The 144,179-nt window shown below is 36.6% G+C and overlaps 1 long non-coding RNA gene and 1 other non-coding gene across 2 annotated transcripts; both read right to left on the bottom strand.

The window, feature by feature from the left end:
- Positions 1-69,839: 69,839 nt before the first annotated feature.
- Positions 69,840-141,829, bottom strand: LOC144286345 (uncharacterized). The gene is made up of 4 exons (XR_013354417.1): positions 140,923-141,829; positions 139,687-139,771; positions 124,910-124,974; positions 69,840-69,990 (listed from the first exon to the last, which is right to left on the bottom strand). It is a non-coding gene; the product is annotated as an uncharacterized LOC144286345 (long non-coding RNA).
- On the bottom strand, positions 108,296-108,401 carry LOC144287278 (U6 spliceosomal RNA). Its single transcript, XR_013355121.1, has one exon. It is a non-coding gene; the product is annotated as a U6 spliceosomal RNA (small nuclear RNA).
- Positions 141,830-144,179: the final 2,350 nt, after the last annotated feature.

The following is a 144,179-nucleotide window of genomic DNA, read 5'->3' as shown; positions in this document are numbered from 1 at the left end:
TTGAGATAGATAGACATATAAGTTGAAGGATATTTTATATACATTAATTCAATATTTCATCTATTAATATTAATATATATCTACATAAACACATCTTTTTGGCCTGAAAATAATTGGTAAAGGGATTCTTGGCTAGAACTTTGTGTAGCCTAGATTATAAAGAGATTGCATTAATTATAACCTTGTATTCCTCCTACTTTTTCCTTTTCCTCCTCCTCATTATTTTTATTCCTTTGAGTCACATGCAACAAAGTAATATATTTTCAAAGCAGATTTTTCCATGTTTTCCTAAAAGATCTCTTATTCTTTCAGTTATTGATATCCTGGCATCAACTTTTACAAATGTTCTGTTTTTAATTTTCTTTCTTAGGGATTAATGCTTTACACATGATCCTCTGACTATTTTATCATAGCTCAATTTAAAGTCAAAGTATCAAAATTCTTGTTTGTGTTGACTTTAACTTACAGTATTAATCAGTGAAGTAAATTATTAAAGATAAACAAATTGATCTCTGGACATCCCAGAACTTTTTGAGGTATTGAAAAAACACAGGTAAATAAACATATTCTCTGTCTCCTAGGAACTTACATTCTATTTAACAGTAACATTACCCTATATTAGCACAGACCTCTATGGCTAATGAAATATTTTAACATGTATTATCTCCTAATGAGATAATTTGCAAAGATATACTAAATTTGTTGGGATATATTATATATTATATGGAGAACAAGATTTAATTAGCTATAGTCTGTTTGACTTTTTAACAAAAAAGCCTATTGATGAGGCTAGATTTTATAGCAGAGAGCAGAAAATAAATTTTTCTCCAAACCTTTTTTGATTATGCCTCTATAGGTTTTATGAATTTGGCTGAAGAAGTTGAGTTATAATTTATGCATTATTGTAGAAGGATGGATAAAGCAAATTTTAGGAAGAATGAGGTTTGAGGAAGATAATTGGAATTGAGAATGGTGGTTTGCTGCTTTGGCTAAAAATAAGAATTATCTCAGAGCTTTTAAAAACATCAACACCCCAAGATTAACCCATAGATATTTTGAATTTACTGTTGTAGGGTGAGCCCCAGGTATTGGCATGCTTCTAAAATCCCTCAGGTAGTTCTAATTGGTAACTAGGGTTGAATCCCACTCCTTTAGTATTATTGCTTAGATTTTAGTGTGCATCAGAATCGCTGGAGGATTTATTAAACTCAGTTTCTGGCTCATTACATTTGGATTATGACTATGGACTAAATGTGTACCCTTGACATCTATATGTTGAAGTCATAATCCTCAGCAGGACTGTATTTGGAGGTAAGGGATATGAAGAAGTGATAAAGCCCTAATCCAGCAGGGCTGTTACCCTTATAATAAGGAAGAGACACCAGAGCTCTCTCTGTCCACCATGTGAAGACACTGCAAGAAGGTAGCTGTCTGCAAGCCAGGAAGAGAGCTCTTCCCAGAAACCAAATTGGTGGGTACCTTGATCTTGGACTCTCTAGCCTCCAGAACCGTGGGAAAATAAATTTCTGTTGTTTAAGCCACCCAGTCTAAGGTATTTTATTATAGCAGCCATAGAGGACTAAAACAGGGCCCAAGAATTGACATTTTGAAGAAATTCCAGGGTGTTGCTGATGCTATTGGGTCAGGGACCACATTTAAAGAATGACTAGTTAAACAAATAAAATCTGTCTTAGTAACAAGAAGTCATTATTACTTGATTATGTTCATGCAAAAATAACAGTGTCCACAGTAGTATTTCAGAATGTCTACATCCTCATGGTTTAGGAGTGAAATTCCTCAGTTTCCTCTATAGGTTAAGCAAATTGTCTCGCTAATAGGCATTCTGTTTTCTCTTAATGAGTTACATCAAAGTCTATCATACCTAGAAAACCCACAGAGAAGTGGGTTCATTATAATATCTGGTCTACATGTAACTTTTCCCATTTTGTATTATTCCTAAATAGTCTGAGAGATTTGTTTATTCATTCTAGAGAGAATAAAAGCTGTGGGATTAGTATACTGTAGACTTTTAGGGTCTACTTCTTTAGTTTGTTTGAAATACATAAAAACAAGGCACCTGGGTGGCTCAGTGGTTGAGCGTCTGCCTTTGGCTCATGATCCCGAGATCCTGGGATTGAGTCCTGCATCAAGCTCCCCATGGAGACTCTGCTTCTCCCTCTGCCTATGTCTTTGCTACTCTATGTCTCTCATGAATAAATAAATAAAATCTCAAAAAAAGAAATACATAAAAACATACTATTGGATTATACTACCCACTTATGGTAGGCACTGCTGATTTATGGAAGATATTTGGTGATAATTTTCAATAACAAAATTAGTAATTTCATTACAAAGAATACAGACCAGGATCTTTTCCAACCATATGAAACTGCAAGAAGATTAGTTAAAAGAACTGGGATTCACTGTCAGAAAATGACAACCTTGAATACCATAAAATAGCAATCCTAACCTCCAAAAATCCTTTATTTTTCTCAAAAACAAGTTATTCATAAAGGTTAGTCATAAACTATCCAATTTAGTTAGAGAAGAACAGAAATGAAAAGAAAAGGAATCCTACTCTAAAAAGATAAGAACTTCAGAATGTCTACATATGTGAAGTGAATGAAGACTTTAATTAATCATATTGGTACCTTATCCCACAAGCATTGCTATTAATGAAAAATGTAGGTTCTTCTGAGAATGAAGTTAGCTGATTCTGTGGCTTTATGAGTCTGATAAATGATTAGTTGTGTATTCCACTGTCCTCCCTGAATTTAATTCACAGCGGCAGGTAAAATTCTCCTTTGTAAAGTGGCCAGCTAGGGAAATCACTTTGGGAAGAGAAGGAACTGAAAACTTGGAGAAGCAAAGAAAAATGAATCTGGGGATGACACTGGCGGCTTTGAGAAATGGATAAACTCTTGGTTCAAGAACATTTAAAATGCTATTCAAGGACTCTGAATAATGAGACCACTTGGGTTTGTACATGGAGATTACTGGCTCCCAGGTATTGTCTCCACCTACCACAAATAGCATCATCTGCTCAAGAAACAAAAACTGGAGAATCTTTCTTTTTATAGACAGTTTGTATAAGAGAAGATTATCTGCTTTATGCACATGGTGAAATAAGTATGTGCAGTATTTTATCTTTCCTAACAAAGAGGCAAGTTTTTGTTTTGTTTGTATCAGAGACTCATCTGGAAAAACTCAGAAATAATTCTGTAAGGAAATTAGAGAGCCATTGTGTGGGATAACCCAATGTCTAGAATTTGTGGACAATGAAGAGTAGACTGAATGAAATACTAATTATGCTTCTTAGCTTCCAATTAATTGTGGAAAATGGGAAGTACATGTATTTTAGATTTACAGTCAAGAAAAAGTGACCAGAACTTTATTGGTTCCCAAGCTTCTTTTTGATTTGGTATGAGTAATAATACCACCATTGATTATAAATCTCAAATTTAAAAAATTTTCCAGTGAAGATATAATTTTGGTTTAGTGTCTGCTCAGGTTAGAGGGTTTAAATATTGCCTTCACTGATACAGAACTTTTGAATAGTCTCAGATAAGAGGCTATTGTATTTTAAAGGAACATCTTTCTACTTCTAAATTCTGGATTCAGCAGATTTCTGGATATATCTTTTAAAATGTATTTTGTTTTCCTTTTCAAAAAGAAATTGCTAATCTAAGTTTCTTAAGACAACACACTACTGAGGAAGAGGCAGAATTTAAGCAGATAGATCAGTATTGACGATCATTAATACTGCATGGAGAAATCTGTTAGGAACAAAATGAGATTGTGTCCAGGTTGTATTGGTCTCTCTGCTGAGTTTCATTCAGACTCTGACTCTGGACAGCACTGATTAAGTAAGTAATACAACCTAAAAATGAGCTCCTAGGCAATGATTCTCATACAGAATATAAATCTTAGTAAAAACATACAGGCCAGAATAGCTATTCATGGGAGCCTGAATATTGAGGTGGTTTAAGGCACTGGTTTTTAAAAGTTTTGTTTCTTAACCCATTCCCTCTTTTTAAAAAAATTACTTATCTAGTGACCTGAAATTGTATTTGGTCAATCAAGATTCAAGACCCACCGATATGCTGACAGAAAAATAACTGTTATCTTTCAAGTTGATGATAGTTTCATTGTCTTAAATTATAAAAAAACCACAACAGATAACTTGCCATCCTGTCTATCTAACACAATTTAGAAACCAACACTTCTAAAGCAGAAATCTTCTCTTGTAGCATCCCACTAAGCATTCCACTGAATTCCACTAAGATATATATCTTATCATATATATATATATACACACACACACACACATACATACACACATACACACATATGGTTTATCTCCAAAAAAATCTATATAGCCTATCAACTAATTTAGTTATATGAAACCAATGTTTTCCAGAGAAGTTTCCAGAAGTCTGTATTACAAAACAATTGTATTATTCCTGTATGTAGTGTTGAGATATTTTTCTACTTTGAAACCATTAGACTCATGACATTTTGGCACAGCTATCTTGATATGATTTTTCAAGTAAGTTTTTTTACAAGGACTAAAAGCAAGCTATTCCATTTGAGGCATTGTAAAAGGCAGAAAAAGACTACTATTTTAGTAAAGGCCAAAGACTTAGATAGTTCCTAGGAATACAGTTTGGACAAGATTCACAAAGCCTTTTCCTCTATCGACCATACCTTTTGTTGCAGAAACCCACCTACTAAGAATTACAAAATTATTTCATTTTCATCATGATGCAGGCAGTGAGGGGAAATTAGAGGTTCAGAATAGGATTACCTGATTTCTCTTGGGACTCAAGGAAATGTTTATTGATAAAGTGATGTTCATGCTAAGCTCACATGCTGAGGAGGACTTACCTGGATCAAGGGAGCATAGAGTGTCCCAAATATGGAACAAATTGTGTGAGGCCTTGAGGCAGGAAACATAATAGATTTATGGAAACATAACAGATTTAGGAAATATAATAGATCATTCAATAGATTGGAAGAAAACATTAAGCCAAGAAAGGAGCAGGAATGACAGATAAGTCTTATGAGGAAAGCTGGTCTAGATGATGGAGGGATGTGAATCCACATTGAGGAGTTTGGTTTCTGTTCTAAAAGTTGTCTATTAGTCAGTTTTGTTTAAGATGGATGTTAAAACTTTATGAGCCTGAGAAAATTCTCAAGCAAATTTAGTCTTGTCTCACATCTTGATTAGTTTAATTTCAAAATGATTCAGCCCACGAAGGGGGGTGAAAAATTTGCCTTGATAAATTACTTTGTTGTTCACCCAATGCTTAGACTATGAGTTGTCATCCCCCAGACTGTCAGCTCCTCAAGGGTCAAGAAGCACATTTTCTCCAATCATGTAAATTTTCTAAAGTGTTGGCAGCATTCTGCACCCTGTGGAGTACTCAGTACTTTTTATTTGATGTTGCTGGGGAGACCTAAAAAATAATCCCTTAAAATACCTACTATTAAAATGTAGCAAAATGGATATATTGGTCTTTCTCTTTTCTCATAGACCATAAGATGTATATTAAAGTGATAATTTATATGAAGAAACAACTAGTATTGTTCACATAAGTATGGTTTGTATGAACTATAAATACCTTTTACTATTATTTAAAAAGCTTAAATTGAAAAAAAATAAAAGTAATGGGTAACCATTAATGACTTTTTTAGTAGGATAATTAGAGGGTTGGATTTGTACTTTCAGTGAAGGAAAAGGTAGTACATGTTAATAAATTTGGAAAAACTAATTGGAAGGCTTTTTAAATCATCCAGGTCAGAGACCAAGGGAGCCTGAGTTAGGTTTTGGCAAACGAATAGAAGACATACTGACTCAAATATGTGAACATATTTGAGCAGTCACTATCTACAGATGGTTAGGATATAGTGGAAAGGAAGAAGTCTTGGAGGATTATGAGGTTTCTTTCAAAAGCTATTAAATGAATGGCTGCACTGTGCTCTAATGGAACTAATATTGTTTGAAAAGCAAAATCTGTGGTGGGGTTGAGGGCTGAGGGGAGGGATTATGAATACGGTTTTATACCTGAGTTCAAAATTCCTATGAAATATCCCAGTGAAATTGTCAAGTAGGCAGTCGGATGTATTAGGCTATAACTACCGGAGATTTAAGACTGAAACTACAGCAAGATGCCCTGCCATGGGGTGGGGCTACAGTAAGATCTCCTATCAAGGGGCAGGGCTACAGCAGGGACTACAGTAAGAACTGTCACAGGGAGAGTTTAAGCAACTCCCTTGTTGCACTAAGGCTAAGTAGGTAAGAAGGAAGTTAGCCAGCCACAGCCCTGCAATTCATTCTGTCCCTTTCCTGAGGAATATCCCAGGAAGGAGAGAAACTTAACCTGATCAAATCTCATTGTAGATATGCTAATGACAGAGTCCCTGGCAAGCATCCTAGAAGTACTTACAAACGGAGTGTCCTTATCCATGTAATGCTTTTAAGTCATTTACTTGGTCTTTCCAGGATGGCTTAAGATAAATGTAAAAGAATGTTACGTAAGCTATGTCATTACTGGAACATAAAATGGAGTTTTGGTGTTCTTTTTTGAGTAATACATACATGGACATAACTTAGATTTCTCATAGATTATTTGTGGGACTAGATATGACCCATATATCCTAATGTGACCAGAAACCCTGTGAGAACTTGCAGTGACAGTCTGAATTCTCCCTATTTTTCTTGTGCCTTGTGAATACCTGTATCCTTGAACCTAGGACCTAATACTAACCTTTAAAAAAATCAACAATTGAAAATTAAGTGAAGATTGAGCTGGCAAAGGACTCTGAGAAGTAGTTATTGGAGAAACATTAGAAAACAGCAGGAAAATGCAGTATCAAGGAATCAGTAAATAATGCTTATAATTTCATCTCCAAGCCTTATCCCATTGCTGAGCCTCCCTCCAGTACCTGGCAGAGGCTTGGGAATGAGCCTGGGCTATATACTGTTAGGGACAAAGGATACTGTGGGTTAGGGATAACAAATATGAGGATGGGCCCCAGAAAAGCCCGTAGCAGTCAGGGAGGAGGTTTGGTCAGAGATGGGGTGAGAGAGGTGTAGTAGTTAGGCACCACCCAAGTCAAATTATGTGTAAGCAAACAACCTGAGTACTACATCAGCTTAATTCAGAAAAGCTCTTCAGTTATTTTAAGCAGAATGTTTGCTCAGTTTCTAACAATTCTCTGATATCCTGAGTGATTTGCTGCTCACATTCACTAATTACTTTATGAGCATTTTGATGGTCATACTTACTTTCCAATAATAATTTCCAAATACTAATGGAATTTATTTTGCTCTCTCTTTGAAAATCTAGCTGACAAATTAATCTGCTTTTTGTAAGCTTCCTAATTGTAGTAATTTTATTTGATTGAATCTATATTAGGCACTGGAGTAGAAAGGGGAGAGGAAACTGCAGGTCCATAAAAAGATCCCTTAAATCTGACCATCAGCTGTATAGTCAACCCTTGATTAATTTTTTTCTCAGTTGGTTCAGTAAAATACAATGCCATGAATAAACCTTAAAATGATGCTTTTAGGATAAATAGCTGAGATCACATAGCCCAATCAAAAATAGATAACACTTTTTTCTGGTTTATAAAACTAATGCAGACTCATGGAAATTCTAAAATGACAGAAATAAACAGAGTAGAAAGTGGACATCATAATGAGTGAGGGTCAGGGATATGTGCTGTGCACATTATCTGGTAATTAAGAAAAAAAAGAGCTATTTTGATATAACTATGTCAATACTTCATTAAAATATCCTTTGCATAAAAATGATTGTATCAAAACTGCTAAATCAAAATGGCTATCATCATAAAAATCTATGGCAAACTTCTAGAGCACATAATAGTGTTAAAGAAGTCTCTATGGTTTTTGGAATACTCTGAGAAAGAAGAGTTTATGTTCAAACTATTCTGAGATATGCTGCATGCTACCACCCTCTTGCAAATTTACAATGTGCATTAATATTTTAAAGGTTATGAAAAATATTTTTGAAACCTGCTTAAATTAATTTACTCCAGAATTTCCAAAAGTAATTTGATCTCAGGACTCTGAATGTGTGTGTTTGTAAAATGTTACTGGTATTTGCTCATATTTATTTAGCATTTATTTCATTGAAAGCATAATGCTAAGCACTTTCTGTGCCTATTCAAATAAATCTTAACCAACCTAGGTGGTAGTTACTATTATAATAGCAGCTTTACATAGAGAGAAGGTAAGACGTAACACAATTAACCCATTGCCAAGGTAATCTGGTTAACACCTTAATTTAGCCAACAAACATCTGGAACTGAATTACAGCTTAGTTAGGTCTGACTGAATTCACAGCTTGATCTTTTAATCATTATACTAATCTCTCATATTCCATGGAATTTTTGCAAATTTTGATATAACTTTTGGGGTTCAGCAGTTAATTTCTAAAAAGGAATCATAACTCTGCCCTTCACATCTCTCATTATTTATCTCTTTTGAGGTGGAATTGCTGCAGGTTTGTTTTGGTCTATTTCTCAAAGTGCACCGCTGCTTCTATAATGGGCCCTATCATCAATCTAGACTCCAGATCCTTGTTAGAATATAAGATTTCAAATTTCCCACTGCCACTGCCCAACTCTTACTCAAAGTTCAGTGACAAGTAGTTCAGATGAATTGCATAAAAAATATGAAATCCAGTCATTCTTCCCAATCTTCTAGAAAGTATACCCTGATAGAACCACATGATCATAGAATTAGCTCTGTGGATCAATTGCTCGAATTATGTTTTAGTGTTAAGTATATTCTCAGGGAGGAATGCTATTAGAAGCAAATTTACTATTATATTTGTAGTGGAATTAGCTGACTTTTCTCATTTCAAGCAATGATTTATTTAGTCCTTAATATCCACAGTGCTTTAGAAGACATCTAGGGAAAAAAAAGAGATCTTTGATCAGGATTGGGGTTTGCCTGTGAGCAATCATATCTGGTGGAATCACGGTTGGGGATGCAGAAGGCAACAGAAACCAGACTGCAAGAAGCTGACAGGAGAGAAGGAGCCAGTCAAACATCCGTGTTTCAGAAGTTGAGAGTCATACTTGTGGATGAAATCTGCCATGATCTGACTATCTGTCCTTGATAGCAGGGAATTGACTAGAATACCATTAACACACTTGAAATTAGCATAGTGAATGCAGCTCAGCTTTATGTAGCCCATAATAGAGCCCTGACTTAGCTAGAGTCAACTCTGGGAAACTGCCAGAACAGCTTTCTAAATAAGAAGATGGAGGATTAGAAATATTTGAATTAAGGGCACCTGGGTGGCTCAGGGGTTGAGCATCTGCCTTTGGCTCAGGTTGTGATTGTGGGGTCCTGGGATGGAGTCCCACATAGGGCTCCTCGTAGGGAGCCTGCTTCTCTCTCTGCCTATCTTCGGCCTTTTACTGTGTGTCTCTCATGAATAAATAAATAAAATCTTTAAAAGAAAAATATTTAAGATTTAAAAAAAAGGCAGTCTCTGCAGAGATTGAAATTCCAATCAGAGCAGGATATCTGGAACTACCAAGATTCATTAACACAAATACAATGGAACTATATGGCTGCCATGGTGAGCATTGAGATATCCCAGGCACATAAGAATGCATTTACATGTATTCACTTCACACTTCTCTTAAAGCAAATTCATGGAGGAAACCTTTTCCTAGGTTTTAATTCCAAAAGAAGCTCTATTTCTCCAAAGATGCTGAGATAGTGTGTGTGTGTATATACATATACATATATATATATATATATATATATATACACACACATATACATATATATACTATATATTATATAGTGTGTGTGTATATATATATACATATATTGTATTAGATAGATAGATAGATAGATAGATAGATAGATAGATAGATAGTAGATCCCATATTGGTAAAATTAACTCTTTGGTGTATATATAGTTCTATGAATTAACACATGTATAGATTTATGTATTCCCCTCCATAGTCAGGATACTGTCAGAATGTTTCATTACCTCAAATCACTCTCTCATGCCTCCATTTCATGGTCAGAGCTTTCCTCCACCCCTAACCCCTTAATAACTACTGATCTGCTCTCCGACAGCATAATTTTGCTTTTGCAAAATGTCATATAAATGCAATCATATACTATGGGCTCTTTTGAGACTTGTTTCTTCTACTCAACTAATGGCTTTGAGATTCATCTACGTTATTGCATTTTTATCACTGAGTAGGATTTCATTGCATAGCTATATCACTGTTTATATATTCACCCACTGAAGGACATTTGGGTAGTCTTTGGTTTTTTACAATTATTAATAGAGATGCTATAAATATTTATGTACAAATTCCTGTGTAAGCATAAGTTTTCATTTTTCTAGAATAAATACCTGGGAATGGGGACATCTGGATAGCTCAGCAGTTGAGTATCTGCCTTCAGCTCAGGGTGTGACTCTGGTCCAGGAATTGAGTCCTGCTTTGGGTTCCTTTCCAGGAGCCTGCTTCTCCCTCTATGTCTCTGCCTCTCTCTGTGTCTCTTACGAATAAATAAGTAAAATCTTTAAAAAACATAAAATAAAAATAAATAAATACCTGGGAATGGTATTGCTAGATCATGTGGTAGGTATATGTTTAACTTCATAAACTGACAAAACTGTCTGTGACGTTGTAATTTATTATAAGAAACATGTATTTGCTCTTCTTTAGAGATCATCTAAAACCCTTGGAATTTCCTAAGTGATGAGAACCATAAAGGTACTTTTTGTTATATAAATGAGGCAAAGTCTAGAAAGCACCTAAAGATGGGGACTGGTTCCTAGGGGTGCCCATCATGTGATTAGAGAGTTGAAACTTCTAGTCCCATCCCCTGAGTTCTGGGAAGGGGATTGGGGCTGAAAGTTGAATTCAATCACTGAGCAAATGAAATAATCAATTATGCCCATTTAGTGAAGCTTCCATAAAAATCCAAAAGGAAAAAGTTTTGGTAGAGCTTCTACGTTGGTGAACACATGGAAGTGCTGGAGAATGATGCATCTGGAATGAGCATGAGAACTCCACACCCTTTCCATATACCTTGCCCTATGAATTTCTTCCATCTGACTGCACCCGAGTTATATTCTTTTATCCTAAACCAGTAATCTAGTAAGTAAAGGATTTCTTTGAATTCTGTGACTGCTTTAGCAAAGTAATCAAACACAAAGAGAGTTTGTTGGAACCTCAGATCCATGCTCAGTTGTTCAGAAGTACATGTGATTTTTTTTTTTTTAATTTGCAATTCCCTAGTGATATATTATGTGGAGCATCTTTCCATGCACTTGTCATCTGCATATCCTCTTTGATGAGGTGTCTGTTAAGGTCTTTAGCCCATCTCTTAATAGGATTTTTAGTTTTCCTATTGTTGAGTGTTAACAGTTCTTTGTTTCCTAATAATTATCCTTTATCAGATGCATTTTTGTAACTATTTTCTTCCAGTCCAGCTTATCTTCTAATTCTCTTGATATTGTCTTTCACAGAGCAGAAGTTTTTAATTTTAATGAAGTTTAGTGAGTATTTTTTCATGGATAGTGCCCTTAGTGTTGTATCTAAAAAGTCAGTACATCCATCCAGATTTTTCTCTTATGCTATCCTCTTGGAGCTTTACAGTTTCATGTTTTACATCTGGGTCTCTGGTCCATTTTAAGTTAATTTCTATAAAGGGTGTAAGCCTGTGTCTAGATTCCTTTCTTTTGCATATGGAGATCGAGTTTTCCAGCACCATCTATTGAAGAGCTTATTTTGGCTCCATTTTATAACCTTTGCTTCTTATGTCAAAGATCAGTTTACTATAGCTATGTGGGTCTATTTCTAGGCTATTTTATTTCATTGATCTATCTGTATATTCTTTGACCAGTACCACACTGTCTTTATTACTGTAGCTTTTCAGTTAATCTTGACATCAGACAGTGTCAGCCTTCCAACTTTGTTCTTCTCCTTCAATATTGTGTTGGCCTATTCATTTTTAGCTTAGTTTTTTTTTTCCTTTCCCTTGAGTTTGAAAGTCCTTTAATATTTTTAATATCTGGTGAGTCTTTCACCAGTTAATGATTTCTAAATATTTTCCCTGATATATATTTTTCTCTTTTCTAGTTATGCTTTTGGTGTCATATCTAAAAACTCTGTCTATCTCAAGGTCATGAAAATTTTTCTCTATAATTTTGTCAAAAACTGCAAGACTGCTTCTACGAGGATGAGATCATTTAGGCTATTTCTCTGACTGCATATTTGGTAGATACTAGATGAAAGATGGTGCCTTTTAATATAGTTAGGTTAATGTATTCTGGTTTGTCTCTTTTTGTTCTGAATATGTTTAAATCATTAAAGAACAGATTTTAAAATAAAGCTATTCAATTCTTTTCATGCAATGGGACTGGAAATTAATGTATTATATTCTCTGTGGGCATAATTTTATATATATACCATAGGTTGCCTTCATGCATTTATAAATATTTGAGTACTGACCATTTGAGAGGAGCTGTGAAAGATAGAAGTGATCAAAATCACAATATGGGATGCCTCGGTGGCTCAGCAGTTGAGTATCTGCCTTCTGCTCAGGGCATATCCCGGAATTCCAGGATCAAGTCCCACATCAGGCTCCCTGAAGAGAGATCGCTTCTCCCTCTGCCTATGTCTCTACCTGTCTCTGTGAGTCTCTCGTGAATGAATAAATAAAATCTTTTAAAAAATCACAATAAGATCCTCCCCCTTATGGGAAGGTTATATTTCAGTGATATATAGATAAAATATAGATAATACACTATTATATATGCTGTAGATCATATATCATATAGATCATTATATATGACCTAAGTCATATATATTTAATATATGTATACTCAATTTACACTGACTCAAGGAGAGAAAGACAAATACAAATTTAAATGTTATGAGTAATTCTTTCTTCCACTTTAGCTAATGAACATATACCCTAAATCCTTTTGGGATGGGAGCTGTGAATGAGATATTTCTTCCATAAATTCGTTTCCAAATGAATCTGCTGGTGCAAGCATCTCCTGAGATAACACTGATTCCAAGATTAGAAGCCATATTTTTCATACAATATGTTTTTTAAATGCTGGGTAGAGACCTTATTTGTTGGCCAACTTTCTTAGGAATTTTCACTGATGTATTTTGATTATAGTCATTTTTTTACATACTAATTTAGAGTCCAATCCTCATGTACTCTCTAACTCTGACTTTAAGTTACATGTAAAGACCACTATTTTAATAAGGATGATGGATATACACCACTAAAATATGTTTTTATTGACTATTTAAATTTAAACACTATCATAGTTTATATTATTAAAGTAGTTAAACAAGTCCATTTTCATTCTAGAAAGATTTGTGACTGTGAACATAAGTATTTATCACAGAATAGAATACAGATTTGAAAGCATTCAAGGTAGTACAGTATAGTGATAAAAGTGGAAAGTAAATGTGGTAAGATACAGAAAAACAAGTATGTAATAGAATCGTTCAAAATCGTGAAATGCTATTAAAATTCCTGGTACCAAAATCAAATTGGAACCTATTAGTTATATGACACAATGCCTATGAAACAACGCAATATTTTGCAGTAAGGGCAAACAAATTTAAGACATATTACACCCAGTGTTTGCATAAAGTGGTACTAAGAAACATTGGAAAAAAATATGCTATGTAAATGCAAGACTTCATATTATGGCAACAGAGGGTTGCCTTATGAAATCTTAGATTGATTATTATTTGTAATTAAAGTATTGATTATTATTTGTAATTAAAGTAGCACATTGATAGCTAACTTTTGGTTTGTAGAAATAGTTATGCTAGTACAGAAATTTCAAAGTGCTAAAAAAGTGTTTTTCTTCTCTTTTAAGATGTTAACTATTGTTTTGACCAAAAAAAAAAAAAAAAGTTGACAATACAGTTTGTTTTACAGCTATCCTAGATTGTGCAGATGTAAACTTGAGTTTAGTATATTTATGAATAAATTAGCCTACAATCCAAGTTAATTTTGTCCATTTGCTGGACTTTTTATGTGTAAGTAAAAGAGGAGACAGCTCTATAGAGAGGGAAATAGAAATAAATTATTTCCAGTAACAAATTATGTGGGAAAAGACAGAATATTTTGAGAAACCAAGCCTTAAGCATAAACTCTTGGTACATTTTCCCACCTTCCATTGTTGTTTCCTCCTCCAACAGTTTAATCCATCTTAACACTATATAACACTTGAGTAAATTTTTATGAATGATAAATCTATTGCCTCCCAAGAGACAAGAATACTGCCAATGTATTAATTCAATGAACATCATCATTAGGAGAATGTAGTCAATCCTCATTAGTCCCAGATTCATAATTGTGATTTGGACCACTTGCTAAAATTCACTGGTAAACCCCCAAATCAATACTTACAGCAGCTTCATAGCCATTTGAGGATATGGGTAGAGTCTTGAAATTTTGAGCTGCCCAACAAGCATGTTTTCACCTGAGGCTGAACGAGTCATTATAGCAGTCATTATATCAACAGCAGTCATTCAGCTGTCATTATATAAACAAGTATCTTTTTGTGCTTTATTTAGCATAACATTTTTGTACTTTTTGTTGATTTCGTTTTGTTTAAAATGGCCCACAAGCATAGTGTTTAAGTGTTGTCTAGTGCTTCTAAGCCCAGGATAGCTCTAATGTGCCTTACAGAGGAAATAAACATGTTAGGTGAACTTCATTCAGGCATGAGTTATAGTGCTATTGGCCATGAGTTCAATATTAATGACTCAACAATATGTATTAAATAATGTGACTTTAAGCAGAAACATACTTTTAAAAAGTTTGTAGACAGATCAGATGATGAAAATATTGTGACCAAAGCCTCATAGGAACCTAACTCAGTATTTCCCTTAGGAGCAATGGTTTAGTATTTGTTAATTCAGCATTTGTAGCAACTTTATAACTACCATGAATAACAAGAATCAACTGTATATTACATTCAAATGTGAAATTTTCTCAGATAAAAATAAGTTCTACAATAATCTTCAGTAGTGATTCTACTGAAGCAATTATTTGATTTAATTGATTCTAGTTAAGCAGAGCTTAATTTAAATCTTTATTCTAATCTAATTCATCCAACTGGAACATAAATATACCTATAAAGATGATATTGTCAAACTAAAAAGTTATAGGTAAATAATTGAATAATTTCTGGCAGAAATTATTCTGCAGAAGGAAGGCAGATACTGTCACTCTTATTTTTACCTCTTCCTTTTTCATAAAAAGACAAGATATTTGTTAAAGGTTGTGCAATAGTCATTTTAAATTTTTTTAAATTTTTATTTATTTATGATAGTCACACACAGAGACAGAGAGGCAGAGACACAGGCAGAGGGAGAAGCAGGCTCCATGCACCAGGAGCCCGATGTGGGATTCAATCCCGGGTCTCCAGGATCGCGCTCTGGGCCAAAGGCAGGCGCTAAACTGCTGCGCCACCCAGGTATCCCTGTGCAATAGTCATTTTAAAGTCCATGTACTTTTTTAAAATTTAAATTCCATTCAATGCCACATTATTTACCACCTACTAGGTATGTATCATTCTATGAACTAGGTCCAGAAACATAAATAGATGACTGATAGATGCATAGATAGATAGATAGATAGATAGATAGATAGATAGATAGATGATGTGGCCAGTGCCCTCTGATGGTTCATAATTGTGTGTGTTTGTGTGAGGGCATGGATGTGTCTCTGTGTGTGTGTGTGTAACAGTGATAAATACATTTAGCTAGAGTTTATATAAGAAAGGGAGTTATTTACTCTGCTTGGATCAGAAGAGAATTCAAACAACAGATTCTTGAGCTAGGCTTGAAGGATTTTGTCAGTGGGGTACAGGAGCAGAACAAAATATATGCAAAGATAAATAAGTATGGAGTATTGAGGTCACTGTGCTTAGTTATACTCTACATGGTTGGAAAAAGAATTCCTGTAAAGTCTGCCCCAAAGCAAAGAAGAATAATTGTGTTTGCTTCAGCCTGATTCTATGGTAATCTATTGTCAACTGTCTAGCAGATGGCATTGATATTACAGATAAGTTTACCTGTGGAAACACCTTACAGGATAACCTGCACTTAGCACAAAGGAGGTGCCCTTGGTTTTTGTCAGGAGCTTGGATGTAAATATTATGCTTTCAGCAATGAACAAATCAGCAAGTAGTTTCCAACCAGGTAGCAGAGAGGAAAATTAGGAGTTATGGATAAAAGAATTAGAGCTGGCAAAAAAGAGAGGGGGAAAAAACACATATGCCAGACATAGGCAAAACTGTCATAAAATGAAAGAAATTTAACACTTAATTAAGCACTTATTTTTGCCTCCAGAACTGTGCTGTTTTCAATTACATTAACTCATTTAATACTTAATTCTGAGGTTTCTTTTTTTTATTAGATCTTTATTTATTTATTCATGAAAGACAGAGAGAGAGAGAGAGGCAGAGACATAGGCAGAGGGAGAAGCAGGCTCAGTGCAGGGAGCCCGACGTGGGACTTGATCCTAGGACCCCAGGATCATGCCCTGGGCCAAAGACAGACGCTTAACCACTGAGCCACCCAGGTGTCCCTGAGGTATGTTGTTCAACAAAAGAAAGAAATGAGTGTGAGAGATTTGTAGGACCTGCTCTAGGTCACATAGCTAAAAAAATATGATTAAGACTAAAATCTAAATCTTTAAATTTTTCACATTGCAATATATGGTACTACTTTCCACCCTTACTTATAAACCTCTTCTTACATGCTGAATGTGCTTAGGCTCGTCTGATATCCTTTCAATTTTCATCCTTTAACCCAAAGAATATTACCAAGGAATTTCCTTTTTTAGCAAGACCTAGACCAAATTTCCTCCCTCACTGAAATGTACTCTGAAGATGTAGTTTTAAGTTTTAGCTCTGGCACCAGAAAACAATTCCTCTGCACATGTTTGTATGTATAGTTGCATATATATTTGCATATATAGATATTTTTAAGTGCTTGTGTTCATATATAATGCATCTTGTTCCAAACATGATTTAAAATTGTTAATGAAAATAACGAGCAATAAAACAACTTACTATGCTGTTTAAATATTTGAAGAGTACTTCTAATTCAAGAGGGAAGACAGTCATATAAATGCTTCCTCCTGGGACCTCAATAAAATAATAGTAATAGACTAAAAGTGCATAGATTCTTAATGATGATTAAAGTAGGAAGAGAATCAGCATTGAATGAGGAATTTCAATAAATTTTTTGAAGATGAAAGCAGACGAATGACAGTTGACTAAAGGAGTAGGGCCATGAATACAGCCTAGAATACATACAGATGGAACTGTAAGATCATTTGGGGAGATATATTTAACTATAGTGATTCTAGAAAGAAAGAATAACAACAAAAAGGGACTTACTAAGGAGACAATGCAAGCAGAAAATTAATCTTAACACTGAATGGGACTATCAAAGTCCAATGAGGAGGAATGAAAATTACCCATATCTAAATATATCATTGTGATATTTTAGAAGATGAAAGATAAAAAAAGAGATGAGAAGAGATGAGAGGAGGGAGGAAGAGAGGAAGGGAGTAAGGAAGGTAAAGTAGGAGAGAGAGAGAAAGAGAATGAGATTAGGATACTGAAACATTTTATGGGTTAGATAGTATGCCCAAGTTTTTGGAAGAACTAAATAATTTGGCAAAAGCAGACAGAGCAAGGAGGGGAAAAAAGAAGGTTAGAAATGTCTAAATAAAAATTACATGCTATATGGGAGGGAAAATTTCATCAAGTCTACTATTTGACTCTGTTGCAAAATATAATTAGAAATTCATAATAAAAATAAAATGTTTTTATTGATATTCAACTTGTAGAATTAACTTGGAGACAAAACAGAAAATATAATTTCAGAACAAGTATAAAAATACAGATAATAAAAATTGGGAAAAGAAATAGAGAAATAAAGATCTAAGGAAGTTTAGACGAGCTAATATGCATGTCTTGTACAGTGGGGAGGCAAGAAACATACAGTATAATTAGCATTCTTTTATAAAAACTGAAGAAATAAAGACATTTAAGCCGCCTAAATATGTCAGTCACCTTCACTCTGGAAGTGGGATGAACCTCATGGGAATGAACATCCAGGTAGGGTTTTTAGATACTGAGGCATAGACAAGACATTACTCCTTTCAATTGAATATTGCCATTTGGCTTTCAATATTCATTCCACAACTCTTGTTAGGGGTGGTCTTAAGCAGAATGATCTTAAGACTTGACCCTAGGGATCCCTGGGTGGCCCAGCGGTTCGGCGCCTGCCTTTGGCCCAGGGCGCGATCCTGGAGACCCGGGATCGAATCCCACGTCGGGCTCCCGGTGCATGGAGCCTGCTTCTCCCTCTGCCTATGTCTCTACCTCTCTCTCTCTCTCTGTGTGTGACTATCATAAATAAATTTTTAAAAAATTAAAAAAAAAAAAAGACTTGACCCTATCCCCAGTCAAGGACACTGATTAGTCTACGCCAATTAATTCCTCTAATTCCTTTCTCCTTGATACTGCTTGCTTTAGGAACCCAGGTTTAAGTTAATTGGTACAAACCAGTCTTCTGGTGAAGGTTCCTGGAATAGGAATAGATATATAAGTTGGTCCAATTAAACTGAAAGAGAAACATTTTATCATATGCGTCATGGAATGTAATAAGAAAGGCAATGCTAAATTGCTGCTGGCAACCATCTCATGACTATGAGAAAAGCAAAGGGCAGAGCCAAGAGAATTGCAGAGAAACAAAAGTTTTGCTCTGTGTAAATGTGCATGAAATCCACACCCCCCTCTATTCTAGATATATGAAACCATCAAATCTTGTATTCTTTTTGTTAAGCTGTCGTAGGTTTCTACTAACTGTAGCTGGAAGTACCCTCTTAAAAATACCACTTCAGCTGTAAGCCAGCCCTGGAAGCTTTATGTGTATGATCTGAGGAGTCAATGTTTTTCTTTGTTAACTCACTTCTTTAGACATAAGAGCATCATAGCTTCTTTTCTAGAACCCTGGATTCTTACGGGCACAATGATGGTGATAAAGATTCAGTCAACTTTAACAGATTTTATCTAAAAATACTAATACTATTAAAGCCCTGTACCATACAACCCTAAATGGGTAATGTATAAAATCTTAACCAACTCCCTAAAGATGCATCACAAATAACTTTGTGAGAATGCTACAAGTATTTTGTGGTATAATATTCAGGGTATGGATAAAATACTGGAGAAACCATATAAGTTACCATACCAAAATTAAAGGCAAGGACACTTCTCTGTCACTTTAATTGCAAAAAATTGAGACATCTGAGGTTAGTGTTAATGACCAAGGATACCAGAATATAGTTCAACTTTCTTCAGTTAGTTCATAACATGCATAATTATCCATTAAAAATTATCTCTGGTAAATGAGTCTGAAATGATATGGATAGCCTACAATAAATGGTCACCTTTAATTATGTTCAAATGGATGCTTTGCCTGATAGATTTCTGTCACATTAATAAATATTGCAGAAACAACACATTCATCATACCAAATAAGAGACAACATTTTCTTATAATTCCATCTACCAGTTTCTAGATGACAGTGTGGAGAAGGGGAAAGGGATTTTCACAAGTAAGAGGTAAATAGCTTAGGGGTATGCCTTGACAAAAGAGAACACGACCAGAGATTTATTTCTCTTTCATCTTTCTAGTTTAGATGAATTATGACTCAGGCCAAAAGAGTAAGTCATGTGGAGCAGAAGAGGTCAATGGGAAGGAGCTAGACATAAGTACTCCAAGGACAGATGTTGATACCACCAACCTAATCTTACTAATGTTTAGAGTTCATGGGGGGAACTAATTAGATGGAAGGTTTCTAACCAAGACTTCTTGTCAGTGAAAAATAGCAGGAATAGTCTCATGGAGGGTAGAGATAATGATAATACTAATGAGTTAGAACACTATATCAAGAAAAAGAAAGAGGTTAGTTCTTCCAGTTGGTGAGATGATAGATGCTGAAACCACTCCATTAGAGCACTTTGGGAGTGGACTTGCAACCTGGGGAGAAACTAGAGCTGTTTGTAAAAGCCATGAAAATTGCAATTCAAGTATATCATAGTGTGAAGGTCTCTTGATGGGTTATAGCAAAGGACTGTTTTTCAGAGACTACCTTTACACCTAGGAAAATAGTTTTTTGTTTCAAGAGCATGTACATTCTCTTAAGGAATAATTTTGATTGGGCAGGTATCAGCTCCCTTACATGCAGTGCATGCTTCTAGCTAAAGACAGGCTGTTAGTGAGTTGCTATCTTTATTGGGACTCTAGCTTATACCCATTCTCTAGGAGCCCATTGTCCAGGAAAATCAATAAAATTCAAATTCAATGCTCCTTGTGGATGATTGAGTAGGAATCAGCCATACTTTGTTTTAAATGCTACATGATATACACCAGAAACTTGTTATTAAAAATCTAGATACATGTCAACTTAAATTATTTTTTCTACATAACTGACAAAATTGATAGGAACAGTCTATTCTTAATTTGTAATTTTAAGCCAACTACATAACACTGACTCATAAGTGGAAAAAATGAATAATCAATAGTATTACTAGTGGTCATTATAAACTTTTTTTCCTTATTCCCACTTATGGTCAGTCGACTTCTCATCTTGTTCTCATTGTCAGCTCCAGCCCAATCTCTTTATTACTCACTCTTAACTAGTCTTGGCATTTGAAAATGGTCTCTCTGACACTTGATCTCCTTCACACCTTAGATTTCAGTTTTATCAGCTTTCCTCATTTAAGGGAACCTCCAGTGGTATGCCTGTCTATCAGCTTCAATGTGTTTGGCTGCAAGAAACATAATATCCCCCACACAGTGGCATCAGCAATAAACACATCTATTTATATTGCATAAGAATTATCTCACAAGCAAGAAATCAGATAGTAGTTTCATAAGATTAGTTCAGTAGCTCAGCACTGACAGATCACCATATGCTCACCATGATTCTCTGTCCTCTCTTACAATTACAAAATGGCTGTGTTAATTCAAACATCTTCAATAGGTAATATTCCAAATAGGAAGAAAGAAGGAAGACAGAAAGAGGGACTTCTTCATGTGTTTCTATCATGTCTTTTTGTTTTATTGTGGAGGAAATACATTCTGGAAATTTCGTTTTGTTTTGTTTTTTTTTAAGATTTTATTTATTTATTCATGAGAGACGCAAAAAGAGAGAGAGGCAGATACACAGGCAGAGGGAGAAGCAGGCCCCATGCAGGGAGCCTGATGTGGGACTCGATCCCGGGTCCCCAGGGTCATGCCCTGGGCTGAAGGTGGCGCTGAACTGCTGAGCCACCCAGGCTGCCCCATTCTGGAAATTTCTAAGCAAAATTTTTCTTATATCACCTTAGTCAGAACTGAGTTACATAATCACCTCTGGCTTAGGGGAAGCCAGAAAATGGCTATGCTGTTGTTGTCTTCATCTTCTCTTGTATAATGAAAGGCACATAGTGTGAAAGGGGTTTAAAGGGTGTTTACATCCTACCTTATGTAGGCCTTCAGCAGTTTGCTGAAGTCTTCTAGGGGGGCAGGGAATGACACCTCAGTAGAAATAAAGAAAAGGAGGAAGGGGGTGCAAGACAAGGATGGCCAATTTGACATTTCAAAAGTGATCCAGACATGAAGACCTGAAACTGCATTTTTAGTTTTAAAGCTGTGTTGGGTATTTTCTTTTTTAAGATTTTATTTATTTATTTGAGAGAAACAGATGACCAGTGGGGTGAGAGAGGCAGAAACAGACTCCTTGCTGAGCAGAGAGCTGTATGTGGGGCTTGATCCCAGGATCCAGGGATCATGACCTGAACCAAAGGCAGACCTTTGACTGATTGAACCACTCAGACACCACCCCTGTATCGGGTATTTTCAATAATTTCCAATGCCTTACACTGGCTTGACATTTTATAATTTAAAATCACTTTCATTTCATTTTTATTTTGATAATTTTAACAATCTGCAAGGCAGATAGTATTATTCCCACTTTATAAATGGTTGAGCAATGTTTAAGAGAAGTTCTATAACATACCCAAGTGTTGGCAGAATGGTAATGGATTTCTCTCCTCTATTCCTCCAAAACCAGGACACTATTTATTATCAAATATCATTGAAAAACAAAACTTTATTTTGTCCATTTGTAAACATCCCAAAAACAGACAGTGGAAATATGGATATTTGTCCTTGTGAGATACTTTGCAATCACCTTATTATGCCCCAGGAAAACGGCAGCCACTTAGCTCATTTTTCACAATGATCACAATGTTCTAGACTTTTTGAGTGGTAAGGAGATGGAGAGCATTGAAACTTAGAGTCCCACAATATCAGAGCTCAGAGACTTTGAATGATGAAACATCTTGTAAAGAGGAGTAATTTTAATATTCATTGAAAATAAATTGTTAATCAAGAGGTGGGGATACTAGGACTATGTATTCGAGAATATATGTGACTAAAACAATAATGATGTTAATAATAGCAGATACTATATGTTAATTACCTTCTATGTTGTGAGCACTATGTTAAGAACAGAGTGGGGATTAGAGCACAATTCATCTGACTCCAAAGTACATACTCTAAAGCACTGTGCTATACTAAAATATGCATGTGTTGAATGTATGTTTATGTGAATATGTATTTCTCTATATTAGTTAGAATTTTTTCAATTGCAAGTGAAAGAAATCCAGCTCCAACAAGCTGATAGAAATAAGGATTGACTGGTAAATAAGATAGGAAAGTCTAGTGATATATTGGTTTCAAGAATCACAGTGTTTAGGAACAAAGCATTTAAAATCAGTGGATTGTGAACCATGGTACTTTCTATCTCTTGGTTATGCTTCCCCTGTGGCTTGGCCCCATTCCCTCTTTATGGGCCCATATGCTTAATTCATTCTATATTTTAATGTTTAGATCAGTCATTGTTACTAGGGAAATGGTATAGAGTATTAACAATAAGAAGATTTGGACTATGTACCATGAGAATCCAGGGGCTGACTACCATAAATGACTATTCTAAGGAAACTATACAGAATAGATAGAATTCCCCAAAGGAATACAGCCTAGGAAATAAATAGTGCATCTCCACTATATTCCACCCTTTGGCTATAAAAATTCAGACATCTTTCCCTTCACATAATTTCAAAATGCCTCCATTTAATATGAAATTAACCCAAATGCATTCACCTCTTCTCTAAAGTGGACAATTAAAAGTCATATTTAGTTTTGCCTCTAGCTTCATGTTTAGAATAATAATCTAGGATGAACTTCTTTTGATCAGATCCAAATGTGGATCATGATATTCTTTAACCTATGGTGAAATCACAAATTTAACTCCCTTTAACATAATCAAAGTGTCATAAGTCATGGCAAATACAGTGCCTTGGTAGGTACATGTATGAAGGTGTTTTATATTTATAAATGACAGAACCCCAAATCAAACTTGTTTCAGGATATAATGCAATTTTTTGACTCATGAAATTGGGATACTGAGAGTAGTCTTCAAAATAGCTGAATTTAGGAGCTTAATGTTTTCCAGGTATTTATCAATTTGCTAATGTCTCTTTGTATCTCTCCATTTGAATTTCTCTTGTATGTGGGGCTCTTGCTCTCCTACTGCAGATGGAATTCCTCTACATGTCTGGGGAAGATGGCCACTGGTGGTCTAATGTCATACATACACAGCTTAGCAATTGAGGAAAAATTAATATTTGCTGCCCCTATATTGATAAATTATTACCAATTAGCTGCTTGACTTGATAGAGTTATATTCTCACTTTTTGGGCCAATCACTTTAATTTAGGAAATAGGTTACTGTTATTATTGCTCAACGCTGAATCACCGTGCTTTGGCAGAAACCACTATTTTCACCACTTTTTCCTTTGGTAAGGAGTATGGAACTAAATTATATCTTTAAACTTCTCTTCCAGTTAGATGTGGGTAAGTGACAGTTTTTGGTCAGTGAAATTTGGGGCAGAAGCAAAGTCCCACTCTTCCAAGCCTCATCCACATAAACCTATCAAACAGTTCTCTACTCTCTTTTTCCTCATCTACCAACTGATTAGAGACAATTTTGAGAAACTATAAGAAAAACTTTATTCCTGAATAACAACCCAGAAGGCCACTCACCAACCAAAAATATCTACATTGAACTTTTTAGGAATTTGATTCATAAGTTGTGCATTGTACCAACTACTAATGTTTATGTTAACTAATATAATTTTCTGTCTCTATAATTGATTGTTGGCTTCTTCAAAACTTCACAAATTTGGGAAAAGGTGGTTTACAAAGGACAAAATGCTAGGCAGACTGAAAAAAAAAGTATATGTAAATGATTTATGTGTTTATAAATCTATGTATTACAATATGTCTACATAGACAGTCACAGTGTATATGTGTGTGGTGGGGAGATTTAGACATACAGATCTGTCTCCCAGATCCTTTTTCAAGAAGAACTTGTTACCCAACATGCAGAGTGCAGTCAGTAGACAGTCACCAGACATCAGTTCCTTTAGAATTTACCTCACCTGCAGAGATTCATCCCATCCAGGATCATCCTTTCCAGAAGCAGTCCAGATCCAGTGACTGAGCAAGGTGGGGAAATAAAGTCCCAGTCATTTTTTCCAGATGCGAGACATTATTATAGTCTAGACTCCTTGCCAAACTGGCAGAGACTTTATTGTTTCTGAAACACAACTCTGTCCCATGATTGATTTGAATTCTCCCTCCCTTCTCTTTGTTATGGACTCCTCATAAACATTTAGAACCTCAAACTTTATCAGTATCTGCTTCTGGAGAATTCAGTCTGCAATAGTGTATGTGTGTGTGAATTTCTAAATAGATAAATTCTGAATCTATGTGTATATGTATATTTTAGAGCAAGTTTATCTAGAAAAACTCTTGCTTCCACCATTTATTAAATGAAGATAGTAAGTTATTCCAAAAGACAGTACTGAGATTGAAATGGTTGAATCCATGAAAACTCAGAATGGTGGTTGGTACATAGTAAGTGCTCAACAAATGTCAGTGGTCTGCATATTAGCTGTATATATGTATGTGTGTCTGTTAATAAAAGATCTCAGGAAATATGCCTCGATTTATGCAGAGCACATCCCAGAATATAGTAATTATTCCTAAAAGCTGTCTGTTTTCTATGCTTAAAACAGATTACTGACAATACTGCCTCATTTTCATATACAATAGAATCTCTATAATTATTTTTCACTAATACAACTATAACAACTCCAAACATAGTATTTAGCTTTAACAAGCTACTCTTACTGATGCAATGTTTGCTAAAAATTCTTTCTATGAAAGCTTGTAAGAAAGCTATGTTAGAAAGGAACTTCCACACATTGACACCAGTTTCCCTTCCAACACAAAAGGCAGCTACTTCCATTACAATTTGGATACCCTTAAGGCTAGGTTCATTGTTACGGGTAGATACCGGTCAGGAGCTTCCTTTTGCCTTTTTGTTGACCCCATCCTCTGCCTCAGAGGGTTTCCTTTTTATCCTTGAAATGTCCACAGAAATGAAAGTCTAGCAAAATAAGGGTCTAACTTTCAAGTCTTTTTTTTTTATTTTATCATGTTTCTTCTTCAGCCAAAGTCAAGGGACACTTTCTTGGCATTCTCAATGACTGTGCTGTGAGCCAGTTTTTCCCTTTTAAATGATTTTCATTCACAGTGGCCCATCTCTGATTCCCTTGTCTCCTACAAAGAGAGAGTAGGGTTATCTTTTGTCTCCCCTTGAATGTGTTCTTCCAGAGAAAGGTTTCTTCCATAGGGCTAACTAAGAGTTAGTTAGGTTGTACGAGTATTAAATGGAATGGGCTCGGGGGAGGGGAGAAAAAGAGAGAACAATATGCCTTTCAACATACTTCTCTGTCCTCAACTTTGAAAGTCCAAGGAGGACTTCTGTATGTCATGTGGCTATAGGAATGAAGAATTTCAAGAGCTCTCAGAAGGGATTGTGCATGGGTCAGGAGAGGAATCTCATTTTAAGCTTGCTATCTTTTTTGTTAAACACTCAGTCTTTGTACCTGGAGATTAATACCAGTATAGCCCCTTGTCCAGGTCGTTGTAGCTATCTTTAGAGTACAAAACAGGAAACTAGATTCTTTATTTTCTTAAAACAGCATGCTGTGAAGGAGCAAACTTCAAATCCCCTGTCTTTCCCCCTTGGCTAACAGAGATGTCTAATAAATTATTTTGACTACTCATGAAAAATCCTACTTTAGAAAAATAATCCTTTCAAAAGTTTTAGGATTTAAACAATATATTGTTGTGATTCTTCAGTGGTTTTATTCTTTCATAAAAGATCAATAATCAGGTTTGCTGGTTGTAATGTATATTTTATATATTGCCAGCTCTGTGAGATACTTAAGATCAGAGTTCATATCTTATTCATCTTCACATTCCCTGGGTTTAGTATAAAACTCATAACAGGGCTTTGCATTGTTGTTGCCTTGAATAACATTGCTGTTAAAATCGCCTTGATTGTGGTTATATCAATTGTATATACATCGAAGCTGGCCTTTCTGAAAAGCTAATTAAAAAGGTAACTTTGGGGTATTAACTTGAATATTGGAGCATTCGTATCTCCCACAGCATACATTACATTCCACAAATATAAAAACAAAGAGTCATCTCCAAAAGGAAGGATAAGGATCCTCACTGTTACTATATACTATTATTATTATCAGTAGTTAGTAGTATTAGAATATAATAGTGTTTCTGGTATATAAACAAACTAGAAGCATACGTAGCCACATTTGTAATAGTTTAAGTTTTATGAGATGTCTTATGGTAATAAAATGGAGAATAACTAAAATTCATTTAAAATGCCAGTAAGGATGCTTACAGAAAATGTTAAAATATGCATATAGCTTCTATTGAATAATTCATATCTTATAGTAAGTCTCCAGATAATGTAACATTTGAACTGTGTATATTGAAAGTTGACTTGAATGATTGTTTTGCCTATATAATCGACCAACATCCCATGTGTATATAGATATTGTATTTCCAGAAAACTATGCTGCTTTGAGCTGTAGAGGTGGAGAGTTTGGGCCAATTAAATTATTCAAATGTTAAATTTGTTTTTCTGTGGGATAAATTACCATAATTTGTTCAGGGCATTTTGAAAAAAAAAATGCTGTCACCATTTGCTGATATTTTTCTTTCTATTAAACTAGTGGAAATGGATCACTACAAAACACTCATGAAACCTAGGAAAAATCATTTAATTTTTAACAGAGTTGTGTACCACTTTTTCAAAGTTCATAAACAATGCTCTCATATAAAGTTTTTATATGTGGTAAAATGACCCAAATTTCATGAATCTGCACTTCTAACTCAGAATTTTAAAGATAACAATGCCCTTAACTTTTACAGAATTTCAAAAGTAGTTCCTCTCTTTTTTTTTTTTCAATCTATAAATAGTACTGAGTGCCAGCCACTTCTAAGTCATAGGGTATTAACAATAGCTATAAAGATTAATCAAATACTGATTTTCCTCTAGGAGGCAAAGATAAGAGACATTTTAAAAAATACCTATTGTAAACTAGGAATGATACTTTGTTTTTTCACATATATTTCCTGCTCATTGATTCTTACAACACTATGATGAAATTATTTTTCTTATTTGACAAATAAGCCAAATGAATAACTAGAATAAGTTTGTGCATTTGGTAGGCATAAGCCAGAAGCTAACTCCTAAAGTTTTTTCCATCCCCAACCCCTTCTGTACTATACCCTGTTGCCTATGGTTAAAACAGGAGAGATGAAGTAAATATAACATAATACAAAATAGAAAATGTTAACTGCCAGAAGAGGAGTGCTGATAAAGTAATATGAGAGTTTTACAGTTCTACATTTCACTCTATAATCTTCGGAGGGCAAGAAAGGAACTTGACTTATAGCTTGGAATTTAACATTAGTTCAGCCCCCAATGATTCAAACTCAAGGTGACTTCATTGGAATGGCATGCTATTTTTGGAGTTGAAAACATTAGGAACCACCAGATAATCAAGGTATAATTTTTGAGATTGCATAACCATATTAATACTGGGCATTTCTTCATCCTTTTAAAAAATATTCACTTTTAAAAATTAGCATTCTACTTCCTTCCTTTTCAATAGGTCTTCTAAAAGTCATTTCCAAACCATTACAGCCCATGAAGTATTTACAGTGGCTGGTCTCCTTTCCACCAGATGATGACAACCATAATTACAATTGCAGGTCATAACCTCTCACATATCCCTATGGCTTTAGGGGTTATAAACCCATAAAGAAGCTCCACATTACCATTTTTATGGTACAAACCAATTTTTTTACTCTGAGAGTCTCCAGGAGAGCCACTGTCAGTCAGCAATTGGACTTTTATAAGAATTTGAAGAGACTATTCATATCCACAGCTATAACTGTTCCAAACATCTCTATTTCTCACTTTCTACTTTTCTCCAAACCCCAGAACATTTGTTCTGGATACTTACTATGAAGTCTACCCTTGGTCAGATTTAGGGAATATGTGGATACTGAACATCCAAGTGTCAAGAGTTCTAGAGTCATGGAAAATAAAGACAAAAGAGGAAGAATAGGATTCTGGGTCCTAGTTGGTCTCAGTGAAGAAAGATGGATGTTCACCAAGTCTGAGGAGAACAGAGATCTGTCTCTCCCTCAGTTAGGACTTGAATAACATACTGTCATGACAGTCAGAAAGGGTCTGCCACTTTGAAGGCCCCTGAGAGATTGTACCCCATGAGGTGGGTGATCTATGAGAACAGAGCATCAGTGGGTTAGACAATGTCTGGTGGATGTGGTGGAGATATAATGGAAATCTGACAAGAGAGTGGGAGCAAAAGCAAATTTACATTGCCTGAGAATACTTAGTAAATATCCCTTGAGAATTCCCAGAGCTATTAGAAAGAGATAAGAGTTGCCAGGGGCTTAAAGCCCTGTGTGAGCAGGGAGAGTATAACATCAATGTTAACATGAGCTTATTAGCATATTAATAAAGACCTGAGCTGAAGACTGATCCCAATTTGTAACTATGAATTTGTTTTCTTGTATAGCATTGAGGTTGCCTGCTGTATTATAAACTACTTGAGGGCAGAGAACCTATTTTAGACACTAATTTTTTTGGCACCAGGTAGCTACTCCTTAAATGTTCGCTAAGCATGATGGCAATAGGTTCCAATATTAGAGACATTGCCAGTCAAATGTTACAGGCAATGGTATAGCAGTGATAATATATACAATCCAGTGAACATAGGCTATGTGGCAGAAAATTCAAGTTTCAGACCTTTACAAATGTAAACTAATTCAATCCTTCCAACTAGCTTGGGACGGAGAGTTTGGTTTTGGATTTTGTCTCAAGGTTCAATTTGCTGATGACTTTGGGAAAGTTTCTTGATTTTTCTATGCTTCACTATTACCATATATTAAAAAGAAAAGGGGGATAATACATGTGTTCTAGGGTACTTGTGATAAGTACATGTTAACTTTTGTGATCTTTACATACTAGATGCCAATGACAATACTCATTTCCATCCTTCCTTCCCTTTTCCTGTGTAACTGTGACCTCAGAGGATAATGCCTCTCTTTCTATAAAGTGTAAAGGACCATCCAAATGATGTTTACTTAGAAATTACCTATATTATCCTTTCTTTACTTTTTTTCTTTTTCTTTTTTTTCTTCTTTTTTTTTTTTTTTTGGTCGATTTAAACAAAAGAACTTTTCACTTTTTGATCAGAATGATCCTGTATCACTCCTGTTCCAGATAGCTTTATGTGTGATTCCTCATTTTCCATCTCCACGCAGCCCAGTATGTTGGAGGCATCAAAGGTCACTGCAGAGAGTCATCTATCATTTTGACACTTTTTATGAGTTGACTGCTCCTGATGGTGATTATAGGAAAGACTGCTTAAAAGTGATGACTGCCAGAGGCGCTTGATGTTCATAGTATTGAATGACTGAAATATGTCCAAATGTGGGGCAATAGAAAAAACAAATAAAAGTTGAAGAACAGGATGAAAATCAAAACAAAATACAAAGGCAACTCTAAGAAAGCATGTCCTAGTGGAGAAATATTGAAACACTGATTTCAGAGGGAAAATGAACCTAATTTTATCCCACCTCAACGATGGAGACTTATGGATTGTGTCTCATCCATGTTGTCAAATTATCTACATGGCAATAAACCCTTGAGCCCTCTATCTCAATATTTTGTCCATGTAAATTAAGTACTTGGGATCTGGTCAGTTCCAAATATCAGTGTCATGACAAAATGAAATCAGTACCTTTCTTGAAGTCATGTTATTTATTGCTAAAATGAATGTAATATTTCCACTGATCTCCATTATCATATCAGGAGTGTGTTCTTGTTAAAAAATGTATACTGAATATGACCCAGTTATATTCAGTACTAATAACATTGAGTGCTTAGGATGTGCTATGCTCTGTGCAGCACCTTAGCTTTCCCATGTAATCAGTACTGTAGTCCACACTATTGGAGGAATTAACAATATCACATTGACCTGCCAAAGTTCAGAATCAAATAAGATATAGTACAGAAGACTAGGGCAGATAGTAAACAAAATATCCTTTTTATTAATGTAAAGATTGTTGAATAAGGTAGCTTTAAGTTTGCAGACAAAAGGGATAGTTGATGCTTCACTTCAATATGAACAATCTTCTTTCTCAGTTACTAAATGAACTGGAAAACAGTAGGACCCTCCCAAAAGTAGTAATGCCTTCCCCAGTTTACAACACAGCAGGCACCAGACTAGAATGCATGTCTCCTGGAGAAAAGATGACTCTGAAGAGAAAAGGGATTGGTCAGACTTATTTACTTCTTCAAATATTGTAGTCAGACTAGACTCTATGAGGAAGAATAAGTGAAGAGTCAGGAGGTGGTGATTCTCCAGTGATTCCCCTCCACAGAAAATAAAGACCAAGTTTCCTTCTCTCAGTGGAAATATGAGAAGGGAGAAAAAGTTGCCCCCATCCCCAGTAAGTGCATTACCCAGTTAATAACTGAAAAAACAAGCTTAAGATGCTATATGACTTTTCTAGTTTCACAAAATTAGTAAGTGGCAAAGACAGGCTCTTATGAAGTTTTTCAGCCTCCAAAGCTTTGCCTATGACTTCCTGCATGTAATAAATCATTTAGTATCATATATTGTAGAATTCAGAGGAATTTTGAGTTTATATAATCTGTAACATGCAAATGATATTTAGGTAATTAGAATTAGTACTATTGTGCAATTAAGATTAAGTTATTTTGAAGAGGAATAGGCATACTCAAGTTTTTATTTTTAATTCTTTTTCCCAGAGTAACTGGGAATTACGCAGGCAGACCAAGTTGAGTAGGGTTTTCTAATCAGAGAGAAAAGAACTGGTAGATCACAGAAGCACAAATAATCATACTATACTCCAATAATCACAAATGCTTCCATAAAGATGTATCCAAGGATTGCTTGCATGTAGGATTATGGCAGAGGGTTATAACAGGAAAGCTGACAGAGGACCAAACCAGGATGCACTTCGAAATATGTGCTAAGAATTTTGGAATTCATTTTGGAGTTCTCAAGAAGTCTCAAAGATTTGAAAAGAATCTCACATCAATTTACAGTTTAGAAATATCACTTTGGCAAAACTGTGGAGGGACTATCACAGTAGAATGTGACTGGGGAGAGGGACACCATTTTGGAGGGTGTTAAATCAACAACAACAAAGAAAGGAAGTTGTTGAGGTTCTGTTTCAAGGAAGTAAAAGTAGTTATATAAAGAAATGAATAGATTTATAAGTTGCGTGCAGAAAGTATCCAGTTACACTCTATGACCAATCCAATGCTGGGGCCAGAAGAAGGGAGAGATCTGTTCCTACTGAGATGATGATCATGGGGGAAATGGGGGAAATAGGCATTTTGGGTTCTAGGATAGTAATATACTCTGTTTGATCATATTGAATTTGATGGCCAAGTGGTGATGTCCAGTAGAAAATTACACACAAGATCCTGACCTCAGAAGAGAAAGCTGGAGTTAATACATCTACAAGTCTTGAATTAAAGAGGTAGACATGCAGGTAGATGGGATCAATCAGAGAAAGTATACAAAATAAGAAAATGATCAAATAATATCTACCTTAGGATAGTAACATTTAAAAGGTAGGGGAAGAAAGAAGAGTACATGTTTGAGGAGTTAGGCACAGGAAATGAAATTTAAAGAGGACCACACTATCACAGTAGAAATGAATGAAGTTAAGAGAAGAACTGACAAATTCCCAATAAATTTGATGATTAAAAAACCTCTCTGCTGCCTTTGTGAGAGTAATTTTTGTGGATTTTTCAGGGTTAAAACAGATTGTGAATGTTTGAGTCAATGAGAAGTGAGAAAATCCAGAGGAGTACACCATGTTGAGCTTTAGGGTAAAAGACAGTTATAAAGAAATGGACTCTACAATTAGAGGAGGTTCAGACATAGATATTTTTATATGTATGGTTTGGAAGTTAAGAGATTAAATTAAAGTAAATTAAAGCCAGGTCATGTACTGGAAATGTGGAGGAAGGGTTGGTATTAGACCTTGCAGAGAACAGAAAACTAAAAAAATTCTTATAAAGAATGGGAGAGGCATTTATAGAAATGTTATGGGATAGCATTAATACAAGGAAATTTAAATGTGACTCTCATTGAGAAAAAAAGGAAGTAATATTAAAAGAAATTTAAGTACTAAAACACTCCAATGTCATTGGGTACATATCATAATTTATAAAAAGCATGATAAATGCCCTTATCTTTTATATTAGTCTTTGATTACACCATAAGCTAACTTGAGAGCAAGTGTTGGGTATTTTATTTTTGTATTCTTCCCTAAATACAGAGATCTGCAATTTAATAGATGCTATGGCAGACTCTTGATAGCCAACACAATGGCTTTTTTAATTTATAGAATCTCAACTTTATTCAGTAAGCAATACAACCAACCCTGGGAGATGAACCATAAATGGCCTATACCTATAATGGTAATCCCATAATTTTTTCTTTTTTTTTTTCCATAATTTTTTCATTATAATTTTCATACATTAGTCAAGAGCAGGGTTCAGCAAACTTTTTTAAAAAAGATTTTATTTTTAAGTAATATCTACACCCTACAAAGAGCTTGAACTTATAATTCTGAGATAGAAAGTTACGTGCTCTATCAACTGAGCCAACCAGGGGCCCTGAGCAAACTTTTTCTATAAAGGGCCAGACAGTAAATATTTTTGGCTTTGAGGATTACACAGTCTCTGTCACGACTACTCAATTCTGCTATTGCAGTGGGAAATCAGCTCCAGATAATATGAAAACAAATAAGCTTGTCAGTATTCCAATAATAAATTATTTACGAAAACAAGTGGGATCAGATTTGGCTTAAGCAACAAGGTTAACTGACTCTTGATTAAGAGTTTGGTATAGGACACAATTTTGGCCAATAATACATAAGCTGAAATCTGTTTGGTTGGAGAATGAAAGATTTTAGACCACATGTGACGCTGAAATAGCTAGTTATGATACATTAATAGTGAGGGTTACATTGTTTGTGTGTGTGTGTGTGTGTGTGTGTAAACCTAGATGAAAATAAACTTTTTTTTTTTTTTTAACTTTTGAAAGAGGTCTTCCATTCCAAGAAAGTTCAGGAGCAGTAAATCATAAAATGCCACTGACTATCTGATGACAACCAATACTCCGAATCAGACGTTATAGGTTAAAATTTTGCAAACTAATGTTTGAGGAGGAAAATGAAAAAAGTCTGAAATGGGGTCACATGTTATTGGGTAAAGCAAGGCTCTCTAAGCCTCCCCATGGCAGAAAATGAGAGCTTAGTAAAGATGCTTCTGCATCAAGTTAGGAATTGCGGACCTGAGAGGAGATTTACAAATTAAAAAAAAAAGAAAGAAAGAAAAAAAGAGGAAACAGGAAACATTTGTTGTACTGTGTGCCTGGAACTCTGAACAATTTTTCCAGTGAAGTGTCATTTGATCCACAATTACAAAAAACTTCATTACTAGCTTTAGAAGAAGTTCTAATATTTTTTCTTTCTTTTAAATGAAGATCAATGAAAAATATATTATTGAAATGTTCAACTTCAACATTCAGATTCAACACAAAAACTAATAAAAATGTAATATACCATAAAGACACATTAATTTTGTCTAAGCGTTATAAATAATTTGAAAGTTGGGAAATGAGCTATATAGAATTTATATTCAACAACTTTTGCTATGTAATAAAGCCAAAAGCTCAGTGGCTTAAAAACAGCAACTATTCATGCAGCAAAGGATTCTACAGGTCAATAATCAGGGTTGGGTTTACTTTGGTATTTCTTTTGGTCTAACTGGCTGATGTTGGTGGGGCTTGCTTTTGTGCATCTATTATTGGTTGGTGACCAAAATGGCTATTTTATGATGGTTTAACAAGGACAGTGGGATCTTTCTTTGTGTAGTCTCTCAAACTCTAGCAGCTCACCTTGAGTTAGTTAGATGGCCACCGAATTTCAAGATCAGCAAAAGTAGAAATGGCAGAGCTTCTTGGTGTCCAGGGTCAAAGCTAATATAATAACACTTCCGATATATTCTGATGGCCAAATAGGTCACAAGACAAGCTCAGATTCTACCCTTAGAGTAACTGATTCCATATCTTCCTGGGACAAGCTGTAAAATACAGTGGCCAAATTTGCTATCAAGCAGAAAATCAAATACCAGTTTTAAGATTACTTGTTACTGTTTATAATTTCAAGTCTTACTTTATAAAATATTTATTTTAAAAGGAATGAGTTTATGAAGCCTATAGATGAACTAAACTATTAAAGTTATCAGCTGAATCATGTGCATTTACTTCTTCTTCCTTGGGCAGCTCTGGTGGCACAGCGGTTTAGCACCACCTGCAGCCCAGGGTGTGATCCTGGAGACCTGGGATTGAGTTCCATAATGGGCATCCTGCGTGGGGCCTGCTTCTCTCTCTGCCTGTGTCTCTGCCTCTCTCTCTCTCTCTCTCTCTCATGAATAAATAAATAAAATCTAAAATAAATAAATAAATAAATAAATAAATAAATAAATACTTATTCCTCTTCCTATTATGTGAATTAATATGTTATCCTTATTTTTTAAGGTAATTTCAAATTGGGCTACCTATTCCTTGTAGCAAAAATAACCTAGCTGAAATGTGAAGACACAGTTTTTATTTGAAAGTTGATTAATTCAAAACTAAAATTCAAATACATCTGGATCTTTGGCTATAGTCCAATCATTTTGTAAAGTAATGGGGATTAAAAGATGAGTAAAAAAGGCACAGGAGAAATATCTCCATTCAAAAAGCTCATACACAAGAAAGACAAAGACAGTGTTTAACGCCTGAGATATGGTTTATCAATGGGGAGACAACATCTCCACAGAGGAAATGAAGTTTGAGCAAACCATCAGAAAATAACGTAGAAAGTATTTTCTAAGAAATCAAGAAAGAAGGGGGTAAGGAAATGGGAAAGGAATAAAGGGGTATTTTAGGCAAAGGGAAACCATATGTAAAGGGAAATGTATATAAATGAATTTGTTATTTTCAGAGAACTACCAGTTGTCCACTTCTTACAGTTAACTCAGGGAGTGGATAGTAAAATGGAAGATGATATGACAGGAAATGTCCAGAGATATACGGGAAGGTCAAGGTAATTACTACTGACTAATGATTTGTAGATATCAAGTTCCATGATCCCATCCAACCAATAATTTTCTTAGAGAGTATCAGTTGCTCTTCACTTTGTGTGTATATGTGTTTTGTTTTGTTTTTGCTTTTGTTTTGGGCAAGGGCATTAGCTATCTCTCCAGGTACTGTTCTTACAATGTAATAGTTGTTCTAGGTGAGAAAGCAGTCGTTCACTAGAAATAATATCACAGTCACCACTTCAGATGTTTCTGGTTAAGTCTTGATGAGCTAAAATCTTATGCTAATTATATGGTATGTGCAGTTGTACATAACATAGTGAGGTTCGGTTTGAAAACAATCTGTGGTTTGTTATGATAGGTCAAAAGAACTGAAGTAGCAGTTATTAATTATATGCTTATTTAACAGAGCATTTTACAGTAGCAGATTCAGTCAGTTGTTTTTCTAATTAGTTCCCATGATGGACTGTCTTCAATCTATTTCTTTTGCTTTGATTTTCCCAAAATTGATATGTAGATACAACCACTCTTCACTGAAAGCAAATGCTTTTAAAGATATTATAAAATTATTAATGATTTTACTGTTCATTCTCTTTAATTAAAATTTTAGGAGTTGGGAAACTCACCAGAATTTTCCCTTTACATTATATTTGTTAATAATTTCTGTAATTTAAATATGCCTTTTTAAACTGTCAACTACTCTTTAGCATATTTATCTGAAATTGAAAAATACATAGATATCCTCAACAGACAAAATAATATATTAGCATAGTATATTTGAAATAAAGAGCTATTCATCAGGTTAAGTAATGAAAGGAGACATCTAAGCTAGAACTTTATGTTTATTTTAAATTACTTATAGAATTCTTTTTAAGAATGCCTAAGCTGAAAGAATCTGAAAAACAGCACAAGAAGTAACATTGCAAAGTCAATTAGTATTGGCTCATGGCCCAAATACTTTTACTTACTTAAGCAATGCTTATCTACATTTTATGTGCATTTATAAATTAAATTATGAGATATAAGAAATAAAGTGTGTATATTAATACAGTAAGAATTTCTACCTAAGTAAAGCCAGAAAAAAATTTCCCATTGGTAAAATTTATTTTTTATTTAGGTAATCTCTATACCCAACATCAGTTTTGAACTCATAATCCTGAGATCAGGTGTCACAGGACTTTATGATTGAACCAGCCAGGCACCTACCCACTGGTAAAATTTAAAAATACACATATATTTTCTTTAGATTCCAGATAATTAGTAATGAAGACTGAATTATATAGAGCATTTTAGTATATCAACTACTTTATCAATGTGTATCAACTAAGATAAGTAATAAATGATGCAGGTATTCAAATATTATAAGTAAAAGTTTAAAAGGATATGAGTAATGTTAATTTCTGTAAACTGATTATAAAGCAGAAGGCATCACTGCACACATTAAAATAAATGTAAGCCAATGTGAACTAAGGTGGACCATATGAGAAACGTGGTGGAAATTGGATAGTTTTTTTTTTTTTTTTTGCTTATATAATGACAGAAGGATGTCTCATTTTTGATCCGGAAAAGAGATTTTAGTTTATTAATTGACACTTGTCGCTGTGTAAATGATCTCTTTTGCTCTGAATTAACATCTCCAGCCTAGCATTTTAAAATGGTTCTTGGGTTTGGTGCATAATTAGCATTTTTGAAGCCTACTTTGAGGAAGGGGATGGGGTGAATATCTATATGCTGGAGAGGAGGAAAAGACAAATGCTGCACCATTGCTGTCACTTGGACAACCCAATATGGATTCAATTAAAATCAGAGATGGCAGAAACCAGGTAACTATGTCATTTCTTTATTTTTTATTCCCAGAGATAGAAATAAGCTGCCTTTAATTTTTCAAGTTCTCAGAATTTCTGACTTCACCCCCACCCCAATCAGACACAACTAAATAATACAATAGACTAAACTGTTTCATAAAATTCTTTAGAATTAAATTTCTGAGTGTATTTGTGAGAAGAGGAAAGGAGGAAGGACAAGGGAGGAGGTGGTGGAGAGTGGAAGGAGGAAAAGGAAAAACTAGCCACTGCCAGCTATTCAGAGCAGCTTTTCATCAAAATTCTTCTTTTGTAAAACTTTCTTTATCCCAAGGCTTCCTCTGTTTCAGGAGCACTTCATACAATCTTTAATTCTTGCACAAGGACATTGAATCTTATTTTGTTGTTTACTCTTTCTTCTATGATGAGCTTTTGAAGGCCAAGGCTGAGCTCCGGTCATGACCATAGGCACAGTATGTAGCACAGAGAATGGCATCCGCAGGTGTTGGGTAACTGTGTGGGATGGATGGAAAGTCTGAGTGGAGGCTGCATGCCCTAGTGCTCAGCCGCGTCCTTCACTGCAGGGGTGTTCCCTCTCATTCCTGGGGGATCTTTCTAGTTCCTCTCTCATTTGGATATCAGGAGTTGTTACAAAGCTCTATACCTGGAAACATTTGTTCCCCGAATGAAAAAGTTGCTGTAAAACACAACCTAACTTCTGGAGCCCCTTCTTCCTCTTCAGGAAGTCAGACTACTGCTGGAGCTTTCCATCCCCTTCTCATGCCCTCAACTCCTGGGTGTCCATGGCCAATGATGACTCTGAAGAACCACTGGTTACAACTGAAGTTGGCTGTTGATAGGAAGTTCTAAGCCCAAGGAGGTACTTTGAGGTTGGAGTCAGGAAAGCATCAGGATCATGCTGTAAGCTTTTGCATGTATCTCTTATAATCTCTAAAACCCACTTTGCACAATGGGAGTGCATAACCCCACTTATTCACCTGTGGTTTCCTCATGTCTTTGATTTTATTTTGGGGCTGATCAGATTGTTTGTTTTCAGTATGCTACCTAAAATTCTTTCCCTCTCCAGAGAAGAAGAAACTGACCTTGAGGAGGTCACAGTACAAGTCATACCTAGAAGCCTGAGGCTAATCTGTGGCAGAATTCTGATCTGAACTGTCTGTAAATTCAGTGCTTACTCTACTGCCTGAGACTTCTAGTCCCCATTCTGCTGACAATCATTTTACCTACATGGGTTTGGTCATGTGAAATAACTTCTCTGCCTGTTCTATAAAAAAGAAGATGACAACTAGGTGATTTCTGAGGCACTGCTTCTCAAATTTTACATGAACAGAGGTCACCTTGGGATTTCATTAAAATGAGATTCTTATTTAGTAGGTCAGGGGTAGGGCCTGAGGCTCTGTATTCCTTGCAAGTTTCTAAGTGATGCTAATGCACTTGGTCCCTAGACCACAGTTCCAGCAGCAAGAATTCTTTTCTAAGAATTTCTGATTCTAGAGAGAATGGTCACTGTAGAGAGAGGAATAAAACTATCTTCTACCTACTGATCTTCCAAGTAACATTAGATATACTCTAAGCCTAAGGAACTGAAGGAGAAGAGAGAAGCCGATCAGATGCATTGTAACAGGACTGATGTACTGATGAGCAGTTCTATATCCTTAAAAGCAACTGCTATATGGGCAACAAGCTCTCATGCATGTCTTACAGCTCCCTGAATGAAATTCCAAAGACCATCTGTCTGAGACACCACTGGGATGACTTTCCATCTGTACTTAGTCTTTCCCTGCTTTGCAGTAATCACCCAGCAGCCAAAAAGCTCCAGAATCTTTAAAGACAGACACCCACACGACTCATCTCCCAAAGATTGATGATAGCAGGCAATTGAGCTAATGCTACACAACACAACATAGTATAAAGATATCATTCTAATTCAGAGCAGGGTTTGTTTGGTTTTGGGGTAATTGCTGACACACTTGGCACAGGGGAATGATGGCTATTTTTGCACATCTGCTAGAAAAAGTAAGTTTCATACACTTTTCCCTGTTTAAAAAATTCCTGTCAGCAGTACCTATAAATCACAGTATTGTGAGAGAGAAAGGGAGACAAAGTGTACAGAGGGAGTTGAAAAGAAGAACTTGGTGTTACAGACCACTGTGCCAACAAGTTCTCCGTTAACCACCACATTAGAGCAGCCACTGGGGCTGGGGCTAGAATTAAACGCAAACCACTTGAAAGCTGGGATATGAAGCAGAACCATCTTATGTTATTAAGATGTTTTGCTCCAATCTAATATTTTGAATTTTGAATTTTGCATTAGACATTAACCTATCAGTGCTTCAGGGAAGTAATGTATGAGAAAATGCCGATGCTGAGGCTGGAGGACTGTCCTATTCTGCATGTATTTTTTTTTTTTCTTTCCTGCACATATTCTTGGTACATGGCTGCTAAATCAACAAATTACTTTTTCCTTTTTTATTGCCAGTAATCTCCTAGTCCTGAAAGTTATCATGTTTTTAAGGGCGATCCTTTTCAAAATGTCAGCAATAAAAAAAAAAAATACTGCTGTCTTAATTCATCTTTCCATTTTGATCTTATTTATCTTACACAAAAGAAAATACTGGTGGATGTGTTTTTGTTCCTCAAATGAAAGACCACATAAATTATTTTAATTTACATGGGAACTGTAGACCAGAGGAACTTGCCTCAGCTGGTAGTTTTTAGTATTGGGACATTTTAAGAGAGAAGAAACGGCTTCTTTGCACATCTTTTTTCTCCTCACATCCTTAGTCTTCCAAGGTAGACCTACCTCAGGCGGAAATCAGGGTCAGTATATATTTAAGAAATAGGAAGCTGGGAGTTGAGAGAAACCATTCAGCAAATATTTATATCAATTGTTAATGTAATTATTACCATATTTAAAAAAAAAACATAGTTCTGCCAGAGTTGAAAACTTACCAATAATAAAGTTTTGAGTAGATCTTCTTACCATTCTTTTCTGAGGAGCCTGCCTGGCTTTTGACTTGTCTGTTTAGAGAATTTTCTTTTACTCTGCTGTCAGAAATTACTATAGCAAAGAAAGGTTGCCTGGGATATACTAGTTTTGTTTTCAAATGAATTCCATGAAAGGCATCTCCCCAATGACTGGCTTCTAAATGGATCCTTTGGAATGTAATCAGGAGACATAATAATGTCCATCTATACTGTTCCCCCACCATTTTATTGAGATAACCACTACTTATCTCGTAGTACAGCCAAGCATGAAATGGATACAGGGAATCATTGGATACACCTTGTCTTTAATTAGAGGATGACATAGAAGCCAAGAATTTCAGGATGTTTTAAGAAATAGCTATTTTGCTCTTCCAACTTGGGTGAATATATATGATAAACAGTTTTTTTAAGCTAAGAATAAGGCAGCTTGGGTGGCTCAGTGGTTCAGTGCCACCTTCAGCCCAGGGCATGATCCTGGAGACCTGGGATTGAGTCCCACCTTGGGTTCCCTGCATGGAGCCTGCTTTTCCCTCTGCCTGTGTCTCTGCCTCTCTCTCTCTCCCTCTCTGTGTCTCACGTGAATAAATAAATAAAATCTTTAATAAATAAATAAATAAATAAATAAATAACAATGAGCAACAGACATATCTTTTCTTTTCTTTTTATTTCCCTCCTGGATTTAGAAGCCTTACATTCAACAAAATGCAGATTTACAGTAGTGCTTTTCAATATTTCATTTAAAAGAAATTCTAATATAAGCCCCCACATAGCTGCAGAACTATTTAAAGTTCTAAACTTTTCTGGCATCATGATTAATAATTTGCTACCCTTGTATTTGATTTAAAAAAATCGATATTTTTAATTTATAAATATTAAATATTTATTTAAATATTAAAAAAATTTAAACCATAGGATTATACATGCTAATTTCTACTACAGGAGGCAATTACTATATGTAAAATATTAAAAGCATACCAATGAAATGAAATCTACCAAAAGCTTGAGGAAATCCTGAAATCAATAGAACAGAACATTAAAGATCCAAGGAAAACAAATCTCTGTATAGGGCCTTGCTGTAGTTTTTACATTATTCCAAAAGGTTTCTTTCCCTTCTTCCAAATTATGGGAAAGACAAAGCACTTGTGTTGTATGGATTGGGCATAGGAACAGATAGATCAGGGTGAGTGATTTCAAAAACTACAAGGCTCTGTCTCCATCCTCTGTTTTACTATCTGTATCCATTAGTCATTCCTCAATGCTTTACTATCCTATTATGAGAGGAAGATCCTTTGAAACCACCCTAAGAGAGGAAATATTTGGCATACAACTACCACTAGAAGGGGAATGTACAGTTATAGTCATCCTAAAATGGAAAGGACTGATACAGAACATTTCTAAGTAAGCTTGAATGAGTTAAAAAAAAAAGTGAGATGACAATAATTGTATAATAAAAATGTTGGAGCTTAATGAAACCTTAATTGGGTTATTTATTTTAGGAGCTGTTAAACAGGAAATACTAAAAACAATTTATTTAAATCAGAGCAGTAATTGATGAATGAGTCTCTAACTCAGTGAGTGGTTTTCAACATTATTTTGTGTGGTGCCTTGGGGCTCTTCAAGTGTGCTTTAGGAGGAACCACAGGCCTGTTTGGGCCGGTGTTCAGTGTCTCTTGCCTTTAGTTAAAACAAAGAAGTTTTGCTTCCAGCTATTCAAGACATTGTGTTGAAATCATATTTAATTTAAAAAATGATCTGTGGCCATTCTAGTCTAGATGATGTTGTATTCATGCTTTAAAAAAATCCTCTCTGGGATACCTGGGTAGCTCAGTGGGTTAAGCATCTGCCTTTGGCTCAGGTCATGATCTCAGGGTCCTAGGATCAAGCCTTAGGTCAGGCTCCCTGATCAGTGGGGGAGTCTGCATCTCCCTCTGCAACTCCCCTACACTTATATTCTCTCATTTTTTTCTCAGAAAACACCTCTATGATCTAAAACAAGCAGCTAGATAGGTTTTGTATCTGTTTATTCTCTATGGGGATTGGACATATTTATATGAAACTGTGCTTAGTATGTTCTTCCTGGGAACCCAGTTGGGTGGTACTTCCCAGCCTCTGTTGAAAAAAAAAAAAGTCACCATCTGATCAAGTTCTGTCAAATGCACACCACTTCCAATGAAGTGAAAGGTTTTTAAGGTTCAGCTTAAAAAATCCTATCACTTGTGACTCTCTTCCTTCACCTGGTAGCTAGTATCATTACCCAAAGTGACCCTAGAAACTAAAGATTTAAAGTGGCAAGTCTTCCACTGACACAGGTCTCCAAATAACTGAATGAGGCAGAGAAAGCCTCATCCCTGTTGCCAATAATACTTTCTGTGAGCAAGAAGTAAATGTATTTTGCAGTCATTGATGTTTTAGAGTTTCTGTTATAATAACAAGCATCATCTTAAATCACATATATAATTTGAAACATTTCTGCAAAAACCCTATAACAAACATCTACCTAACTGTGAAACTTTATAAGAATTCTGATTAAAGTCAAGAAGAATCCAAGGATGCTTTCTATGACCGCTGATATTTAAAGCTTTTTATTGTAAGCCCCAGCCAATGAAATAAAACAAGTCAAAGAAATAAAAATTATGCTTGAACAAGGCAAAAATGCCATCTATGTGCAGAAGAGCATTATTCTCAACATGAAAACTTCAATGTAGAAAGTATACAAATTAACAAAGGTAATGAAAACATCCAGTAAATTTTTCAGATTGATATAAAAATTGGTAGATTGAACTTCCAACACTGTGAAAGAATACATTTCTGTTGTGTTAAGCAACCCATTTGCAGGATTTTTGTTAGAGTAACCCTGGGAAAGTCATACCTACCTTGTCATCCTACCAACTCTGTGACAATCTGGGAAAGGAGAAAGTTTCTCTGTTGACTGACTAAAAGACTATGCTTAACACAGATCATATTGAGAAAATTTTCCTTCCATATCAATCTTTTAGATCCTCTAGGCTCTGGGAGTCGTCAGGAGACTACGATGGAAAATGCTCCAGTAAAAGAGATGCAAACCATGTCTTTGATTCAACTCTGTTATTCTGCAAAGAAGTGAAGACAAGGTGTGCAAGTAAGAAGAAGGAAGAATTGAAGTGAATCTTGCCTTCCTTTCAATAACTAAGTGTGTCACTGGAGACACATTTCAAGACTTGGAAAACCTTAGTACTATTTTATACTATTTTTCATTGTTTTAACTCATAACAGCAAAGGAGCTACATAAGTGGAAACTGTCAATCAACTAAAAAACAGTGATTGTCTCCATAGTAACCTTCACTGTCCCAATAAGTCATCATGCTTGTAAAAGTGAGGAGCTGGTGATGAGTAACAAGATCTTGCTATGTCTCAAGGAATTTTGATTTCTCAACAAGGCCAGATAGGTGGAAGGTGGATTATTCACTCAATTGAGCCCTAAGACCTCAAGGAGCAAGAGGAGGTAACATTCAATTTTATGCTGACTTACACTGATTCTCAAGGCCTAGCATTTGCATGATAGGTTCAAAATATTCCTCCAGTAATTTATAAACCATGCCATGACATATTAAATTATTCCCTAAAGTGTGATCAGCATGAGATACATTAAGAACTACAAACATAATGGTGTAAAAAATTATTAATCTCAGAATTGAAGACTATGGTTCTTTAACCTGGTTTCCTGTAAGAATTGCCTTGGAAGCCTGTTAAAAGCTTGTATTCTTTGGCCTTTCCCAGACTTAGAGTTTCAGATCCATGTGTTTTTAATGAATTTCCCATGTGTACCTGCTGCAACCATCATTGCATGGATCACCGTGTGAAAATCAAGAATTTAAAGCACGGAAAGTACTTTTGTAGTGTCATAGTACCATCTTCCCTCATTCATACAGTCTTCCCAGGTCATGTAAGTAAGGCTGTAAAAAGACTCTACAGCCATTGACTATAGTATATAGAGTGCAAGGCTAGGTGTTTTGTTGGGTTATCTCATTAATACTCAGAACAATTTTATGAAAGAGGGAGTAGCATTAGCCTTATTATAGAGTCAAGGGAAATGAGACATAGGCTATATAAAAGAATAGTGAAGTACAAAACAAGGAAGAGTTGGAACTGACATCCAAATCCAAAGCACATAATCTTTTCATAATTACCTCTAACTTCTTGGCCAGAGTAGAGAGTTCTTATGAATGAAAATGGATAAGGAAAAAGAAGAGGACAATTGTCTTCAATATAATCGGGGAATGATGGTAAAGAGTCTCTCCCCCACTGCAGGATATTAAAATATAATAATGTCTAATTTTAAGAACAAAATAAATATTGTATAAGGCTGTATGGTTTCCAGAGTGTCCACATAAAACATTTTATTAGATCCTTCCAACAAACTTCTGTGATAGGTAGGACAGATATTAACTACATTATAGATGAGAATAGGATGGCTCTCCCCCCTGCCCCAGAAAAAAAAAAAAAAAAAAAGACATTTTAAGATCACATTGACAGTGAAAACCTTTTTTTTTGTTTGTTTGTTCTTTCTCTTTTCCATGGATCCATAATATTTCCTTATTTTTCTCTGAGGAACCCATGCCTTTCTTCTTCATCAGTTACTTCAACCTCATCAAGTGTGAAGTTTGGTTTTCAGAAGCCAACACACTAGTGGAAAAGGCTTACAGTGACTGTAATAAGAACACAGATAATGGGTGTTTGATTGAGATTTGAGCTGCAGCTCTGCCTTTTAACAGCTCTATGAAAGGCTCAGCTTTACTCCCCTGTAAAATAGACATGAAACTAATATCCCACATATTAGGCAGTTGTTAGATGTATGTAAATCAGCCATCCCAGTGCCCTAAAATCATGTTTAGTAATGTCTGTCCTAGGATAGTCATCACTGTCACTGCAATTATGATGGACCTGCCCATGGACCTGCAAACAGCACGGTTGGTGGAAGGAAGATATTAGGAACCCAGGGGGTGCTATGACACAGAATCTTGAGCAGAGAGGGGGGCACCTACCATTCTCTTTTCTTTGGAAAGACAGGCAGTCATCATTCCAAGAATGGAACAGGGCCATTTGTGGGGAGCACTGAGGGTTTTTTATAGAAGTTTGGAAAGATGCCCTTTGAATACCTTTGTTCAAGGAGGCTTGAGTAACTCTGGGGCTTGCACTGCCTTTTGCTTTGTTCCTCACTTTGCGGCTCTACTGACCTAAAGCTGAGGATGAGGGCTGAGAAGCTGGGATGGAGGCTGGCTGCTTAGGGCTCATCCCAGCTTAAAAAGAAACTGATAGATGAGAGCTTTAGCTTCTTTCAAATTGTTGTAGCTTGATTCACCAGGGTAGGCAAGGATGCAGGACTGCAGGGCCACAGCTCCAACTAGGAAAACAAATTATACACTTTACTCAAACAACTTGATCTCATTATGCTTGGGCATAGAATGGGGGGAAAAACTTGACCTTAGCTCAGTGCTTTTCTTTGGTCAATGATAGGCTTTTGCTTCTTTACCTTTTAATAGCCTTTAAGAGAGTGTTTTGGTCTTGCTTTACAGTAGAGCCAACTGAGGCTCAAAGAGTTTAACTAAAGCTCTGAAGGAGTTGCAACAAATAATTATTGATCTAGCATTAAAATCCATGTCTGCTTACCTGTGAAGCAACTATTTTAACTCTACTATGCTGCCTAGTATTTTGTTTGTTATAAGCCTGCTGTCTTAAATTTTCATTCACTAAAATGGAAATATAATATACAGAGCTAGAAGGATATTTTAAGCAGTGTGTCTATCCCAAAATGAAGGACTGCTTATTGTTATTCTTCAAGGGTTGAAGTATTTTGCTTCTTTCCCATTTTGATTTCAAGAATTGAGGGGACTCTCAGCAATTAGCCGCTGAAGACTTGCATATGGGCTGTGAATGGGACTCCTCCCACACTTACATGCTCCCTTTCCCTGGGGATTCAAAAGCAATGCAACAAAGTCAAGGAGAACAATGACAGGGTACACAAAGCCACCTATTTTGATTGATCTGTCTCTTTCTTCCTTCTCACTGCCAACTCCCTCTCCATACAATGCTTTACTACACACTGCATCTATAATTCCCTGCCACATAAAAATTAGTCAGGACATAATGAATTTTAGGCACAAAAGCATCTAATCCTCACAGCATCCCAGAGCCTTTACAGGGGCAATGACAGAATGTATAAAAAGGAAAATTAGCATAGCTCTTTGCTAGTCATCAGAAGCAAAGCTCATGTCCCAGGCACACATCAGAGACCCCACTTTAAATTTTTAAATTGCTTGTAGCTTTCTACCTCAAGATTTCAAAGTGGTATGACCTGAAGCTTTGAATTTAGCATAATTCCAACAAGTCAGGCTTATTGAAGAATAAATGAAAATTCTGTGCATGAGGATGACAGTGGTTCCCCTTATGAGTTTATGTACTTCTTAATTGTACTCTGGCTTTCTGTTCATGCCACTGGGTGGTCCGTGTCACCTTTGCTTAGAACTTTCCCTTCCTTCCATTCTAAACGTGCTTGATACCCAAAGGAAAAAAAATCTGGGTTTATTTAAAATTGGCTTTAGTGCTTGCATGCCTTGTATTTAAGACATTAAAATCAGGAAATTAGATAGATGCCTGCCAGCCAAGGCAATTACTTCCAGCCATTACACTTCAAGACCAAATTATTTTACTTCTTGAAACAGTTTCTCTTAATTGTTTCATGTTTTACACAGGGACATTAAGCTCAAATAGGCACTTTTTGGGGGCTTTATTGACAATGTATAGTTTGAGTTATGGGTTGTTGACAGTCTTTTTGGCAATCTTATAATTCACAATTTCTTTTCTTTCTTTCATTCGTAATTTAGTGGTGCCAGGGTCTTACCTAAAGTTTGTTTATTCTTTACAGTTGCTTCAATAAATACATATTTTAAAAATTTACAACTTGCATCTAATGGACTCAAGAATTTTCTGCTCCTGATCTTTCCTACAGCTGTGTTTTCTGATATAGTAGCCACTACTCACATGTCATTATTTAGATAATTTACTATTATTAAAATTAAGCAGAATTAGAATATCACTTCCTCAGTAATACTGGCCATATATCAAGTGCTCAGTGCAGTGTGACTAGTAGCTATTTTGAATTGTCAAGATAAAGAACATTTCCATGATCATTGTACAATGTTCTGTTGTACAATACTGCTTCCAGAGTCCCTTCCAAATAATGAAGCAACAGTTTCTTCACAGAGTTATAATAGAGAGCCACCAGAATAAACCACCAAACCAAACAAAACAAAACTCTAAGCAACCTTACACTGAAGCAAGTTCATGAAACACTCATTCACTGAACTATGGGATATGGTATTTAATGGAGTTTGGGTTTGAATGTAAGCTTTGTTTATCACTGGCATTCCAATGGCCCTCCACATGTTTATTTGCATGAGGGATGATGTGGGATAGTCCATGGCAAATGACACTTGAATACATTGAGTTGAGGTCTCCAGATGCCAGCTCCTGAGGAGAGAGACTGTTATTCATAACAAGTGGAAGTTAGAATTTATAAAACCCCGAGGCACAGGGAACATACCTCTGGGACCTTAGAACAAAATAAAACTGTTGGAAGCAGAGATTCCTTCCCAGTGTGCTGTTGGCACAGGGGCAGTTGGATGGATATTTGTATGAGAGACCATTGGAAACAATGGTATCCAATGAGGGAATACAGTGTCCCTTGGAACAGTTGGGTCACCATGGGGCATTGGCAACAGCCCCTGGAAAGACCTGATAAAGTAGCACCAGAGCTTCTCAGGGAACACAAAGTAAAAGACAGGTATCTAGCAGAGAGAGGGGTAACCTTGTGAAGAGTGGAAGTTGTGATGTCATACAAAAAACTGCTGAGCACCTCTCAGTGCTTAGTAGTACAAAAAAAAAAATAGGATGATATATTTTAGTTTTCACCAGAGAAGGAATATGGCTTAATACATGCATTAATATTCAAATATATAGTTCCTGGTGAGGTTGAAATGAACAATAATTTAACATATTAATTTGGGGTAACATTACACTAAATTGCAAAGAGCACAATGTTCTTATTTATGTGTATGGTTGTACAATAAAGCACTGATAGGGGATGAATAACTGTTCAATGAACAATTCCCCTTCTTCTTGCTTCCATATTTTGTCTTTGAGCTACCTGGACATATAAATACCAGTGATTAATATTCTTCAACAATGGTAGGCTGAGGTGAGCTTTCTTAACTAACTCCAAACACCTGAGGGAATTAAGGAAACAGATGGAATTTGGGGATTTACAAGTACACTTGTGAACCAAAACTGTGGCTCACTCAGTGGTCAGTGACACATTATGTCCAAATATTGACCCTCTCTTCCCACTGTCCTGCTATATTATTCATTACAAGAAACCTGAGTAAACACTGGGGATTGAAATTAAAGAATTCAGTACAAGTCTGAGTCAAATAGAAAGGAAGTTAATTTCTTCCCTGATGTCCTTGAATTAAAGAATTTTTTTTTCTTTTTCCCTTTCTTTGGCATAAGGCAGTTTATGCCCTGCTCAGAAGCTGGGGCTTTTGTCTAGCTATCACCAATTACCATGTGGCTTAGGTCAAAAATCTCAGTGTTCTTACAGTTAACATGCAAATAGCAATCCTTATCTTACATGTGAAAATGTGAATGGCTAACGAGGAAAAAGAACCAAGCAGCAGATGGTATTTACTGAACATGTGCTAGGTATCAAGTACTTTTACCAAAGTACTTCTTTCCATACTTTTTTTTTTTTTTTTTTAGAGAGAGAGAGAGAGAGAGGTTGGAACATGTGCATGCCAGCAGCAGGGGAGGGGCAGAAGGAGAGGAAGAGAGAGAATCTTGGGCAGCCTCCATGCTCAGCTCTACCCATGACCCTGAGGTCATGGCCTAAGCCGAAATCAAGAGTCAGATTCTTAACTGACTGAGCCACCGAGGCACCCCTACTACTTTTTTCTTAATAATCTGTGATGTGATGTGATTAAAACTTATAGTATCAGCCCTCCCAAGAATTCGGACACTCTCCTTAGCTTGGGGGACTGTAAAACAGGAGAGAGGCATTATTCACTCTATCAAAATCTAGAGTTTGGGGGGTCAATTAGGCCTTTCCTTTGTTTGCTCTTTGGAAGTTAAGGCACAACCAGTAGGCAGCTATGTACCTAGATTTGTCCACCTACCTATAAATTTGATTCTTGAGGGAGTTACTCAAGGTTACAGCGACTATTTACAGTAGCTGTGGCAGAGCATTTGCAATAACATCTCATCTACCACTGAACAAAGACTTGCTGTGGTAGGATTGTGGTTGCACTTGGTTCTTTGGTCTCTGCTTATTTTCCCCCCATCTTTCTAAGGCTTCCGGGACTCCTCTAGTATCTTACCAATAAATTAACCTCCTGTTTAACTTAGCTAAAGTAGTTTTTATTTTTTCTTTCTGTCACCAACAACTTTGATTGGTCCAATAGGAATTATCACCTATATTTTAAGAATAAGGAAACCAAGAACCCTTTAGGGAGACATGTTCACCATTGCCACTGATGTACCCACTCAGAGTTGTATAAGTGGTAGATAGATCCATGTCTCCCCAGACTGAGTATCCTTTCAAATATACTCTGACCTTTCTTTCCTTCTTCCTCCTGTTTCACCCTTGTTCTTCTCCTAGGCTCTTCTCACCATTTCTCCTTTCCATACAAATAATTTTTAAACAGAGTAATGGACTCACATTTTATTTTTAAACAATCTGGTATTCATCTCAGTATGTGTTGGCTAAAGCTAATTCCAGATTAATATTTAGAGGCTCATAAATCCCCATTAGCTGTAGAGTATCATTCCAGGCATCTCCTGACATGAAGCAAAATATGTATTCACCTGTCCCATAAATGATCCCAAATCTTTAGCTACAATCTTCATAGGCAATCCTCACCAACAGGAGGCTCGTTGCCCACTGTCTTATAAGCATGTACTGCTCAGATAACACAATGTAATAATGAAGTATTGCTTAGCATAAATATAAAGATCAGGAACAGCGTGAAATCTTCGATCAGTTGATTATGACTTTATTGCACATCTTTCTAAAGAGTAAAGGAGTCACTAAATATCTAATCTTGAAATAGAATGAATGTGGAAGCACTTTTAGTAACCAGATTACAAGTATTTGAAAGAAATAGGAAAACTCCAAGTGTGGGGATTGCATTATATCTGGAAAGCAAGACTCTCCTGGGCTTTATAACACAATGTGTAAAACAGGCAGAAAATACACATTCATCTGACAGCTGCTAGAGAGATGTCCAAAAAAAATGTGATGTGTCAACATATATTCACCTTTTAGCAAAGGTGTGAAGCAAAAGGGAACTATTGTGAAAGCTTGTCAGAATAGGAAGGGTTAGGGGCTGGAGTGTTTGTCACTCAGCCTCGCTACTATTACTAAATGGCAGGTAAAGAAAATAGTCTCATGCCTGTCTGAATGGGAACAGAAAAAATTATAAAGATGCTGAACAAGCAGAGTTTTGATTGCAGGGAGTAAACGTGGATAAAATCCAAGGCCAGCTGTTGAACAGTGTATACTAATGCCTCCTGGGCATGAATAAATGAAGAGAGGCCAGGCTAACCCAAGTGAGGTAGGATACTCAGCTTCCATGCAGCTAAAGTGGTAAGAAAAATAAATTGCCTTTTCGTGTTGCATCAGAATGAGAAAAAAAAGTTTTTTTCCTATGATTTCACAGTGGAAGGCAAGAAGTCAGACCTCTCAGATGGTCTATGGCTCTACAGAGAACTCAATGCTCAGGTCAATATTTTTTGGAACCAGTTTCTGACTAAGATTCTCATGACAATGCCTATTGCCACTCTTCGAAAAAACTAGAAGAGATTCGGTACATATCCATCCAGTAATCTCTCAGCTTATTCCCTTTACTGGATACTGTATCACAAGAGCTTCAAGACTTCAGGTGCCCAAGATTTACTCATAGAACTTGTTAAAATGTAGATTTCAAGGCCAGAATGGGGTCCAGGAAATTACATTTTAGCAGGTACCACAGGATATTCCCACTACTTTACTGCCATTGTTGAATCCAGGCAGCTTTGAGGTTAAAGGGATCAGCTTTTCTACTTTTATTTTCCACCACTGCAACTGGCCTCCAAGGGAGTTGCTGTCCATAGCCCATCTGTTCAGGTCTCAGGCCACCAGGCACTTCTACTGACTTTTCTCACCTCCTCTCCAAGTAATGCTGCTGGAGCAGAGGCTTAGGCACTGCAAATCTTTCACTGAGTATCCCTGCCTCACAAGGTTATTCATGGAATAGTAATTTTCAAGCTAGCCTCAGAGGACCCAATTCCTGGTGCCTGTGCACCAGCTGGTGGCCAAACAAGCCTGCTTAGCAGCCTTGGGTTGAGAACAGACATTATCCTGGACTGTGAGTATTGGGTTCTTTAAGCCACTTCTTATCCTCTCTTTGTTTTAGACTTGACCCAAAGTACTTTATAGCTACCTTGGGTAGTGGCCTTTCTTCCATGTCAACTGCTATGATCAAGATACTGCCAAACTTGTTTCTGCTTTCCTCTTCAAATCTCCAAGACTGCTAATGTGTTATATATATCCTGATGTAAAGCATCTCTACATGTAAGAAAACATTTTGTTTCCCTAGGGGCTTACACTTTCCAGCTCAGCACTTCAAAAAAAAAAAAAAAAATGAGCCTTTTCCTCTCCATTTAAAAAAATCTTGGGGCAAGTCTAGGATTGGGCAAACATGAATCATATGTCCATTTACTGGGAGAAGGAAAAGTATCTTTAACCAGGCAAAGAACAGTTGTAGAAATATCATCAGGAGTGAATTCTCATCTCAGATACCATAATGGTGATTTCTGACAAGACTCACAGGATTCTCTGTCGAGACTAGATACTTCTCCTGCCCTTGCTGCTTCCTTTTTCCTCTCTCGTCTGCATTGGCTAAACATGGGTGCTATAGTTGACTGGGTACTTTTAGGGGAAAAGCTAGATGTTTCTCAAATACTTTTCTCTTTCTAGATTATGGTTAAAAATACATTAACTAAATACATTAATGCTTCTATGTGGCAGGCAGTGTAGATTAGCTGACCTAATTTTCACACTCAGTAGGAGAGGATGTTTTTGAGCATTTATGAAAAATAAACCAGCTGAGAGATTAAATAACTTGCCAACAGAAACATAGCTAATAAGCAGTGAATCTAAGATGTGAACTCTGTTCTTAATTTCAAATCCAATGCTCTTTCCACTACTATGCAGTTGTTTTCTATATGTGTAACACAAACACTCAAGTATAACTCCTCAAGAATAAAAAAGCTATACCCACGTCATTCAATGCATGGAAAGCTTTAATCTCAGATGTACTACATTCTCTTTGCACCTGTCCCTATATATGAAAGATATTGTTGCCATCATCCTCTACTAAACACCTATTAGGTGCTCAATTTGTATACCTCCTCCTCAGGGAAGCCTCCTTTTATCTCCCGGGACTAAGTTAGTTATCCTAACATACTTCACTCAGTGCTTTCAAACAGACTTTAAAAAGATTGCTTTAAAAGAAATTCAGAAATGCTTATATTGTTACGGTTATAAACACAGACCTACCAGATAAATGAAAACAACAACAACAACAAAAAACAACTCTTAATAAAATTTAAATGTATTCTTATGGCTTTGGGTAACTTTTCCAGTGGTAGACCTACACATTGAATTAAATCGCTGCCATAAAACGAACTAGGGGTGGTGGAAGGGGAGGTAGGCGGGGGGTGGGGGTGACTGGGTGATGGGCACTGAGGTGGGCACTTGAGGGGATGAGCACTGGGTGTTATTCTATATGTTGGCAAATTGAACACCAATAAAAAATAAATTTATAAAAAAATATAAATCGCTGCCATATCTCAAGCCTCATAAAGTTGAAGAATGTGTGCTCTGGAGACCCGTTCAGTGACTTAAACAGTAACACTTGTGATGTCAATGGCATTGACACTGAAAATGAATGTGAGAATGAAAAGTAGCAGTTGAAAATTAACATCTATCACATGTTCAACACATGGAATATGTTGAAGTATAGATATGTCAGTAGGTTGGTAAATCTTACACCCTATGTAAATATTTGGATACCTTAGTTACATCATCCAAACACTATATGTTTGAGTTAGCCAAAAATAATGGCTTTTAGTGTTTATATTTTATCATGAGGGTATTAAAGCATTCCCCTAAATTAGGTGATATCTTTTATTTGTACATATGTGTGCTTTTGACAGTCTCAAGGAAAGAATCAGGGGCATCTGGGTGGTACAGTCAGTTAAGTCTCCAACTCTTCTTTCAACTCACATCATGATCTCAGGGTGGTGAGATAGAGCTCCTCCGTGGGCTCCATGCTCAACCCAGAGTCTGTTTGAGATTCTCTCTCCCCCTCTGCCCCTCCCACTTGTGCTCTCTCTCTCTCTCTCTAAAATAAATAAATAAAATTTTAAAAAGATTTTTTTTTAAAAAGGGAAGAATCAGTTCTCAAACTCCTTGCCTCCCTTTATCCCAGGAAAATATAATGAGAGCAAATCAAAACAAGATGAATGATGGAGAGCTCACTGTGTTGATTTATTAATCATCTTATGTCCATTATTCTATTTTATTCTCAGAACAACCCTAGGATATAGGTACTGTAATTATCACTATTCTGAAGATAAGAAAACTGAAACACTGAGTAAATAACTTGATGTAGGTCCCAACACCAGTAAATAAAGAGATGGGACTAGGGTCCAGATCTTTCTAACTATAGAACCAAAGATCATTTCTAGTGTACTGTGTTATTATGTCATTTATGAATGTACAAGTCCTGAGAGCATCCTGGAAATTTCAACTAAACTGAGATACTTTGAAAATCTGACCTTAAGATCAAGTTTGTGAAACTAAAAGGTCTAGGGTTATCCACCAAATTTCCAATTGACTAAACATTCTATTGGCATTTGAAATTTCCTTGATGGGACACCTGGGTGGCTCAGTGGTTAAGCATCTGCCTTCAGCTCAGGGTATGATCCTAGGGTCCTGGGATCAAGTCCCACATCAGGCTCCCTGCATGGAGCCTGCTACTCCCTCTGCCTATGTCTCTGCTTCTCTCTCTCTCCATGTCTCTCATGAATGAATAAATAAAACCTTTTTTTTTTTTAAAAAAAAAAAAGAATTTCCTTGACATTTAAAACTATGTCTTGTTGTATCACTAGGCTTTCTCACTCACAAAGCTACTTTACACATCCATTTAAAATTTAGATGCTAATAACCAACATGTTCTTCTAATACAGTGATGGGTATGAGCCTTCAAGGACATATCAAAAATGCTTAGCCATCTGGAACCAATTTTTTTTGGTAGAATATTCCTTTCCGCAAAGAGACCTAATATGGAATAGCTCTTTCACTTGCCAAATGTGGTATCCTAAAATAAAGAGATGCAATTTCCCAAATAGAATTATGCCGGATAATTGTCAATTGCTAGCCTTAATTTGTCGATGGATTATATATACTCATTAACCAGTTCTCTTATTTATCCCCAGCCTATTTATTTTTAATGGAGGGAAAGGGTTAACCAAACAAGTTAGTAAGCTTCTCTTGCTCTTTTAATAGCAAGCAAAACTCCTCTAATTTTGGCCTCCTTGCAGCAATCTGTTACCTGTTTCTGTGAAGAAAAAGATTTAAGATTGGATTTCACACACTCAGAGATCCTGCATCTTTCAAACTAAGTAATATGGGAAAGTAAACATCAACTCTGAGTTCTAGAAAATCCCGTGTGAGTATCTGAGCAAATATGAACACAATGCCATTCTAGATAACATACTGTTATCTTAGCATTCTGTTGTCATGAAATTCTACAGAGTATATTATACTCTCCTTTATAAGGAAGATGTTTATTTTTGATGTGGCTATCATTTAGTATGTAATTATGAATCTAAATATTTTAAAATACTTAGACAAGATTACTCTCTTTTCAACCTTCTGAGTCTATATGAGTGTAGAGAAGGGGGCAGAATAAGTTTGTAATGCTTTAGGTGGAGATCTGTATGGCATGTTGGAAACTGATATTCACATCTTATGGTTGAATGGCACTCATGTTCTGTGACTAACCATCAGCTAAGTTTTGTGATTGGGTTTCATTATGCCCATACTGTCCAAAATTGTAAGTTTTACATTAATAAATACAATGCTTCTAGGGTCTACATTAAGAATGTGGGAAAATAAATTATATCATTTGTTTTACTACAAAATCCTTGTGCAAGGTGCCATTTTAAGAGCTATTATCTCCATCAGAAGATAAAGGAGATAATTAAGAAGAAAATAATTTTTCAAGAGCCTGTACTGGGGCAGCCCCGGTAGCGCAGGCGGTTTAGTGCCGCCTGCAGTCCGGGGCGTGATCTGGAGACCCTGGATCGAGTCCCACGTCAGGCTTTCTGCATGGAGCCTGCTTCTCCCTCTGCCTGTGTCTCTGCCTCTCTCTCTCTCTCTGCATCTCTATGAATAAATAAATAAAATCTTTAAAAAAAAATAAATTCCTTAAGAGCCTGTACTGAGAGAAATATAACAACTATGTTGGCTATTGTTTTTTTTTTTTTTTTTTTTTATCAGATCACACATCTTCAAATCTATTGAATCATGAGTGCTTGAAGGAGCCCCGAGTTTATGTTCAACTCCTGTTGCTATCACTGGCTTATGACAATTTAACTTTTCTAAGTTGACTTCTTCATTTGTAATATAGGATAATGATATCTCTATAATATAATTGGTGTATAAATTAAATGAGATAGCTTGGGAAAGGGTCTGTGCATAGGGCAAAGAGTCAACAAATGTTGAGTTATATGAAAAACCAGGATTTACTATTTTTACCTTGTGAGACATAACCTTCCTAAAATGCAAATAGGCAAGTGCCCTGTTTATGCAACAAACAAACAAGGACTTGCAGGAAGAGCTATCAATATCCTATAAGCAGTTTGAACGTATCATCATCATATCAGGGAGACATTAGATCAGGACTTCTGTGCCTTCTTGTCCCTTATCTCCTCAAAAAAGCCCTGCTATATGCTAAAGCAGTACCAATTCTTCCCTGACAAAATTAGTCTAAGGGACCAGAGCCACTTGCAGTAAATCTCACTAGTGAGACATTGTGACACTCTATTCTTCTCAAGCCCCACCCTTCCTATCCAAGCTTTGCCTGAACCACGTAAGAAAAGCCTACGCAACACATGTCAAGCAAGCCACTGGATACTGATGGCTCAGAGTTGACCACAGGACAGAGACACAACACTGACTAGCATGTGAGAGGAAAGACAATCTTACAGATTAACATGCCAATGAAAATAAGTCCTCTACTTGTGATAAGCACCAAATGTTGTATATAAGTGATGAATCACTGAATTCTATGCTAGAAACTAATATTACATTGCATGTTAACTAACTGGAATTTAAATTTAAAAGTTAGAGGAAAAAATAAATCTTCATGCAAAGGTTAATCATTGATTAATAACAGCTGTGATTATAGTTATACCAAAGCCCAGGGTACTAAACAAGACTTTCACAGTGTATTTTACAGATATTTTTATTTGCATTAGTGTCTTGAATGATGGTCATCTTCCAATCTTAGAGTCCACCTCATATCACACCCTAACAAAGACTTGTGCACAAGTGAGGATGTAGGGTCAGTAGGATCATAGAGGGAGAGAACACAGTAAAGGGTTTTGCAATGAGCAGCTGACCATGACAGGGCTCCATCCCACTGGGAAACCAGTTAGGAACTGGGTAGGACACATTTCAGAATTGTCCTACAAAGAGCTGAGGAAGCAGGAATCTGGGTATTTATCTACCAAGGACTGTCACTCATTTGATGATGGTTTCCTCTGGAGGCAGTATTCAATTCAGCATTTTCAAGGTTGCTTTACCTTGGTATAGTCAACTCCTGGGGAGCTAGAGAAGGGACTAGGGACTATAAGACATATGTGTGCTTAAGGTAGAAAATGGTCATGGTGATTAATGCAGATGAACACAGGGCCAAGGGCATATATGTCTGCTACAAACACTGTATCTCAAAATATTTGAGGCAATATGATCACACATAGCCCTGTGAGAGTGCATGTGTATACATGTGCACATATGTATGTATTTTTATGATAAACACAGCTTAATGAGATAGGAGTGGTCTATGCCTCCCTTCCCTCATAGCCTATTTAATGCCCACTCATCCTTTACACCTCATTCTAATTGTCTCTTATTCAGAAAAGCCTTTCCCTATAACTAGATCAAATTTATCTTTCTTTTTGCATCCATAGAAAAATCTATTTTTCTATAGTAGTGGCACTAATTAGAATTGTACTTTTATAATGAGTTGCATGATAATTTTATTAACATTTTCCTTTCTCGTGAGGCTCTGAGTTCCTTGAAGTCAGGAACCAATGCCTACCAGAGGTCCTCATCCTTAGAATATACTAATTGAATACATAGCAAATGGATGACCCTTTTATTTTTTTATTTTTTTAAGATTTTATTTATTTATTCATGATAGACATAGAGAGAGAGAGAGACAGAGACAGAGACAGAGACACAGGCAGAGGAAGAAGCAGGCTCCATGCCGGGAGCCCAATGCAGGACACAATCCTGGGACCCCAGGATCACGCCCTGGGCCAAAGTCAGGTGCTGAACCACTGAGCCACCCAGGGATCCCCATGACCTTTTTAAAGAGAATGTAACTTGAAGGAAATAAGGATCTGTAAGGAATTATAAATGATGCAGGAAGTACCACAATGGTAATTACAAATTTCTGTGAGAGCATAGAGAAAGGAGACATATTCTTTCTAGCATGGAAAAAAGATAGTATTAACAGATTAGGTATTGAAGGGGAAGTGATTTGTAACTGGGCATGAAGTAGGACAACAATATCTTTAGGAGAATAAGGGAGAAAGTACGTTTTAGGAGAGAATCACGAAGGCATTAAGTCCACACTGTAATGGACCAGGGACTTTCATTAAACATATTGTTGAATATTTTGTACTTAGAATTTGCATTTATATGGTCTATCCGGGATCCCTGGGTAGCGCAGCGGTTTGGCGCCTGCCTTTGGCCCAGGGCGCGATCCTGGAGACCCGGGATCGAATCCCACGTCGGGCTCCCGGTGCATGGAGCCCGCTTCTCCCTCTGCCTGTGTCTCTGCCTCTCTCTCTCTCTCTGTGACTATCATAAATAAAAAAATATATATATATGGTCTATCCATACATGCATCATGTTACTGAGCCAAAGCAAATCTTGAATTATGTGTAGTTTTTAAATGACATCATAACTGTGTAAACCATCATGGAAGTGATTATCAACCAGTTTTTACCAATCCCATTAAGTGGAACACATTGCTGGGGGTCAGAATTCCCAGATCAGCTATGTAGTAAAGATTACTGTTTAATGTAACACTGTATGTTAACTATATTGGAATTAAAATTTTAAAAAGACTAAAGAGCTCCATGCCCAGGCTTGTTTAATCATGAAGCAGTTATGAAAAAGATTTTCAAAAAGGGGTGTATTCAGTAACTACTTTTATTCATATTGTTGAGAATCTTCAAAAATCATTTTCAATATGATCTAATCCTTGGATAAAGTTATTAGCTTACTGGATACAAGCAAATGAAAAAATAAATAAGTTGGACTATATCTTTGTGATTTCTGCCTGTGTTTAAATTTTCTAAGTTGCTAGGGCACCTGGGTGGCTCAGTGGTTAAGCATCTACCTTCTGCTCAGGTCATCCTAGGGTCCTAGGATCAAGCCCTGCATCAGGCTCCTTGCTCGAAAGTGAGCCTGCTTCTCCCTCTGCCCCTCTCCCCAGCTCATGCTCTCACTCTCTCAAATAAATAAATAAAATATTTTAATTAATTAATTTTCCAAATTGCTAAGAAAACAAGAAAAAACTTAATATGCCTCTCTTCTCCTTGAAACCAATGTGCTATTCTTTATATAAGAGACTGCTATTCAGTCCTGGTAATCTTGAGTAGTTATACCAAGAGAGTAAAAAATCCATCCATTCAGTCATCCTCTTGCCTTGATGACTGGCATTGTAAGTTCCAACATGGATGGTTGGCAAAGAACTATGTTCTTGGGCAGAAAACAGAACTAATAGGATTATTTCACCTGGGATCTGAACTGAAGGCTAGAAGAGAAGAAGAATAAATCATCTGAATGGTTTGACTATATAATGCATTATATTTTCCATCAAGGTATCTAAAATAAACCTGCAAGATAAATAAAAACAACTAATTGGTCTTGCAAAAACAGCCTTAAGACTATTCCCCTCATTTCTCTTTTCTACTAGATTATCACTCTTATATACTACTTATATGAAAATTCTATGGTTGGTCCTGCCTGGACAGGGTAGAAAATGCTTGAAATGCAAAACATGTTAGGAAGTACCAGAGCTGAGATTCAGACCCAGGTCTTGCCTCAAAGACCACCTTCTTTGTCCATTGAATTTAGACTATTGAACTTATTATCAGCATACTTTACCATCTTGAGTATAACCATTTGTCGTTTTGCTCACACAGTCATTTATATAAGCCTGAAGGATTTATATTGACTACTAAGGGTAATGTGCTCAAAAACCAGTATTACTAGCTTGGCATTTTAAATTATATAACATGATTGCTTATAGGAAATGCATTCCTTTTTATAGACTTATGATGCCTGCTGTGTCATGCAATTAAAAGTTCCAGAAAAGCATTCTCAGCATGTCAAATTCCTGAGGCTGATTTATAGGATTACAGCTTTTCCCCTTTGTGATTCAATTAAAGAATTTTACATTGAGCTATTATAGGGTTTAGACTCTGATCATAGTTTGGATGCTGAACTATTAGATTAGCATGTGATCTGATTATAAATAAACTGAATTTCTTGTTTGCAAGGGATCATAATTAAAGCTGCAGTAAAAATGGCATAAGAAGCAATTAGAAAGACCTATGTGATAGACTCCAATGGTAAAAGTGGGTAATACCAGACTGCAGTTGTTGGACTCCATAGATAAATATAAAAATGTAGACCCATGATATATGCTTTGGATTTTAATCCAGAAGTTGTATTATTATTTTTCAACTTTATTGAAGTATTACTTAATATACAGAATTCTCAGGGGTAGAACTTGACCAGGTCAATGATATGACACAAATCTTTCTCTTCTGTAGCAGCTCTGCCTTACCTATTTCACTTTCCACAGTTTCTGTTACCTGTGGTCAACTATGGTCTGGAAGCAGATAATCTTCCTGATGGGTTATCAGAAGGTCAATAGAAGCCTAAACACTACATCACACATCTATATCATTCACCTCACTTCATCTCATCAGTAAGCATTTTATCATCTCACCTCAGCACAAGGATAAGTATAGTACAATAGGTATTTTGAGAGAGGGAGATCACATTCACATCACTTTCATTACAGTATATTGTTATAATTGTTCTATTTCATTATTATTGCTAGCTTCTTACTGTGCCTATTTTGTCAATTAAACCTTATCACAGGTATGTATGTATAGAAAATGTCATAGTATATACAGGGTTTGGTACTATCTGTGGTTGCAGGCATCCAGTAAGGGTCTTAACCCTTGTAGATAAGGATCTGGAGAAAACCCAAGCAAATTCTAGTTTCCAATTCTCTAATACTTAAACCTAGTCTCACATTAGCTTGAAAATTCTATTCAGTATTGCCAAGTAAAAGCACCTTAAATGATAATATATTTCTCCTTACAAATAGTCATAATAGTTTCAGACATGTCAAAAAAGGAAAAAGAAAGAGAATCACTGGCAGTAGCATCTGAGTTTGGTTAGTGGTTTATTTCAGAAGGAAATAGGTTTCTTTTTTTTGATGTTTAGTTTCATTTTTTTATATTTGATGGTGAAAAGAATTAATTCTAAATTGAATGATGTTGACTGGGCATTAAAAAATAGTGCCTACTCAAAAAAAAATATAGCACTTACTCTTCATGAGAGGAAGAGGGCAAAGGCAGTTGAGCATGAAGACCAAATAAATCTTTAAATGATGCAATAAAAGAAAGATAACTTAGAAATGATGTGTTTGCCATGGCCCATAGAGATGTCAAGTTCCCACCTGTGGAGATGGATAAATGTCTGCTTAATAGAGAAATATAATTTTGAAAGAATAGTGGTCCAGACCACTTACGAAAGCAACAAATGAGTGATCTACTGATAACATAAAGGTGACACTCTTCCGTCTTTGAGGATGCTATTAGGCTGAATGTATTTCCATCAGGAGAGGATATTGCCTCATTTCAGAGTTTCATTTTCCCTTGCCTAGGCTATTGTAATCGCTTCCTAACTGGTATTTCTGACTCCTCATCTTACCACCCTCTCCAATCTATTTTTTCTGCCATCAACATAATCTTCTTAATACTCAAATCTTAAGCCATTTCCATGCTTGAAAACACTTCATAGACTCACTTCCATCCACAGAATAAAATCCAGATGGATTATCATCATAGAAAATGCATTCTGTTACCTGGCCCTCCATTACCTTTCTGGCCTCCTCACCCACCATCCTACACCTCATTAACTATGCTCTGACCATACTGAATTATTTGAGGTTCTCTTGTATGATCCATGTTTTTTACTTTCATGCTTTAGTTCATGAAATCCTCTCAGTCTGATATAAGCCTATTATGCCTAGAAGGCACTTACATATTTTTAAAGCATAGCTCCCAATGAGGCCTCTGATTTTCAATCTTATATTTAAGTGACTCTACATTTTTGTCAGATTATACTCCCCAAATCATAGAACTTTTACTACATATTCAAACTCATTGGCTTACATACATGTTTGTTCATTTCTGTATGGTGGACTAGAAATTCCATTAAAATGGCATTCTATTTTATTTATCTTCGATGTCTGGTATAAACCAAAGTTGCACATGCCCCATGAAACCTTAAATGCTTTAATTTATTAGTGTACTTAGTTGAATTTAGCTAAGGGTGAGGAGTTTAAAATATTTTATACAGATTTAGGTTTTACCTCTTTAGTTAGGTCTAGATTGGCAGCTTAATACTAACTCAAAGTTTTCTAAATAACAAAAATACTCATTCTATTTTTTGTTTCTAGTGAAATGATGCTACAGAGAAATGACACATGTTCGTGAGGAAGTTTTATACATGGTAAAAATGCTTATTCCATCACTATGGAGAAGGTTACACTAGTGAAGAATGAGACTATACCTTCATTAAAATGAAGAGACTAGATATATAGACATCGCCCTGGACAGGTCTGAGAAACAAATGTTGAAAAAAAAAGTGGAACTATGATGTAAAACACATATGATATGCATATATATCTATGTCTATACATCTATACATGTTTGTATGTGCATCTATTGTATATATGAATGTGTGTATATATACATATATATATAGAGAGAGAGAAGGAGGGGGAGAGAGGAAGTCAGTCCTCAATCCTCACTTTTCTAGATTTTGTATTGGTTAATTCACCTACTAGCTAAAAATCAATACTCACGGTGCTTTAATGGTTATTTACAAACACATGCAACACATCATTTGAGTTCCCAACTGACATGTTTTCAGCTGAGGTCAAACAAGACTCTGTCCTGTTGTTTCAGCTCCCATCCTGGACGTAAGCATCCTTCTTAGAGTATATTTGGTGCCATGTTTTTTACATCTTTATGCTTTTTTTTTTCCTGGTGTTTTTATAGTTTTAATGGTCCCCAAGTGTGGTACTAACGTGCTGTCTAGTGTTCCTAAACATAAGAAGGCTATGATATGCTTCATGGAGAAAACACATGTTAGATAAATTCTATTCAGGCATGAGTAATGGCACTGTGGGCTATGAGGTCAATATTAGTGAATTAACCATATATATATATATTTATTTTATTTTATTTTATAAATTTATTTTTATTGGTGTTCAATTTGCCAACTTACAGAATAACACCCAGTGCTCATCCCGTCAAGTGACCCCTCAGTGCCCATCACCCAGTGACCCCCACCCCCCACTCACCTGCCCTTCCACCAACCCTACTTTGTTTCCCAGAGTTAGGAGTCTTTCATGTTCTGTCTCCCTTTCTGATATTTCCCACTCATTTTTCTCCTTTCCCCTTTATTCCCTTTCACTATTTTTTATATACCCCAAATGAATGAGACCATATAATATTTGTCCATCTCCAATTGACTTATTTCACTCAGCATAATACCCTCCAGTTCCATCCATGTCAAAGCAAATGGTGGGTATTTGTCATTTCTAATGGCTGAGTAATATTCCATTGTATACATAAACCACATCTTCTTTATCCAATCATCTTTCGATGGACACTGAGGCTCCTTCCACAGTTTGGCTATTGTGGACATTGCTGCTAGAAACATCAGTGTGCAGGTGTGCCGGCATTTCATTGCATCTGTATCTTTGGGGTAAATCCCCAAAAGTGCAATTGCTGGGTCCTAGGGCAGATCTATTTTTAACTCTTTGAGGAACCTCCACACAGTTTTCCAGAGTGGTTGCACCAGTTCACATTCCCACCAACAGTGCAGGAGGGTTCCCTTTTCTCCACATCCTCTCCAACATTTGTGGTTTCCTTCTTTGTTAATTTTCCCCATTCTCACTGGTGTGAGGTGGTATCTCATTGTGGTTTTGATTTGTGTTTCCCTGATGGCCAGTGATGCGGAGCATTTTCTCATGTGCTTGTTGGCCATGTCTATGTCTTCCTCTGTGAGATTTCTGTTCATGTCTTTTGCCCATTTCATGATTGGATTGTTTGTTTCTTTGCTGTTGAGTTTAATAAGTTCTTTATAGATCTTGGAAACTAGCCCTTTATCTGATAGGTCATTTGCAAATATCTTCTCCCATTCTATAGGTTGTCTTTGAGTTTTGTTGACGGTATCCTTTGCTGTGCAAAAGCTTATCTTGATGAAGTCCCAATAGTTCATTTTTGCTTTTCTCTTGCCTTCATTGATGAATCTTGCAAGAAGTTACTGTGGCCAAGTTCAAAAAGGGTGTTGCCTGTGTTCTCCTCTAGGATTTTGATGGAATATTGTCTCACATTAAGATCTTCCAACCATTTTGAGTTTATCTTTATGTATGGTGAAAGAGAGTGGTCTAGTTTCATTCTTCTGCATGTGGCTGTCCAGTTTTCCCAGCACCATTTATTGAAGAGACTGTCTTTTTTCCAGTGGATACTCTTCCCTCCTTTGTCGACTATTAGTTGGCCATAAAGTTGAGGGTCCACTTCTGGATTCTCTATTCTGTTCCATTGATCTATGTGTCTGTTTTTGTGCCAGTACCACACTGTCTTGATGACCACAGCTTTGTAGTACAACCTGAAATCTGGCATTGTGATGGCCCCAGCTCTGGTTTTCTTTTTTAATATTCCCCTGGCTATTCGGGGTCTTTTCTGATTCCACACAAATCTTAAAATAATTTGTGCCAAATCTCTGAAAAAAGTCCATGGTATTTTGATAGGGATTGCATTAAACGTGTAAATTGCCCTGGGTAACATTGACATTTTCACAATATTAATTCTGCCAATCCATGAGCATGGAATATTTTTCCATATCTTTGTGTCTTCCTCAATTTCTTTCAGAAGTGTTCTGTAGTTTTTAGGGTATAGATCCTTTACCTCTTTGGTTAGGTTTATTCCTAGGTATCTTATGCTTTTGGGTGCAATTGTAAATGGGATTGACTCCTTAATTTCTCTTTCTTCAGTCTCATTGTTAAGGTAGAGAAATGCCACTGACTTCTGGACATTGATTTTGTATCCTGCCACACTGCCAAATTGCTGTATGAGTTCTAGCAATCTTGGGGTGGAGGCTTTTGGGTTTTCTATGTAGAGTATCATGTCATCAGTGAAGAGGGAGAGTTTGACTTCTCCTTTGCCAATTTGAATGCCTTTAATGTCTTTTTGTTGCCTGATGGCTGAGGCTAGGACTTCTAGTACTATGTTGAATAGCAGTAGTGAGAGTGGACATCCCTGTCTTGTTCCTGATCTTAGGGGAAATGGTCCCAGTGCTTCCCCATTGAGAATGATATTTGCTGTGGGCTTTTCGTAGATGGCTTTTAAGATGTTGAGGAATGTTCCCTCTATCCCTACACTCTGAAGAGTTTTTATCAGGAATGGATGCTGTATCTTGTCAAATGCTTTCTCTGCATCTAATGAGAGGATCATATAGTTCTTCTTTTTTCTCTTGCTGATATGATGAATCACATTGATTGGTTAACGAATGTTGAACCAGCCTTGCATCCCGGGGATAAATCCTACTTGGTCATGATGAATAATCTTCTTAATGTACTGTTGTATCCTATTGGCTAGTATCTTGTTGAGAATTTTTGCATCCATGTTCATCAGGGATATTGGTCTATAATTCTCCGTTTTGGTGGGGTCTTTGGTTTTGGAATTAAGGTGATGCTGGCCTCATAGAACGAATTTGGAAGTACTCCATCTCTTTCTATCTTTCCAAACAGCTTTAGTAGAATAGGTATGGTTTCTTCTTTAAACGTTTGATAGAATTCCTCAGGGAAGCCATCTGGCTCTGGACTTTTGTGTCTTGGGAGGTTTTTGATGACTGCTTCAATTTCCTCCCTGGTTATTGGCCTGTTCAGGTTTTCTATTTCTTCTAGTTTCAGTTTTGGTAGTTTGTGGCTTTCCAGGAATGCGTCCATTTCTTCTAGATTGCCTAATTTATTGGCGTATAGCTGTTCATAATATGTTTTTAAAATCGTTTGTATTTCCTTGGTGTTGGTAGTGATCTCTCCTTTCTCATTCATGATTTTATTAATTTGAGTCTTCTCTCTCTTCTTTTTAATAAGGCTGGCTAATGGTTTATCTATCTTATTAATTCTTTCAAAGAACCCACTCCTGGTTTTGTTGATCTGTTCCACAGTTCTTCTGGTCTCGATTTCGTTGAGTTCTGCTGGAATCTTTCTTAATTCTCTTCTTCTGCTGGGTGTAGGATCTATTTGCTGTTTTTTCTCTAGCTCCTTTATGTGTAAGGTTAGCTTTTGTATTTGAGTTCTTTCCGGTTTTTGGATGGATGCTTGTATTGCGATATATTTCCCCCTCAGGACTGCTTTTGCTGCATCCCAAAGATTTTGAACCGTTGTATCTTCATTCTCATTAGTTTCCATGAATCTTTTTAATTCTTCCTTAATTTCCTGGTTGACCCTTTCATCTTTTAGCAGGATGGTCCTTCCAAACTTCTTATTGTAATTTAGTTTGAAGTCCTTCCAAACTTCTTATTGTGATTTAGTTCTAATTTCAAGGCATTATGGTCTGAGAATACACAGGGGACAATTCCAATCTTTTGGTATCGGTTCAGACCTGATTTGTGACCTACTATGTGGTCTATTCTGGAGAAAGTTCCATGTGCACTTGAGAAGAATGTGTATTCAGTTGAGTTTGGATGTAAAGTTCTGTAGCTATCTGTGAAATCCATCTGGTCCAGTGTATCATTTAAAGCTCTTGTTTCTTTGGAGATCTTGTGTTTAGAATACCTATCGAGTGTAGAAAGCGCCAGATTGAAGTCACCAAGTATAAGTGTATTATTATCTAAGTATGTCTTAACTTTGGTTATTAATTGATATATTTGACAGCTCCCACATTCAGGGCATATACATTGATGATTGTTAAGTCCTCTTCCTGGATAGATCCTTTAAGTATGATATAGTGTCCCTCTTCATCTCTCACTATGGTCTTTGGGGTAAATTTTAGTTTATCTGATATGAGGATGGCTACCCCTGCTTTCTTTTGAGGCTCATTTGAATGGTAAATGGTTCTCCAACCTTTTATTTTCAGGCTGTAGGTGTCCTTCTGTCTAAGATGAGTCTCTTGTAGACAGCAAATAGATGGGTCCTGCTTTTTTATCCAGTCTGACACCCTGTGACTTTTGATGGGGTCATTAAGCCCATTCATGTTCAGAGTTACCATTGAAAGATATGAGTTTAGTGTCATCATGATACCTATTCAGTCCCTGTTTTTGTGGATTGTTACATTGGACTTCTTCTTAAAGAGGAATTTTAAGAGTTCCCCTTAAAATTTCTTGCAAAGCTGCTTTGGTGGTCACATATTCTTTCAGTTCCTGCCTGTCTTGGAAGCTCTTTTTCTCTCCTTCTATTCTGAATGAAAGCCTTGCTGGATAAGGTATTCTTGGCTGCATGTTCTTCTCATTTAGGACCCTGAATATATCCTTCCAGCCCTTTCTGGCCTGCCTTCCAGGTCTCTGTGGAGAGGTCTGCTGTTAATCTAATATTTCTCCCTTTATGGAGATTTCTTGTCTCTTGCTGCTTTAAGGATCTTCTCTTTATCTTTGGAATTTGCAAGCTTCACTATTAAATGTCTAGGTGTTGAGCGGTTTTTATTGATTTTGGGGGGGGGGGGATCTCTCTATTTCCTGGATCTGAATGCCTGTTTCCCTTCCCAGATTAGGAAAGTTTTCAGCTAGGATTTGTTCAAATACATATTCTGGCCCTCTGTCCCTTTTGGCGCCCTCAGGAACCCCAATTAAACGTAGATTTTTCTTTCTCAGGCTGTCACTTATATCCCTTAATCTATCCTCATGATCTTTTGTCTCTTTTTTCCTCAGTTTCCCTCTTTGCCATCAACTTGTCTCTCACTCGTTCTTCCACCTCGTTAACCCTCGTTGTTAGGACCTCTAGTTTGGATTGCATCTCATTTAATTGATTTTTAATTTCTGCCTGATTAGATCTAAATTCTGCAGCCATGAAGTCTCTTGAGTCCTTTATGCTTTTTTTCTAGAGCCACCAGTAGCTGCATAATAGTGCTTCTGAATTGGCTTTCTAACTTTGGATTGTAATCCAGATTTTGTAACTCTGTGGGAGAGAGGACTGTTTCTGATTCTTTCTTTTGAGGTGAGGTTTTCCTTCTAGTCATTTTTCTCAGTGCAGAATGGCCAAAAACAAGTTGTATTGGGAAAAGGAGAAAAAGAGAGAAGAGAAAGAAGAAAAGGAAAAAAAAAGGAAAAGAAAAGAAAAAGGAGGAAAAAAAGGAGAAGAAAAGAAAAAAAGAAAAAAGTGTGTGTGTTGGGGAAGCAAACAGAAATCAAAAAACAAAAAACAAGGGGGAGTATCCTCTGATTCTGTATACTGTAAATCCCCTGACTACCCCTGGAACTTTCCAGTGCTGCTTGGTCAATAATTGATTTTTCCCCTGTCGGTCTAGCTGGTCTTCTGGGGGAGGGGCCTGCTGTGCTGATTTTCAGGTGTGAGCCTTTGGGGGAGCTGCTCTGCCCCCAGCCTGGTGCAGGGCTCAGTGGGGGTTGTTTACCCCGTGAGGCCCCAGGAGGAACAACCGCAGTGGCAGCGGCCAGCTCTGGAGCCCTGGAGTCAGCCCCCGCAGTAACTACGGAGCTCTCCGTCTGCAGGGCCTGGAGGCTCCGGGGCGGGGCCGCTGATCTGCTCAAGCTCGGGGCAGGAACGTCCTCGCTGTCCTGGGCCCTCCCGGCCTCTGCCTGTGGGCCGGGCGGGGGCGGATCCTGGGCTGTGCCCCGGCGCCCTGTGCTCCGGAGCCTGCGCTGTTGTTGGATTAGTGCTCCCGGCGGCGCAGCCCCCTCCGGGCAGCCGCCCCGAGCTCCGCGGAGCCGCCCCGAGCCCCTCCGAGCTGCTCCCGGAGCCGTGCAGCCCCCTCCGCGCGGAGCCTCTTCCTCTGCCAGAGCCGCCGCCCGAGCCCCTCCGAGCTGCTCCCGGTCCAGCTGTGCCACTGCAGCCCTTCAGGGAGCTCGGCGCGCTCTCCCCGGGGGGCAGGTGTCTGTTACTGTCCCAGGGAGCCCGAGGGCATCCCCGCCCTCCTGGGTCCTGCTCCACCTCCCCGCGAGCCCCTTTCCGCCCGGGAAGGTCGGTGCAGCTCCTGCGTCTCCGGGACGGGGCTCTCCTGTCCTGGGGACACTCGCCGCGGCCTCAGCCCGGCTCCTCGCGGGGCCCCTCCCCCTTGGAGGCCTTTTGTTTATTTCTTTTTCCCCGTCTTCCTACCTTGATAGAAGCGTGAACTCTTCTCACTGTTGCATTCCAGCTGTTCTCTCTTTAAATCTCAGGCCAAATTCATAGGTTTTCAGGAATTTTGGTGAGGACAGGTGACTTGGGGACCCTACTCTTCCGCCATCTTGCCCCGCCTCCAAATTAACCATATATATTAAAGTACCTTTATTTATTTTTTAAAGATTTTATTTATTTATATGAGAGAGAGAGAGAGAGAGGCAGAGACACAGGCCGAGGGAGAAGCAGGCTCCATGCAGGGAGCCCAACGTGGGACTCCATCCCGGGTCTCCAGAATCAGGCCCTGGGCTGAAGGCAGCGCTAAACAGCTGAGCCACCCGGGCTTCCCAACAAAGTACCTTTAAACAGAAACACACATAAAACAAGGTAAGTATTGATTTGTTGACAGAAATACTTCACTCTCCAGAGTTAGGCTCATGAAAACCTGAGTAAGGAGAATCAGCCATAGAAAACAATACTTACAAAAATTTCAAAACAATTCAAAAACAATTTATAGCATAAATGGATACAAATCTACCTAGAAATTATATAAAATTGTTTGCTGGCTATACAGTGAATTAATGATACAGTTGCCCCTAATAAACAGAGAAAGCAAATGGAACTGGAGAGGGAAAAATGATTTAAATTTTACATGTAAAGTGCCATCATTTTACTTATAAAGGATTGTACCCCCCACAAAAAGATAAATGGTTGATTAGTTCTGTTCCCACTCTCCAAGTGCAGACCCTCATCCTTTGTTTTGTTTTTTTTGTGTGTGTGTGTTTTGGCCTGGACAAAAGCACTTGCATTCTGCTTTATTAAGTCATTCATTTCTTAATATTTCATAATATTGACCATCTTCAATCTGACAGTCAAGAGCACACAGATTTAATCCCCATTGCATCTTAGCCAAATATCAGCCTCCTAAAGCTTTTCTTGTACTCCAAGGACACTGGTTAATTGTTGCTCTTGTGATGTGACTTGTACTTTCCTCTCATGTGTCATCTATAATGCCCTGCCTAATCAAATACTACCTGTTCCTCAAAACTTGGTATAATCATCCCCTCTCCCACACTCCATCCTGGTTTTGTAGCTAGTATTATGGCTCACTTTTGGTTAGTTCTTTTCTATCATTCACATTCTTTTATGAATCTATCTTCCTGTGAAAGTCGATAAGGCCCTTGAAGGCGAAGACCATGATCTCTTCCAGTAAAACTTCTAATTTGATAATTGTATTTCTGAAAACATCTACAGAAATTAAATATGTCAAAACTGAACAACTGGTTTATATGTTGTAAGGCAATTCCATTCCCAGAAAAGTAATTTTCTGTTAATTTCCAAAATTATTTCTAATAATTTGGACATAATCTTTGATAATATATTTTGCTTGTATATTTTGCATTTCCTCTATAAATTGAACTATCTATATTGACACTATAAGTGTCACTATCATAAACACCCAAGTGAAACTAAAGATTTGCTGCTTTTGTCCCTGGTGGAATAAGAGTTGGTTTTATAAGGAGGCCCTTTTCTTTGTATCCTTCTTACCATCTTACCCGATGCAGCAAGTATTGGATTTATCACTTTACTCCTTCTCTGAACTTCTTTCATATCCTTTTCCAAAAGATTAAGGACTCATTTCATCTTATTGGTGAGGTGTGGATACTATGCCAAAAATGGCAATATCTATAGGATTTTCCTCTTGCATCTTCTGTCCTAATTGGTCATAGTTAAGCAATGATTTGCCAGATTGCCAACTGGTAACAATGTGGGAAGTCTACTTTGCAGACCCAACTTTTCTCATGGGTGGGTTTTAAGATCTAGATGAAGAGAGATATCAAGAGGTATAAATTTTGTATCACCAAAAAAATCTGCATTCTCTAATCCAACTTTAGCAAGATTGAGATGCCCTGGAGTTTGGACATTATTGAGAATCTAGCAATATCATAAATGATGCTGATCCTATACCTTTATATGCTTCTTGAATCTTGGTATACTGTCATTGGAGGGTAATACATGGGTATACACCTGCCTCAAATCCTAAAACCTAATATTTATCATGCTAGAAAGTGTCTAAAGGCTTGACTATGGAATAAGATAGTCCTGAGTTCAAATTACTGTTCTGACACTAATAATGCTATGTTTTATTTCTTCATCTATCCATGGGGAAATTGATCTGACCTATTTTAAAGGTTATGAGGATTAAATAAGATAACTCATTTAGAATACTGTACTGCCTTTAATAATTTTTAGGTGTTTGTATTATCCTCATTGATTTGTTCTTTTGATAGTTACAGATGATGCTCTGACACTAAGGACTGAGATAAAGACTAGACCAAATCTCTTCCATACTAATCCAGTGGAAGATAGACTATAACTATACAGAGGTAAACATATTCATTATTTTTTTTAAGTTCATTGCTAAAATATTTATTGGACATCTAAGTGTTCTTACGTGCCAGGTTCTAAGTATTGGGGGCACAGCAGTGAGCAAAAACAGACAATATATACTATCTAAGTCTAAAGATAATAAATAAGGAAAATAAACCAAATGCACACACACATATATAATATTACTCTGAAAAATAAAAACAAAGTTGGGGAATAGAGAATGAAAAGTAGAGAGAGGGAGAAGGGAACACTTAGATTGTGCTATTGAGGCATATGACCCAACAAGTACTCCAAGGCTGGCATGATCCTGAAGTACTTGAGGGACAGAAAGAAGCTCATGTAGATAGAGTATTAGAGTGAGAGCACTCTGATATTAGAGATGTAGGCAGAAGCCAAATCAGGTCAGGACTTGGAAGCCTAAATAAGAGGTTTATTTGTAGCTTAATGAAGAACGATTGGGAATTTATAATGAAGGAGTTGATGAGATCTGATCAAGCTTTGAAAACAACAACAACAAAACAAAACCATACCAAAATCTCATGGGTCTGAGAATAGATCATTGAGATAAGAATAAGTTATCAGAATCAGTATCAGTCAGGAGGTTGCTAAGTCCAGATAGGAGGGGATAGTGGTTTCTGCTGGGAAACAGTAAAGATGGACAAAATGCTAGAGGCACATTAGAGGTGAAAGATTACTTGAGTAAGGGCATGACCTTGATGCAAAAGTCTAGGTGGCATCTGTTCCATGTTCTTGATTGGACTTGCTATGGCTCCACATTTTATCATAGGCTTCTGGAAAGATTTTAAACATCACTGGGTCTAATGGGATATATGTGCAGAGGGTAAAGGCCCCAGATTGTGGCTTCAATCATCTAGAAAGGGGTCCCTTGTTTTGAACCCTTAAAACTGACAGAGGTTAACTGGGCACATATGTCTCCAGTGCTAGGCCCATGTCTTAATAAGGGATATGTAGACAGAGAAAAAAGTCAAGGAATTTCTATACCATCAAGTCCAAGGGACGCTCAAAAAAATGAATCTACCTAAAAATACATCTGTTGAGTCATCAAGCAGGTTCTTTCCCATCTTCATATTCATGAGAATCCTTCTTCCACATTACAAAGCAAAGATATACCTCTTGGTGACAGAACATGAGAGACTCCTAACTGCGAAACAAACGAGGGGTAGTGGAAGGGGAGGTGGGTGGGGGATGGGCTGACTGGGTGATGGGCACTGAGTGGGGCACTTGACGGGATGAGCACTGGGTGTTATACTATATGTTGGCAGATCGAGCTCCAATAAAAAAATATACAAAAAAAAAAAAAAAAGACATACCTCTCAGTCATCCTAAAGCTCACCATAGTTCTTTATTTGAGGAGCACTAAACAAAGGGGCAATTTCAAATATCGGTATCTGGGACTTTTTTTTTTTTTTTTTTAATCTAGGCACTAGAAACCTGTAGAAGTTTTCCCTGTACGTATTTCTGCTAAAATACAAAGGCAGCATCATAAATGGGATCTCTCTGGGTTTGGGATTATATGAATTCACATATAGAGTGGGGAATAAGAGCAGTGAGTTTTTACTAAGCAATCTCAAGTCTTGCTTTCTCCAGAGTAAGGTAAAAAAAATGAATCTTTTTCCAGGGGATTGTTCTATTTACTTCAAAACTGTTCATGGCATGAAAGATTTGGACTGTCATCTGAGAATCCATATGGTGGATGAAGAGGGAGTATAGATTAGGCTGTGAGGACAATGTCCATCTCAATGACAATTGGAGACTGCTTGGCCCCACCCAGTGTCCCTCAGAGACATCCACGACTCTGCAGCTTGTGGTCTTCTGCCCAGGACCTGGAGAGTGGAGCAGCCTCTGCCTAGAACATGCCAGATTAAGGTAATTTTGAACTTTTCTGCTGTGGACGCTGGCAATTTTTTGAAGCTTATGGACCTTTCCCAGAATGTTTCACTTCTTTCCTTTCTCTCTTCTGTCTCTCCTTCCTTCTTCCTCAGATTCAGAATTCTGAAGTGACGTGGTATTACCTGGCAACATATTGGTTTGAGAATGCCTGATAGGGTCTATTAGCTCTGAACTAGGTTAAAAGAGGTTAAATATTTAGGACCATGTAGCCACCAAGTCAGAATGATTACTCAACTAATTAGGATGATACCAATCATTAGGTAAGATGTGAGAAGCAATTAAATATCTGTTTTGTATGAACTTCTTTCCATATATTGAACAAACTAAGATTGTATTTCCAAAGTTTTGATGAAAATATAAATTAAAGCACTTGGTAATATAAGAACTGTTTATCAAAAATATTTTATTGGGATGTCTTTTGAAATTAATAACTTCACAGTTTTCTTAAAATTTTCTGACTATATTGGTTTGAAATAAGGTGCCTCTAGGTGAAAGAGTCAAAGGTATAATCAGTAGTCATTTTGCCATTCTAAATTCTTTGTATTTCCAAAATTCAGGAAATGAGTTATTTTAATGACCTAGTTTTTTTTAAACTATCCTTTTTGTAAGCAATGGGGTTTCTAATTATTTGCTGTTAATAAAATTGAAGGAGGACATAATTGTGTTGCCTGTTGACATATAATTAAGAATAATTTCTGATAAGATATCACCATTTGGTCTTTTTTATTTTGAGGGGTTTATATTTCAAAAGAATTTTTGAAAAATTGATTGACATTACAATAAAGAAATTCTTTCTCCCATTTCAATCTACTTGTCCATATGAATGTTTTTCTGCACAAACGTCTAAAAATTACCAAAGACATAAGATTTTGAATCTTGTCTCATTTTTGCAGTAGGTGGTTTTCTTCCAAGGATATTTAAACTCATCAGAAAGAAATGGCCTATTTATTTCATTAGGAGATTACTTTATAAAAAAAAAAATTATGCAATACATTTTTAGTAACTTGTCAAAGTCCCTAATATATTTGTGTCATTTTGTTCAATTGTTTGTTAATTACAATTGTTAGGAGGACTCAACATAGAAGGAATTATTTAATGCTTAGAGTCTTATGATAACAGAGAATTAAAAAAATTTACTAAGATTTTTGTAGCAGAAAAGAGTGAGAGTGTGATCAATAAAATCATTCAGGCATAAAAGATGATATATCAGGATGCAACTCTGTGTAAGAAGAAGAATGCAAACACAAGTTCAAGATGGGTAAGGAGAGATGTAAAATTTATGGGTACTAAAGGAAACCTTTTTTAATGTATTTTTTATAAATTGCTGATGGTGGGGATCAAGTTACCATAGTATTTTGATTCCATAAGCTACATTTTAAAAGAAGCATATAATTCTTTTACTTTTGAAATGTCAATATTTATAACTTACTAGGAAGTGTATCATTTGCAAATTTTAAAACTCATGATGAAACTACTCAAATTTATCAGGGTAAGTGAGCAAAAAAGAGAAAACATGTATGTTGAAGGTCACTGGTCTTTGCCACCTCCAAAATCTAGAGTTCTGTGTAGGTACTCCACCTTCTTCTTAAAGAGTGGACAAGGTACAATAGCTTTTGAGGAATATATCCTTCATGTTTGAGGACATATTGTAACATGTTTAAAAACAGTAGATTTGCTGGAAATTCCATGAGGTGGTATGTTTTCCAAAGACATATATTTTAATTGTAGGCATATGTATCTGACTAAGACATCTAAGGTATGATACCTTCTGGTCTTTAGTTCATTACCTGATAGTTTTAATATAGTGGAGAGAATGCCTTCCTGGGGTTGATGATAGTGTCACAGTCCCTGTTGTCTAGATTGTGATAGAAAAAGAAGACAACTGATAAATTCCTGGAGTCATGATTTCAATAGTATTGTTCTACTGAAATAGGTTCTGCCTGGGTGAAAATTAACTCTAAAATTAGGAAAAAGTTCACGTGCCAGATCAATAATTTCATATTAAGTTCTAAGAGTGTTATTCATTTGCTCCATTAGGGCAATCATATATGGAACACTCATTTCAATTGAAGCCATCACCTGATTAAGTTCTCTATAATCCTATTATTTTGAAGAACTGTCAATCATATGCACTTGAAAAACAGAAAATAAATGAGAATTTAGAATCATCATTTCTGTATCATTCAACTCTAAGATACTTTTGCAATTGCATCAAAGTTGAAATATTTCTTCTGATTTATTGTTTATATAAGGAGGAAAATCCAGTGACTTCCATTTGCCATAATTGCTATATTACCCTTATCCTAAGTTCATGCAGCTAGATTTCTGTCAGTTACCAAGACTTTTTCGTATTACCATATACACAAGATCTGGTGAAGTGGCCAGAGTCCTCTCACCCTATCATTAAGGTGAGCACAAGCAAGAGCTTTATCACCAAGTCCTTCTACACCCCCATTCTGACTGATACACGGCTATGGTATTTTGAGTCTCAATTAGTGTTCTGCCATTTCGTGGATTCAACAGTTTCCTTTCAGTGAAGAGTTAACCAAGCCAATGGCCATGAAGAAATTTAAAAGGCTCTGAGATACACATTAAATCATGACTAGAAGTTGGCTCCACAGCTCTGTAACTCAAATTGGCCCTTTGTTCTCAGGATTTGTGAATTATTGACTTTATTTCTGGTGAATCCTTGATAGGTTAACAAGAGAGATCTCTTGATGCCAGACCATTCCCTAGACCCAGATTATCACATTCATACTGCTTTTACAATGACTACCTACTTTGTTAATGGCATTTCACTATTAGCACTTGGGGACAAAATCCCAGCCTCATTCCACTCAACTGGAGATCAGAAATCCTAAATCTTTCATAGACATTTCTGTCCTACAGATATCAGGATTTCAAAGATTGTGGTTAATTGTTTCACTTGATCGAAAGGAAAGGAGGTTTGGAACTGGTCATGAGACACGGTGGGATGCTGAATATTCTGAGATCTAATCCAGCATATCTATTACCTGTAAGCCTTGGATCCCTTATCTTCTGTCTCTCAAAGGCTTTCTGGTCATTGTTTGGTTCCACTTGTGCTGCAAATCCAGAAAGTGTTTTAATGACTGACAAATGTGCAAAGGCACACGAAATGCAGAACCTCTGGTGAGAGCACATGTATCAATTCAGTCCGATCCCAAATTTTTTTGTCCTCTCTTTGATTTCTACCTGGAAAATCCATGTCCATATATTTAATCCAAATTGTTGACAGAATATATTGAAAAAATCCTTTATTCTTTTTTCTTAAGATTTTATTTATTTATTCATGAGACACACACACACACACACACACACACACACACAGAGGCAGAGACACAGGAAGAGGGAGAAGCAGGCTCCATGCAGAGAACCTGACATGGGACTTGATCCCGGGTCTCCAGGATCACATCCCTGGTTGAAGACAGTGCTAAACTGCTAAGCCACCTGGGCTGCCCCCTCTAATTTATTCTAAACACTATCTTTTCTACTTCACTCATGTCTTCATCCAGTCATTCAGGCCATGTTGTGTTCTAATTATAATTTCCTTGTGAGAAACAATGAGTGATAGCAATATGGGAAGAATTATTAACTTTCTTCCACTAAATATGGGTGATGTTTCAATGTGGCTGGGTCATTCCTTGACTTGGTAAGTTCTATGGATTCTTCCAGATAGCCTTCTTCCAATTGTTGGGACCTCACTATTTTGTGATAAATGCCTTAAAATATTCATATGATCAATGAATATAGGCAACATAGCAGACTTAGTTGTGATATAAAATAAAACAGAAGTTTGGAATTTCATAGAATTCATTTCTATATATTCCCCACATATCATCCTCAGTGTGTACATGGATCCAACTAATTATATGATCAGTTAAATCATTTTCCTATTGCCTCTGCTGCTAATTTCCCATCTGGGAATCTAGGTTGGCAGTAGATGTTGTCTCACCACTTCTGCCTTATGTCAATCCAATAACCAATTTCATATACCCACATATCCCTGAGCATCTGTTCTCAGAAATCCAATCAACAGAAAACAACTCTGAAACACACGCGAAAAAGGATAGCTCACAACATCCACGAAAGAGCTAGACTGTCAAACCACAAGGTGAGATAAATATGCACTTAGTCAGTTGGGTTAATACAACAACTGTGAGTAGATTTGTCTTTTCTATGTGTAGGTCTGTATACCTCCTGACAACCTTGGGGGTCTCAGGCAACTATTTCAGTTTATTTTTCAACTGGTTTGCTATATTTGTGATTTATTCTGGGGGCAAACAGGAAATGGGGGTGCATTCTGAGAATAAAGGATTTATACAACAGTTCCCATCTCTCTAATTTCTCTGCTGACTACACCATGGTTGATTGAGTTCTTCTTTGCCCTCTTTCCTCTCATCTTTAAATTATTCTGGAGCTCTTCTGAAAAACAATCAATTTCTTTTTGATGGACTCTTCTTTAACTTGAATAGGATTTCAAGGTAGTCAGGTGTGTGCTTTGTCTCCTTTTCTTTCTATCTTCAAGAAATTCTCTACCATTTCATTTGTCATTGGGACCTGTTCTGACTTTGCAGCACAGTTATGGATTCATTTTGTATATTTCTTCTGTTATTTCAATGGAGTATTGTTAATTAATAAATGTATTATTTGCCATCTTAAATTAGATATTAAGAGCAAAAGTGTGTGTGTGTGTGTATGAGAGAGAGAGAGAGAGAGAGAGAGAGAGAGAGAGAGAGAACTTTGAATCTTGCTTAGTTGCTAAGAAATGAGATCACACTTCATATATGTGACAACTGTGGTTGGTTAATCTTTTCTCCTATTTTGAAGATTCTAAAAGCAAGGATAATAATCCCAAACACCTTTCACCTCAACAAGAATAGATTTATTAGATTTGTCAGAAAAGGATTAAATTAGGGCAATAAGACTATTATTATCAGCCCCAGGAAATCTTTGCTGAAGAAAACTTCTCATAATTACTTATAACTAAAAACTAGAAACCAATTAACTGGGCTACACAGGTCCATGTCCAGGAGACAGGTAGTACCTCTGTGTGGATGTTTGAGAGCTCTGAAAGAGACTATGTGATATGCAAGACAGCACTAAATGTAAGTGAGAGACACAGCTGAAAAAATAGAGACATTCATGTTAAAAAATGCTTTATAATGGAAGGAAGGTAGTTTACAGGGAGGGGGGATTATTTATTTTTAATAAATTTATTTTTTATTGGTGTTCAATTTGCCAACATACAGAATAACACCCAGTGCTCATCCCGTCTAGTGCCCACCTCAGTGCCCACCACCCAGTCACCCCCACCCCCCACCCACCTCCCCTTCCACCACCCCTAGTTCGTTTCCCAGAGTTAGGAGTCTTTCATGTTCTGTCTCCCTTTCTGATATTTCTCACTTATATTTTCTCCTTTGGGAGGGGGAATTATTAAAGCAAGAAACAAAACTATTGGGTTTTTGAAAAGGAGTGTTACAAAGGAGAGAAAAAAAGGTAAAATGTGCTTATTTCAGAGTGATCACTTCCATAACAGACTCTGTTGGGGATGCTATTTGTGGGTACAAGGCATGGGACATGGTGAAAAACTGAAGGTGGAGAATGAACAACTTGTTGAGGAGGTTTAAGTGTGAATAGGAAGAAAGAGAATAATGGCTTGTGGAAGGCAGGGTGCCAAGGGAGGTATAATTTTTTTTCTAACTTAAACTTTAATTGTTATGTAAAAGAGGAGAGATTGACTGGACTGGAAAACCAAAGACTTCCTGGTTTGTTTTGATGATCAGGGCTGGATACATTTTGGAAAGAATTATAAGACATCCAGGTGATACATTCTTAGAAAGAGACACAGAAGTTTCTACCAACTAACATAAGTTTACCAAAAACAGATCCAATTCTCTGTAGGTCCTTTTTGAAAGTTTTACTAAATCGAAGTAAAAATAGTTCAATGTCACTGGCATAGCAAAAAGCTATTAGGGAAATAATACTCACTAAAAACCAAGTAGGTAGGCAGCCCAGGTGGCTCAGCAGTTTAGTGCCTGCCTTTGGCCCAGGGCGTGATCCTGGAGAACTGGGATGGAGTCCCACGTCAGGCTCCCTGCATGGAGCCTGCTTCTCCCTCTGCCTGTGTGTCTGCCTCTCTCTCTCTCTCCCTGTGTCTGTCATGAATAAATAAAATCTTAAAAAACAAAAACAAAAACAGGTAGGTGCCAGGAGCCATGACAAGCACTGTCATCTTACTGAGGGATGCATTTCATATTGCCAAGGATTTAAGATTAGGGGTATTTTAAAATTCCTTCTACATTTAAGATTTTATGGTTTTCTGTTTACCATGAACCTGTGTTTCACAAAAATGTACTTTAAACTTAAAATTAGCCATAGTCATTAACTAATTAATCATTATTTGTCAGAACACAGGTTCACCTGAGAGCATTGTGCTGTGTACACATTTACTACAGTATGCATTTATTTTTAATAAAAGTTTAACAGTTCAAAGCTTCAAATGAAAGCAAAATAAATGTGATTAGGTTGCTACACTTATTCCTAGTTCTTCACCAATTCCTCATGATTTTTTTTCTTTTCATGATTTTTATTTTTAATAAAACTCACATTTAAAAGAACTTATTTTAAAGCTCTAAAGCAGAACTCCTTATAGGTTTGAAATTCCTATTAAAGTTTTAAAGCCACATTCTGCTAATTTACACCTCCACATTGACATGAGGTAGCTGAGAAGAGGTAAAGAGGGTAAGGGGAAGGTAACTGATATTACTTTGTTAAGCTGTTAATATATGATCATCCCTTTTTTATTCCAGCTTTGAGATAGAATTGACATAATACTGTATGTTTAAATTATAAAATGTGATGACTTGATACATGTGTATGAAGTGAAATGTTTATCACAATAAGTAGTTAATACATCCTTTATTTCAATTAACTGTTGCTGTTATAATGAGAACGGTAAAGATCTACTCCCATAGCAACTTGCAAGTATGCAATATTGTCAACTGTAATCACCCTGCTATGCCTTAGATTCCTGGAATTTATCCATCTCACAGCTGAAAGTTCATACCCTTTGAACCCCATTTCCCCCATCCCCAAGCCCCTGGTTAATGACCTTTTTTAGATTCCACATATATGTGATATCATATGGTATTTGTCTTTCTCTGACTTACTACACTTAGCATGATGCCCTCAAGGTCCATTCATATTGTCACAAATGGCAGGATTTTCTTCTTTTTTATTGTTGAAATATTATATAACTATATCTATAAATATCTATCTAGATATCTCCCATATCATCTTCTTCATCCATTCATCCATAGACCAATACTTGGGTTGTTTCTGTTTCTTGGCTATTGTGAATAATACAGCAATGAACATGGGAGTGTAGATATCTCTTCGAAATAGTGATTTCAGGGGCACTTGGGTGGCTCAGTGGTTGAGTGTCTGCCTTTGGCTGAGGTCGTGATCCTGGGGTCCTAGGATCGAGTCCCACATCAGGCTCCCCGGAGGGAGCCTGCTTTTCTCTCTGCCTGTGTCTCTGCCCCTCTCTGTGTGTCTCTCACTAACAAATAAATAAAATCTTAAAAAAAATAGTGACTTCATTTCCTTTGGGTACCATACCCAGAAGTGGGATTTCTGGATCATATGGTAGTTCTATTTTTAATTCTTTTAGGAGACTTCACACTGTTTTCCATAGTTACTGTATCAATTTACATTTCCACCAACAGTGCACAAGGGTTCCCTTTTCTCCATATCTCTGGCAACATTTGCTATCTCTAGCTTTTTTGATAAACAACATCATACCAGGTGTGAAGTGATATCTAATTGTTGTTCTGATTTGCATTTCCCTAATGATTGGAGATGTTGAGCATCTTTTCATAAGCTTGTTGGCCATTTGCAGGCCTTCTTTTGAAAAAAGTCTATTCACCTTCTTTACCCATTTTTCAATCAAATTGCTATTTCACTATTGAATTCTAGGAGTTCTTTATATATTTTTTATTTTAATCCCTGATTTGATATGTGGTTTGCAAATGTTTTCTCCCATCCCCCGGTTTTTTCTTTTGTTGTACAGAAGCTTTTTAATTTGATGTAATATCATTTGTTTTTGCTTTTGTTGCTCAAGTTTAGGGTCATAACCAAAACAAAACACAACAAAACAAAACACAAAAACAAAACAAAACAAAACAAATCCCATTGCCAAGTTCAGTATCAAGGAGCTTTTTCCCTATGTTGAAATGAATGGGTTTAGGTTTTACAGTTTCATGTTGCTGAAGTTTAAGTGACTCTTAAGCTCCCACACAGCAATGAATGCATGCCTGTGTGTAGCTAATTGTTGAACATCCCAAGGGGATGGAGGGCCTCCTACTTTGCCACCTTTACAAATGTCTTGGTCTGAAACATTCTTATTACTTTTTAAATGAGAACTGCATTAGGAAGCTATCTACTTTATTATTATTTTTTTAAATTCTTATTTTAGAGAGAGAGAGAGAGAGAGAGAGAGAGAGAGAGAACATGCCAGGTGAAGGAAAGGCAGAGGGAGCAGCAGACTCCCTGCTGAGGGCAGTCTGTGGGGCTCTATCCCAGGACTCTGGGATCATGCCCTGAGCCGAAGGCAGACACTTAACCCATTGAGCCACCTAACACCCAGGAGGCTGTATACTTAGTTTCTCAATTAATGGTCTATTGACATAATACAGAAGCAATGAAACTTGAAGTGCAAATTGATGTCAATCACTGACATAGATCCTCTTATCTACCCTTTACTGGGTCTAGTGAAGAAGCACAGAAGCATAGAAAGGGATGTTAGGAGCAAGTAAGCAAGAGCCATACCATTGGTTTTCCTTGTTGCCATTCATGGTAAGGAAAAATAATTTCAGGTGAATTCCATGTTCTCTCACAAGTATTGAGAGGTTTACATGGGTGGTAGATTTATCAGTGAATTTATATTTCCTTAAAACTTCTGGTTAATCTAATTGCTGTGCATCTGTGTATGTGTGTATTGAATGATTTGAATTGGAGAATATGGTCCTAGTAAATGCTTAGTAATATATGTGGAGTTCCTAGATAGTGTCATAGAAATGGATAGCTACACTGATTTACAAGGATATATTTTAAGTTGATTGTGATTGATAAGTGATTCTTACAGAAATGGTTGAATTGTAATAATGGATGATATTAAACAATGAGACATTTAATATTGTGACAGCCAATATTTTAACACAGAGAACTAATACTACCTACAGCAGTGCCAGACTCTGGGCTTGTGGCTTTATGTTTATACTTCCATAAACCTCATAACAACCCTGGAAAGATGGTCATGGTATTATTTTTATGGGATTAATTTCTGAAGCACAGATTATTTAAGTGTTATTTTTCAATATTATTTGCCTAGTTAAAAAAAAAATGTGTGCCCTGGTTTGAACCCTGAAATCAAGCTTCAAACTTCACACTTTTTTTTTTTTTTCATTTTTCAAGGCTATCAATACTTGCACTTTGCCCACATTGGGGAGGAATGATACACATCATAATTGTGAAAGTGACATCTACCACTCTGTGGTTCTGAATCATTGCTGATGCCAAAGCCTTTATTCTTATTCCTTTCAAATATTTACAAGATAATAAAGGCACAGGTCTGTTCATCAGAATTCTTTGCCTGAGATATGCAGACTGAATGATACGTAAATATGAAATGCTTGTATCTTGGTGATTTCCTTTTTTTTAATTTAATATTTCTTTTTCTAAATTTATTTATGATAGTCACACAGAGAGAAAGAGAGAGGCAGAGACACAGGCAGAGGGAGAAGCAGGCTCCATGCACCGGGAGCCTGACGTGGGATTCGATCCCGGGTCTCCAGGATCGCGCCCTGGGCCAAAGGCAGGCGCCAAACCGCTGCGCCACCAAGGGATCCCCTCTTGGTGATTTCCTAACCTCAGTTCTTAGCTACATTGTTATTGTTGACTTGTTCTTAGTGATTTTTAGAGCTGGTTACTTCTAAATCTCTCTCATATACTAATAGTTATAATAACCAACATTTTTTGAGCATTTACCAAACCAGGCACCATTTTAAGTTCTTATTGATTTGATTAATCATCATACAAACTCTAGGAGTTCATGGTTTGAGGTGAATGAAGCACATCTCCAGTGTTGCCTATACAGAATCTTAACCAATGCACTTTTGCTCTTTCCCCTGAACTCCTCCGCCCTGTGTATGCAGAAGCATACTAATGATACTACTGGGAACCCACTGGAGTGGGATGCTATTTATTCTTTAGATATGTTAGTTTGCATAAGGTTAGGTGAGGGATGCATATTTACTATAATTTTAGGGTTCTAATTGTATCAATTTTTTCTATTATCAAACAGCTCAAGCACACATTAAATAATATACTTACCCACTACCAATAATTATTTCACATTATTCACCTATAATCTCACTTTTAATTAAAGGAACAGTGTTTTATAGATAAAGCCAAAGCCCCATCCCTCCAATCGATTTTCCAGCCTTTTGCCTCCACAGATAACTATTCTTGCTTGTATATATCATCCCACATATACTTTTATACTTTTATTGCATAGGCATGTATTTTAAAACTTGATATAAATTATGTCATAACATTACTGTCATTTTGCAATTTGCTTTATCACCAGAATTCTAGTTCTAAACTTTCCTATTTTTACATAGAGCTGAGACTTTTTAATCACAGAAAAGTGTTCTATTATAAATAAATCATAGTGTACTTATTTATTCCCTTACTGAAAAAGTTCTATCACCAACAACACCTTGCCTTTAAACATTACTGCAGTAAATATCCCTGGACACATGCTCAAAAAGGTCTCTAGGGAAGGCAGAAAGAAATAGAATTGATCATAAAATATGCATGTATTCCTTTTGTAGAGATTTTCTCAGTTTTTGTCCAAAGTGGTAGTACCAACTTATACCCCCATCAGCAATGTAGAACAATCTCAATATCTACTTGTTATTGTGAACACTTTTAATCAAATGTTAATTTTAACAGTACCGTGTATATGAAATGCTATGATTTTAGTATGCAATTTCCTGATTAAGAAAAACATTGGGTATCTTTCCATTTCTTTCTTAGTAATTCAACATTGTTTCTAGGTAAGTTATACATTTACCTATGTGACCAGTTAGTTTCTACTGACTGGATCATTTATTTTTCCTCTCTGTTACATATATTCTGTTTACAAGTCATCTGTTGTATGTTTCACTAGTAATGTCTCTCTCCACTTTATTTATGGTGTTCTTTAACATATAAGATATATTAATTTTAAATGTCCCTTATAAAAGCTTTCATTTATGTTTTTGAATTTTTGTAATATGTCAAAATCCTATCAATTATCAAGTACCCATTCTCATGCCTTACTCCTTTACTTCTTATTAGACTTCTTATCTGTTTGTACTGACCATTTTCTTAGTATTTTAAACTTTTCAAGCTATTAATGCCTAAAAATCTAAGTTTCTCCTTATTCTTCAAAAGAGTCTTTGATTTTTTTTCTCTTTACAATTCTATATGCATTTTAGGATCCACTTGTCAAGTTTTATTTAAACATAACTTTATTGGGATTGTTATCTCAATTACTTTATAATCATAGTAATTGGAGGTCAAAAAACATCTTTAGGATATTGAGTATTTCTATCCATAAACAAGATACTTCTTTTGATTTATTTACAGTTTCTATATAAAGTAGTTTTTTAAGTATAACTAGTTTTTGATGTACAACAGTGTTTAACAGTTTTATACATTATACAGTGCTCACTGTTATGTGAAGTAATTTTATCAAAACATTTGAAGATATAAATATACAATTGAATAAATTAACAACCCAGCTAAAAAGCAGTCATTGCTAACTAAAATGAATTTAAGATATAAGGGCAAATAATTTATTGGTGGGCACTGAGGTGGGCACTTGACGGGATGAGCACTGGGTGTTATTCTGCATGTTGGCAAATTGAACACCAATAAAAAATAAATTTATTATTTAAAAAAAACTAAACAGATTTTTAAAACCAGAAAACAGTTGTTAAGCTCTCCTTGTGGCTTACAAAAGCTTTTACAGTATATACAGATAGTGGGAAATGCTTATTTTTGACCACTTTGATTACAGAGCAACTCCATTAATATAGAAGACATAATTTATTTAATTTATTTTTAAAATATTTTATTTATTAATTCATGGAGAGACACAGAGAGAGAGAGAGAGAGAGAGAGAGACTGAGAGAGAGGCAGACACACAGGCAGAGGGAGAAGCAGGCTCCATGCAGGGAACCCAATATGGGACTCGATCCCAGGTCTCCAGGATCACGCCCTGGGCTGAGGGCAGGCATTAAACCACTGAGCCACCCAGGGATCCCAGGAGACATAATTTAAAAATTCAAGAAGACTGTGTCAAAGAAGGGCAGTCATTATATGGAATAAAATAAGTCATAAATTTAAAGCAAAACTCAAAAATAATTAAACGCAATAAAACTACTAAAAAAGACAAAAATATTTCAATCCATTCCTGGAATGAAAGGCTTCAAATAGTCATTTTTGACTATTTCATTATTGTGACCAGTTGGTCATACTGACTAAATGTTTTCCATGGTTTCATCTGGTTCATTTTCTTGTTCATGTCTCACACTGTAAATTTCTTTACATATCTGTCTCCTGGAGACATCTGTCTCCTACACATATTGCTCTGTGCTTCTTTCTTCTCATGTAAATTTATATTACTGCCTTCCCTTTCAAATATTTCCAAATATTGCCCCTTTTGGGACCCCCATTCCATGATAAACACAATCCCATGCATTCTCAACTTTTGACTAACAAGTGCATATTATTAAAACATGCCTTTTACCTGAAGACATAATTTTCATTGTAATACATTTCATCTGCTACTACTTCCAATCCTTCCAGCACATTGTTATTTTTATTCTACTTTGTACACCAGCCTCCCCCTTTTTAATGAGATATAATTGATGTATGACATTATATCACCAAGTAGGTGAAAGAACTATATACTGAAAACCATAAGATATTTATGAAAGAAATTGAAGACACACGTAAATGGAAAGATATCCTATGCTAGTGGAATGGGAGAATACTGTTAAAATGTCCATTCTATCCAAAGCAATCTACAGATTTAATTATCAAAATTTCAAAGGCATTTTTCACAGAAATACAACAATCCTAAAATATGCATAGAACCACAAAAGACCCTGATTAGCCAAAGCAAGTTGGAGAAAGAACACAGCTGGAGGCAATCGTGCTTCCTGATTTCAAACTACATTATAAAGCTATACTAATCAAAATACTATGGTATTGGCATAAAAACAAACACAGAGATATTAATGGAACAGAATAGAGAGCCCAGAAGTAAACCCACACATATATTGTCAATTAACTTATGACCAAGGAATCAAGAATATAAGATGGCGAAAAGATGGTCTCTTCACAAGATGGTGCTAGATAAACTGGTCAGCCATACGAAAATAACGAAAATAGGCCACTCTCTTACACCATACACAAAAAACCAACTCAAAATCAACGAAAGACTTGAATGTAAGGCCAGAAACCATAAAACTCCTAAAAGAAAACATTAGGCACTGAGCTCCTTGACATCAGTCTTGGTGATGATTTTTTTAAATCTAATACCAAACCCAAGTAATAAAACCAAAAATAAACAAGTGAACTATATCAAACTAAAAAGCTTCCGAACAGCAAAGAAAACCATCAACAAAGTGAAAAGGCAGCCTACTGAATAGGAGAAAATATTTTCAAGTCGTATGTTTAACAAGGGATTAATATCCAAAAAATATTTTTAAAAACACACATATAACTCAATAGCAAAAACAATTTGATTGAAAAACAGGCAGAGGATCTTCTATTTTCTCTCAGTCTGTTAGGATCCTTTTATATTCCCTTTTTCTCCAACCAGGCTAAAATTAGAAGTCCATCACTTTACTCTCTTGCCAATATTCCCAGATTTTAAACCTATTGTGCTTCATTCAGATACACCTTACAAAGTTTTCAGGTCAGTATCAATTTTCAGCTTGGAATTCACTTCCTTTCTTTTTTGCTACCCTCACACTCCTTGAATACCTGGGAAAATCATGTTCTTCAACCTCAGGTCCTCACACAACTCAGAATTCAACCACAGAGTCACAATTAGCCCTTTTCCCAAAATAGCAGTTTTTATAAACCTTTTCCAGTATCTTTAAAACTCCAATGCTATCCTCTCCACTTTGAGCATATAACTTTGTGACCCATTTTACTCATATATGTAATGTATAATAAACATTCACCATTACACCAGTTTCAAGTGTACAATATAGCAATTCAACATCTTCATACATTGTGAAATGATCACTACAGTAAATCCAGTTAATATTCATTAAATATTAAATATTTTAATTAATTAATTAATTAATTATGCGGTATATGCTGGGCACCACCATTCTGGGCACCACATCCTAAAGGTCCATTTATTCCATAACTGGAAATCTGTACCCTGCAAGTCCCCTACCCCATATTATGCCTGGGTTTCAACATCTTTTACTTACCTGCATTTTACTTTTTCTCTTTTCTATGTCAGTGAAGAGGTAGCTTCATTTTCCTAATCCAGTGGTTCTCAAACCTAATGTGCATCAGAAAAGACCTGACGCTCAATAAAACAGTGATTTATTGGTCCTACACCCAACAATTCTGAATTAGTAGGTCTTGGGGTCTTGGGTCCTGAGAGTTTGTTTTTAAGAAGCCCCAGCTGACGCTGAAGCTGCTTCTCTAGAGACCACTGCTCTAAGGTAATTCTTCACTAGAATTATCCCTTTTTGCCCCTTCAGGGATGTTTCTTCAATCTTTTCCAATAATTCCCAAACTTTCCTTTACTGGCTTCTTCCCATTGTCATGCACATATCCTCAAGTAACTTATAAAAAAAAAAATTCATGCTTATACTCCTTTAAAGTTATCTTCCCACCACCTCCTTCTTTTTGCAACTACATTTTCTGAACAAATTCTTTATATGTTATTACCAATATTTTAATCTACTTATCCCACTACTAAAAGCAGGTTAGTATGTAAAGCAGTAAGTAAAGCGTGACACACCCACTCTTTGCTGACGTTACCAAAGAATTACTTAGTAGAAAATCCAGTGGGCACATTTCAGTTCTCACAGTCACCGGAGTATTGGCACTTACCCAATTCCTTCTCAAAAAACTTGGCTTTAACTTTTCTGATTTTCCTCCTGCCTTTTTTCCCCCATTCTGATTAATCTTCTTTTGGAATCAGCCACTGCCATTGCTTCACTGTCTATTTTGTAAGGCATTCCATGTTTTTTGTTGTTGTTGTTGTTTTAAGATTTTATTTATTTATTTGAGACACAGAGAGTCAGAGACACAGGCAGAGGAAGAAGCAGGCTTCATGCAGGGAGCCGGATGCAGGACTGGATCCTGTGACCCGGGGGACCACGCCCAGAGCCAAAGACGGCGCTCAACCGCTGAGCCACCCAGGCATATGGCATTCCATGGTTTTCAATTGCTATTGACATGCTGAAGTCTCAAAATCCAGGCTGGATCTGTCTCTTTACTGCAGGATGCCAATGGGATCAGTGTGATTGCTTTTCCTTAAAGGGATATATAGGACTGTACTCTCACGGGTGGAGGGAAACTCCTCTCAGAGAAATAGGGGAAGAAGGTATGGGGTCTTGAAAAAGATAGGTTTGTGGATCTGGGAAGATGAGATTTCATTTAGTCAAACTGAAGTGGGAAGGAGAACACAGTAGTGGGTAGGAACATGAAATTATAATTTTTGAAACAATTTTATATGATTTTTTTTTAAGAATCTGAGGCAGAAAATGTTAAATTATTAATGATTATCAATCTGGTTTTGTAATTTTCTACTGTCTTGCCTTAGTTCATAGATGCACATGAGAATGTTGATGACTGGGCTTCATTTGAGGGTAAGGTTTTTGAAAATCAGGTTCAAGAAAATAAGCAAGTGACAGAGTAAATGAAACTATTTACAGTAGGGTGACTATAATTTTGAGTCATAGATTCTAAGCTGAGCAAAAGGGAAGGATATACAAGAGAAGATCAAGGAATAGAGAGAAAATATCAAATAAGCTTGATGCCCTTATGAATGTAATAATTATTGCTTTGGGCTGCTTGGGCAACTCAGAAGACAGAGGGTTGTGGTTAAGGACTAAGTGACTTCATGACTTCAGGTAGTTTACATGTGCTAGGAAAGGACCTTTAAAGTATGTTAGGATGTAGGAAAATGCAGTTGAAGACGGCATCTGGTAGCTCGATGCCAGGTGTCACATTCTCATCAAACAAACTTAGAATGATGACAAAAGTTGCAGAAGATATAAAACTGTGAATGAAATGCTAACATGTTCAATAAATGAGGTGCAGGCATGGTGGTAAGCAGGTCTGCAGATGATTACTATTAAGAGACAAGTGGGTTAAAACTAGATGAGTCTCAAATGAACAAGGTTTTTGCTCAGGTGAGAGTATTTAACTGGAAACAGCAATTGGGAGCTTGGGGAACTCTGACTGTACTTCTAGGTCTATATATATATATATAAAATCCCAACTTAACTTCATGGAAGGAAAGTGGTATCTTCTGAAAACTCTAGGTTTAAGTCATATCATGATGGAAGGAAACTTTGAAGGAAGATGAGATACAAAGGATTATATGATTGTTGGCTGTAATGATGCCAGCAGAAGAATTTGGGAGGGAAGTTTTAGTTAATAAAGGGAATATAAAGAATAGTTTGGGAATGGGAATTGGGGAATTTAGGATATAATAGATAACAAAAGAGATGTGTATTTTTGGCATAATTCACAGGGACATAAGACGTGGTGGATATAATACTGATGGGATCTTATAGCAGAGACAGTATTAGATATAAGGTTTTAGTGATTTACTGCAGGTAGGTCTGGATTTTTTACCCCATCTGGCTCTTGCTACAGGCTTTATGCAAGACATGCATGAAAGAAAGCTTCCTTCTATATACTCTTGTTCTCAGCCCCATCAAATTCTGTTATTTTTTTCACCTTGTTTCCATGGAAATGCAGTTTACAACGTGTTATAATAATAAAGCTCACATGTATTCCATATCATTCTAAATTTCTTCCAGCTGGTATTCTAACCACTTCTAGCAAGAAAGTTGCTGTGGTTTATTTTATAAGGGACTGCTTGTTTCATTTTCTACTGTGCCTGAGATAACCCCCAAGACAATAAATTCCAATAGGTTGAAATATTTCCAAATTCAGGTAGCCAGTATATTCACTTAAACATAGAAAGTTGAGTGATATTTTTTTCCAAGTTCAGAAATTTTCCAAATTCCATATGACATAATATTCAATTTAAGATATTAACCAGCCTATAAAGCTATCATCTTTGATAGGTCTATATTTTCATATACCCATTAAAATAATTATACTAAAGCCAAAGTATTAAAAATGTGATTAACTATACAGAAGATTCATAAATTTGAAGTCTGTACATGATTTAGTATGGCTTGCAGAATGATCAAGGAATTGAGCACTATACATATCAAGTATGAAAAAGCACAGACAGGGGGTTGAAATGATGTGTTTTCAGTAAAGCCAACTAGTCAAATGGGTTTGTTCTCTCGGGTATTATAATTCACTTGTCCTTTTGTGCTTCTCAATATAGTTTCTTATTTTCTTTCCTTCCATCCCTCATTTTTCTCTCAATTTTCCTGATTCTTTGCCTTCTTGATTATGTATTTCAATTTGAGTGGAAGACTGTTTCAAAAACATTTCAATTATACCTTCTGGTCAAATCTGTCAGTTGCAGTAAAGGCTAAATTCTGGCTAATTTGACAATACTCAAATACACAAAGTGTAGAAATAGTAAAACTTCATAGAAAGCCAGATTATAGAATTGAGTTTGCCTATGGAACCTATTTGATGGAAAAGAAGCATTTATTATAAGTGAGAGTGTGAAAGGTGATAGTGAGAAGTCAATGCTTGTTGAAGCATATCTAAGATAGCTTTTGATCATCATTGGAGAAAGATTTGTGGACATGACAGGATCTCTTTGGATCCTGGTTGAAGAGAAGTTTGGAAAGAACAAGCTATTGGGGAGGGCTGTACTTACAGGTTACTGAATGGATGGATAATTAAATGACTGATGGACTAAATGACTTTGAAGTGCCCCAAATATTCAAGGCACTGACTAGGTACATTGCCACATCATCATTTCATGCCTCGGGTGATCCTCACCAAAACCTTGTAAATCAGTGATACCCTGATTCATTAAAAACAAAGCAACAAAAAACCCATAAGCTCAGAAAGGGTTTACATGCTGCCTATATCACAAAATTAGAAAGAAGTATAACTGAAATTCACCTAGGTCCTCTGATTTCTATTCTAAATGTTTCCTTTCTTTACCAAGACAGCAAGGCATGAGGGACAAGTTCAGACATGATAAGCTACTAGTTCAAAATAGGTTTTCTTTGCAGAGATGAAAAACAAGAATATTCAATACCTAAGCATAAAGCATAAATTCATTATTAGTAAATAATGAAACTGGATGAATTAAAAAGTAAAAATTAAAGATAAAGCACCAATTTGAGGCTTCCATGGCAAAATATAACCTTTTTCTTACTAAATGGCATATTCTCTTTTACACATATATAAGCCTTATATATTATAATTAGTATTTATAGAATTGCTTTAAATCAAGCTATATTTTGTTAGGAGCATTTTTAGTTGAACTGGGTTCTTTCATTTCTATCCTTTTCATTGATCCATACCTGAGAGCATTTCTCCAGAATGTTCTACAGAAACTATGTTGCTAGATTTACTCTGGGGAAAAACAAGGTTTATGGACAGATAAATTTGAGGATCACTATTTATAATCTTTCTTATTTTTTTAAATTTTTATTTATTTATGATAGTCAGAGAGAGAGAGAGAGAGAGAAAGAGAGGCAGAGACACAGGCAGAGGGAGAAGCAGGCTCCATGCACCGGGAGCCCGACGTGGGATTCGATCCCGGGTCTCCAGGATCGCGCCCTGGGCCAAAGGCAGGCGCTAAACCACTGCGCCACCCATCCCATAATCTTTCTTATGTTTATAGATTCACAATGCACAGCAGCATAGCATAACTGCAAAATCCTGCATTAATGTAACGTTTAATTCTGTTTAAATCAGTCAAGTATATTAGATCATAGAATCCTTCATTATTTCCTTTTTAACTGTAATAATTATAAACATCACAGCAAGTTTTCCACAGAAACAATTTCAGAAATGCAAGGTTGACAAACTAATCATATGATATCCATTACTATGATATATTCATAATTATCATTAGGCAAAGGGACATATGGCAACTAAGTGTTGTAGGATCTATGATACCACTTAAACAGAAAAGAAAGGTTTGAAAGAGAAGTAGATTGCAAATTTACATGTGACTCAAGAGCCTTGATCAGATGGTCCCCATAAATGTGAGGCTGGTTACTCCCACAAGCACTAAGATATTTATCATGCTACCTACATTGCTCTGGGGAGAAAGGACACTGCCTTTGCAAATTCAGCAGTATCATCATAGCCTCCCTTTCCCAGTCCCATTTCCCTTCCTGTAAGAATCAAACACTTAATATTCACACATTCTGTAAGCATTCATTGAGGTTTTTTTTTTTTTTAGATTTTATTTATTTATTATTGGGAGACACACAGAGAGAGGCAGAGACATAGGCAGAGGGAGAAGCAGGCTCCCTTAGGAGAGCTCGACACAGGACTCGATCCCAGGACCCCAGGATCATGACAGGAGCCAAAGGCAGATGCTCAACCATTGAGCCACCCAGGTGCCCCACTCATTGAGTTTCTATTAGTTAAATGGCATATTCTAACTACTGGAGACACCAACAGAATAGCATTAATTCCCCACCTTCGTAAACCCCACAATCTAGTGGAAGAGAGACAAGGCTGCCAAAGCTTTCAGTGTAATGTGATAAATGCTGTGTAGGGGTAAGTATAGGCAGAGGATTATTGGTGAAGGACATCTAATCCATCCTGGTTACATCAGGACAAATTTCTAAGTGCTGCTTGTTCAGTAGCAAATGATGAGTTACATGCAGCAAACAGATGAGAGAAACTAAAAGTTTCCAGATATAGACCAATTCATAAGAAATAGTATACAGGCACAAAAAAAGCGCAGTGCATTTAGCAAAAGGCAAGATATGGAAATGTATGTTTCTGTGCATGTGGGCTATGTGGGATTCAGTAACGTGGCTACAGAATTGGGTATGGATCAGATTACCCAACATCTTCTACACGAAATTAAGAAGCTGGGAGCTGTTACTAAAGACTTCAATAAACTACAAAAGCTTTTAAGCATTAGAGATCATATAGTAGCAATATAGACAAAAGACAAATGAAAGACTGGAGATCATTACAGAAATCTTGGTAAGAAGAGATAAAGAACCCAACCGAGGTAGTGATATAGATACATACATACATACATACATAGGCACTGAAGTAGACGCTATAGAAAATTAAATTGCCTAACTTTTCAGCTTCCCCAGTAGGCCACCTGTGGGAAAGCACAGTGCATTCTACATAGTATACTTGGATTTTAAAGAGGGTTAATAATAATAACTGAAAATTTAAAGCTTACACCTAGCTATAATGCTATATTTAGACACAAAAGTATTATATTATTGTATCAAGCACACTCCACTGATAATTATTCATTTTACTTTTCTGATAGCTGACCCAAATTTGTGTGTGTGTGTGTGTGTGTGTGTGTGTATAAATGGCAGGCAATGAGAGACATCAGGTAAATTTTAACCTACTTTTTAGGTTAAAAGTATACATCTGATATTAATTCCATTTCAAAACTGCCATGGCTCTTTTTATTGTTGAAAGGTAGAGTCTGATAACACTAACAATATGCTAGGAAACTAACATTTATTAGTTTTTTATTGTGTACCAGTCACTATTATAAATCATGCCTGCATTTTTTGGTAGCTGCTACTAAGTAAGAAGTGATAGATTTGGAAGGTGTACAAATAATTCATCCCTTAAATATTAAGGAAATACAGATCATCATTTTCTGTCCAAAAAAGAAATCTCTGACTCCCTACATGTATAGAAAGGAGAAAAGTCTGTTGTAACTACATTTTTTTTTTTTTGTCTTGGAGCATTTGCATGTTTTCTTTTGTAAAACAGTCTTCTCCTTCACCTTTTCTTATTTGATATTTATGATTAATGTGTTTTTAGGCAACATGTCATCTATTGATACTGGGTATTGGTGAAAGAACCATGATGATCTAAGTAAAACCCTTGGTGTCAAGATGTTAGTGCCAAATAAATCTCTTAGGTGGTTTTCAGAGAGATAAATGTATTGATACTGTATACCACAAGGAGAAAGAACTGTTAAGAAGATAAAATCCAAGTGTTCTGCCCAAGGACAAATGTCTCCAAATTGTGAGGGAAGGTTTTATTTAGAGTCTCATTTTCTTACTTCTAATAATGTCACTGCCTCTTATGGGGCTGGGATTGTTCTACTGACATAAAAGAAGGCTGGGTCTGGAAAATATAAGATAGAGAAAGGCCATAAGCTTATAACTTAGTCCAAATTTATTTTGTCAAGCTGACCTTGAAACTACTGATTATTTCTAAAGTATTTATGTCGATCACTATTCTAAAACCAGAGGCCTTAACGATCAAGAGAGAAGTAAGTCTCAATCCCAACAAAAATACAAAGTTTGATGTTAGAGTTGTCTCTTTCCTTGTCAATTATACTAATATATAAATAGGTTATAGATGATCATTTTAAGAGGAAATTGTCATAAAAATGGTCTGGACTAGGACTGTCTAGCAAAGTTTGCTTATCACCATGAATGTTTAAAGAGAATTCAGGACATTTCATCATACCAGGATATTTTAGAGATGGAAGGAAGCACTGCCTTTGCTCCTCAAAAGCCTATAATCTATTATTTAAAATGTTTCTGAAATTTTTGTGAAGATAAAGCCACAAGGAAGGGGGAAATATACTAAAAACTTCATGCATACATTCAAAGACACATTACTGATATTCTTTTCTCTAAGTACATTCATGTGATATTTTTCTACTGACAATATTTCTATACTTAGTAAAAGAATTTAACAGGCCAAATCATGGCCTATCTTTGACTAACCATTTTAAAGACATATGTACGTAATTTTTTAAAAGGACTATTATAATGATTTCATATCCATGATGAAAAATACTTCAAGCAATTTGTTCTGCTCATTTTAAGTATTATATGAATGAATCTTAGATTTGTGATATAATTCTATTTACAAGATAGCTTCTTTAAGGACTTTAGCTATAGATATGTGGTGTGGGTAGAAAAATAAGCTGGAGTGTTTATTAATAATACAGATTTCCAGCTTCATCCCCAGAGAGTCTGATTCGTCAGGTCTGGGCTGAATCTTAGGAACATATATTTTTAACAAACTCTTCACATGGTTCTGATACAAGTATTTCTTGATACACACCTTGAAAAACATGATCTAATGAGATAAATTACTTACTCTCTTCTGAGCTCCAGAAGACCAATGTTAATAAGATACTTCGAAGTTGGTTGATAATAGGAGATTTGTTCACCTCAAGTTTTATGTGATTAAAACAATCAAAGAGGCAAGGGACAAAAGAAGTCAAGATCAAAAAGACCAGACCAGAATTCTGCTGAAGCGGTGACTTAAAGTGAAAATGATAGAGAAGAGGGAAGCCAAGGTCTGAGTATGTTGAATGGTCTAGAGTTAGAAAATACATGAAACTGGGAAATTTGGGAAATCACATCACAAATAAGATACACATGAAGAGCATCTGTGTTTATGCAGTTAGTATGTCTTCAAAGAAAATACAGCAGACACAAGAGAAGTGTGTTGGAACTCTGTTATTTTGTCAGTGGTTTTGGCCCTGGTGGTAAATGGTGGTAATAAGGGGTGGTGCTCTCTGAATGGTGATAGAACATTAATGAGTTTGCATGAAAGGAAATGCTGAACAAATGCTACTATAGACAGAACAGTTAGGCACTTATTATTTTTATGATATTTGAAATAAGTGGATATATAAAATAGTATTGAATAGTTTTTTTGAAAGGAAAGATTCTAGTGAAATTCTGATAAGCCAGAGAAGAGTTTCATCTATAGGCAACATTTAACAGCTGCAACATGGCTTGGATGAACAGAGAGCAAGAGTATTTCTATCTTATTTTGCCTACATTAAACTTTAAAAATATGCTTTCAACCATTTTGTGACATTTATTTATTTATTTCCCTGAACTTGGTAAGCAGCTCCAAGCTGGAGCTGGAAAGCATGCCTTTCTGGGCATTTCTATTTTTTGCAATATATTTCTAATATATTTCTAATGTGGAGGTGCCTTGTTTGAGAATTGATAAAGTCCTCTGAATACACATGACATATGACATTGCATACTTTTTTCAGACTCTCAATACTTTTCATTGTATAATAAATACAATTTCATTTATTTTAGTTTAAACATATTTACAAAGTCCTTTCATGTTCTAGGAACTTTTCTAAGGTGTTACAAACACTAACACATTTCATCCTTATAACCTCCCCCTGTATTAAGTACTTCTATTTTCCCATGTTTTATAGATGAGAAACTCAAGCACAGTGAGGTTACCTAACTCTTAAGATCACAGATGTCAATCTGTAAAACTTGATTTAGCCTCAAGTACAATGGTTCCAGCATCCATACTCTCAACTACATTACTGCCCTGCCTCTCCACCCTTGATAATATGGTAGTTTTCAGTATTAGCAGAAGTTCATTGAAGAAGGTAGAGATTAACAGATAAGAATTGTGCTTGACAGCAGAATGTTCGTGAATCTTCCTGGAGGGAGATCTTACTTCTCACCCTCTTAAAGGTAGGCATGACCATAAGAATTGCTTTGATCAATAAAATGTGAACAGAAATGGGAAATGTCACTTCTGAGCATAAATATTTAAAGCTTGTATTCAATTCTGCACCCTCCCTTTACTTTCTGCGATGATCTAGAAAGCATGTACTTGGTAAAAAATAACATAAGATCAAAGTAACTTAGAATATGGAGCCACCATATAGTGTATAATTGCCCTGGAAAGGGAATACTAAGCCACTGAGATTGTGGAATTATTTCTCCTTATGGCATAACAGACTAGTACTTCTCAACCAGGAGTGATTTTGACACCCAAAGAATATTTGACAATGTCTAGAGATAGTTTTGATTGCCAACAACTGGGGAAAGGATTAATATTGGCATATACTGGACAAAGGCTAGGGATGTGCCACCAGACATCCTATATTGAACAGTATAGGCCCCACAATAAAAAAGCATCAGGTCCAAATAGTGCTTTATGATCGAGAAACCTGATCAAGCATATTCTAACACACATTATTGCCTCAAAGTAAGCATGAGAATGTGTGAAGTAGCTATAATAAAGCTGTGATGATCACTCACATTATAAGGCGACTATACTTTAAGCCACACATACCATTTCCCCCCTACAAGTAGCAACCAAGTACAGCTTACCCATATAACCTTCCCAAACCTTCCTTCATAAACAAACATTATTCATCTTTACTCAGAAAACTCCTGCCTATGTGCTTTCCATCAAAATCCTCTGAGTTTGTTTTTCAAAGCAGTCTGGCTCTTAAGAGACCTTGCACAAATGCAAATTACCAGTCACCAGCACAAACATTCTAGGTTAAGTAAAGTTGGCAACCATGTGAGATACATTTTTCTCCTGTGACTGACTGTTGTCAATTACAATTAGGAAGGTAAATTGTCTGTGTTTGGAAAAAAGATTTTTTTAAGGGAAACCTATCAATTGCTGTCTGGCATCTGAGATTTATTCTTATTTCCACTGTTTCTAAAGAAGCTGCCTAATGCCTGTGCTATAGAAACCAATGGTTCATTGAAAATGGAAAGAATTGAGCCACTCTCTTTGGGACCAACCCAAAGGAAATGTTCTTGACGTAGCATCTATTGAATTATACCCAGAAGACTGCTATGAAATTCTGCTTCTACAGCTTCAAAAAACTAAATCTCTGGGATTTTCAGATATCAAGAACAGGTTTTGGCAAACTTTTTCTGATAAGGACCATGTAGTAAATATTTTAGATTTTTTTTATAAATTTATTTTTTATTGGTGTTCAATTTGTCAACATATAGAATAATACCCAGTGCTCATCCCATCAAGTGCCCACCTCAGTGCCCGTCATCCAGTCACCCCCACCCCCCGCCGACCTCCCCTTCCACCACCCCTAGTTCATTTCCCAGAGTTAGGAGTCTTTCATGTTCTGAATATTTTAGATTTTTGTAGGCTGCACAGTTTTTGCTGGAATCACTCAACACTGCTGTTTTAGCATAAAAGTAGCCAAAGCAAATGGATAAACTAATGGTTGCAGATGTGTTGCAACACTTTAATTTGCAAAATTAGGTGGTAGGTTAGATTTGGCCTATCAATGGTAGTTTGCTGACTCTTGTTTTAGAGAATATTATCCTAGAGGTGATCGTCTGTCTAAACTTCTTGACAACTGCCAAGTCTAAGCAGAAGATGTGAAAAAAAAAGGAACAAATGTTCACCTGATTTCTATTATGTGTCAGGAGCTGTGCCAGGGATGTTACTAAGCATCTTACAATCCACAGGACAACCCTGTACAATAGAGAATTATCTAGGGATGCCTGGGTAGCTCAGTGGTTGAGCATCTGCCTTCAGCCCAGGGCGTGATCCTGGAGTCCCAGAATCAAGTCCCACATCGGGCTGCCTGCATGGAACCTGTTTCTCTTTCTGCTCACGTCTCTGCCTCTCTCTCTTAAAAAAAGAGAGAGAGGATTATCTAGATAAAAACATCAGTATTGGTGATGTTGAAACTCTACACCTTGCTACAGAATGTGGTCCAAAATCTGGCAGCATCATTGTCAACTGACAGTGTGTTAAAAATGGAGAATCTCAAGCTCTATCAAGATTTCTGAACCATTTTAATTAGACCCTTGGTGATGTCTGTACACAATGAAGTTTGGTATACACTGTTCCCACCTGGCATAAATAACATGAGGCCCTAGAAGACAGTAACATTATTAGGAAAATGAGCATCAGGAAGGTCCAAAACTTGCTCAAGTTCACCTAACTGGTTTGAGATAGGAACTTGAAGCCATCTTTCTGACTTCAGAAATTACATTCTGTCTATTGTGCCAAATTGCCTCCATGACCAATATCTAAAAAAAAAAACAAAAACAAAAACAAAAAAACACAAAACAAAAACTATCTTTAAATCATTGAAATCTCCACTAGAGTTTAGGAAGTATATATTTGATATTTCATGTGTACTTTTACATTTACATTTAATGATTTTACATATATTAATGTGTACCTACTGTAGGTGCCATAACCTTTTCCAATAAAGAGAAATGAAGATATTGCTTTCATGGGGAAAATCTCCCTGACACTTCAGGAACCAAGTATGATTATTTGTGTAACAACTGAATACAGAAAACTCCAGATGCTATCTGTTAACAAGAAGTGGAAAGATCAAAGTCAGAGTCAGATGGATTGAAGTTCAAATTCTAACTTCATGGCATTGACCAAATTATTTAACTGAGTTGGGATGACCCGTTGTGTAGTGTTGTTATAAAAACACAATTAGGTAACAGTGATTAGACATCACTTTCTGAATGTCTCATGTGGACTGAATTGCTCTCTCATGAAGGAAAATAATGATTTGAAAGACTCCCTTAAAATAGTATAGCAACTTCTCCCAGAAAGAGTTTTATATTAAAAGGCAACACTCTACCTGAGCCCTCCTTGCATCTGTCCTATTCAGTGGAAAATACAATAGCAATGCTTGTATCTAATGAATAACTTTGTTGTGCAAGGAAGATCTGTTTAAAGTCACCATCTATCTTGCAACAGGACTTGGAACATAGTTCACAATGTCACAAGATACGGTGTAGAGAAGAGATTTTATCGAAGAACTTTATAAAACCAGCATTAACAAAAAGAGGGAAATGATTCCTTATATGCCTGAATAGCTGGGGAGAGAAATTCTAGAACCAAAGTATTCTATTGGTTATGTCAAGAATAAATCATTTTGGGAAGAGGAGAAGTTGCTTTCTTTTCTCATGGAAAAAAAGTGAAGGCACATTTGTCAGTTAAGAAAAAAACACCATGTAGGTTTCAGCAGTCTGGGTTTAGATGCTAGCTTTTTACAAGAACTGTATAGTAAAGCCAGACAAATTCAGGAGACCTTTGGGCCTGAGAATATTGAAGCTCCTTCAGCCAGAGAAAGTTATTTTTTCCTGGGAGGTGTTTAGTTCAGATATGCACCCACCCCCAGCCAGATGGACAGGGGCCTTCAGGTCCCTGATACCTCATTGTCCAAGATCCCCATGGGAGTCACCAAAGGCAATTTAGAGAACCCTGTTTGTTGTAACACAGACATAATTTCAAGCATCAGACATAACATCTGAACTAATATTGTTGCACAATCTAACTTCCAAAATCTTTCAACACCATGAAACAGACAAATATTTCCTTCACTGCCACATACTACTCTTCAGAGTGTTCATGAATGAGCACTTGTAATCTGCAGAAGGGCCACTTATGAATCTACTCAGGTGTTACCATGCACTTCCTTTGCAAAATAAAATGAAGTAGTGTTTGTTCACTTATTCATTCATGTAAAAGCCAAATATCTTCCCAAATATTTGTAGTGCCAGACATAGTGATATGCACTGGGGATATAAAGATAAAACATCTCCTGACTATGAAATTAGAAATTTAGCATGCATAACTTGTAAATTTCTCTAGAGGTCAAAATGAGCATGAATTAAAGCATTGTTTTAAAAAATAAATAGAGCAGAGACCCTATCAAAGAATATAAGCATAATATATACTAACATTTTTTTGCATATTTAGCTAACTTAAATAAGTTTTGGATGCACATGGTGACCTTAAAAGTAGGTAGAACAGGATATACCTTCTATTAGCTATCTTTCCATTTCCCTCTTCTAAGAATACATAATATGTACTATCTATAAATTTCGTTAAATCAATCATAAATATGTTAACCACTGAACGGAACATGCCGTCAGTAATACTGTACTTTTAATTAGTTTTAAATGTTGGATTACCAAGGACCTTATTAATATAGATTAATTTCTGGCAGAATAAATTCTACTACTTTGTGTCAACCATTAGTTCATTTTTTCAACAAACAGAATATTACCAGTTGCCTTGGTCTTTTTAGAGACCTATTTTGGAAGTCCTTCAGTGTTACTTTGAAGTTCTCACTCACAGTAGCGTGGTGGCTGAGTAGGCCATGCTTTCAATCTGGGGAAAGAAAATAAACCTACGATTCTATTGAAACCATGACCCACTTAGCTCACGTTCAAGGAGCTGGTTAAGTTGAAAGAAAAAAATAGTCCAGTGATGAAAATCTAAATTTGAAAAAAAATTCTTAAATACATGCAACCCTCGTTTAAAAATCACATTCTTTTCTGCTTACTTCCTTCATTTCTGCAGCTTCCTGGTGCCTTGTTCTTCATGACTTCCCCTCCCATCCCTGCTCCAAATATCTGTAACTAGCCCTAGCCTTATCTCTCTCTCTTGCTTTCTCTTTTTTTCCTGCTACTCTATGATAATTTTATTTCCCTTTTCCCACTTTTCAATGTTTTTTGCCCCCTCCCCTTGCTTAAAAAAAATTAAAGACTATTATGGCAATGATAGAAAGCTTCTGATATGGGAATGGGAGAATGGGAGGCTAGGAAACAAAAGAGGTCAAGTTGAGCCTAGTTTGGAGGCCAAAGAAAAAGAAAGACTGGGGGCATTCATATGAATTTTCTTGTTCCATAATACAATGTGCAGTTTTGAAGACTCTTAGAAATGCTCTAATTTGAATAAAGATTTTGGAATAGCATTGGGTAAATGTTGGGTAGCATTTAAATATTGTGAGTCTGGTTTAGCCACTAATAACATTATGCAGTTACTGCTTCCCAGTTCAATGCCAGTTAGCCTTAATGTTTCCCAATTCAAATTAAATGATTTTTACTTGGACTTTTGCTATCATAAGGCTTTGTACTACCCAAGCTACAGGGTACTTCTCTAATCCAAATGGCTAGACTTAATCATGCCTATGACGAGAAAACATTGAAAATGGAGCATGGAATAGGTTTGTCTTGAAATACATTTAACTCCACGCTCAGATACAGAGGTGGTCTGACCATCAATGCAGGCTGGACTGAGTTGGCCTCAGATGGCCTTTGTTTCTGAAAGCTGGCAAACTGGCTACCTACTATGCTTTCTCTCTGCTGGTTAAAAGCATTTCAGTGGCCTAGGACTACTATGATTTTACTGACCAGGCAGTAGTTTATCATTGGATAATGTTTATCTTTAGCTATAAGATCTTCAGGAAATCTTAGTACACAGCTCTTTTAGTATACACACATGCTTCCTGGGTGCAGGCTTACTCTCACTCTTGACCAGGAGTGACTTCATTTCCTCCCTATGCCTCCTGATACCTAGACTTGGTCAAGACCCGCCTTCTTCCAGTCTGGAGCCTAACCTACTTTCTTATGTCAGGATATATAACACTTCTTGCTTTGGAAAACTCCACCATATTTCTGGTGTATGAAATAATCTTCATACATACCCGTTCACTCCTGAATGCTCAATATTACTCCATCTTTGAATTCTTGAGGATTATCTTAATTCCTAGGACAACAGTAGGTACTCAATAAATATTGGTTGAGCCAAGTAGAACTGAATTATAAAGAAGATGGCAGTCCATGGAAGCACTTCATACCTTGTTAGCTAATAAGAAAGAGACATCATTTTCTAGCATTTCCCCCTCCCCAATACTTTATAGACTTTGTGGAGTAGGAGATACAAATGCTATGAACTATAATCAAAGTGGTGAGTGCTGTAATGCAGATTTAAATCTATAAACAATGTTCACTGAACACGGTAGAGAATGATTCATATTGGGAAGTAGAATAGAAAAGGACACTGGCAACACTTGGTCTTGAAGTTGGAGCTGCCTTTTGTTAGGGTAAAAGGGCCAGCTATGGAGCACATGGAAAGAGTGTGTTTGGAGAGAAGCAGCAGTTTGAACATGTTAATGGCCCTACTGGAAGGAGAAAACAACCTCAAAGTGCTGCTGTCTGGATTGAAGAAGCTAACATGCACAGAAGACACTTTATGGCAACTCAGAGCAGGAGCTTGGTAATTGTTGAATGAACCTGTGTTACATGACTTGTGTTGCCTCCTCCATACTGCCTCCCTTTTCTGGAGGTTAAGCTCTCAGTAGTAAACAAAGGGCCAGTGAAGTTTTCTATATACCCGGCTTTTAAAAACCTGGCCAACGCCGAATCCCAGTAAAACCAAAAAAGGAATGGCAGATCACAGAGGCTTCTTTTAAAGAACACAGGGTTTGAAGCTGGTGATTGAATCAGAATACAACAAATGGTTGAAAACTAGAGCACTGGAATAACTAGAGTTCTTACAAAAAGAAAGAGATTCAGTCATACAGCAAGCAATAGATTAAAAAAAAATAAGATTTTGGAGAAGGAATTTTTACTTAGTATGTATATGTTGACTCAAAGCAGAATATATTTTTCAGGCCAGATATTTAAGGTGCACTCTTCAAAGGCAGCTAATAAGAGAAATTTTATTTTATTCTTTAGCTTCTTAGCCCATGGACTTTAAAGGATATAGAGCACATTGATGTTTTGGGTCAAGAGACTCTAAATATGTTGTTCAAACGCTTTATTATATGTTGTTCCTATGTACATTTTATTGAGATAATTAAATATTCAGTGAGAAGAGAGTATAGTTATTATAGACCACTTACCATCTAAAATTATATATCAGAATGAACAGATCATACTGCTGAGATCATCTAGTTAGCTCTCCTAATCCTGACGCCTTTAAAGACCCAGAGTACATGCAGGAGGTAGAGTTCATCTCTTTTTAGCCAGTTTACATTATTCCACTCAGTGTCCTTGGAAAATAAAGTACCCTTTTTATGTGGATTTAAATGTGCACTCAGAATAGAAAATTGCATGTGTATTCTGTGGAAACAAATAGCATTCTGCAGTTAAATACATTTCTTTGTTACTATGCTCCCCACATAAGTACAAACATTCATTTTGTTTTAAAAATGTCCCTCCATAAATGGCTTTTTTTTTTTTTTACCTGCAGTGTAGTCACAGGGAAGAACCAGAGTGAAAGGCTTTCCACACAAAATGTTTTTTATTCAAAGGCAATAAGGTATATATGTGGCTATTTTGCCAAACTGTTTTACGAGACTTCTGTTTTTATCCCAGCTCCATGAACTTCACAGAAATACTTTGCTTGGTGCAGAGAAAATTCCGATTTCATGCTTGGAAGAATTTTATCAAATATTTATGAACACAAAATGGTTATTCCTGAACTACACGTGCATATCATTAATACACATACACACGTGCACACACACACTTTCAGTACTCCCATGTCCTGATGGAGATAAGCAGCTGAAAACTATTTCACATGAATTATCCAAGAGGACATTTTTTGTACAATAAATGCAACCTTTGCACTCTATTCCTTTCAAACTCAAGATGGACATTTAGTTTATAGCTACAGGTATCCCATAAATAAAATAAGATTAAAATGAGTGCATGGTACCAGTCAAATATTTTCTGCTTAACCATCTGGTTAAGCAACTAGTTAATGAGGGGTCAAAGCCTTCCAGGTTCATATGACTAAAACTCATGCCGGTTCAATCGTTGATGCAATAAATGGCTGAAAGCATGAGGAAATTGTGATGTTTGGGTAAGAACAAGGAATTAAAAATATATGAATGTATGTACACATGACTATCATGCCCTACTCATGCTTGCCACATCAATGTCCTTAAAATGCAGTCTGGACAACCTCAGTCACAGTGTCAAGTAGGAACTTGAAAATTCAAGTCCTGGTATTCTATCACAAACCAACTGAATGAGAAGCTCTGGGTGTAGAGCCCAGCCACCTGTGTTACACTAAACCCTTCAGGTAATGGTAGGAAATCCTAAAGTTCTAGAACTACTGCTTTCTTAGAGGGCACTGAAGATAGTTTCTCTTTTTTATATATTTTTTAATCGAAGTTTTTTTTTGCCAACATATAGTATAACTGGGAAAATTGGACAGCCGTGTACAGAAGAATGAAACTAGACCATTCTCTTACACCATACACAAAGATAAACTCAAAATGGATGAAAGATCTAAATGTGAGACAAGAATCCATCAAAATCCTAGAGGAGAACACAGGCAACACCCTTTTTGAACTTGGCCACAGCAACTTCTTATATCTATGAAGGCAAGGGTAACAAAAGGGAAACAAAAGCAAAAATGAACTATTGGGACTTAAGATAAAAAGCGTCTGCACAGCAAAAGAAACAGTCAATGAAGATAGTTTCTGTACAAGTCAATCCTTCAAGGCCTTCTTGTAATTACCTCCTTAAAAATTACTTGACCAGTGCCTCAGTGGCTGAGTCAGTTAAGTGTCCAAATCTCCTGGTTTCAGCCCCACATTGGGCTCCCTACAAAGCAGGGAATCTGCTCCTCCCTCTTCCCCTCCCCCCTGCTCATGCTCTTTCTCTCAAAAAAATAAATGAAATCTTTAGAAAAAAAATCACTTGAACCCAAATCCCTGCTTAGGATCTGCTTTGAAGATAATCCAAATTAAGACAATGCACTTACATTGTGTCAACACATACACACACACATGCATACACACACACAGGCATGATAGTCCTAATAACATGCAGAGTTGTTTTGAAATAAAATGTATTTTTGCATGTTTGTTTTTCTTACTTAAATCTGAGTCCTGTAAGGACAAAGCATATCAGGTATAATTCATCTTTCTATTTCCTGGACCTAGGAAAGTGCCTGGCAAATAACAGCTCTTCAAAGAATGTTTGTGAAATTAATATATAAATGGATAAAATTGATAGCTTTTAAAATATTTAATTAATATTGATGATTATAAGTATATCAAAGGTCACAACTGAACCAAAAAATGCTTAGAGTTGCCAGTAAACAGCTCTAGGCATTCTAACACAGTAAAAACCAATAAGAAATATATATATCATCATAATGCCATTGAAGAATATGTAAACTATTTCTGAGAATCGACAGTGAACTGTGAGTGTATTGGGACTCCTGTCTTCTGAGTTCAAGTTATGTATTGCTGTGTTTGACAGAAATGCTGTTTTGTATTCATACTGGAACATTTGTTGCTGAAAATGTAAGTGTTTGAAGTATTTATAAAGTTATTTTTCACATAGGAACTGAGATTTCAAGGTTAGAACCATTTATCCCCATGGAGAGAAGATATAAATGAAAACATTACCAAAACTCACAGTGTGGATGAAGGTCATGGCAACATTGCTGTGTCAAATAAAGAAAAAAAAATAACTTGAAATTATTTTGTGTAAATGGGAATGTCCCCATTGTGAGAAGCTAGTTATTTCTGCAGTACAGTCTGTGTGGCACAAATCTCCATTCACTACTTGCTAGTTTTGATTTTTATAACACTTTAAATGGGTACAGTAATTTATAGCTGGTGCCCAGAATATCTCTCTTAGAGAGAGATACGTCTTACGAAGAAAAGTATTATTATCTATATTTCTTCTCTTGCATTAATTTTCTTTTGGTTATTGCAAACATTAAAGGGAAATATATGGGCAGTGTAATTATCATACTTAATACTTTCCAGAAATACTGTATATTGAATTTGAAATAGGCTAGGGAGCTTATTAGGCAATTGCTAAAACTTGCAGAGCTCCACCACATCCATTTTTTCTAAAGTATATAAAATCAACTGAAACTGAATTCTTTTTAGTAAAACTTGGGACAGTCTAAGTCTCCTTCATTCCAAAGATAATATCCTAGGCTCTGATTTAGAGTTGTTTTGTGGAGAATGAACAGAAAGAGGCTAGTAAGGTTCCCTATTTGGAACTTAATAAATTTATTAAATTTAATTCCTCATTCTTTCTCCTGTGTCTCCAGTTGTTTGTATCACTCCTCATCCCTTTTTATTCATTTTTCTTGCACACCTATTAGAATGCATGTCTCTGTGCTGCTTTGATATCCTCCATTGTTCTACTTGCAGAGAGGTTTTCATCTTATCCTAGATCCTGGAAATTACCTTGCCCTTGTATTTTACCCTCTTGTTTATTTTTTTAAATTTAGTTTAATCTTAAATTCCAGTATACTTAGCATACAGTGATGTATTAGTTTCAGATATACAACATAGTGATTCAACAATTCCATCACCCAGTGCTCAAAAATATGGAATGCTTCAGGAATTTGTGTGTTATCTTTGCTCAGAGGCCATGCTAATCCTCTCTATAACATTACAATTTAAGTATATGTTCTGCCAAATGAGAACTTAACCTTTTGTTTGAAAAGCTACAGGCAAGTGGCTATGAGAATACAGCTTTAATCTTCTCACCTTAAAAACAACAACAAAGTGGTAATAACATGAGTTAAAGAATATGTTAACTAACCTTACTGTAGTAAAAATTTATCAACATATACATGTATCAAATCATCACAGCCTACACCTTAAACTTACTAGTGTTTTGTATCAATTATATCTCAAAGCCGAAAAAGTCGCTTTAAGTCAAACTTTTGAACGAAAGCTTTCTCTTTTTTTTCTTTTTAAGATTTTATTTATTTATTCATGACAGACACACAGAGAGAGGCAGAGACATAGGCAGAGGGAGAAGCAGGCTCCCCCCAGGGAACCTGATCTGGGACTTGATCTGAGTCCTGGGATCATGACCTGAGCCAAAGGCAGATGCTCAACCACTGAACAACCCAGGTGCACCTTAAGTCAGACTTTTAAAAACAAACAAATAAACAAATAGCTAATTGGATTGCAATCTCCCATTTCCTTGTTGGTGAGACTTCTAAACAAGATTAGGAATTTGTTTATATTTATTTTCTCTGATAGCCATGGCAACTCATTCATTTTTCATAAATATTATACAAAAACAAGAACATTTTCATAATTAAGAGGTAAGAAAATGAATCACACAGAGAATCTACATAAGCTCTTCCCTTCAATGATAGAGTTCTACAACAAATATTTTTGCAAGGAGGGAAAAAACAGGTGGCAATTTTTTCACTTCATATTTGCTGGCCCACTCATTGGGGAGTATTTAGAATACTTTGGTTTGTCAATTGGAAAATTAAATTTTTCCAATTTAGCATTTGCTGTAAAAGATCATATTTTGGGCCCAAAACTGAGCTGTAAGTTTTGAAGAGATACATGCTCTGAATTATTTTTCTTCTTTGACATGGAACGACTGAGAAAACTTACACCAAAGGATTGCAGTTAAGCCAAATGAAATTTGTCCTCCCCTGGAAAAGAAATGATGTGGGAAAAACACTTCTCCTTTAATTTGCAGGAAGTACTGTAAATTAAAAAGGAAGATCTCAGTGTGAGGTTGCTGGTATTCTGTTGTAAAAAGTAAAAAGAAAGAAAGAAAAAAAAAAAAAAACAAACATCCCATCAGGTCTTTTGGATGAGTGGAAAAAAAAATGGGATAATGAAATGTGTGTAAAACTTACAAAGTGCTTTTGGAAGTTGGAGATCACAGATTTTACAGGTGAATATCAAGATAGTAGAAAATAAATCTCAGTAGACTGGCAGGTGAGCTTAATGAAGTAACAGATGATGAATCAATATTTATCAACTTAATTATCAGTTAATGAACCTTTTGACTGAGAATCACCAGCCAGATGAAGTAATGGCAGACAGATATGTCAAGTTCAGAGTAGTGGGAATATCAGCATTAGAATAAAAGTGTCTCTACTACCTGTAGAGATACAAACAGGGACATAAAGCATTGTGAAAAGGCTTTGTACTCTATAAAATGATTTTTATAAGAATTAGTTGGCCATGGTATAATATAATTGTTGTTTTGTTTTGTTTTCCTTTGTTTCAGTCCTTCTTTTGGTAAAGACATAAGACCTTGATAGACATTGCTAATTTAAGATCTTTGGACAGGGTGTTTTGTTTTTGTTTTATTTTGTGTTGCTGTTGTTATTTGGTGAGTGTGCCCAGTCTCTGGAGGAAGTGGGAAGCATAACTACAAAACTACTTTATTCGGGTTATATCTAAAATAAAATCAATGGGAACTTCCGAATAATTTGTTAGGAAGTGACCAAATATTACTGTGTGTGGTAAACTTATATAAACTTCTTCACAGAACTGGAAGAGATAACCAATATATGGTAAAATGCTGAATGACTTAAATAAATTAAGCAAAGCAGTCCAAACAATTTTGAACTAAAAGTTCACTTATACAACAACCAAATAATTGTCTTGATAATATTTGCTTAATCTAAATTACTATTTAATCATCCTTTACTGAAATTTCACTCATGTAAATACAAAACAGCATAGCATACAAGAAACCAACAGGACTGCAAATGGCTGAAAGGATCTGGGTGACCTAAAATTTGAACAAGAAGCTTTCAGAGAATTTTAGAGATATTCCCACTACCTAATATTCCCTTGGTCATGCCCACTTGTGAATGGATCCCACGTTTAGAAAAATCTTGCTTGCCAAACTACATTGTTCAGGGAATATTTAATTTGTTTCTCCTTTTTATTAATAGAAAACAAGTAACAAATATCTGAGATAACCAGTTTTCCTATAGTGAATAGGTACAATTCTACCCCAAAGCAAAGGAACCCAACATTTTAATTAGTCGGTACAGCTGGATCTTGAATAAAGGTACAATTTTCATTAGTGTTTTGGACATTTTCAAAATTTCTTAAAGCCCCATATCCAATTACTCTTGCTCTAGGAAATTTAGGGTCTCAGATACCCTCAGCTGTAAAGAGATCTTTGGACCCCAGAGAACAATTAATAAGTAACAATAGTTGCAACAACAGTAAAGCCCAGCCAAAATCCTTAATTAGGTTTTTATTGAACTCCAGAATACAATTTATTTTTCTAATAAACAGAGTACATTTTAATATGTTTGGCATTTTATTGTTCTACTTACCTTTCAGTTGTGCAATTTTATTTTATTAAGCTATGATATTTTTAGCCTCTAACACAGTTACCTCCCTACCTAAAGTACATCCCCAGAAGCAATTACTTCTTTAATTAGCCTTGACTCATTAATCTCTGCCTCTAACACTTTGATATCAAGTGGAGGGGGACTTCCCACCCACTTGTACAGTATAATACACACATCACAATAAATTTCTCCACCTTAGTTAATCTTTAAAAATTTTAATAGAATTTATTTAGAAAATTTAGTTTCATAGTAAATAGAGCACACAGTACAGAGATTTCCCATAAAACCACTACCCCCCACACACATGCACAGCCACCGCCCCATTATCAATATCCCCCAACAGAATGTACATTTGTTACAATTGACAAATCTACATTGATCTGCATTGCAGCATCATAATCACTCATAGTTTATATTAGGATTCACCTTGGTGCTGTACATTCTGAGGATTTGGACAAATTATATAGTGACATGTATCTACTATTATAGCATCATACAGAGTAGTTTCATGACCCTAGAAATCCTCTATGCCTCACTATTCACCCCTTTTGTCCCCATAACTCCTGGCAATTCCTTAACTTTTCTACATAGTTTGCCTTTTCATGTAGGATATCATGTAGTTGAAATAATATGGTCTGTAGCCTTTTCAGATGGGCTTCTTTCACTTTTAGTAATATGCATTTAAGTTTCCTCCATAACATTACAGCTCCTGATAGTTGTTTTTGTTATTGTTTGTTTATTTTTAGTGCTGAATAGTATCCCATTGTCTGGATGTATCACAGGGTTTTATACATTCACCTAATGAAGGATATTTTGGTTGCTTTTAAGTTTGCCAATTATGAATAAAGCTACTATAAACATCAATGTGCAGGCCATTTAGATGACCATACTATATGACTCATATCTATATCTATGCCTATATCTATACCTTTATCTACATCTCTATCTATCTATCTATCTATCTATCTATCTATCTATCTATCATCTATCTATATGTGATCTTCATCCTCTGTCCCCAGCTCACAAATCCCAATACCCTTGAAATTTCCTGAGCTGATATGAGCAATGAGAGCATCTTTTGTTATAATATTTAGTCTTTTATCATTAGTTCCTGAAAATGCTTCAAAGCCATAATGGCGAAATAGATGTCTTCTAATTCATAACAAGCATGTTTCAACCACAAGTGAGCTTATATTAATGAGATGATTTTTGGAAATGCCTTTAAGATGGGAGCTGTTGCCAGGTGAACCAACCTTGAAGAGGGTTAGAACTTTCAGGCCTATCCCCTGATTTCTGAAAGGGTAGAAGGGCTGGAGGTTGAATCAATCACCAATGGCCAGTGATTTAATCAATAATGCGCATATAATGAAGCCTCCTTAGAAAAACCAAAAAGAGGGATCCCTGGGTGGCTCAGCAGTTTAGCGCCTGCCTTTGGCCCAGGGTTTGATCCTGGAGACCTGGGATCAAGTCCCATATCAGGCCCCCTGCATGGAGCCTGCTTCTCCCTCTGCCTGTGTCTCTGCCTCTCTCTCTGTCTCTCATGAATAAATAAATAAAATCTTAAAAAAACAAAACAAAACAAAACAAAACAAAAGGAGGGTGTTCAGAGAGCTTCTGGGTTGGGAAACAAGAAAATTACCCATGGCACCATACCAGGCCCCAAACTCTGCAAGGACAGAAACTATTTTGTTCAGGAATTTGACCTATATACTTCTTCAACTGGCTACTGATTTGTATTCTTTAATGTCCTTTGTAATAAACTGGTAATCTAGTGGATTTCCTGAGATCTGTGGGCTTCATTAGCTAATTCATTAAACCCACGCTGAGGGTTGTGGAAACCTTCAATCTGTATAGCCTGTCGGTTTGAAGCACAGGTAACAACCTAGGCTTGCAATTGGTACCTGAGGTAGAAAAGCAGTCTTTTAAGACTGAGCCCTTAACTAGTGGACTCTGATGCTATCTCCTGGCAGGCTTAGGATACAGAACTCTCAGGTGAAAAAATAATAGTCCTATTGTTAATTGTATTTATGAGAGAGAAAGAGAACATGGGCGAGGGGCAGGGGTAGAGGGAGAGGGGAGAAGCAGACTCCCTCCTGAGCAGGGAGTCCAATGGGGGCTTCATCCCAGGACCCTGAAATCATGACCTAAGCTAAAAACAGATAGTTAAGCAACTGAGCCACTCAGGCACCCCTCTATTTTTTATTTTTTTTAAAGGAATCTCCATACTTTTTTTCCATAATAGTTGTAAAAATTTACATTTCTACCACTTAGTGCACAAGGATTCCCCCTTTCACCATATCCTTGCCAAAACGTATCTTGTGCCTTTTTGATACTAACCATTCTAACAGATAAGAGGTGATATTTCTTTATGTTTTTGAGTTTTATGAGTTTCTCTAATGACTACTGATATTGAGCATCTTTTCAAATCTGGGGGAAATTTATATGGGCTCTTTGGAGAAAAGACTATTCAGTTCCTCTGGCATTTTTATTTTTATTTTTAAAGATTTTAGAGATGGTGGGGCAAGGTGGCAGAGGAGTGGGGTCCCTGTCCCCACCAACTTACCTAGATAACTTTCAAGTCATCCTGAAAACCTACAAATTCAACCTGAGATTTAAAGAGAGGACAGCTGGAATGCTACAGAGAGGAGTTTTCACTTCTAACAAGGTAGGATAAATAAAAGATAAAAAATAATCCAGTAGGGGAGAGGCCCCACGAGGAGCCAGGCTAAGGCCAGGCAGCAGTGAGAACCTCCCAGAGCAGGAAAGCCCAGCCCTGGGGAAGCAGGAACTTTAAAAATCTGCACTGGACTGAAAGGCACTCAGCAGGAAATGAAGATACAACCATTCAAAATATTTGGGATGCAGCAAAAGCAGTCCTGAGAGGGAAATACATTGCAATACAAGCATCCTTCAAAAAATTGGAAAAAAACTAAAATACACAAGCTAACCTTGCAAGTAAAGGAACTGGAGAAAGAACAGCAATTACAACCTACTCCAAGTAGAAGAAGAGAGTTAATAAAGATTTGAGCAGAACTCAATGAAATAGACACCAGAAGAATTGTAGAACAGATCAACAAAACCAAGAGTTGGTTCTTTGAAAGAATTAATAAGATAGATAAACCATTAGCCAGTCTTATTAAAAACAACAGAGAAAATATTCAAATTAGAATCACAGATGAAAAAGAAGAGATCACAACCAATACCAAGGAAATACAAACGATTTTAAAAACATATTATGGGCATCTATATGTGAATAAATTAGGCAATCTAGAAGAAATGGATGCATTTCTGGAAAACCACAAACTACCAAAACTGGAACAGGAAGAAATAGAAAACCTGAACAGGCCAATAACCAGGGAGGAAATTGAAGCAGTCATCCAAAACCTCCCAAGACACAAAAGTCCAGGGCCAAATAGCTTCTCAGGGGAGTTCTATCAAACATTTAAAGAAGAAACAATACCTATTCTACTAAAGCTGTTCTGAAAGATAGAAAGGGATGGAATACTTCCAAACTCATTCTATGAGATCAGCATCACCTTAATTCCAAAACCAAAGACCCCACCAAAAAAGAGAATTATAGACAAATATCCCTGATGAACACAGATGCAAAAATTCTCAACAAGAGACTAGCCAATAGGATCCAACAGTACATTAAGAAGATTATTCACCATGACCAAGTGGGATTTATCCCCGGGATGCAAGGCTGGTTCAACACTGGTATAACAATCAACATAATAGATCATATCAACAAGAGAAAAAACAAGAACCATATGATCCTCTCAATAGATACAGAGAAAGCATTTGACAAAATACAGCATCCGTTCCTGATCAAAACTCTTCAGAGTATAGGGATAGGGGGAACATTCCTCAGCATCTTAAAAGCCATCTACGAAAAGCCCACAGCAAATATTCTCAATGGGTAAACACTGGGAGCCTTTCCCCTAAGATCAGGAACATGACAGGGATGTCCACTCTCACCACTGCTATTCAACATAGTACTGGAAGTCCTAGCCTCAGCAATCAGGCAACAAAAAGAAATAAAAGGCATTCAAATTGACAAAGAAGAAGTCAAACTCTCCCTCTTTGCAGATGATATGATACTCTACATAGAAAACCCAAAAGACTGCACCCCAAGATTGCTAGAACTCATACAGCAATTCGGCAGTGTTGCAGGACACAAAATCAACACCCAGAAATCAGTGGCATTTCTCTACACTAACAATGAGACTTAAGAAATAGAAATTAAGGAGTCAATCCCATTTACAGTTGCACCCAAAAGCATAAGATACCTAGGAATAAACCTAACCAAAGAGGTAAAGGATCTATACCCTAAAAACTATAGAACACTTCTGAAAGAAATTGAGGAAGACACAAAGAGATGGAAAAATATCCATGCTCATGGATTGGAAGAATTAATATTGTGAAAATGTCAATGTTACCCAGGGAATTTACACGGTTAATGCAATCCCTATCAAAATACCATGGACTTTCTTCAGAGATTTGGAACAAATCATCTTAAGATTTGTGTGGAATCAGAAAAAACCCTGAATAGCCAGGGGAATATTAAAAAAGAAAACCATAGCTGGGGGCATCACAATGCCAGATTTCAGGTTGTACTACAAAGCTGTGGTCATCAAGACAGTGTGGTACTGGCACAAAAACAGACACATAGATCAATGGAACAGAATAGAGAACCCAGAAATGGGCCCTCAACTCTATGGTCAACTAATATTTGATAAAGGAGGAAAGACTATCCACTGGAAAAATACAGTCTCTTCAGTAAATAGTGCTGGGAAAATTGGACAGCCACATGCAGAAGAATGAAACTAGACCATTCTCTTCCACTATACACAAAGATAAACTCAAAATGGATGAAAGATCTAAATGTGAGACAAGAATCCATCAAAATCCTAGAGGAGAGCACAGGTGACACCCTTTTTGAACTTGGCCACAGCAACTTCATGCAAGATACATCTATGAAGGCAAGGGAAACAAAGCAAAAATGAACTATTGGGACTTAAGATAAAAATCTTCTGCACAGGAAAAGAAACAATCAGCAAAACTAAAAGACAACCTACAGAATGGGAGAAGATATTTGCAAATGACATATCAGATAAAGGGCTAGTATGGAAGATCTATAAAGAACTTATTTTGTTTTAAAGATTTTATTTATTCATAGAGACACAGAGATAGAGAGAGGCAGAGACACAGGCAGAGGGAGAAGCAGGCTCCATGCAAGGAGTCCAACATGGGACTCAACCTCGGGTCTCCAGGATCATGCCCTGGACTGAAGGTGGCGCTAATTCGCTGAGCCATACGGGCTGCCCTATAGAGAACTTACTAACTCAACAGCAAAGGAACAAACAATCCAATCATGAAATGGGCAAAAGACATGAACAGAAATTTCACCAAAGAAGACATAGACATGGCCAAAAAGCACATGAGAAAATGCCCCGCATCACTTGCCATCAGGGAAATACAAATCAAAACCACAGTAAGATAACACCTCACACCAATGAGAATGGTGAAAATTAACAAGACAGGAAACAACAAATGTTGGAGAAGATGTGGAGAAAGGAGAACCCTCCTGCACTGTTGGTGGCAATGTGAACTGGTGCAGCCACTCTGGAAAAATGTGTGGAGGTTCCTCAGAGCTAAAAATAGAACTACCCTACAACCCAGCAGTTGCACTGCTGGGGATTTACCCCAAAGATACAGATGCAGTGAAAGAGCAGGATACCTGCACCCCAATGTTTATAGCAGCAATGTCCACAATAGCCAAACTATGGAAGGAGCCTCAGTGTCCATCGAAAGATGAATGGATAAAGAAGATGTGGTTTATGTATACAATGGCATATTAGCCATTAGAAATGACGAATACCCACCATTTTATTCAAGGTGGATGGAGCGGGAGGGTATTATGCTGAGTGAAGTAAGTCAATCGGAGAAGGACAAACATTATATGGTCTCATTCATTTGGGGAATATAAAAAATAGTGAAAGGAAATAAAGGGGAAAGGAGAGAAAATGAGTGGGAAATATCAGTGAGGGTGACAGAACATGAGAGACACCTAACTCTCAGAAACGAACAAGGAGTAGTGGAAAGGGAGGTGGGCAGGGGGATGGGGCGACCGGGTGATGGGCACTGAGGGGGGCACCTGAGGGGATGAGCACTGGGTGTTATGCTATATGTTGGCAAATTGAACTCCAATAAAAAAAAATACAAAAAAGAAAGAAAGAAAGAGAGAGAGAAAGAAATAAAAAAAGAAAGAATGAAAGAAAAAAGAAAAAGAAAGAAAGAAAAAAGATTTTATTAATTTGAGAGACAAAGAACATAAGTAGGGGGTGGGGAAGGGTGGAGGGGCAGAGGAGAGGGACAAGTAGTCTGCTCAGCAGGTAGTCTGATGCAGGGCTTGATCCAAGGACCCCAGGGATCATGATCTCAGCCAAAGGCAGATACTTAATGGACTGAGCCACCCAGAAGCCCCTCCTCTGGCATTTTTAAAATCAGATTATTTTTATTTCCTTTTTGAGTTGTATTATATGTTTTGGAGATTAAACCCTTACCAGGTATATGATTTTTAAATATTTTCTCCCATTCACCGAGCATTTTTTTCCATTTTGTTGCTTCTTTTGCTTTTTAGTTTGATGTAATCTCATTTATTTATTTTAGCTTTACTTTCCTTGGCTTTTCATGTCATATCCAAAAAGTCATTCCAATACTAACATCAAAAACCTTTTTCCTTTTTTAATTCTCTACGTTTTGCAGTTTCAGGTCTTTAATCCATTTCAAATTAATTTTGAGTCACATGGAAATCCCTGGGTGGCTCAGAAGTCTAGCACATGACTTTGGCCCCAGGGCATGATTCTGGAGATCCAAGATTGAGTTCCACATCAGGATCCCTGCATACAGCCTACTTCTCCCTCGGCCTGTGTCTCCACCTCTCTGTCTCTCTGTATCTCTCATAAATAAATAAATGAAATCTTAAAAAAATTTTTTTGAGTTGTATAATGTAGGAATTCAATTTCATTTTTTTGCAAGTGATTTTCCAGTTTTTCCTTTGCCATTTATGGAAAAGATCATTCTTTGCACTTAGCACTCTTGTCATACATTTATTTCTAAGCTCTCCATTCTGTTCCATTGGTGATCTATATGTCTGTTTTTATGCTAGTACAATAGTGTTTCAAAGAGTATAGTTTTGTAATATTGTTTGAAATGAGGAAGTGTGATGCCTCCCACTTTTTCTTCAAAATTTTTTTTAAATTTATCTGTTTGAGAGAGAGAGGGAGAGAGAGAGAGAGCTGGAGCACAGAGGGAGAGGGAGAAGCAGACTCCCAGCTGAGCAAAGAGCCCTACTCAGGGCTTGATCCTAGGACCCTGAGATCATGACCTAAGCAGAAGGCAGATGTCACCCAAGGGCCCCATCTCCAACTTTTTCTTACATTCATGATTGCTTTGTCTATTCAGAGTTTTGTGTACTCCCAGACATATTTTGGCTTTTTTTTTTTTTTTTGTGACAAATGCCATTGGAACTTTTGATAAGAATTTACAGACAGCTTTGTGTAGTACAGATATTTTTACATTATCTTCCAATCTGTGAACACAGGGTATATTTCCATTTATTTTTGTGTTCTTTATTTTTTTCATCAAAATATTACAGTTTTCAGTGTACAGATCTTTTATCTCCTTGGGTAAATTTATTCCTAAGCATTTTTTTGATGCTATTATAAGTAGAATTGCTTTCTTTTTTCTTTTCCAGATATTTAATTGTTAGTGTTTAGGAATACAACTAATTTTTGTATGTTGCTTTTGAATTCTGCAGTTTTACTTAATTTATTAGTTATAACAGTTATATGGTGGATTTCTATGCATAAGATTATATCTCAAACAAAGAGAATTTTACTTCTTCCTTTACAATTTTATTTCTTTTTCTTGCTAATTGCTCTGGCTAGGTCTTCCAGTACAATGTTGAACGGGAGAGGTGTGAGTGAGGATCCTTTTCTTTTTTCTGATCTTAAAGAAAAAAAATGTTTAACCTCTCACTATTAAGTATGATGTTAGCAGTGAACTTGTTATACATGGCCTTTATTATGTTGAAATACATTCCTCTGCAGTTTGTTGAGCATTGTTTCATGAAAGGAAATTGAATTTTATGTGAATAAATATCACATTTATTGATTTGTGTGTGTTGAGCCATCCTTGCATCCCAGCAATAAATATCACTTGGTCATAGCATATGATCCTTTTATTTTGTTGATTTTGGTTGGCTAATATTTTGTTGAGAATTTTAGTAATTATGTTCATCAAGTTTATTGACTGGTAGTTTTCTTTTCTTGTTCTGTCTTTGCCTGACTTTGATTATCAAGATAATGCTGCCCTCTTAAGTGAGTTTGGGAGTGTTCATGCCTTTTCAGTTTTTTAGATAAGTTTGAGAACTGGTGTTAATTCATTAAATTTTCAGGGGCATCTGTGTGGCTCAGTAATTGAGTGTCTGCCTTTAGCTCAGGTGATGATTCTGGGGTCCTGGGATTGAGTCCCACATCAGGCTCCCCATAGGGAGCCTGCTTCTCTCTCTGCCTATGTCTCTGCCTCTCTCTGCGTGTCTCTCACGAAAAAATAAAATCAATAATAATAATAATAATAATAATTCATTAAATTTTCAGTAGAATTCATCAGTGAAGTCATCTGGCCCTGGACTTTTCTTTATTAGGAGGTTTCTTATTATGATTCAATTTCCTTAGTTATTATTGGCCTGTTCAGATTTGCTACTTTATGATTCAATCTTGGTTGGGTGTATGATTCTAGGAATTTATATATTTCCTTTGGTTTATCCAATTTGTTGTCTTATAATTGTTTATAGAAGTCTCTTACAATTATTGTATTTCTGTGGTATTATAATTCCCCTTCTTTCATTTTTGATTTTGAGTTTTCTCTTTTTTCTTAGTTATTATAGGTAAGGTTTGTTAATTTCTGTATCTTCAATAAAATCAACTTTTAGTTTCATTAAGTTTTTAAATTCTCTGGTCTTTGTTTTTTTGAGCGTGATCTTTGTTATTTTGTATGCTAAATTGGGCTTAGTTTCTTCTTGTCTTTTTTAGTTTAAAAAACTTGTGAGAAGTTAGATTGTTTATTTGAGATCTTTGTTTCCTGATATAGACATTTATTGTGATAAAATACCCTTTTACATTAGCTTTTGCTGCATCTACAGGACTTGTGGTGTTGACCTTCCATTTTCATTTCTCTTAACATATTTGGACTTTTCCAGTTTTCCTCCTGTTATTGATATCTAGTTTTATACAATTGTGGCTGAAAAATATCCTTAGTATTATTTCAAACTTCTTAAATTTGCTAAGCCTTGTTTTGTGACCTATCATATAATCTATCCTGGAGAACGTCCCATGTGTGTTTGAGAAAAATGTGTATTCTGCCTCTGCTGGATGGAAATGTTCTGTTTGTATCTGTTAGGTCAATTTAGTTTAAAGTATAGTTCAAGTCAAACATTTCCTTATTGATTTACTGTCTGGGTGAGTTAACCATTGTTGAAGGTGAGGTATTGAAGTCAGAAAAATGATAGGCCAACAAGATCTCTCTTGGCCCTGAGCTGTACCACCTTGGAGGAGGATTGATGTGGGTAAAGTCAAACTTTCCCTTTTACCTTCTCCAGTGCATCCAAACTCATACATTTTTGTTCCAACACTGTGCTGGAGCTTTTCCATTGGAAACCTGGACTTCATCAAAGACTCTCTGGTCCATAGGTGATTGTCTAAGACAGGGTTCTCCAGGGACTCCTGAGCCAAAGCTGAATGGGGCTGAAGCCAGTTCACAGGCCACTCTACGGTCCACAGCCAAGACCAAGGTCTTTATGGCTATTACTAAACGCCCGAGTGGGTGAGAGTCCTCATGGGTCCCTTGGCATGTGCTCTCGAATCTCATAGCACCCAAAGAGGTACAATTATATGTGAATAGATGCCAAATTTTTGTCACTGGAAGGGGGACATGAATGAGTCTTATTTAACCATGTTAAACACAATATCTCTGATATCACAAATCTCCATTTCTTTAGTTCTTTCATTTTATTCATGAGGGTTGTGCTGTTTCCCTCATAGAGATCCTATACATATTTTATCTTTGGGTGTGCTAATGTAAATGATACTGTATTTTTAATTTCTAATTTCAGTTATTTCCTAGTATATTAAAAAAAAATTGCCCTTTGTATATTAACCCTGTATCCTGCAACCTTGGTATAATATGCTATTAGTTCTAGGATTTTTTTTTTTTTTTGTCAATTCTAACAGATTTTCTACACAGATAGTCAATGTCATATGTGAACAAAGAGTTTTATTTCTTCCTTCCCAACATGTATACTATTATTTTCTTGTCTTGTTACAACAGTGAATTCCAGTACAGTGTTGGAAAGGAGTGGTGATTCTTAGGTTTTTCCCAAATGAATGGCGGAGAAATTAAAAAAAAAAAAAATGGCAGAGCCAGGCAGTAGGTTTGATAGTGCTTTAATGGGGAGTGCTCCTGGGCTAGGTTCTGTGACTCAGAGGAGCTTGAGTCAGGGAAGTCCTGCCCAGGCAAACCGCAGGGGGTGCTATAAAGAGTTTTCGGTGGGAAGATGGGGGCAGGGTGCATTCCGATTAGGGCAAGTGTTACAGGTCTTTGTAAGCTAAGTTAGGGTAGGGAGATAAGGTGGTGTTGGCGGGGAAGATGGTGGTAGGGTGGCATTCCAGTTAGGGCAAGGGTTACAGGTCTTTGTGTGCTAAGGTAGGGCCGCAAGGTGGTCTTGGTGGGAAGATGGGGGTAGGGCTGCATTCCAGTTAGGGCAAGGGTTACAGGTCTTTGTCTGCTAAGTTAGGGTAGGGCAGCAAGGCGGCCTTATTGGAAGGCTGCTGGCCTGGGGTTGCTGTTTTGAGGTCCCCAGTCTTGCCAGCCCAACAGTGATAGGGAACATTCTTTTTTTGTTCCTGATCTTAGGCAAAAAGTTCTGAGTTTCTTGCCATTAAATATAATGTTAGCTGTTGATTTTGTATAGATATTAATTATCAACCTGAGTAAGTTTCTGTCTGTACTTTCTAAGATAATGTTTCAAGCATTATTCCTGTGATTTGTGGCATGATAAATAGGGTGCTCTTGCTAGAAAAAGAGAAAGAGACAAAGGGAGATCTCATTATATCTCTTGGGTGCTTGATTCTTTCTCTTAACCCATTATTAATTACTACCATAACACTTTATATGTTTCCTGTAAGGGATTTGACACCTTGTTGCATATATATATATATATATATATATATATATATATATATAAATATATATATATATATATATAATATTTGTCCTCAATATCTCATGCAGAATTTTACCACAGTTGGTATGCAGAACATTTTGGTTTTTTTTTTTTGAGGACTTATTCCTACCTAATAACTGAGTGAAATGATAAAGTCTAATAACAAAATATACAGTAGAGAATTGACGATTGTATCACTGATGGTTGTAGTAGGCTATTTTCCCAATTATTGTTGTTCTATATTTGCAGGAAAAAGCTGATCATATATTGGCAGCCTCTAGTAATTTATTACTTCTGAAACTTGTTCACAGTGAACCAAGTTATCTCAATAATAATTCCAATAGCTCTTATGTAGCTTGAGCCAGAGAATCAAATAATTCACTTATGCTCTTTGGAGTTAATTTTTTATTTATACTAGTAGGAAGTATACCAAAGAGAAAAATAATTCTCCATTTTTGCAGTTTCGCACGAGTTCACATCAAGGTTCTCAACAAAGCACTAAGAGATACATCATTCTATCACTAGATTGTTGCTATCTTTTTAGCCAATAAGAATGCTACTCAGATACCTGATGAATAATAAAACATAAATGTTATATCATTTACGGCCACTAAGGACTGTGGTATTATTATTTCAATTTGCAAAGTGTGGAAACTTAAAAACAGAGAAGTTAGCTGAATATTTGATAGTTTCACAGTTTATTACTGAAGTAAGTATAATAAATATAAAATGAGCTTGGTTCTCCCCTTCTTTCTGTTCAAGTGGCAAACATAGTGGCATAAACCTATTAAAGACTTTCCTCCAAAATTTTACGGCAGCAGGGCCTCATTAATGATTAAAGAATTATTAAGTAGAATACTTAATCATCTTGGATAGTAACATTCCTTAACATACATATATAGGAAATTCCAGGTAAGAGCTAGAACTTAGATAAATATTGTTAGTGAAAGCATGCTGACATTAATTTCCCCCAGTCACCCAAGGTATGAAGTGAAAAAAGGTTTATAGCTAATCAACTGAGGTTTATAAGGCTAACTCTATCATACTAATTTCTTTCTAAACAATATTTACAAACTGTTTGTATCAGTTAACATGTCCCAGAAAATTAGGATTATCTCATGGAAGATTTTTGTAGCCTGTTAATTAAAAAATATTGTGTGTGTATGTGTGTGTGTGTTTCCTTAAATCAAAGAGGTGGAACAGAATAGTCTAATGATAAAGAAAAATAGTATGATGTAGAGACAAATCTAGTTTTAAATCTTGACTCTTCCATATGCTTGCTGCATGACTTTGGGTAAATTCTTTAATTCATCTGAGAATCAACTTTATAGTTTCGAAATGGGTTTCATATAGTTCTTAACTCACAGGATTATTGCGAGAATTAAATTAATACTAATAAGTTGCTCAGCAGAGTGCCTGATACATCATCAATATGGAGTGAATGTTATGTAGAATCATTACCAAAATCACAGTATCAACAACATCAAAATTACCTAGTAATAAACTTAAGAAATACAGAGCTCACCTTACATCCCAAAACTCAACAGAAGGACACAAAGGAAAATTTTAAGACATGAAGAGAGGAACCATATTCCTACAAGGAAAGTCTCAATAGTGTAGAGTTGTGGGTTATCCCCAAACTCATTTAAAATCTATCAACATTATTTCATTTTATAGATATCAAAATTCCTTTTAAATTTTATCATAAAAGTGAGTTCTCTTCCTATAAAATCATCCAAGATAATCATTAGAAATTTCAGCTCATTAGGGCTGCTATAATACCACGGACTGAGTGTATTATAAATAATCAAATATTATTTCTCATAGTTGTGGAGGCCAGAAAATCCAAGATCAAGCACTGGCAGATATGGTGTCTGGTGAAGACCACTTCCTGGATGGCTGTCTTTTTACAATGCTCTTACATGCTGCAAAGAGCAAGGGAGTTTCTTGAGTCTCTTTTATCAGAATGACATAAAATTATAATAATGTAAGAATCACATGCATGAGTGCTTCACCTTCATAATCTGAATCAGTTCATTGAAAGCCCCACCTCCTAATACCATCATCATACGAGTTAGGATTTCAATATATGAATTTCAAGAGGACATAAACACTTAGACCATAGCATAAATGTAATAAAAATGTTGTGTAACTGGTGGATTAAATAAGAACTTTGTTTCAGAGTACACAGTGTAAGGGAAGAGTGGCCCCAGGGATAGCAAGAAGCATAGGATAGGACCTATTCCTGGCAGAGGGCCCAACACTGATCATTCACATTTATACCTCTCAGGTCCCTATTGAAAATACTCTGAATTCAATGGATAAAAGTCCTTGAAACCTCTACAGGCTTATGCTTCCTCCTAGACCCATAAACCTTTCATGATCTCTTCTCCACTTTTCTACTCCTTTCCAAGACTGAAGAAATACTTTCTTTAATCAGAATAGTGGGGGAGAGGTTTGGTAAAGGTTTGTGGGAAGGCCTGTTTTCCACCCACATGTTCCCCCAAACAGTTGTGTTGTCCCTTGTCTTTAAATATTTAAACATTTTGAAATTAAAAGTAAAAGCTTACCAGGCTCTTTCAAGATTCATGCTGTTACATTCCTTTTTCAGGATAAGGAGCACAGAACAGATCATCTTCTCAAAGAGGAATGGAAACAAAGAAGGAAGAAAGAATCAGAAAAATGACTAATATATAAACAACATTCAACCACAAAAAATATGTGTTATTAACAGCTCTCTTTTCATTAATTACTGGAAAGTACATAGTAACCATTCCAAAGGGTTCAAAGATCCACAGCTGCAGAATTTCCTTGCTGTACCTAGAGACCAGGCATCTGTTTGTGTTTCAGATAGCTAGGAATCACTCTTTTCTCATTTCTCCACTTTTACCTGCTTTTCTCTCTCCTTCTGTGTTTTCGCTGGTGTCCTCTCCCCTGGGGGCACTATGCAACACTTTATTTATTTTTTTTTAGATTTTATTTATTTATTTTATTCGTAAAAGAGAGAGAGAGACCGGCAGAGACACATGCAGAGGGAGAAGCAGGCTCCACGCAGGGAGCCCATCTCAGGACTCGATCTCAGCACTCCAGGATCACGCCCTGGGCCAAAGGCAGGCACTCAACTGCTGAGCCACCCAGGGATCCCCAACATTTTTTTTTAAAAGGCAGAAATTCTAAAAACAGAACAAAACCATACAAAAACAAAATAACAACTCCCCCCCCCAATCGTCCCCCACCAACCCCCCCAAAAAACTGTAGTAGGATTCTCTGGGAAAAAATAATACAAAGAAATTCTAAAATAAAATTAAATAAATAAAATAAAATATAAATTATTCTCCATAACATATATAGACATATATGGAACACTCACTGATGGAATAGTAAGCCAGAGATTTTTATATTTAAAACTCTCAACAACTCTTTAAAGTAAAATGAATAGCCTTGTTTTTCAGAAGAGGGAAAAATGTCTGTGAGGTTAAATGCATTGGGCACTTTTAAGCCAGCGATTCAGCTGTTAAGTGACATGATCAGCATTTCTCTGTAGACCTTTCTGTCCTCAAATCCCACACTTCTGAGGGAATGGTGTGCTTCCACTCACTAACATTCACTACTTCATAATTTTGCATAAAGTTTCCTGCTTGTGGAAACACTTTGACAAGGTCTCTGAGTCTTCAGTTCTCAATTTTAATAGAATAAAAAGTCTTCTGACAGCCTCCAAGACAGCTGCTTTTCTACAATGGAGGCAACTTGGTGCTCTCCTCCCAGTCTTGTCATACAGAGTGGTTTCCAGATCTCTGTTACGGTTTTTCCCTTCAACAGACTTGGGCTGCATGTCCTTTTCAAGGATGTGTGTGTGTGTGTGTGTGTGTGTGCATGTGCACATGCACACAAGGATGCAGAAATCAGTTGGCAAACAGAGAAAGGATATTGATTGGCAGACAGTGAGGATCAATAACTGAAACTGGATTATCTGGCATCAAACACACCCCATCTGCCATGTCTCTCTTTTACATCCCTACTATTGCTACTTTTACCTTCTAATGCTGTTGTGGCATTCTGTTAATTTCCTTATGTCATTGTGTCTAAATTAAGATGTATGTTGGAAAATGGGAAGCTATTGTATTACAAGTTCAATTGTTGATATTTTCTTCCTTTGACAAATCCCGATTTGCTTTCCAGCACTGTCACATATGTTCTGGTTTGGTTTTTTTTCTTTCCATTTTCTCACTTTAAAATGAGCAATAGTCTTTTTTCCATCAGAGTATTGATTTTGCTTTTAAAAAGACCTCTCTGTTCCATTATCCCTCCTGATCAATTCGGACCATTTTGCATGAGAATGTTTTCCTTTTTCTTACCATACAAAATGTCTTTGTTCTTATTTCACTTTCCTCTATATGTCATTTGTGGAGCTTTTAATTATATCCCCTGAGTTTATTTTGAAAGGTGTTGGTTTGGTTTAAAAAAAAAAAATCAGGCCACTTGACAATTTCAATTTCTTTTTTTGATGTGAGATTTTGTTTATTTATTGGACACATATTTGTTGTACCAGGCCTCATAGACAGTGCTGAGGTTAAAAGAATTAAAGCGAAATTAAAAATATTGAATATTATTACAATTAATGTATGTTAAGTTGTCACCAAAGCCAGGCAGTATACAGAAGGGCTTTGTGACTTTTAAAGTAATAAAATAGACATTTATTGAGTGTTTACATCCTAGGGAATTGCTGTGTTGTTCATATGAATATCATATATCATTCTCAAAAACACTCTATGATGTAGCTACTGCATTTTATTCCCATTTTCAGATGAGACACTAAGGCAAAGGAGAAACTAAATGACTTGCTCAGAGATGGTACGTGACAGAGTCAGGATTCCAAGCCTCTTAACCACTACACTTTTCTCTAGGTATTGTATTATTATTATTGCCATTGTGTATTTTTGCTTTACAATCTAAAAAGCAAGTAATAGATCAAAATCCACCAGAAGAAAACACTCAAATTTTCATTGACCTACAGAGTTTACCTGTGGAAAGTTCAATCCATCTTCCCCAGGATCTACTTAACTAGTCAAGACCAAAAAAAAAAAAAAAAAAAAGCCTCAAGGACATTAATTTGCTACTGCTTTGCTCCACCTCATAGCTCTTTTAACATATCACAGTCACCAGGTTTTGGATAAGCTGCTGTACTAAAGGATTCAAAGGAGGAGTAAAAGGCTCAGTTTTTACCCCCTCCTTTTTTCTTTCTAATTTTGCCTTAAAGTGGTATATCTTTATTATTCTTTAATAATACTTGGTTTTAGAAATTCCTCCTGCCCCATATCTCACACTATGCTAGGTACAAGGACCACTATAATAACTATGACTTTGTAACCTGTACTAGCTAACATTTTAATATTTTTTAATTTGCCTTTGAAGTAGTTCTCACTGCAGTCTTTCAAACCCTATTATTAGACAAGTTACTTGATGATAGGGAATCTTCCTGTCTTTCACCAATATTGCCTTCAATGTCTTTTTCAGAGTAGGAACTTAGTAAATGTTTGTTTAAATGAATTGAAAGAAATTGACCTCCAGTAATGGCTAATAGTTCACAAAAATTACTATTATATATTCCTTAAAGTGTACTTTTGTGCAGAGGTTTGAGGATCTGGGCAGATAGTTGACAAATGTAGCCCTACATAGATTCATTCAGGTTTCTTATCATGTCTTCCTAGTCAAAATTTTTTTTTCTAATACTTTTTAGTTGAATTTACATATCACAAAATGCACATATTTTAAGTGCAGAGTTCATTAAGTAAAAGCTTAACATATATATCACCTCAACTATGGTTTACAATGTTTCCATGATCCTAGAAACTTTGTGCCTCTTTATTTAGTCAATCTGCTCCCCTGACCAGAAGCATTCATTGATCCAATTTCTGTCTTCATGAATTTATTTTACCTATTGTAAACTTCACATAAATGCAATTCTACAACATGTACTCTTTTGAGTAAGACTTTCTAACTCAGCATTATAATTTTGAAATTTATTAGTGCTGCCATATGTTTCAATAGTTGTTCCTTTCACTGCTAAGTAGCATTACATTGCATTATATCACATTGAACTACAATGTGTTTATTAATTTCCAGTGTTTATGAACATTCCAGTTGTTTCCAGGTTTTCACATGATTTATAAATCTCTTCTGACGTTTCCAGTATCAATCTTTAAGGGGACATACATTATCATTTTCTCCTGGGTAGGGGCATGGGAATGGAATTGCTGAGTCATAGTGTAGTTACATGTTTCATTTTAAAGAAAAAAATATAACTGCCAAATAGTTTTTCAAAGGGTTGTAATACTTTACGCTACCATCAACAACAGATGAGAGTTCTGGTTATTTCACAGTCTCTCTAAAATTTAATATTGCCAGTTTTTGAAAACCATTTTTGTGGGTTTGTATTTCACTAATGACTAATAGCAGTGTATGTCATTTATATTATACTGGTTCTTCCCATATCTTCTTTTGTAAAGTACCCACTCAATTTTTTCCTTGATATTTGTCCATAGTATTGATTTGTAGGTGTCTTCACATATTCCCCCCATATATTCTTTGCAGATATATGTATTGCATTTTTTTTTCTTCCAGTCTGTGGCTTGCCTTTTTATTTTCTAAATAAACTTTGAAGAAGAGAAGTTTTTCATTCTGATGAATTATTATTTTTTTACACAATATATACAGCATATCAAATTACAAATTATGGGAAAATTGAAAACAAAATAATTAAAAACAAACCAAGGACAAGGCTTGTAGCTACCTGATGCTATAAGACCTGTATATGATATCAGAACTAGGACACACATTTAAGTTTCCTATAAACCAAAACAAAGAGAAAATATTAAAAAGCTCTATTAGATAAGGGAAGATACAAGGTAAGTGGAATCATTCTTGGAATTGAATCTTATAGGAAATTCCTCCCAATGGGTGGTCATAAAGGATACCGTAGCACTGTCGTAGGGAGTATTTTAACATTCTTTTAACTAAATGGAGTAACCAAGTGAACCCCCTCTCTGTTTTCTCCACTTTTTTTTTTCTTGCTTCATAAAGTCTTTGAAGGCTGGCCTCCTTGAGTTCCCTCTCCTGGACTTTCTTGCACTTTGACAGAAACCAACAAAAAAGCAAAGGCAGAGTAGAAATAGTTCAGAGTCCTGATTTACTCTCCTCCCACCATGCAGGGCCTATGGTTCCAGCAGCAACTATATTCCTTAACTTCAGGCAAGAGCTCCTGTGGTAGCCTTCTCCCATACCTATAGCTCTTCCATGGTTCTGGTAACAACATTTTCTCCCTTACTCCTCCATATCCAGTCATGTATTGCTATCCTTTGTTGGTTCTTTTAATCCTTGCCCACTATAAAGTTCCTTCCCAGGATCTCTTCCATCAAATCTTTGGAATTACCTTTTTTTTTTTTTCCTGCCAGGAATAATAGCTAGTCTATACAGTTCCTTCTTGTAATGTCCTTCAATGTAGGAATTGAACCAGAATGCCAAGGATAATTTATCAAAAACAATTCCACAATGTTGTGCATGAATCTCTGGTTGTTTTCAATAATCCACGAATAAAATTTACACTATCTCTAAAAAAATGGATCAACTCCTGTTTTTCAGAATAAAATACTAATATTCTAAGATGTACAAGCAATGCATCAGAGGTTCAGAAACCACAGAACAAGAAAACCCTATCCAAAACACTGTTTTCTCTCAACCATATATTTGTTTTTTTTTTTAATTTTTGTGTTTTGTTACATACATGTCGAAACAGAAGCTATTTGTATATTTTCATGTTGGCACAACACTGAGGTTATCTTTTCATGTTGGTTTTTGTTGTTCTACTTCACAGAGGGTCACTGGAAATATTTGTGGGTTTACGTTATCTGGAAATTGATGAACATTTTGACGATAAATGTGCAGGATTTGAGACTCCTATGGCCAACAGATAGAAATGATTAGTTTCTTAGGAAGTCTAATAAGACTGAAAAGAGGCAAATATTCTTAAATTTCAACTACTTGAATATTTAAGTCTCATTCAGATGAGATGTGTATATTATTTATTAGAGCAATGTCTTAGAGCTGATTCAGTATATCTACAGATCTGCAGTTCAATGTGGCATTTTGGTCATTAATTTTCTCTGCCTGCTGACTCCTTCATGACACTGTTTCCTAAGGAAATCAGTCCTTTGGCCTCACCTTGGACTGGAAACCTTGATAAGAGCATGAGAACAACCTTCTTGGAGATATTGTTAGTTTGCTTGAGTATTTTTTCTGCTCATTTTCCTCCTTTTGTCTCTTAAATGAGTTTCTCATGAGTAATAGTTATGCAACTGAATATCTATCATAAAATATTGGTGTATCATTGCCAACCTCTTTTAATACTTGGATTAGTTTTCTAGGGCTGTGGTAATAAAGTATCATAAATTGAGTGTCTTAAACAATAGGAACTTATTGTCTCACAGTTCTGGAGTCTAGAAGTCCATGTTGCCTCTGAAGGCACTAGGGAAGAATGTGCTCCAGGTATCTCCGTGACTGTGTTGTTTAAGTCCAATCACAGAATGTTCTTCTTATGTGTCCACATTTCCTCATTTTGTAAGGACAACAGTCATCTTAGATTAAGGGCCCACCCTATTCCATTCTGATCCTAACTAATATCTTTGCAACAACCCTATTCCTGACTTCAACACACGAATTTGGGGAGAACACAATTCAACCCCAAACATTAGTGCACTAATTAAAATAATTTTCTTTATACTATCTGTTCAGATGCCTCCTGTGCACTGTTAAAATCCTATTTGTATTTCATTTGTATTTGTTAGTTTTGAATGACTGTATTGTGATTCCTTTTTTTAAATCAATGTTCCATAATAGAAATATAATTTTAATAAGATAATTTAGAATTATTTAAATATTTGATAATAGTATCTTTTGAAAATATATGACTAGAAATAGAGATATCAGGGTTTGAGTAGCATAGAATAGTTACCTTCAACTTGCCTCAAGAAGCAATTAGCTGTATCAAGCACATTGTTTATGTACATGGTGAATCAATTTCTACTATCTTAAGTTCCTATTGAAGAATAATTTGATGCTATGGGAAGATCCAGCAAGTCTTTTAAGCCATTAGGTTACTAGAAATAATTTAATAATTCAGTGTACTAAATGGCATCTGCCAGGTTTGAAAGAGTGTCTGATATCACCCCTAAGGTGTGTTAGCTATATTCTTTTTGGAAACTACCAAGGATTTGGCTGTCTTTGAAGAAAATTTTGAACATAAATTGGAAAACACAATTCCATGATCCTTTTGATCATACTATTATAAAATTCATGATAATATGAGACTTTCTGGGAAAAATAAAGGAAAAGAGTACAAGCTATTCATTACAATCTCTTCCCTTTTGATTTATTTTAATGAGTTAGTTGAAGCAATTGTTGCCTAGTTGTTGTTGCTGTTTTACAAGCACATCTTAAAAGAATGGTCACTTTATTGACTTTGTTTTAGAAAAATGATAAATGCTCATTTGAAAAGAATCCCAGCAAATACAGAAGTGAGAGGGAAAGAAAAGAAAAAGAAAAAAAAAGAAAAGAAGAGAAAAGAAAAGAAAAGAAAAGAAAAGAAAAGAAAAAAGAAATGATAATAGGAAGGACATACATAGATAAATAAATGAAATTAATATAACACTGTGTGTATGTTAAATACACTGTAATTAAAATAAAAATAAATAAATAAGATATAGAGAAAAAGCCATTATACTTAGTGATTGATTAGATAAATTCATCATAAGAAAGAATGAATGAACTAACGAATGAAATAAAGAAAGAGCAAAGCAAAAGCCAGTGCTAAGCCCTAGACAGACATCATTTCTTTCCATTTTGGAGAGGTCAATAATTTGTCATCATAGCAATAGATGCTTACTCTCTAGTTACAGCTTTACCTCCCCCGCTTGCAGCAAATCTGCAGGCATTATCATTTGTGGGTTTGAAGCATGCCTGATTTGTTGACATCCGATATTGCTGATCATTAGATCACTCACTTTATGGTAAAGAAATAGGAGCAAAAGCTTCATTCTCATAAAAATCACTGCTATTCCCATATGCCTCATTATCCAGAAAGGGACAGCTTGATAGAATAGTAAAATGGTATGCTAAAGGATTGACCAGGGTGCCATCTTGGAGGCAAGACTCCATGAGGTTAGGATGCCATCCCACAAGATGGGATATATATTTTTATCAACAGGGCTAGAAGGTAACTTCTAAACCTGAATTCTTATTCTAGGAAGCAAGACATACAGGTGATACTGACATCATCACCACTATACCTATAATCCATTTAAGTACTTTTTTGCTTTCTATACCAACAAAGTTGTTCTGGGTGGGCTAGAAACCCTAGTCTCATGATAGAAGCACAGTTCTATTAAATTAGGAGCTAACACCTGGCCTTTTGGACTCTTTCCTGGCCATTTTAGACTATTCAAACAACAGAGATGTAGGAGTTGGGTGATTTATTCGAGTACTTTGGAGAATTTGGATGCCATCACACAATAAGAGACTATGGCTGGAATCCCAAGGAAACACTGGATTATCTGTTACTCTCCTGCCCACTAGTTCTGGACAGTGGAAAATTACAACAATCTAGATTCCAAAGACCTAGGACCTAGATTCCCCAGTTATATGGTCTGAATATTTGTGCCCCCCCCCCATTATATGTTGAAACCTAATTCCCAATATGAATGGTGTTTGGAAGTGGGGTCTCTATGAAGTAATTAGGTCATGAGGGCAGAGCTTCATGGGTGGAATTGATGCCATTATAAAATATACCCCAGGGAGATTCCATGTCCCTTCTACCACATGAGGACACAGTGAGAACATCCCTCTATGAACCAGGAGGCAGGCCCTCAGTAGATACAGAATCTGCTGGCACCCTGATCTTGGATGTCCCAGACTCCAGAATTGTGAGAAATACATTTCTGATGTTATTAAGCCACCCAGCTTGTGCTATTTTGTTAAAACAGCATAAACAGACTAAGGCAACAGTATTGAAAATCTGGTCAAGAATCTGTCTAGCAGGGATGCTATCAGAGTAGCATGGGAAGTAGTAGGGAAGCCATGAAATGGGTGATTGGAGAAGGAAAGCTGATGATCAAATTAAGCCCTGGCAACAGATAATAGACGAGATACAGAAGTCAGGACTGTAATAGCTATATTTTAGGTTAATATTTTTGCTTCTCTCTTTGCTCAATTATTTAAAAGGCACTAATAATGAGAAAAGACTTTTAGTTTCTATTGGAACTATGAAAGAATTGACACCATTCTGTGATAATAAATGATGAGACTTTGGCTACTCTTATCCGGACAAAAGACAAGAGTAGATGCTAAAGTCAAACAGATGGACTGAGATGGACATTTTCTGTCGGTCTTTCCAGACCCTGTCTTCTCCACTCTTTTTTGGTCCTGGAAGGCTCATTTGTCTGGACAGTATCAATGAGCTTCCTTCACTCTGCTTCCATGTTGGTTCAGCCAACAGAAAACAGCAGCAGAATCTCAAGGGGAGTAGACATGCAAGGTTAGGACCTATACTTCTAACTTTCTGATAGAAAGGTTGTGTCCCTCTTCTGAAAGCCACACTCCTATCAGGCAGCCATCCTTTGCGATACTCCTTCCCTCTTCTTACCCCTTTAGGTCATGAGGGGCAATATCTTCCCCTTTTCTTCTCCTCTCCATGGCTAGCCCCTATCCTTGTGGGCTTTCCCTAACTTTGCTCATATTTTTGTAAATAATGTCTTTTTTAAAAGATTTTATTTATTTATGAGAGAGAGAGAGACAGGCAGAGACACAGGCAGAGGGAGAAACAAGCTTTCTGAGGAGAGCCTGATGTGGAACTCGATCCCAGGACCCCAGGATCACACCCTGAGCCAAAGGCAGACGCTCAACTGCTGAGCCACCCAAGAATCCTGTAAATAATGTCTTTTATTAAATTCTTCTCAATTACCTTCATTCTACCACGCCTTCTGTTTCTTGCCAGGATCCCCCCACAGATGCAATATGTGAGTTATGAAAGACCTGAAATTTCATCTTTCCTGTCTGTTCTCTTTGCATTTCTAACATAATCTGTCTAGGAAGAAAGGTTTGTGCATTTGTGTTATGTTTACATGGCAAACAGAATATTTATGTCCCATTTATATTTGAGAGTACTTGTCTTCTATATAATTCTGTAAATACAAATAAGAAATAAGGGAGTGGTTTTCAGAATAAATCCCATTGGCAAATATTTATTAGACATGAACATGTAGATGTGCTGTACAAGGATGCTATTCAATATGCAGGAACAATAGGAGTCACTGTCAGAATTCTTGGGTTCAAATTCTAAGATTTCCTTTTTTTCTTTCCATTTTATTTTATTTTATTTTTTCTTAATTTTTTGTTGTTGTTGGCAGAAGAAACCAGAGGCTGCCTTTGGCAAATACTGTTGGAAATAATGTTCTTGGGATGCCTGGGTAACTGAGTGTTTGAGTATCTGCCTTTTGCTCGGGGCGTGATCCTGGAGTCCTAGGATCGAGTCCCACATCAGGTTCCCTGCATGAAGCCTGCTTCTCCCTCTGCCTGTGTCTCTGCCTCTCTCTGTGTGTCTGTCATAAATAAATAAATAAAATCTTAAAAAAAAAAAAGAAAATAATGTTCTTGCATTGCGGCAGGAAGGAAATCAATGTCCAATTCACACATTTTATTCAGAGCCCAACCAGATATTTTCTTATAGTTCTGAAGGGCTTGTAAAACCACAGTAACTCTGCCACCATTACTTTACTACGTCAGTTCATGGCTCCCATACTGCTTATGATTCATGTGTCTCCAATGAAAAACCAATACTGTGCTAAATACAGTTTAGCCTGTTTTTGTTTTCATATACGTTAATAGTGTTAAAAGATAAACTGGGGCATATTTAAAATTTTAAGCAAAAATTAATTCAGATCAGGCAACATCCAATCTAGTAGACAGAAAAGAAGTTCAAGTTGCTGAACAAAATGTAATATGTTTATAGGCAGAAAGGAACAGGAACAAGGAAGTTATACTAAGCAAAAAAGTGGGTTGGTTGTTGCAAGATTTCTTCCCTTTAAGGGATGGTAAGGACCTATTAGGCAGATTACCTAACTAGTGCTGATCAGGGATTATTTATCATCTATCTATCTATCTATCTATCTATCTATCTATCTATCTATCTATCATCTATTTATCTATCTATCCATTTATTTATCTGGAGAGAGAGAGAACAGGCAGAGGGAGACTTTTGTTTTGTTTTTAAATATTTTATTTATTTGAGAGAGAGAGGGGAAATGAGTGGTGGGAGGGGCAGAGGGGAGAGGTAGAGGGACAAGCAAGGTCCTTCCTGAGCAAGGAAACTGCTCAGGTCTCAATCCTTAAACCCAGGGAGGAACCTTGAATCCCAGGACCCCAGAACCATGACCTGAGCTGAAGGCAGGTGCTTAACCAACTGACCCACCCAGGCACCCCATTGCTGACTGGTTTAAGATTTCATTTCTGAGAGAGACATAACTGTAATTAAGTTCAGTCTGTTTGGTGACATAGGGCTCAGCAGAAGCCATTCCATTTTAGGCCTGTTGTTTGTTGTTGTTGTTGTCTTATTTTTAACAATACCTCTCCCCGTTTTGATCAGACTCTCAGCCTGAGACTTGTAATAAAAAGTTTAAGTTATCACTACTCCCTGCTATCACTCTGGAGTTTTCATAGTTTTTGCTGAATCTCTGCATGGTATTAACAGGTCATGAGATCAGGTTCACATTCTTTAATGTGATCATTGTTTTTGTTCCTTTTCTGATGTTCTATTCTTAGGGAAATCATTTGCTTGGTGGTTAGTGGTAGAAACGTGCACTTTTTTTCCCCTTTCAAACATGCATTTAAGACTTCTGAGTGAAAACAATATGCCAAGAGACCAGTATGATAATTGAAAGAGGGAAAATTTCCAGTGACTGTACTTCAGAGCCATGGTCTCTATGACCCAAACCAATCAGAATAAATTAGTCAAAAAAAGACCCATTTGAAGGAGTCGCTCTTGTTTTTTTTTCTAAAGATTTTATTTATTTATTCATGAGACACACAGAGAGAAAGGCAGAGATACAGGCAGAGGGAGGAATAGGCTCCCTGTGGGGAACCTGATGTGGGAGTGGATCCCAGGACCCTGGGATCAGGACCTGAGCTAAAGACAGATGCTCAACCACTGAGCCACCCAGACATTCCGAAGGAGTCACTCTTTTAAGCTGACTTGTTCAGTGATCTTATGTAGCCGAGTCTCAGCTTTACTAAGTGTTAATCGAAGTGCAACAAGTGGTGCTGACCATAGCACAGACGTCTTTTTGCTCAGCAAAAATAATAATCAAGGGCTATCATCAAGAACCACTTGGATAGGTTTAGAGATCTTCCTTGGGCTATTGCTTTAGCAGCAGATTCTGAAATATCTTTAAGAGTTAAGGGCAGGTTCCTAATCATAGCTTCATTTGCACTTACTCCTAGGCATCTGCCAAAAAGAAGCACATTTTGAGTCACAAATATCTCCTGGTGATTGCCGTTTGAGTCTGTGGCTTGGGAATAAAAAGGTGATAGCCATGGAGGCCAATATAATGTAAGGGTCTGTAGACTACACAGTTTTATTCTTATTTTCCCTGCCTTGTATCCCCTTCTTTGTAGAGAGCCCAGATGCAAAGTTCTCCAAGTTTGGGGTTGTTAGCCAAAGAAATGGACCCCAGGGTTAAGTAGTTCCAACATGATAGAGAGAAGGCTGAGTTTGTTCCAAAGAAACTGAGGCATTGGAAATTCTGGAGATGTTTGTGATGGGCAGAGCTATATCTCAAAGTCATTTGGACGTAGGATTACACACACACACACACACACACACTCCCCTTGCGATGGCCTGCTATGTCCCGGGACGGAGAAAAGCAAAAGATAGACAAGAGAATCATAAATACCTGCATGGTGTAAGAATTAGCAAAAGGATAGTCAGAAAGGGAAGGAGGAATGGAAAAAAATGTTTTGATCTGACATCTTGGGAAAAGCAATCTGCCTCAATGGGAGCTAGTTCTCTTCCTAGCCAATTTGATTTTGAGGTCTCCGGCATTGGCACAGGACCAGATGTCAAGTGGAGCCTTCTTCAGTTGTGAAATATCCATCCAAGTTTTGACACTTTGTAATTTGGCAACAACAGTGTTGGTATAATGTTATCAGTTATAATTCCAGTTATTATCTTAAAATGTTATGTGTCAGAAAAATACCATATTTACTTGTCAATTCCATTATAATGAATTCTCATGAGATCTTTAAGAATGGGCCTTTTAAAGTCTTTCATTATTTACAGGCAGTGTTTTACTCTGATGCTTTTACAAAAGTAATTTTCATAAAAAGCACCCAAGTACTCTTGACATTGATATGGCTGGATTAGCTGCTATTTGATTTGAATCAATTTTTGCTCAAACTCTTAAAGACTTTTAATGTGCCTCAGTTTATCTGTTAATCTAATACATATGAAAATAAAAATAGGCTAAACTATATTTAGCACAATATTGATTTTTTTTGTTGGAGACAAACAACTCAAACAAGCAGTATGAGGGCCATGAACTTTTATAGCTCTTTGCTTACTTAAGAAAACCCAATATTCTGGGGGATCCCTGGGTGGCTCAGCAGTTTAGTTCCTGCCTTCGGCCCAGGGTGTCATCCTGGAGTGCTGCGTAGTGCTCCCTGCATGGAGCCTGCTTCTCCCTCTGCCTGTGTCTCTGCCTCTCTTTCTTTCTCTCTCTCTCTCTCTCTCTGTGCCTCTCATGAATAAACAAATAAAATCTTAAGAAAAAAAAAGAAAACCCAGTATTCTCAGTATTAAAAGAGCGAGGTTTTGTTCACACCTATGTAACCTTCTGTATTTGCCTTTAACATCTTCTATAACCATTTTCATTAAGTAGTTAATTATTATTTCATAATGATCAGTAATCCTATTTATTCAAATATTCAAACCTTTTGATGTTCTAAAAATCAAATTCTAAATAGAGTCTGACAGGAGATCCTAGAGTATGAGTCTTTCCCTGTCTGACTTATTTCACTTAGCATATCTTCAGCATCCATCCACATTGTTGCAAATTGTAAAACCTCCTTGTATTTTTTAAGAATGAATAATATATTATTATAATAATATTATAATATATAATTATATAATTAATATTATATTAATAATATCTATTTTATGTATACACACACTCCACAACTCCTTTATCCATTCATCCATCAATGGACATGTAGGCTGTTTCCATATTTTGTCTATTGAAAATAATGCTGCTATGAACTGGAGACTGCAGATATATTTTTTAAAAGATTTATTTATTAGAAAGAGAGAGCAAGTGGGGGGAGGGCAGAAGGAGAGGGAGAGAGAGAGAGAGAATATCAAGTAGACTCCCTGCTAAGTGTGGAGCCTGATGTGGGGCTCGATCTCATAACCCTGAGATCATGACCTGGGCTGAAACCAAGTCAGCCGCTCAACCAACTGAGCCACCCAGGTGCCCCTCATTGTGGTTTTAATTTGCATTTTCCTAATGATTAGTGATGTTAAGCATCTTTTCACATATCTATTGGCCTTTCATATATCTTCTTTGGAGAAATGTCAGATCCGTTGCCGATTCTTAAAATTGGGTTATTTGGTTTTTTTGCTAGGGTTTTAGGAGTTCTTTATGTATTTTGGACATTTATTCTTATTAGATATATGGTTGGCAATCTCCACCTCCTCCCCCATTCCACAGCTTGTTTCCTCATCTTGTTGATGGCTCTTTTTGCTGCAGAAGCTTTTTAGTTTGATGTGGTACCACTTGTTTATCTTCACTTTTGTAGCTCATGCTTTAGGTGTTCTATATTTCTGGGAGTATACATGTTTAGTTTTCTTTAAGCCATTATATAGAGCTATTTACATATGAATTTTGGCAATTCAACCCAGAGGTAGAAAAAACTGCATATTATAACATGCATATCTAAATATACATGAATATACAGATACAGAAACTTTATAGTTTTTATTTGAATATTTTAGCCAAAAGACAGGTATAATAATGCCAAACTCACTACTTTATGAAAGAATAGTGGGATGTAAATTGTGTTTCTGGAAGATGGAATAAGTTAAATTTGCCTGATCAGATGGAATTTTTTTTTTTTAAACTAATGTTTGTGAAAGAGACCTGTAAGATTTTTAAAAGGCCTAGTTTCAAAATAGTCTCTCTCTTTCTCTTTTCCCTCTGATAAGAACCACCCTGATTCCTGGAGAACACCATGTAGATAGAATACTTACATCTCAAAAGCACAGCGGGAGAAGGCAAGTTCCACCAAGAAGGACTTTTGTTCCCTAAATCCAGATGTTTTACAATATCTGCAAGCTTTTTGAAATGAATAGAGAAGGTTTGGGGATTGGTAAAAAAAAAAAAAAAAAATAGGTGGGCTTTGAATTATTTCTAGGATCCCATTTCTATTCTTGGAAAAACTAGATTTGTAAGACAAATACAGTTGTTTCTAATTCCTCGAAAAGAATTGGGTTGCAACCTGCATGGTATCAAATGACTTCTCCACTGATCCACTATATTGTCTTCAGTCTGCTTCTTTATATTAGGAAGAAGATCTTAAATAAAGACGTAAATCAAAAGATTCCTATGTTTTAGACTTAGAGCTTTGTGTCCTTGGAATGTTTTAGCAAATCCTCACCAAGGTTTCGAATGTTTTCCTTTATCTCTAGGCACATAGTCCATTTCTAGATTAGGGACAGAAAAAGTTCCCATCAAGCTCTATCAGCTTCCCATGTGGCCAACTTCTGACCATGGAACACTTTAAAAAGAAATCTTTTCAAGTATCTTCTCGGGTTTCAGCCAGGACAAACAGCAAATATTCCTGGCGGCACTGCACAACCCCCCCCCCCCCCCCCCCCCCCGCAAATGCATGGAGGCAAAAGACACCGCCCTCCCACTTTCAAAGATAAAACCACAAGATGGACTTTGGCAAGTCCTTTGAGAGCTGGCAACACGCACAGGACCCCAGCCAGAAGGAGCATAATCCACATTCCTGCCCGCCGGGAGCTCGCCCCAGATGGGGCGCCTCCCACCTCTCTGGATGGTCATCTTTTGGGGGCCTCTCCATCTGTGACCAAGACACGTTCTAAGGGGAACCCTGGGTGGCTCAGCGGTTTAGCGCCTGCCTTTGGCCCAGGGCGTGATCCTGGAGACCCGGGATCGAGTCCCACGTCGGGCTCCCGGTGCATGGAGCCTGCTTCTCCCTCTGCCTGTGTCTATGCCTCTCTCTCTCTCTGTCTCTGTGACTATCATAAATAAAAAAAAAAAAAAAAAAAAAAAAAAAAGACACGTTCTAAGGACACAAAATGAGCCAAACAACAAAGCAACGGTTGTCTCCGGGAGGGCAAGGATGGGCAACCAGTGGGTACCCCAAAGCAAAGGGCGTCATAATTCAAAGATCCAAGTCTTGCCAATGTTTTTGTCTGACAGTCTGAGTTTGCAAAGAAGGAGGACATGTGAAATTTTACCTTTCCTTTCTTGCCCGGAGACTACAGGCAGAGAGATAAAGGTGGGAGGGAGAGCTGACTTCGGGAAGAATTCTTTCCTCCCCGAGGCTTCTGTGTCTTCTCAGGATCCCGCCTGCAGGCACTGGAGTGAGTAGGGAGCCCCGGTAGGCCTTATCCCGGCCACCGGGAACCACAGAAGAGGAAAATTAATTCTTCCTTTATTCTTTATGGCGAGAGCGCTTGGCGGAGACCTCGTTTACTCCAGGGCATCTCATAAATGAAGAAGTTTGTGCAGGTGAAAAGCTCTCCACGGTGGCCACGGCAATTCAAGATTACCTTTGGTAAGGCTAGCCTGCTTGTTCAGGCTTGCAATAAAATTGTATTCACCGGATGCCTCACGCCGGTGCCGGTCCAGCGTAAGGCAGACCCAACCCAGCCGGGACCCACCCCTTCCTGGTTTCCGAGTGGACCCAGAACGACGGACTCCGTACGGTTTCTACGTCGGACCCGGTCCAGCCCCACATCCGGTCTGGTTTCTCAGTCAGACCAAGACTTCCGGTTTCTCCGTCTGAGGCTGGGCGACCTCGACTTCCTGAGTTTGAACGCGACCCAGTCAGACCGCAGACCCAGCGGGTCTCTAAATTGGACCCAGTCCAACTGCAGACCCGGTCTGGTTTCTCAGTCGGACCAAGACTTCCGGTTTCCACGTCAGAGGCCGTGTGACCTTGACTCCCCGGGTTTCTGAGTCGGGCCCGGTCTGACCCGAGACCCAGTGGGTGTCTAAGTCACACCCGGTTCAGAAAAGGCAAATGGCCAGAGTCTGAAAGCGCCTCCCACGGAGCTGCGGAGCCAGGATCCCAGCGCGACTCCCACCCCGGAGGCAGCAGGAAAGCTGCGGGCTCAGGGGGCGCCCCAGGTCGGTGCGGCCCAGGTCGGTGCCCTGGTGGTGACCCCTGCCCCTGGCGGCTGCGGAGGCTCTCCCTTCCTTTCCTCTTGGGACACCTAGACTCTCACGAGATACACTGAGGCATATTAAACATTTTAAGAGTTTGAGCAAAAATCAACTTGAATTGGACAGCATCCAACCTAGCAGATAGAAAGGAGCGCTGAGGAGCTGTAGGAAACCAAGTACTTAAAGGCAGAAGGGAGCGGGGAGGGGGAGGGGGAGGGGGAGGAAGCGTGTTGGGTATTGCAAGGTTACGCTCCTCTCAGGGTGGTCGGGGGTCTTATCCAGCAGATGACCTAACTAGGGCTCAGCAGGCAATTTCTGATTGACTGGCCTAAGATTTCATTTCTGGGGAGCCGTAACTGCCTTTAAGTCTTGGTTTGCTGATGTTAGGGCTTAACCAAAGCAGCCCTGCTTTGGGCCTGTTGTTTTGTTTTAAACGACAGATCAGCTCATAGGTTTTAGTATACAGGGGAAATACAGAATTTCTTTCTTTTTTTTTTAAGATCTAATTTATTTATTTATTTATGAGACACACAGTGAGAGAGGCAGAGACACAGGCAGAGGCAGAAATAGGCTCCATGCAGGGAGCCCGATGTGGGACTGGATCCCAGGACTCCAGGGTGACGCCCTGGGCTAAACTGCTGAGCCGCTGAGTCACCCAGGGATCCCCCAAAATACAGAATTCCTGGCTTTATATATAGCATTGTATTTTTCTGGATTTAATCCACATTCAAGTTTAACTTCTAAACACACACGATTGACATTCCGCACAGGCAAAACATCTCTACATCCTTAATGCCTGCTGCAGTTCTTGGTAAAGAGTAGGGACTCTGTAAATGTTTACTGAATTTCAGGGTTAAGTGTTTTTTTTGTTTGTTTGTTTTTGTTTTTTATGATGGCCCGTATATGCCCATATTTTAAAAGTCCTATTTATTTTAAATAAATTTGAAATTTGATAAGATAGATCAAGCAGCGAGCAACAAGTCTAAGCAATCAAACTGAGCCTCCTTGCATAAGCTTGCAGAATCAGAATGTAAGTAAGAGTGTCAGGAATGGCTTGTAAATGTGTAAATCTTAAAACTAAGAGGACCTGCATTCAGATCTCCTCCTTTCTATTGGTATATAGCTATGAGCTCTGCCCTTGAAGCCAGGCAACTGATACTCTGATTGCTTTTCAAATTGAAAGCCTCACCTGCTGTTTGCAAACGTGTTCTCTTCTCTTTTGCCCCGTTATTGAACAAACAGGCATTGATTTCTATCTTCTTTTTTTTTAAAGCAACAACATCCCACAGATATTAGATACAACCTTGCCTGCTTAGTGGAGGGTTTAAATGAGAGTCATTTTAAAAAAAAAGAAAGAAGAAAAGAAAAAGAAAGAAAGAAAGAAAGAAAAAGAAAAAGAGAAAGAAGAAAGAAAGAAAAAGAAAGAAGAAAGAAAGAAAGAAAGAAAGAAAGAAAGAAAGAAAGAAAGAAAGAAAGAAAGAGAAAAGAAAAAAAAAAAGCCTACAAAACTAATTCCTGCACACTCCGTTGGTAGATTCCTGTTACGAAAATAATGAATCTGGTGTGACAGATGGAATAGGTTTAACTCACTAATTATTAATACACAGCTTCCTAGGGAGGAAAATATGTTGGAAGGTATTTATGACAGTATTACAGTGGAAGCAGTGAGGCAAACAGACATATCAAAGGTGGCTGATGATACCTACACTTAGTAAGCAAAGCTGAACTCTTCTTTGGGATGAAGATCAGCACTTACGTAGGAAATGTGTAAAAGGAAAGGAAAAGAAACTTGACATCACTGTCAAAAACAGAGCAGATCATGCTTATGGTGCTGAGCACTAGTGAGCCACATATTAAGTGGTATGTTACTAGTATCTATTTCAAAATATGTGTCTCACTTGAATTGTTATTGTACTGTACATATTTACTTATTTTAAAGTACTCTTTGCATATGAATTTAGAAATAAGTGCATGGAAAGGGAATAAAAGTTGAGAGATTGAAAGACAAATTGATGACAACAGGAAAGACACTACCTCAAAATTCTCTGAATTTATTAAATATTTCTTGATTCATTCATCTACTCACTGATACATTAAATCAATGACACGTTTATTGATTTATACCTTGTACTTTTCCTTGAGTATTATGTTTCTAGTTGTTCTGCGTAAGCAGCTCTGATAACTTTACAGGTATACAGATATGAATAAATCATTACAGGGGTATATTTATTCATGACTAATACCAATATGCAAGAAAATTATATACTCATGGTTAAACAAACAAAAATACCATACAAAATTTGTAGACAGGACTTGATTTTATTAC

This window comes from Canis aureus, chromosome 16, assembly GCF_053574225.1.
Source record: "Canis aureus isolate CA01 chromosome 16, VMU_Caureus_v.1.0, whole genome shotgun sequence".
Taxonomy (NCBI): Eukaryota; Metazoa; Chordata; class Mammalia; order Carnivora; family Canidae; genus Canis; species Canis aureus.
The sequence above is the reverse complement of the archived record's forward strand: the minus strand, read 5'-3'. Positions and strand labels throughout refer to the sequence as shown.